The sequence below is a fragment of the Perca flavescens genome, chromosome 4, assembly GCF_004354835.1.
Source record: "Perca flavescens isolate YP-PL-M2 chromosome 4, PFLA_1.0, whole genome shotgun sequence".
In the NCBI taxonomy this organism is placed as follows: Eukaryota; Metazoa; Chordata; class Actinopteri; order Perciformes; family Percidae; genus Perca; species Perca flavescens.
The window spans coordinates 7,022,991-7,167,013 of NC_041334.1; the positions used below are offsets into that span (position 1 = coordinate 7,022,991).

Here is a 144,023-nt window from a genome sequence, read left to right on the forward strand (position 1 = left end):
TTCAATCAAATGAACATAAAATAAACATGTTTGAGGACATCTCTATCTCCACTGTCAACTATCCAATGGCAGCAAATTGGCAAAGAGAGCTGTTAGAATCTTATTTTTACGGATTTATTTGAACTTTTAAAATTTAATATTGTTAAAAGTCAGAACAAATGTGAGAAGAACCTGACCTTCATGTCAGTTTTGTTTAATTTGATGATTAAATAAACACCATAGCACAGGGATGTAACCAAATAACTTGTTAACAATAAAAATCAAAGCCAGAGGTTTGATTTTAATAATATGAAATCAAAAAATGGGATGGAACCGGCTTAATACACTATGCGGCGCGACAAGAATGGACCAGAATCAGATTGAAGTGAAAACCCACTAAGGTGGGTGCTTTATTTTTCTTTGTACAACAAAGTAAGGAGTACAGCAGTGTAGCTCCCTCATGGCGTGGCTGGTGTACAGGGTTGGTTTAGGTATTGTGGAATTCAGCTGGGTAGGCGAGGTGCAGTAGACGGCTCACCAGTGAAGTTGCGTAAGGAGGGGACAGGAGACCTCAAGTTCCAGTGAAGCTCGATGAGTCATTCAGTTCCAGTCTTCCTTGGCTTCAGTTTACGGGCTTTCTGGGTGCAGGAAACAGAGCAGTGGTAAGCTTGAGTGGCAAACACACATGGCGTTTCTCAATACCAAGAATGCAAACTACGGACTTGTGTTCTTGGGAAGAATGTTCTTGCTGGTTGTTCTTGGAAGAATTAACTCGCAAGTTCACAAGCACAGAAAACACTGTTAACAGTTTGAGACGATGCGTTCTTCCTGTTATTGCTCAACAGTCCCAGCACAGAGGCTACCTGCAGGGCTCCAAAATACCAGCTAGAAATAAAAACCACAACAATATAACCACTTTGTATTAAAACAATCTCTGGACAAGAAAACCTCATAATGCTAGAACTATTGCAATAATATTGAAAAATAAAACTAATTGAGCTTTAATTTTATTGTTTATGGTTTAGCTCAAACACCCCTTACTTACTCAAAAGAGTGGAACGCGATCCCTATTATTAGCATATAAGTTTAAGTCACTTTAAATTAAACAAATAAATAGGCATATGCACTGGTGTGACCTATGTGTTCCTATTAGTGTTATGTGGAATTATTATTTCTATATTATTGTAGTGCACTGTATATGCCCAGGGAGATGGAAATTAGAAATTCAAATTATAAAGATTGCTGTCTCCCCTTTAGTCTACATAACATGTCATAGCATGTTACCACTTTATGTACAAGTTCATTTATCATAAAGACTGAAACTCAACTTCTAATAAATCAGAAAACAAATACACCAAAAATATGAACCAACTACAAAATATAATGTAGGCTATAGCATAATTTGACCAAGTCTCCCGAAAAGAAACGGGTGTATCTCATAGACTAATAATATACAGTCTATCTATGGTATATCTCTCCTCTGCCTGCTGCTCTGTGTGTGTGTGTGTGTGTGTGTGTGTGTGTGTGTGTGTGTGTGTGTGTGTGTGTGTGTGTGTGTGTGTGTAGTTTAACTCCGAAAAGACAGTTAACCACATGTGTTGTGATATTTACACAAACGATCCGAAACGGCGAAATAAAAGCCTCTTATTTACGGGACCGGTCTAAAAGACCTCCGGGGTCCTACAGCGGGGTCTCCGAGCGGGACTGTCCGAGCGCCGAGCAAGCGGCCCCGGCAGGCGCAAGCTGGCGGCCGCGTCATTTTATGGAGCTCCGAAAACTTTGGAGCAAATTGTCAATTTGGCAAAGATTTTCGCAAGACTGCCTATATTCGAAATATAAACCGTTAATTTCTCGCCTAAAATATTCTCAGAAGTGAATTTAGTGATGTGTAAGATGGCGAAAATTGTTAAAATTGTCCCGTTTTTGGGCTGTCTATGTACTGGAAATCCAACCATCATTGAATGCCGAAATGAATGTTGGGATACAAGTGCTGCGAAGTTCATACAAGTTACCAACCGATGTATCCTCGGTAAATGGGCGTGTCAAGAATACATCCGGGAATTTTAACTGTTCTTTGCGAAATGCGAACTTGTGTATTGGGACAGTACTTTGGCAACACGAGATGACGAGTCACAGGGACACAAGAACACAAGTCAATAGAAGAACACATATTGGGAAACGGCCATACTCACTTGCCTTGGTCGGTGTGGCTCCTTTTGTCCTGGCCTGACGAGGGCAAACGAGAGGCAGCGATTAGTGGTTGCCAGCCGTGCCTTGTTGTAGGCTGGCTTCTTGGCCAGTTGCTTGTTTTTGATAAACACAATGGGAGACCTTTGAAGGCATGTACCCGGCATGGCAACAATTCAGGGGCCATTGCAACAGACAACTGTTGCATGCCTGAATGATTACATACCAATAGCATTAACACCAGTCATAATGAAATGTTTTGAGAGATTGGTACTGAACAGCATCAAGGCCTTCATTCCAGCTAATCTGTACCAACACCAATTCACCTACAGAGCCAACAGATGCACCGATGATGCCATCTCACTTGCACTTCGCACTGCCCTTACTCACCTGCAGAACCCCAACACCTATGTCAGGATGCTTTTTGTTGACTTTAGTTCAGCTTTTAACACCATCAACTCCAACAAGCTAGTCAACAAATTGCAGTTACTTGGCCTGGACTCTCACCTCTGTAAGTGGATTAAGAACTTTCTCACTGACAGACCCCAGCATGTCAGACTTGGAAATATTACCTCCTCCACCACCATCCTCAACACTAGCACTCCCCAGGGCTGTGTTCTCAGTCTGCTCCTCTACTCACTATTCATGACTGCTCTCCCATTCATGACTCAAACTCCATTTTCAAATTTGCAGATGACACAGCTGTGGTGGGGCTGGTAATCAACAATGAGGAGACCGCCTACAGGGAGGAGGTCCAATCACTGGTATCATGGTGCAGCAGAAACAACTTAATCAACACAAAGAAAACAAAAGAAATCATAATTGATTTTAGGAAAAACAACAGACATGACAGTCTTGAGATACATGGAGAGGAGGTGGAACAGGTCCCAAGCTTCAGATACCTAGGGTTGCATCTGGCGGAGGATCTGACCTGGGGAGTGAACACCAAAGAGATAGGGGGGGAAAAAAGCTCAGCAGAGACTCTTTTTCCTGCAAACCCTAAGAAGCACGGGGCTCCCGCAGACACTCCTCACAAATTTCTACAGGTGCACAATAGAGAGTGTGTTGGCATACAGCTGTACAGTGTGGTTCTCCAGCTGCACCACTGAGGAGAAAAAAGACCTGCAGCGGGTAATTAAAACAGCCCAGAGAATCATTGGTGCACCTCTCCCAAGCCTTGAGGACATCTACTCCAGTAGGCTGCAGAGAAGAGCAGCAAGCATCAGATCCTACACACCCTGGCCATATCCTGTTTGACACTCTTCCCTCAGGCAGGCTCAGGGTCATGAGGGCGTGGACAAACCGCATAGGGCCAAGGGCCATAAATGAGCTGCTGAAAGACTAAACTAATCTGGACTTGAACCATACTGTGTTTGTTAATGTACTGGTTTTCTTATTCTTGTTTCAATACTTTTATCTTATTTTTATACTATATATTTATCTATTAACTGTCACTTTTTATACTTCTATCGTTATGCTGCTAAGTGAGTGATTGATGTCATCTTAATTTTGTTGTGTAGAGTAATGGACTGTTTTTATATAGCGCTTTTCTAGTCTTAATGACTACTCAAAGCGCTTTAACATAGTACAGGAAACATTCACCATTCACACACATTCACACGCTGTGGCCGAGGCTGCCGTACAAGGCTCATCAGATAAACACTCACACACATTTACACTCCGATGCGCAGCATCGGGGGCAACTCGGGGTTCAGTGTCTTGTCCAAGGACACTTCGGCATGGGACTGCAGGGCCAGGGATCGAACCACCAACTCTCTATCTATCTATCTATCTATTTGGCCACAAGTACTAATTGATTTGTTTTAATTATCAAATATTAGTTTTCAGTTGATTGAAGGTTGATCGAGTGATTTATTAATCAATTTAAAAGTGATATTTTAACCTACAGTCATGTTAACTTGACAAGAGTAACAACACGACGCTTATCCAAAACGAAGGTGAAATATTAGGACTATGCTCCACAGGTCATGTTGGCTCAACGTTAATGAGTGATCTATATATTCTTCAGTTATAACCCGTTCACGTGTTGCGTGCATGCTGTAAGCAGAGTGCTGCACAAAGTAAATTATTGTCTACACATCTTAATGTTCAGACTTTGCAGCATCTTATCAAAACATCTTCTAATAATCATGACATTTATTACCTCCATTTATCAAAGGCTGTTCCACCACCTCCTTTCTCTGTGCAAAATTCACTGTATAAAAGGCCAAACTCTGCTGTCATTTTCTCGTCTCTCATCAAGTCCTAAGGTGAGTTCACAAGGGAACACAATGCCTCTAAATTACCATTTTTAAATGGGTTTATCTTGAGATTGGTAACTTATTTTTGTTGTTTCAATCATAGACCCTGGGTCACTTTTTGTCTTGTAGTAATCAAGTGAAGTTGTGAGAAGTGAATTCAAGATGACGAGGCTCACTATTCTAGCAGGTATTTATCTTCAGTTGGTGCTGTATTTACATATTAATCTTCACTAAACACACAACATCATATTGCATGTCTGTCCTTCGAAACGGATCCCTCTGTCTGGCGCTCTTCCTGATATTTCTTCCATTTTTTTTTCCCATTAAAGAGTTTTTTTGGCGCGTTTTTCCTTTTCTAGCTCGAGATTCAAAGGACAGAGGGTGTCCTATGCTTGACAGACTGTAAAAGCCCTTGAGGCAAATTTGTGATTTGTGAAATTGGGCTATATAAATAAAACTGAATCTACTGAATATATTTTTAACTTAATTCAATTCCTTTTTTTTAAATTGTATTTAGAGTGTCAAATCATCCCATAAGTTATCTTGGGACACTTTGCAGACAGAGTAGGTCTAGACCACACTTACACCAGATATAAGCATATAGAAAAATACTGAAATATAACTCATAATAATAATAGATTTCAAAATGTTCTTTTATTTGTCTAACTGTTTCTTTTCTATATTTCTTAGGCTTATGTCTGGTGATATGCCAGCTCGGTAAGTCGTAATACTTGTTGATCATTTGATTTTGATTTTAACTTGAATACAGTGACTGACATTAATGTAATATTCCTTTACTCCAACACAGGATCTGCCACACAGTTGGTCTGTTACTTCACCAACTGGTCCCAGTACAGACCTGGTGAGGGAAAGTACTTGCCACAAGATGTGGACCCCTTCTTGTGCACAACCCTGATCTACGCCTTTTCCATCATCAACCATAATAATGAGCTCGTTACCTATGAATGGAATGATGATGTCCTCTACAAGTCTTTTAATGCCCTGAAGAACAAGTAAGTGGCCAGAGTTGAGAGAACCTTGTATCACATACAGGAGAGGTCAGAGGTCAGCCTGGGCTGCAGTACCTCTGGAGCTCGCATACGTTCAGTGCTTTGCATAAGAAGCCTGAAATGGATGACTTTGCTGAAACAATGACTTAAGAACCAGAGATTTTCCCTACTGTAAAATGCAAATGCCCTACTTGAGCCTAAACTATACAATGTTCTAGTAAGCTGTTACAAGCACTTACAAGCTTGAACAAAGTGTGGTGAGAATGTTTTATAGTCTTAACGTATCGTCTGTGTTATTTACAGAAATCCTCATCTGAAGACCCTGCTGGCTGTTGGTGGATGGAACTTTGGTTCAAGACAGTGAGTAACATTTTAGACCATAATCACATGCTGGCAAGTGCACATAGACATCAAAGCTGCTTGGACAACTGCCCTTTTTCCTCCTCGTGAGAAAGTGCCCTTTTTTAGACTTTGTCGAGTTCTGATGCACCCCCCCCCCCACTTGTGTGTAATGATTGTTAAATGATGTATGTATACTCTTTACTAATTAAAGACACAGAGAACTTTGTGCATTCCATGTGAACGTTTATTTGAACTTGTGCGTCGCAGAAAACAGTCCGTGTCACACTATAGTCAAATTATAGTTCCCTTTACAGAACAATGACATCACCACAAGCACCAAATTGATATGCAAAATAGGCGTTAACTAATTAAATGCGCTAATTTGCATACATTGGACAAGGCAATGCAGGGATACACAAAATAAGTAAAACATATCACCACACAACTTCCCCAGTTAATGACATAAATCCTGTAAAAGAGACAAAATAACAGAAACTGCCTTTTTTTGTTTAGTGTAAAGATTTTAGTTGATTTTTAAAGTGTTTATGAGTTAGTGAGTTTATTACAATAAAACCAAAATAAGTAAAATGATTTTTTTGCCATGTGCAAACAATAAATTAAACCCCTGTCCTTGGTGCAGTCAGTTTTTTCTAAATATATACTTGAACCTTGAAAAATTGTGACAGTTTCCTCTGCTGTTGCCTGCTCTTGTGATAAACCTAGAGAACCTGTGTGAACTAATAATTTTGAAATCTGTTAAACATAATTAAATAATTCTGTGAGTGTGAGGGAATTAAAGTCAGTTGGTAAGGCAAATACAGATTGCTTGGAGTTATGTTACCAATGATCTGACCACTACATTCTTAAAACATCCTGAAAGTCCAATGGAGTCTTAACTGAAGGCAAAATATAGCCTATATAAATGTACATAGTTTTTTGTATAGCTAACTGACCAGTAGGCAGATTTAGCTGATCTGATCTTTGACTTACAGCACTACACTACTTAATACTAGTTTATACTTGCATTACTGAGTGTTTAGAAAAAAATCAACAATAGATAGCTAACCAGATAGTGTGGTTTGCAAGTTATAAACCCCATATGTAAAAACATAAAAGTAGTAATGATAAAACATATTTCCAATCAAAATTCAGTCAGTTGTTGCCATAAAGCTAAGGGTTGCTAAAGGCCGCCTTTGTTAGCCTACTTTCTGATCGTACCAAGTAGGATAACAGAGCTCAATCTTCCCTGCAGGTTCTCCATCATGGTGTCCTCTCCAGCTAACAGACAGACGTTCATCCAGTCTTCTATCAAATTCCTGAGGACTCATGGATTTGATGGTCTGGATCTGGACTGGGAGTACCCTGGTGCTCGTGGAAGTCCCCCACAGGACAAACAGCTGTTCACTCTGCTCTGCAAAGTAGGTACAGATTTCTCGGTTTCTAGCTGCAATTCGCAGCTACTGTTCTACGGTTAACATCATGTTGACTTCTTCTTTGGTCTGTATTTGTAGGAACTCTTTGAAGCCTACGCAGCTGAGGCCAAGGCCACTGGCAATCCTCAGCTCATGGTGACTGCTGCAGTGTCTGCTGGAAAGGGAACCATCGATGCTGGATATGAGATTGCTGAGATTGCCAAGTGAGTGTGCGGTCATGAATACCTCTTGAGAGAGAAAACTGGGAGTTTAACAAAGGTCTTTCAATGACTATTTCCCCTATCTCTAGGTACCTGGAATTCATAAATGTGATGACCTATGACTTCCATGGGACTTGGGAGCAGTTCACTGGACATAACAGCCCACTCTTCCGTGGCTCCGAGGACTTTGGTGACCTCATCTACTTTAACACTGTAAGTGGACATTGGGAAATGAAGAAAAATAAACTTGAGGGGTACATTTTTAGAAGGTTTGACTACACCTCTTCCATTTACTTTGTAGGACTATGCCATGAAATACTGGAGAGACCAAGGCACCCCAGTGGAGAAGCTGAGGATGGGATTTGCTACTTATGGTCGTACCTTCCGTCTGACATCATCAGACACTGGCGTTGGAGCCCCAGCTAATGGCCCTGCATCAGCCGGACCATTCACACGTGAAGCTGGATTCTGGTCCCACTATGAGGTACATTTCAGATAAGGAGTAAAGCCATTACAATATGATGTGTTGTCTCAATTACATTGGCATTTAATAGACTGTGTGAAACATACACATTACTAAGCTACACAAACCTGATGATGTCTATGGTAGATCTGCACCTTCCTGAAAGGCACTACCATTCAATGGATTGACGACCAGAAAGTTCCCTATGCCGTCAAGAACAATGAGTGGGTGGGATTTGACAACAAGGAGAGCTTTGAGACCAAGGTAGGTGGCACGTCAGCTCTCTCTCATATATTTTATATAACACATTCACAGCATATACAAAGTATTTGAACCAATTTGTATTTATTTTCACCCCAATAGGTGCGCTACCTGCAGGAGCAGAAGTTCGGAGGTGCCTTTGTCTGGGCCCTTGATTTGGATGACTTTGCGGGGCGATTCTGTGGACAGGGCAACCACCCTCTAATGGGTCATCTCCGCAAACTTCTTAATATTGGTAAGTCCAAAGCATTTTCATGCAGATGTTTTCCTTTAGACAAAGACAAGACAAATAGTAATGTCTGCTAGATAGCAGACATAATAATAATAATAATAATAATAATAATAATAATAATAATAACTAATTATTAGTAATAATTAGTCAGACCATAAAGATTTATGGTCTGACTAATTATTACCCCCACTATTGTCCTGTTAGGACTAATTATTTTTGGCTACCATGTTAAACATTCCTGTTTTGTTTAATGGTCTTATTGAAATGGGCACCAGGTATTTAAGTTACTAAGTTGGACATAAGTTATCTCTGTAATAAGGGCCTGTAAAGCATAATTGGTAGGGGTGTGACAAGACGCTTACTCCACGAGACGAGACACATCACGAGATTGGGTTCAAGAGAACGAGACGAGATTTCTCGTCGAGGTGAAAAGTTGTCTCGTGAGGCGATGTGATGTCAGCGTGATGGAGCATGGAATTACTATTGAAGATCCCCCTGCCACTTTTAAATCATTTGTGTGGCAACATTTTGGTTTTCCTGCGGAAATAATAAACGGCGAAAGAGTGACAGACAAGACGAACACAATATGTAAACATTGTAAGAAAAAAATGCTGTATACCGCGGCTAACACGAGCACTATGCAAAAACACTTACAGCACCACCACAGCTCTCTACTAACTACTGCACCCGCGACTCGCGGGTGCAGTAGTTAGTAGTACGGCATTTTTGTCTTACAATGTTTATATATTGCGTTCGTCTTGTCTGTCACTCTTTCGCCATATATTATTTCTGCAGGAAAACCAAAATGTTGCCACACAAATGATTTAAAAGTGGCAGGGGGATCTTCAATAGTAATTCCATGCTCCATCACGCTGACATCACATCGCCTCACGAGACAACTTTTCACCTCGACGAGAAATCTCGTCACGTTTTAATCTCGCGAGATCTCGTACAACGAGATCTAGTCACACCCCTAATAATTGGCATGTCATATTCTGAACTACTATAGTCATTTGCCTTTTAAAAAATGATCAACATGCATGTTCATGTACAATTATTGTTTACCGTCCGATTGTTTGTAGATCTTAACATTTTGTACCAACTGAAGGCAGCTTCATTTCACAAAGAAAGAGAGAAAGAAAAGAGACGTGCTCTGCAAGGTTAAAATGTATGGTTCACTATAAGGGGGTCTGAAATTGTTGGGAAAGCTATATTTATTGGTGAGAAGGATATATAAATGGTTTGAGCCCCCTGAACGAAATTTCTACCTCTTTTGGGGAGTGGGTTGTCTTTCATATTTTTTAAGAGGGGAAAAGTTTTAGTCAAGTTATAGATAAACAATAATTATTTATCTAATTCAAACCCCCTTCTTTTCCTTCAACCTTTCAGTGCTGCCCCCACTGCCCCCTACAACCACCCCCAAACCTGGTGCTAGCACCACCTCCCCTGCAACCACCACCACCACTACCACCACCCACGCCCCGGGATCCGGCTTCTGCAACGGCAAACCTGACGGCCTCTACCCTCACCCAGACGACAGGAGCAGCTTCTACATGTGCGCTGGTGGCATCACCCATGTCCGCCAATGCGGATCTGGATCTATCTTTAATGACAGCTGCAAGTGCTGTGTCTGGCCCTGAGCCATGAGTGGACACACTATGTATTACACCTGATGCAAAAGTCAACCATTAAACAGAGTGTTTAAGTTCTCTTGTATCCACTGTGTCATTTACCTGAATGTTGGTGGTGTATAAATACAATGCATTGTCTTTTTTAGATATATAACATAGATTGCAGATTGCATTGCAGTACTTTGGTACAAATTGTTGGCTGCTGGTTTTTCATTTCAATCTGTGTATACATATAAATCTTCTACTTTCTCCATTCTTTGTTCCACAAACCTACATGTTAATACACATTTTAACTGCAGAGCTGAGTGTCAGTTTTAGCACTGGTGACAGAATAAGGATCCTGTTTTTGTACCAAAACAACAACAAGTGTAAAACACATATTTCTATATATAAATATATCTAACAATCAAAGTAAGCTTGTTAAGTTTGAACTTAAAAATACTGACACAATAGACCATCTTGCGATTGGTACACTTCAGCCGGATACAGCTGGGGGAAGTTTAAAACTATACCAGCCGTTGCAATGTTGTCGCAACAGGTAATTAACCAAGAATAAGTAAATATGTGTACCCACAAAGTACAGAGGTTCCATAGCAAAATAAACAATACATGTAGCCTGCAGTACAGTGTGACAGGTTTTATCACTGACACCAGAGGCCTGTAGTATGAAGCAAGATTTGGCATTAACGAGGTAACTTCATGTTCAACCCAGGCTAGCAGTAGCAGCAGTGAACAGAAGCCAGCAGGCAAGTGTTATTTAAAATAAACTCCTGGTGTACTTACAAACTTTCCTATCCATCGTTTTATGAGTACATAACCTATTTGTACTAGTGTGGAAGTTTGGTATCATTTCGGGCATTATTAGTGGGGTCATTTATGAGATACACTCTTGGATCCATTAGCGTCTGCACTAAGCTATTCAGCTGATAACACTAACTCTCCCAATATTCGACCCAGGTGAAAAAAGCTTCTGGGGGGGGGGTGTTTGGCTCAAGGTCGTGGTGAAAAGGACCCTAGGGTGAAATTACTCCGAACCATCACTTTAAGTTGGAGATAAGAGATCAAACAGTGTAAAAAGCTCTGCCTACTGACCAAGCAATACTTGATTGATAACAGCATCACCGTTCTTAGAAAATCAGGCGGGGCTCGGTGCGTGGAGAGAGAGAGAGAGAGAGAGAGAGAGAGAGAGAGAGAGAGAGAGAGAGAAAAATCATACTGCACTCTAAAGAGTGCAGTATGATTTATGAATCTGAATTTCTGCTTTTCCTCTAATGCTACCCTTCAAACATATAATGCAAATTGTCAAACTGATGCATCACTAGAAGGAGCCCTGCGGTGTTTGAACAAAAAGGACATACCTTGTAGTATCATAACTTAACATTTCAATTCAATTAAATTTTCTCTCAGGAGAGACAGAGCAAGCATTTAGTGCGACAATGGCGAGGAAAAACTTCCTTTGAACAGGCAACACCCTGGCTATTGGTGGATGGCCTTCCGCCGCTGCCGGTTGGGACACATGATATATATATATATATATACAACCCCAAATCAGAAAAGGTTGGGACAGTATGGAAAACAAATAAAAAAAGAAAGTAGGGATTTCTAAATGTATTTTGACTTGTATTTCATTGCAGACAATACAACAGCACATAATTTAATGTGTTCCTCATGATTTTTATTGTTTGTTTTTTTTCCAAAAAAACAAAATTCCTATTTTGGTTCTTGCAACACATTTCAAAAAAAGTTGGAACAGTAAAGCATTTAAGTCCGTGTACTTGGCGGCCAACGGATTTTCGTTTTGAAAGGAAAAAACCAAAAACGAGAAACGGCCAGTTTCCCAATTACCATTAGTAAATAGAAAAACAAAAAAACGGAAAACAACCCATTATTCGTTTTTTGTTTTGATATTAAAAAACGGAAAACGAAAAACTCTCGTTATCCGATTTTCTTTGATGCGTTTGTAGATGGAACTCGGAAATTAAATTGTGTATAAATCTTATTCCTCATTCATTTTTTTCGTGACCCGGAAGCGATCGTAGGTAGTAAGTATTATTTTTTTTTATCTGCTAAAAAAGGTAGTAAGCGGCTGCATACCCGGAAATCATTTGGACATCAATGAGACCCATAAGACCATGGACAGTTAGAATGATACGGATGTAAAAATGTTTTTAGACGAATATGCTAGTTGCGTAGATAGCAGCTGCGTTGGGTTAACAGTTTGGAACGATACGGGGTTTTCTGAGAGGAGTGTGCGGAGGTGGTGTGCTCAGCAGGGACTTGTGGCGAAACACAAGTTGACTTTTATTATGAAGTGGTCACAGGAGATTAGCGCTGACTGCTCTCATTCATCAAAAATGAGTCTACACAACAAGACAACCATCATAGTCTAATAATAATAATAATAATAATAATAATGAAGCGAAAACATTTTCAAAATTTCTCATTTTCCACATAAAAGGTCTAACGTTGTTTTGCGCCATTGCTTTGGCAAATATCTGTCAGACAAACTAAAATCGAAACCATGATATGGCTTTCCCTTATCAAATCGCAAAAGACAAACAATATATATATACAATATATATCATATAATATGATTAGTATAAATAAGATAAAATCAATATAAATGTGATTTTTGGAGGTTAAAAAAGTAACTAAGTAACTACATTTTAAATTAGCTACTTTTACTATTTTACTTGTACTTGAGTAAACAACAAAGTAACAGTACTTTTACTTAAGTAGAAATTTTTTTTTTTACTCTTTTCACTTCTGCTGATTTATTTAAATCTAAAAATTGCATAGACCTAGCCCTAGTCTGCATATCGCTTTTAATATGCAAATATTAAAAGCATTTCACTGGCGAAACACAAGTTGACTTTTATTATGAAGTGCAGGAGATTCATCAAAAATGAGTCTATACAACAAGACAACCATCATAGTCTAATAATAATAATGTGCGGAGGTGGTGTGCTCAGCAGGGACTTGTCAGGGACTTCTGTCCTGACGGCCAACTTGAAGTTGAAATTGCTGAAGGTATTGCTGAGGCAAGTTTCTTTTTTTATCAATCGCCGTTTACCGTTTACTGGTCTTGTTGTGTAGACTCATTTTTGATGAATGAGAGGAGTCAGCGCTAATCTCCTGTGACCACTTCATAATAAAAGTCAACTTGTGTTTCGCCACAAGTCCCTGCTGAGCACACACTCCTCTCAGAAACCCCCGTATCGTTCCAAACTGTGAACCCAACGCAGCTGCTATATCCCCACAAGACATCCCATTCTTTCGGTTTTCTAACATAAAACTAGCATATTCGTCTAAAAACATTTTTACGTCCGTATCATTCTAACTGTCCATGGTCTCATGGGTCTCATTGATGTCCAAATGATTTCCGGGTAGGCAGCCGCTTACTACCTACGATCGCTTCCGGGTCACGAAAAAAATGAATGATTTATACACACGATTTAATTTCCGAGTTCCATCTACAAACACATCAAAGAAAATCGGATAACGAGATAGTTTTTCGTTTTTTAATATCAAAACAAAAAACGAATAATGGGTTGTTTTCCGTTTTTTGTTTTTCTATTTACTAATGGTAATTGGGAAACTGGCCGTTTCTCGTTTTTGTTTTTTTCCTTTCAAAACGAAAATCCGTTGGCCGCCAAGTACACGGACCCATTTACCACTTTGTAATGTTGCCATTCCTTTTCACAAAACTTAAGACGTTTAGGGACTGAAGACACCAAGTGATGAAGTGTTTCAGGTGTAATTTTGTCCCATTCTTGCTGCAAATAAGTCTTAAGGTGGGCAACAGTACGGGGTTTTAGTTGTCGCATTTTGCACTTCAAAATGCGCCACACATTCTCTATTGGAGACAGGTCAGGACTGCAGGCAGGCCAGTCAAGTACCCGTATCCTCTTCCTCCGCAGCCAGGACTTTGTAATGTGTGCAGATGTGGTTTTGCATTATCTTGCTGAAATATGCATGGACGTCCCTGGAAAAGATGTCTTCTTGAAGGCAGCATATTGTGCTCTAAAATCTCTATGTACTTTTCAGCATTAATGGTGCCATCACAGAAGTGCAAGTTACCTTTGCCAAGGGCACTGACACAACCCATACCATGACAGACCCTGGCCTTTGGACTTGTTGCTGGTAACAGTCTGGATGATCCTTTTCTTCTTTGGTCCGGAGCACACAGCGTCCATTTCTCCCAAAAAATACTTGAAATACTGATTCATCTGACCACAGTACACGTTTCCACCGTGTGATGGTCCATCCCAGATGCCTTCCGAGCCCAGAGAAGTCAACGGCGCTTCTGGAAACTGTTAACATAGGGCTTCCTTTTGGCACGCTACAGTTTTAACTGGCATTTGTGGATGTAACTACGTATTGTGGTACTTGACAAAGGTTTGCCAAAGTGGTCCTGAGCCCATGTGGAGATATCGCTTATAGATGAATGCTTGATGCAGTGCCGCCTGAGGGATCGGAGATCACGGTTGTTCAGCTTAGGCTTGCGCCCTTGTCCTTTACGCACTGAAATTCCTCCACATTCCTTGAATTTTTTAATTATGTTATGCACTGTTGAAGGTAAAATAAGCAAATGTCTTCCTATCTTTCTTTGTGGAACATTGGGCCTCATTCACCAACCGTTCTTACGAAGAAATGTGTTCTTAAACCCTTCTTACGCACTTTTTTAAGATTAAGATTCACTAGGCATTCACTAATGTTTTCTTAACTTGGATTTGTTCTTAGCTAAGAACAAAATCTACGAACACTGAAAAGCACTTTTACGCACATTTGAGTGATGACAATTTGCTCCAAATGATTGCTTACTGCATTTTATTTAATTCTACAGTCGTTTACAATGATAGTATTGTACTGTAATGTATTTCTGATCATTTGTTGATAAAAAAATCATATTATTCAAAAACGACACTAACACTGCAATTTACATCAGCAATTAAACTGATTAAATCCTGCGTTATTTGGTGATTGATCGCTATTTATAGGGCCGAAATGCAGTGGTAGAATGTAACAAAGTACAAATTCTTCGTAACTGTACTTAAGTACATTTTTCACGTATCTGTACTTTACTTAAGTAGACGCAATAGTGCATAGCCTACTTTTGACTTTTACTTTGTTACATTTTGCAGCAATTATCTTTACTTTCTACTCCACTACATTTCTACAATGTTCCGTTACATTTTCTGATCAGTTTCCCCCCTGCCAAAAGTCTTCCTGACCGTCACACGTTTGTCTCACCAGTGAAGTTTGGTTGCCGTAGATACTGCATATATGGGGCACCGCTGATCCAAGCCGACTCCGGTGCTCCAGAGCCCGGGCGCAGCGCCGCTGACCCTCGGTAATACAGCCCCGGTAAAAGTGAAAATGAAAACGTTTGTTTTTTTATTATTCCCGTTTTTAAATCAAAGTTGCCATCTATTTCTCTCCACAGCGTCGTTTACTCCTCCGCCAGGCTGTGTAAGACGCGGTCATATCTTATTTATTTGGCTGGACCTCTTCACATCTCCCAATTTGCGCTGCTTCACACACTTTATTTGCTTACTTGCATGGTTAAAGAAAATGAAATACATCCGTGAATAAAACCAACCGCATTCCGATTCTAACAACATATTTCCGTTTCATGGTTAGAATAGGAACTTTTCTTAAAAGCCAGGCCTTGTTTGTGGTTGTGGACACCTTCTACTTTTACTAAAGTAAATATGTCTCTGGTTATTTGTACTTTTATTTAAGTACTGAGATTCAGTACTTCCTCTACCGCGGCTCCGACAAGCTCCGACAACCTGTCTCCCAGGAGGTGCATAGAAAGTGTCATGTCCTTATATGGGATTTTTTGGGGCGTTTTCTTATGCTAATTAGGAACAACTGGCACGTGCTTTCAGTTACGAAGACGTGGGATTCATCAATCCTAAGAACACAGGTGCGAACAAATCTGCTGTTTAAGAACACGTCATGAATCCGGCGTAAACTTTTCTTAGAAACCTTCTTAAGAACATATTTAAGAGAAAACTTAGGAAGATATTGGTGAATGAGGCCCATTGTTTTTAAACATTTCAATAATTTTCTCACGTATTTGTTGGCAAACTGGCGATCCTCGGCCCATCTTTGCTCCTAAAGGACTAGACCTTTCTTGGATGCTGCTTTTGTATCAAATCATAATTACAATCACCTGTTGACGTCACCTGTTTCAAATCACATCATTATTTAACCAATTTACCTGATTACTAGCCCTAAATTGCTCCTGTCCTAACCTTTTTTGGAATGTGTTGCAGTTCTGAATGTCAGGAAAGGATGTATATTTACAAATAAAATTAAGTTGACCAGACAAAACATGAAATATTTTGTGTTCACATTGTCTGCAATGAAATACAAGTCAAAGTACATTTAGAAATCACTACTTTCTTTTTTTATTTGAGTTTTCCATAATGTCCCAACTTTTTCTGATTTGGGGTTGTATATATACAGTACAGGCCAAAAGTTGGGACACACCTTCTCATTCAACGTGTTTCTTTATTTTCATGACTATTTACATTGTAGAATCTCACTGAAGGCATCAAAACTATGAATGAACACATATGGAATTATGTACTTAACAAAAAAGTGTGAAATAACTGAAAACATGTCTTATATTTTAGATTACTCAAGTTAGATTACTAAGTAATTTTGTATTTAATTATAAACATTTTCTATATTCCTGCCTACCGCAACGTGTAAGCGTCACACATTTTGTCAGGTCGGCACAGTTAATCAGTTAGTTAATACAGTTAATCGTGCAGCATGGACATTTTCAAGTATTGTGTTAGCCCAATTACGTTAGCTTGTGTTAAATCCAGGTAACGTTAACTAAACTGTTGGTAAAGTTTAGCAAAGTTACGACCGTATCCCCGCCGTTTACTTAAAAAATAGGCACTCCAACTCAGGAGACACTGTTTTAACCGGAATTGTAGGACAATGTATGTGGCTTTATCTGTTCTATTGCTTCAGTGTAGGTAGCTAGGTCAAGTCATTCCTTCAGTGTAGGTCGGTTAACATTATCGTCCCTGCCCTACAAGAGAAACAATGCACGTTCAGTAAATTGATAGAACTAGCAAAACACACAGAAACCGACGTAATGATGAGTATAGCATTGGCGTTAATTTCATGCAGTAGCTAGCTAGCTATGTGCGTAAGTTACGAATAAAATGCAACAAACCATGAAGTTATATTCAGCACGTTCGACAAGTTTGGGCCACGCTTTAACCTCTGCAGCTTGCTTGCTAGCTAAGTTAGCTAGCAAGTTTTTCCTAGCAAAAGTATACTAATGTGTTACACTGAAAAGTTAGTCGTTAAAACTAAAGAAAGGCGTTATATAAAGACAGTACATTTGCATTTACAAGAGAGTCCTTTACAGCCTAACGTAACATAGCTTGAGAGGTAAAATGGCAAATGTTACGTTCAGTTACCTGCCTCATGAAGAAATCCAAGTGAAGACTGTTCGGCGCGGCAGCAAAGCTGTAGCTAACGTTAATGTTGTGAATCAACACCAGGAGTAGTTGAGTCACGTTCCTCAACACCCAATGAATGAATGCCAAAATATAACACCATCAAAGAGTATCCCTTTGCAAAAGCTGCAGTCTAATTTAGAGAATGAACTCTTTAACACTTTTTGTCTAACTCCATATTATTCTAGTGATGGGACGTTTGACACTGAGGCACCGAAGCTTGTATCACTCCTGCAAAGCACACTGGTTCGAAACAGTGTTGGAGCTTGTATCGAATTGAAATAAGCACGTGACTGATGACGTCCAAAGCTTCGAACGTCACTGAAACTCCGGATGGGTTTGCTGGATTCATGTCGCTGCGTGCTTACCAACGGCCCGTTAGAATTCACTGGAACATCGCGGGTTTATGAGTGTGGCTTGCAATTTATTTGATTAGCCTATTAATAGAAATTAGCCTACTTACATACACCTGTACGTAATTCTACATAGCGGTAGAAGGAGGCATTGTTGCTGCCGTTTATTGCATCCATATTTAGCCTAATTAAACATACTTACATTCAAATCCTGATCACAGTAGTTTATATATAGTTTATATATTATAATGTTATATCCAAACATTCAAACATAGGTTTTATTTTTTTAATTCCGTCATGTCATGTTCATGTCATTTAATTAAAGTTCAGTCATGTCATGCCATATGCATAGGTGCTTTTCCATTACATGGTACCTACTCGCCTCGCCTCGACTCTACTCGCCTCGACTCGCTGTGCGTCCGTTTTCCATTGCAGATTTTAGTATCGCCTCAGCGTGGCTGGTCGTCATAGTGACTGCCGTGGGCGTGGCTTAGTAGCTTGCTTTTTCCATTGACATATCCCCGACGCATTTCCTGGTTCTCCGTCTCCGTAAACAACATGATATCAAAGAGATAGTTAACGTTTACTGCTCCAGATTTCCCACCGTGGTCACATATATATGACTCTAGAGTCGCTACTCGCTTTGTTTCTCTCACATATATATGACTCTAGAGTCGCTACTACTTTCTGCGGAGATAATCGCCGTCACTCTCTCACTTCTCCCTCGCTCACTAGCTCCCCACACACACACATACGGCGACTCGACACACACACACATCACACATGCACACACCAGCGCACCAGTATAACCATCAGGCCACTTGTATGCTACGGAGAAAGCTCTGCGTGGAGCCTCCGGCAGCAAAAAAACACTGCTGGCTAAACTATTTAAAAATGCCGTCTCTCGCTAGCAATGCAGTGATCAGTGACGCTTCTTTCCGACCAATCAGCAGCCTGCAGGGTTTCACGTCACCTTCTCGGCTCGCCTCAGCTCGCTTGGAACCTCGACTGAGGAGGTACTAAAAAAAGTACTGTTAGCAGGTACCAGGTACTTTTTTTCGTAATGGAAAACCAAAAAAGGCGAGTAGAGTCGAGGCGAGGCGAGTAGGTACCATGTAATGGAAAAGCACCATATGTGTCCATTCTGTCTCTCCTATGTTCATGTTGAAAGCTTTGTTTGGCTGTGTCGAGTTATATCCGCTGTCATTTCTGCTGACTGACCAGCAGATGTCACTGTGTTCTCTTCGATGCTTTGATGCTTTGGATCATTTTGCGATACAATCAGGAAGAAGCTTCAGAGGCTTCACAAGGCTTCGTTCGCCCATCACTATATTATTCAACTCCAGAAATTTGCTGTGTGAAAGAAATGTAAGCAAATGACAACTGCAACAAAAGAAATAAACCACACCCAAACCAGGAGATGTGGAGTCCAGGAGAAGAAGAATGCAGAGAGAGAGCAATCAAACATGACTTGTATAAATAGTCTTGGTTGAGGCCTACCCAGGTTTCCACCAATCAACTAACGAGCCCTCCCAAACTGCCAGCTCAGCCAATAAAGCCAAAGAAGCCAACAGCAGGCCGAAAAGGGAGGGTTTGTAACAATCAGCAAGGCACACACACACACACACGCACGCACGCATGCATGCACGCACACACGCACGCACGTACACACACACGCACATGCACACAAACACACACACTATAGAGGTTTCATAAGAAGTAAAAGATATACTGTATATATAATAAATTAATTGTATTATTTTTCATAGTTTGTATATAAAGTAAAGATGTATTTACATTAGAATTCAATTTATTTAATTTTTTCGTTTCATATTGCTTCATAACTTTTGTTTTCAAATTTGTGTTTCATATTTGCCATACAAATTGATTTATATAATTAATATGAATCATCCTAATATTGTGTTTATGTTCATTTAACTGTTTAGTGTGTTTTGTCCAAATATTTGGACACATTGAAGCTTTGGCAACATTGTTATTGAAACATTCATGCCAATAAAGCGCCTTTGAATTGAATTGAGAATTGAATTGAACTAGTACAGTGCCCATTGAAAATGTGCCTGTTTGGAACGGGCTGATTGATTGGGCTGTGGTATAGCTTGTTGTAGAATTCTCCAAAACCAAATTTTACTCCAAAATTACTTACAGAAGGACCCCGAACCACTTAATATTCAAGTACACTTTATAGCCTACTGCTAACTTACAGTGTTATGGCATTTTGCTGTTTATCTTTGTTCTTCATATTCTGGAGGTTACTATTTAGAAACGGGAACGTTTCTTTTTGGAGGAGGGGAGGTATGTAAGGTATTTTATTGTGTAACCTCTCAGTTGAAGGTTAAGAGGAAGTTACAGTAAACATACACTCACCTAAAGGATTATTTGGAACCCCTGTTTAATTTCACGTTAATGAAATTATCTAATCAACCAATCACATCCCAGGTGAAAAAAAATTCTATTAAAAATATACTTTAATAAAGTGTACTAAGTATATTTTCTAAATTTTGTACTATTTTCGTCAAATCCAAGTATAGTTAAGTGTATTCAATTATGTATCAACTTCAACTTAACATCTATTTGACTACACTTCAAGTGTAAATAGTATACTAAAATGGAACAACTTTTTTTAAACTTCAAGTGCACTAAAATACACTAATGAAAATCAAGATTCATGAGCAATTAAGCACACTTACAGTACAATTGCATTGTATTGCCATTCTTATTGAAATACACTTAAAAAGGCAGTTTTTAACTGTAATAAACATGTGGATTGCATTGTTTTTTTTGAACACACTACACTTTGAAGTCAACTGGTGTACCCTGTCATATGGGTACATATTTCTCTAAGAATATTACAACATGGTTCCTACAAAGGTACTAGCCTTGCTGTCAACTCCAAACACGTAGGAAAGAGATTGACAGTAAAGACAAAGAAAGATACAAATATGAAGATAAGTAAGAAAATAAATAGAGGAAAGGTTAAAACTGAGACAAAAAGATGAATATAGTAGGAGAAAGATGAAAAATAAGTAGACGTTGGGCCTTGCCGTTCTTGCCAATAAATTGTGGTATGTAAAATATAACCTATAACATTACGTAACCTTTCCACAATTCTAAAATCTTAATGTTTTTCAAAAAAAGAAGTTTCTGATACTGTTAAAGTTTAAATTGGCGATATCTGTGAGAGTAGGTCCATTTTCATTTGTAAACAATTGAGAAACAAATAAATGTTTCCATCAATTTTTTTTAGGAAATATACAAAGAAAAAACAAATATGACAGCACTTACCACTATAGAGCATTTGATTGTGTATGCTGTTCAAATAGGATCCTATGAAAGAACACACACACACACACACACACACACACACACACACACACACACACACACACACACACACACACAGAATAACTTTAGCTACAACACTCGTTCGTTCTTACCCGACGTAACATTGAACTTGTAAGCCTGTGGTCTTAGCTAGCTAACCTTAGCTATTAGCAAACCAACATATAACGTTATGCCCAAACAACTCGACGGACATTTTTTTTTTGTTACATAAAACGTAACAAAAAAAACGTTACAACAGCATCAATGTAATCTAAATGTTGCGAACTAAACCCGACCACTTAACACTCATTCTTATGAGGCTGACTGGCTCCTCTTCACCGGCTGCCATTAACATTACGTTAGCTACATTGAAATACCATTGTTAGGAGCAGGACCGTCAGGGGGAGAAACACAATTATTAATGCTAAACTAAGTAGTTACTAGTTAGTGATGGTATTAGCTAACTTAGTTACAAGAAAACCGATATATTTATAGAATGCACAAACAAGTGAAAGGACTTTTGTAACCGTTACATGCAGTACAAAAACATTATGAACATGAACAAAATCATTTTGATTGATGTTAACTTACTTTTTCGTGAAGAAGACAACATATGGCTGCTGTAGAATTAATTCTGCACGCAGCCAACACATACTCAACATTGTTCTTCACATTCTTCTTGTTTTGGCGATGTCCTTGTTGAAACAGTTTGCCTGTGTTGGCAGCATAGACAGTATATAAACGGTTGGTGTCAGTGCCGGAAAGTGCCACCTACACTTCCTGGCGCCATTTGATTCAAATATACCATTTCCGGTAGTGACCAAACTTAATTCGATCATTTAAAATTTTCAATTCAATCAATTTCAATCAACGCAAAAGGAATCTATACAAAAACACCTGAAGTCTACAAGATTGAACCATGTTCTTGAAAGGAATATAAATGAATTGCGTAGCATATTCTAAATTCATTTTTGTAAATTCAAAGACCTGCTATTTCCCATTTTTTCAGTGTACTTTGATATGCTAATAAAAGTACACTTATATTTAGTGCACTTTGTTTACAGTGAACTAAAATTACACTACTGATGAAGTGAAATTAGTGTACACTTTCAAAAATTATACTAACTCTGTATTAAAAATAAGTGTACTTACTATAAGTGTACACTAAGTTACCACTATACATTTTTGTATTTTAACATATTTTATGAAAGTACTCTGATATGCCACTAAAAATACACTTATTTTAGAGTGTATTGTATAAAGTGTACAGAAGTCACACTTCTAATGAAGTGAGATCATAGTACACTTTAAAAAAGTATACTAACAATTTATTTCCATAATAATATACTTCCCATAAGTACACTGAATTGCCACTCTAAGCATGTCAAATTTAATACACTTAAAAAAAACAACTTCTATACAATTTAAAATACATTAACAAAAAAGTACACTTTCAAAAAGTACATTTAAAAAATACTTCTTTTTTTTAAATTACTGGTAAATTAGTATACTTACTTTTTGGACTCTGAAGTTGAACTTAATTACATCTATTTTGAAGTATACTTTTAAAAAGTACATATTAAATACTCTTTAAATAAAGCACAACAAGTAAAAGCATACTTGTTTTATACTTCATGTACTTCATTCATAATAATACACTAAAGTATACTACTTTTTTACCTGGGATGGCAGCTGCTTCAACGCATTTAGGGGTGTTGTCCAGATCTAGACAATCTCCTGAACTCCAAACTGAATGTCAGAATGGGAAAGGTGATCTAAGCAACTTTGAGCGTGGTATGGTTGTTGGTGCCAGACGGGCTGGTCTGAGTATTTCACAATCTGCTCAGTTACTGGGATTTTCACGCATAATCATTTCTAGGGTTTACAAAGAATGGTCTGAAAAAGGAAAAACATCCAGTATGCTGCAGTCCTGGGGGGCTAAAATGCCTTGTTGATGCTAGAGGTCAGAGGAGAATGGGCCAAGTGATTCAAGCTGATAGAAGATCAACTTTGACTCAAATAACCACTCTTTACAACCAAGGTATGCAGTAAAGCATTTGTGAAGCCACAACACGCACAAGCTTGAGGCAGAAGACCCCACCAGGTACCACTCATCTCCACTAAAAATAGGGAAATGAGTCTACAATTTGCACACGCACACCAAAATTGGACAGTTGAAGACTCAAAAAATGTTGCCTGGTCTGATGAGTCTCAATTTATCTTGAGACATTCAGATAGCAGAGTCAGAATTTGGCGTAAACCGAATGAGAACATGGATCCGTCATGCCTTGTTACCACTGGGCAGGCTGGTGGTGGTGGGGTGGTGGTGTAATGGTGTGGGGGATCCCTTTCGCCTTCAGAACTGCCTTAATTCTTTGTGTCATTGATTCAACAAGGTGCTGGAAGCATTCTTTAGAAATGTTGGCCCATATGGATAGGATCGGGTCAAACACAGTATTAGTATGGTGTTCCTAATAATCCTTTAGGTGAGTGTAGAACTTTTATTGTGATGGGAAAAACAGAAGTGGTAAAGTGTTGTATTTTCTAGTCGACTTAGGAGGAGTCATTTTTAATTAAATCTTTATTGGGCCAAAACGAGAAACATCACTAAAGTAGTTTTACAGTTCTTACATGACAATGGATTGTTGTGAAAATCTGAATTAAGAACATGTTCGTTAAAGAGGTGATAGAATGCAAAACCGACTTTACCCTGTCATAGTTGAATAACGACAGTTCGGTGGGTAAATAGGACATACATAGAAGCTCAAAGTCCCACTGACACCCCTTTAATATGAAAATCTCATATTTTGAAACTGCCGCTGAAAACAGGCAAATCTCAACAAAGCTAGTTGCTTACGCAAGCATCTCAAAATCCGGAACCTTAAGAAAACAGTCACGCCACAACATTTACATAGGCTACACAACTGACCTGAGTCTTCTGAATCTAGCTAGGTCACGCAGATCTCTGCTATTCCATTGCAAAATTCACTTCTGAAACTTTTTTATGCGAGAAATCAACTATGTAAAGCTCAAATATGGGCCGTTTTACAAAAATGGATGGCTAATTGCAAATTTTGTCCGACTGTGTGTCGGAGTTCAGCGCCGGTGCTGCCTGTGTTGTTGCCTCGCCGCCCAACATGCCTTCCTTTACACACCCCAACCTGCTCTGAGCTCGATTGAGCTCCATTACGGCTTGCAGCCCACAGCACTCCATACCCGCGCAAAGTCACCGGTTTTTGGCAAATGGACTACTATACGCTGGTGCTCTAACAGAGCTCCAGGGCCTGCAGCTCCCCTCTTCCTGCTAGCTAAATGCCCGGTGTGTGTGAGTAAGAGCACGGTCAGCGAGCTTGTTGCACCAGCAATCTGTTACCACAGATTCCAGTTAATCTTTTAATGTGTGTAATTATAATGTGTTGAGTTATTTAAACAAACGATTGGGGAAATAAGCGCCGCTTGTCCGCGAGTCTCATTGATAGAGCCTGCGGCTGGATGTAACTCTATCAATGAGAGCTAGCTCCTCCTAGAATTCCTCTGAAATTCACAAATATTCATTAACTTGAAATTGGACACCGTTGTTAGCTTTATAAGACATTTAGGGAGATGTTGTATAATTGGCATGATGAAATTCAAACTGTAAATATACAGAAATGATGCCAAAAATGAAGCTAACTATCCCTAATTTGTAGCTAGCTACACATAGATTGAAGGGACAGTCATAGCTAACAAAACCCCCACTGTTCACAAAAATTCATTAACTTGAAATCGGACACCGTTGTTAGCTTTATAAGACCTTTAGGGAGATGTTGTATAAGTGGCGTGATGAAATTCAAACTGTAAATATACAGAAATTACGCCAAAAATGAAGCTAACTATCCGTGATTTGTAGCTAGCTACACATAGCTAGGATTGAAGGGACAGTCATAGCTAACGAATCCCTCTCACACACGGGCCATTTAGCTAGCAGGAAGAGGGGAGCTGCAGGCCCTGGAGCTCTGTCAGCGCAGCAGCGTTTGGTCCATTAACCCAAAAACTGTGACTTTGCGCGGGTATGGAGTGCTCTGGGCTGCAAGCCGTAATGGAGCTCAATCTAGCTCAGAGCAGGCCGGGGTGTGTAAAGGAAGGCAGGCTGTGCAGCGAGGCAGCATAAGAATTCCGCTCCAGGTAAAGATGAAATTTGTTATAGTATGTTAAGACATTTAAGTGATAAGGGAATTCAGAAGGTTTTGCATGTATTTAATAAAGTCTGGGAGGATGGAAAGATTCCTGCAGGATGGAAGGGGGCAGTTATTGTTCCAATAAGAAAACCGGGAAAAGATGCTAGTAATCCAGCAAATTATAGGCCAATAGCTTTAACTTCTCATTTAGGTAAGTTAATGGAAAGGTTGGTGAATGGAAGGCTAATGCACTTTATGGAAGAAAGGGGGTTGATGGCTAGTTGTCAGAGTGGTTTTAGAAAGGGGAGAAGTACTATTGATTCGCTCATCTGTCTTGAGGATGACATAAGAAAGGCACAGATAAAGAAAGAGACTGTTGTGGCAGTATTCTTAGATGTAGAAAAAGCGTATGATATGCTATGGGTAGAGGGTCTTTTAATCAAGATGCATATGCTAGGAATTGGGGGAAATATGTTTAACTGGGTAATGGACTTTTTAAATAATAGAAGTATTCAGGTGAAAATTGGGACAGACATATCTAGAAGGTGTGTAGTAGAAAATGGGACGCCACAAGGTAGTGTTATAAGTCCGTTGTTGTTCAACATAATGGTTAATGATGTTTTTTCTGGTGTTCAACCAGGAATTGGAAAGTCGCTATTTGCAGATGATGCTAGCCTATGGAAAAGGGGGAAAAATGTGAAGTATACGCTGAAGAAGGTGCAGGAAGCTCTTACCCTAGTAGAGGATTGGGGAAGGAAATGGGGGTTTAGGTTATCTATTGAGAAGTCTAAAGCTGTGTTTTTTACCAGGAAGAAAATAGATGAAAGTTTAAAACTGGAATTGTATGGTAGGAATTTGGAATGGGTTAAAAGTTTTAAATTTCTTGGGGTGTTTTTTGACCCAAGACTTACATGGAGGGATCATGTTTCTAAAGTGGTAGATAAATGTAAAAGGGTACTGAATTTAATGAGATGTCTTGCTGGTACAGATTGGGGAGCAGATTTGCTTCTTTGAAGCAAATTTATGTATATTTAATTAGAGCTAGAATTGAATATGGGTGTTTGGTTTATGGATCTGCAGCCAAGTCAGTTTTAGCTGGATTAGATATAGTCCAAGCTAAGGCACTGAGAATATGTACAGGAGCTGTGCGATCTTCTCCAGTGTTTTCATTGCAGGTCGAAACAGGAGAAATGCCACTTTGTCTGCGAAGAAAGCAACTTCAGGCTAACTATTGGGTCAATTTGATGGGGCAGAGGTGTGATCACCCAGTTAAGATAACTATTCAGGCAAGCTGGGAGAGAGCGGGGACAAGTCTTCTAAGTTTTGGTTGGACAGGTGAGACAGTAGCACAGGAAATGTCTATACATGACAAGACCTTCTGTCCAGGAGTACTGTGGCCATCAGTTCCTTTATGGCAATTGGAGATACCAAAGATTGATTTAGAAATGCTTGGGATTAAGTCAGAAAATCCTGATTTGGATTTGGTGCGTGAATTCCAATGTCATGTAATGGATAGATATCAGGAACACATACTAATTTTTACTGATGGTTCAAAGGATCAAGAAACAGGTGCTACAGGAGCAGCTTTTGTTGTTCAGGGGTGGAATGCTCAAGCTTGTAAAAGAACTTCAAATTTCCTAAGTGTGTTCACAGTGGAGTTGTATGCAATTCTGATGGCAGTGCGATGGACTGAACAGATTCAGAACCAAAAAGTGTTGATATGTAGTGACTCTTTGTCAGCTATTAATAGTATTGGGAAAGGGTTATCAAAGAGTCGTCAAGATCTTGTATATGATATTCTTCTGGCAATTAGAGATGTGACAAGGAGAGGGGTAGAAATATCATTTGTCTGGGTCCCAGCTCATGTAGGTATTACCTCAAATGAAAAGGCTGATAAGTTGGCCAAGGCAGCTGCTCAAAAGGAGGCTATAGATGTCACCATTAATCTATCCAAGGCGGAGGGTAAAAGTATTGTGTGGCAGGGAACAATTTTCAAATGGCAACAGCTCTGGGAGCAAGAACATAAAGGCAGGCATTTATTCTCAATCTCTAGTAAGGTCACTGACTCAGTTAATGTTTGTACAAGAAGGGAGGGTAGACGTAGGGACGAGGTTATTATTTCTAGAATGAGGATTGGTCACACGTTTCTGAATAGCACTTTATTTATTTTAGGTAAGCACCAGAGTGGTTTGTGTTCATGTCAGAATCCGGAGACAGTGCAACATGTTTTGATTTCTTGTGGAAATTATGACCATCAAAGACAAGATCTACTCAGAAGTTTGCAAGGACTTGGCTTGGAAGAAGTGTCAATGAAAAGTATTTTAGAATTAGGATCAAGCGGGAGGGTAAGACGTTGTTTTTTCAAATTTTTAATAGACACTGGACTGTATCATCGGATATAGTGCATTAAGGTGCTAGTTCCGTAGATGGCAGCAATGCAACGTATTGGCTGCCGGCTGCCGTAACATTTCAAATAAGAAGAAGAAGAAGAAGAAGCGAGGCAGCAACACAGGCAGCACCGGCAGCTGAACTCCGACACACAGTCTTACCAAATTTGCAATAAGCCATCAATTTTCATAAAACGTCCCATATTTGAGCTTTATATAGTTGATTTCTTGCTTAAAAAAGTCTCAGAAGTGAATTTCATAACGTAACAGCCCGACAAACAATGTAAACTTTGCAATGAGACCTGCTGTCGAGTCTCCCATGTGTTTCTATGTAGTTTGTTCAAACCAATCAGCGCGTAGCTCATTCTGAATATTCATGAGCATACCATATTTGGAAGAAAAGCTCTTGTTCCAAATAGTGCCATATTCACAGGGTAGTTAAGGGCCTAATAAAATAGCATTCGGGCAATTTTCAGCCCAACCAATGTTACATACCCCATTAGGAGACCTTAAGGAACAGTGTAAAATCTTAGATTATATAAAGGGATTTCCTGAGGAGGGCAGTAATACGCCTAGTGGCGTAAAAACTGCCATCATCTACATGAAGCAGAAGAAGAAAGTTGTACTTCCTGTTAGATTACACGTAGCGTCCCTGCTGTTAGAGAGCTTGAAGGTAGGAAAATAGCAACAAACGACGACTTTTACTGAGTTATTATTTGATACATCTACGATTGTCGGCCACTTGCGTTTATAGACGTGTTAATTAATCTGGTGATAATGAAGCCACAGTGGTGCGTGGCGCTGTGTTTGGCCTCATAATGTAGGCTAAGCTATGATATCAAGCTAAGACTAAGACTAGTTAGCAAATAGCATTACTTTTGTTGTTTACATATTTGTTTCAAGATGTATACTTTATTATCTGGATTATATAAATACATGTTTCAAAAGGACGAGTTCTGTGTTTTGATCCTGGGACTGGACAACGCTGGGAAAACGGTAAGTTACCGTGACATTATCATTTAAATTAATTGGGTTAACGTTAACTCGTTCGTATTGTCGACTGTGTTATTTTCTGTCTTGTGCTGCATTCATCCCTATGTGGCTTTGTCGTCTGTCAGTCTGGGCCACAAATGACCACATTATTTTAAGTGAAATTTAATAACGAATTAATATTTGTCACTGATTTATATACCTTCATGCAAACTGTCACATAAGCTACCTACTATTTGCGTAGCTATATATGCCTGGTAGCCTAACGTTATATGTCATGAATCATTGAATATAAATGTATTTAGCTCTCTGTTGATTTAACTGTTGTCTCCCTTTGCAGACCTTTCTGGAACAAACCAAAACTAAATTCAGTAAGAACTACAAGGGAATGAATTTATCAAAGATCACAACCACGGTTGGCCTGAACAGTAAGTGGATGTTCCAGTATGTCTTTAGGCTGCTGCCCTGGGTGGATCCCCTTCTGTTAAACGATATGGGGAAAATATCTAATTGCGATTATTTTTGACTGATATTACGATTGTGATATGATTCACAATATTGGAGGGAATGATCATTTTTATATCATTATTCTCATGACCCCCATGCGATTTGGAAATTGCACTAGTCCATATTGCGATTTCGATAAAATTTGATTAATCATGCAGCCCTAAGCTGAGTGCACAATGACTACTTGTGGCCAAACTCAATGGAATTGTAATATTTAAACCGGTTTATTTTTAATGGCTAACTACAACAATTCTAATTTGCTACGAATCATTTCTAGGGAGCATCATATTAGTGTGTAACTGCTTTCTGAAAGACAAACTCAATCTCATTGACAGCGTGCTGTATACAGCGTAGACATACACGCGGATAGCTCAAAATGCGTACAGATAACACGCCACTTGGCTTTAGAAAGTGGTGTGTATGTTTACACGAAGTTATGATGTCACGTTGAGGGTTGACAATTGGTGCATTCACAAAATATTTACACAATGAGATTTGTGATAAATAATTATCAGTAATGTGGATATAATGACTAAGCGGGTTAATGCAAATAATAGAACTGCTATAACAGTAAGTAAGTAAGTTTAGAAAATGACATCACTTTACTGTAACGCAGCCTGTAAAACCAGGAAAAGCCACCCCTTGTCATCAGAGGTGTCAAGTAACGAAGTACAAATACTTTGTTACGTTACTTAAGTAGAAATTTTGGGTATCTATACTTTACTGGAGTAATTATTTTACAGCAGACTTTTTACTTCTTACATTTTCACGCAATTATCTATACTTTCTACTCCTTACATTTTAAAAATAGCCTCGTTACTCCTATTTCAGTTCGGCTTGTTTTTCATTCCGGCTTATCATCGTTAAAAAAAACACAAAAAAAAAAACCTATCCAGATAAATCGTGCCATCCGGAGAGAGTGGATTTGATTGTGGTTGGATGAGAAGTATAAACATATACCATTCCGACACCCTATTGGTTTGTACGCGATCCATCGCACCTGCACAGACCCGGTGCTAATACGGCACCGGTACCTTAATCACCGTTATCTACCGGACCGAATAGCAACTCGGATATCGGTGCCTTATTTAGGTGCCACTTAAATGCCTGCACTTTAAACGGACGTTAGAGGGAACTGAAACATCGCCACAAGGGACGTTAGTTAACACTACACTTAGCAGCAGGTAACGTTAGCCTACCGTTAGCTAGCAGCTGGAGTAAACACGGTTAAAATGCTGACAGCTAAACAGTGTAAAAGTGTTTTTTCTTTCTTTTTAACCTTTTATTTATTCAGGGAAGGTTCAATGAGAGGCAGCCTCTCTTTTGCAGTAACACCCTGATCACATTCACACAGTTACACACATTCATACCTGGAAGCTGCCCAGTACAACCACAGTTTGACCCGCTGGCTGCTGAGCAGCTCCCCTGGAGCGGTTGGGTTTAAGGGCCTTGCTCAAGGGCACCTCAGTGGTGGTAATGAGGGAGGGACAAGCGCTGCTCTTTCGCTTTCCCCACCCAGATTTTATCCTGTCGGTCTGAGGATTGAACCGAACCGACGACCTCCCGGTCACAAGCTCGCTTCTTTAACCTTTAGGCCACCACTGCCCTGTATTTCACTGTAGAGGATTGTAACACCAGTCTGTAGCTGCCGTTGTCTGAAAAACACAGACTCAGCCTGAAATAAGTTATTGTTATAAGTTATTATTAAATTTTTAATAAATCTTTTAATTTTGACCCTGTGGCCTTAGCAATACACAAGCCGTTCTTTAATGTCGCCTTGTGCTCCTTTTTTTTCTTTTTTTTTTTTTTTTTTTTCGATCAACTTTTTATTGTTTTATATTTTAAATACAATTGAACAAGGTGCTTCCTTTTTTGTGGAGGTGGAGTAGTGCACTATAGGCCCCTGTGGGGGCTAAGCTTTTCTCCTTAATGGCATTTTTTTCCCCTTGCATTACTTTTACTTTTATACTTTAAGTAGTTTTGAAACAAGTACTTTTACTTGAGTAAAAAGCTTGAGTTGATACTTACACTTCTACAGAAGTCTTTTTAAACCCTAGTATCTATACTTATACTTGAGTAATGAATGTGAATAATTTTGACACCTCTGCTTGTCATATTACGATATCCAAAATCTAAGATTATATCTAGTCTCCTATCACGATATTGATTTTATATTGAAATATTGCCCAGCCCTATTCCTCCCACTGCGCTGCAGTTTAACATTTCTCATTAATGTCTCCCTTTCCTTCACAGTTGGTACAATTGATGTGGGAAAGGCTCGTCTAATGTTCTGGGATCTGGGAGGTCAGGAGGAGCTCCAGTCTCTGTGGGACAAAGTGAGTAAATAATGTAACACCAATAATATCCTGAAGGGGAATCTTGATAACCCAGGAATAAATATTAAAACTAAAAAATAATAATCTCATAACGTTATGTATTAAATCTTGAAATCCACTTTTTTACCTGACTGTGGCTTTAATACTACTGAGTAACTTGTAGTTCCTCCTTCAGCAGTCATACCATGAAGGTATCATTGTTGTGCTGTTGTTATTTTGGCCCAAGAGTCTGCTCTGATATTCTCCATGTTTATATTTAGTACTATGCTGAGTCCCATGGAGTCATCTATGTGATAGATTCAACTGATGAAGAGCGTCTGTCAGAATCAAAGGAGGCCTTCGGTAAGTAACGCTTGTCTGTTGTCCTCAGAAAACAATGGTCTTGCAACTTTTCTCTACTTAAATAATGGCATTGTGGTTGACAGGCTACTTTGACAGTTCAACCTTAAGAGAAAACAGTAGCACCAATGTTTTAGTGCAGAATACTTTTAGTGCAGATTCAATAATATAACTCTTGTCTCCTCCAGAGAAAATGATCAGCAGTGAGGTGTTAGAAGGTGTCCCACTCCTCGTGCTGGCCAACAAGCAGGACATACCGGTACTGTATGATCCCTTTTGACCCAATGAGACCGTGTTCAAGTTAATGCAGATTTATTAAAAACAAAAACTGATTATTCTCTATGTTTTGACCTTCCAGCCACACTAAGCCAGTGTGTTATTTAGGGATGCCCTAAATAACTTGTTTTAGTTATGTGTCAGCAGAATGGTAGTCCATTTGCTGCTTCTTGCTTTTTTATTTATTTGTAAATTTAAAATCTTTAGGTTTAGAACTGTTGGTTGGACTGTACAAGCAATTAGAAGGCTTCGTGCCTAAGTCCTCTCAGTAAGATACAAAACTGTTATTAGAGATTATGATTAGCATGGTTGTTGTTGAGTGTTGTCTTTCCTTCAGTCATGTCTTGTTTCTGCTCCATCCTCAGGACTGTTTGTCAGTGGCAGACATTAAAACAGCCTTCAGTGACTCTGCCCCGAAGATCGGCAAGAGAGATTGTTTAGTCCAGCCTTGTACGGCCCTAACAGGGTAAGACTGCTACTGTGTTCAACACAAGTTCCTCAAGGATTTCTTTTTTTGAGATTGTTGCTTTTGGAATATCTATTTTTACACATAATGTCCATAGAAGGGCAAATGTACAACAAGATACATACAAAAATCAAAATCAATACAAAACTTATTTTTAAGCACGTTGCTAATCTCTCAATATAATATGGCACTAAGGGGACAGTGTAGTGGACACATTTGCTTGATGAAAATGATTTGTGTTTAAATATGAGTTTGTCTGGAGGCTGATGGAGACTCCCACCACCACCACTTAATGACGTACAGTATTTGTTTTGATTCAGGGATGGAGTGAACGAAGGCATTGAGTGGATGGTGAAGTGTGTGGTCCGAAACATTCACAGGCCACCCAGACAGAAGGACATCACGTAAGAAGTCACCAGCAGTCTTCACGCTTATGTTGGACTGTGAGATTCTCCTGGAGGACATTCCATGTAAGCCCTGGAGTTGATAACTCTCCTCTCTCCTCGTGTTTGCTGCGACATTGAACAGTTTGGATACCTGCTTGTAGGAGTGCATTACAGACAGAGTGTGACAGTATTTTTTTATCACCAAGCATAATTTCCGATGTGCTTTGAATGGACTCTTTCCTGTGTTCCACTTTTTGAAGCGGTGTTATGATTTCTTCTGCTTCATGTGTGAGCAGCATTCTCTGGTGCTGGCTGAGATCGCTGTGACTGTGTCTGGATGGAGCTTCACTGACTGACAACCCTGGAGCATCACTTCAAACATGACATAGAGTGTGTGTGCCACATACAGTGGCTTTCTATTTCTTCACAGTATCAGATTTACTAAACAATGTTTAGCACACAATTTTTAAGTTGAAACTAAAATCTGAATTCTCACTTTTTGTGTTAAGAAATATAAAGCAACAATGATACTGCAAGCTTTTTGGCATATTTTCAAGAGGATAGAATCTTTTTTGAACATATTTGTGGAAACAGAATACACTTCAGGCCTCTGGTTGGGCAGATTCCTTGACAGCAGATGAGTCCACATAGCGATAACTATGAAACATTAGCAATTGAATGCCTATCCTTTTTTGAAAACGTGCCACGTTTGGTACTGTTAAGTTCGTATTTCAGTCTTTAACTGGGAGCTAGTTAGCCTAGTTTGCTAACATTAGCACCGATTCCCACTATAACTTTCTTTCGATCATCTGCTGAGTCACTGTCAAACTCCTGCATCGTCACTGCTGTTTGTTCCACAAAGAATCCAGTGTAGCTAGTATTAGAGCATGTTGAGACCAAAAAACAAGCGACCCAGCGATTCGGCTGTGTTAGCAGCCTTAACTGTCCCTCTTCCTGATGTAGCGATGGCAATGTTTCAGATTCAGTGACATTTCTTATGACGTTTACTTACTTACTTACTTTACTTACTGACATGACTCCTGTGGCAGCTGTGTAGTGTTGAGAGTTCAAAACATTGGAATCCAACTTTTAGTGAAAAAGGAGAACAACTACTTTAGCAGTTATATACTTTCCAGATTTTTTTGATCGATTGTTTTGCATCATTTTGCTCCTAGGCCTCCGTGGAGCTCCATACAGACTGTTGCAGCAGGCCAAACAGCAACAGTGTGGTACACATAATCGAATGGCCACCAAACTGTTGTTTTTGAGGTTTCTTTTATGTTATCTGTATATTCTTTGACTTCTGTAAAACATTTATAGTTTGTTTAAAGCAAACTTTTTTTTTTATTGACTTTGGAAATGTTAGGGTTCTTAATTGGCAGAGACACTTGAGCTGGGTAACTGGACACGATATCTGTAAACAACTACATGCACATAGTGTGCTGAAAACACTGAGAAATCTTGCTGACCTCTGCTGAATCACTTTATACCAGTAGGTCAACTTGGGATGTATGAAGTGATTAACAAAATGAAGCTGACGTCCTCTTATTAGTCACATATATGGAAGATGATCAAAATAAATCTTTGATTTCAAAGAAACAAACTCTGTCAAGTTTCAATTTGACTTGTGTCCTGCTGTCACGACCCGATCAGGACTGTATATATCAGGCTGTGACAGCTGATTATATTCTTATTGTATTACCGGTTGAGTTTAAATGTAAGATGTAATTATATTGGACTCCCCAAAACACAACATAATTTAGTGTCGTAATGCACAGCTATTTGGTCGTTGACATTATTGTGTACTTTGTGTTTTAATGCATGAATTATTGAAGCTAATTGTTGATAATATAAAGGAACGTATAATTATCTTCAAATCAATTAAGTCAAGGGTACAAAAGACATGTATGGATGGCTGAAAAATTAAGACCAAAATACTCTGAAATATTTCTGTGGTAGAGATGATCATATTCTGACATAACTATATAGTTGCTAGGCATTGCCTGGAAACCGTATAAACTATAGGGCTGGGCGATATGGAGAAAATCAAATATCAATATTTTTTAGCAAATACTTTATCGATATTGTGGCGATATTATTTGGTTGACAATTGCTGCTTTCCCAAAATATTTACACAATGAGATTTGTGATAAATAATCATCAGTAATGTGGATATAATGATTAAATGGGTAAAAGCAAATAATGGAACAGCTGGAACAGTGGTAGGTTCAGAAAATGACATCACTTTACTGAAATGCAACCTTTAAAACCAGGAAAAGACAACACTTATGTCATATTATAATATCCAAAGTCTAAGAAGATAGATATCTAGTCCCATATCACGATATTGATATAATATCGATATATTGCCCAGCCCTACGCAAATAGTATTTATTGGAAGGCAAGATTTCTGGTAATATCTGTGTGCCTTAGTCACAGTTTACACACTTGCTGGCCTTGGGTCTACAAGTCTTAGCAGAACTTAGACTTAAAATGCGTTAATAAAGCACTTTATTCATTCACACATCCAAAAACTAGGGGTGACCCCGAATAGTCGAAAAATTCGAAGCCTCTTTTCGAAGGAGCCTGATTCGACTGCCAATCTCAGTCTAATCTTCGAAGAGGCGTTATGAAACGAGGATCATGGATTTTACATAGAACTACCTGTTTTCTCCCAATAAGTTAAAGGTGCTCTAAGCGATGTTGGGTGACGTTACTTCTTGTTGACTTTCAAAGTATTGTCAAACAAAACTGAGGCTAGCTCACCCCTCCCTCCTCCTCATCCCGTCCCCTCCCCCTCTCTTCCGTGTTTCCGCGCACTAACCCCCCAACCCCCACCCCAAAATACTTCTTGTCGGTTATAGGGACAGTCAGCTAGTGGATAGTGAGGAGACATTTGTTGTATGTGACAAAAAATGTTGTAGCCTAAAAAACGCGTGACATCGCTTAGAGCAGCAGTTCAAGCCGAATGAATAGCTTGAAATGGTACAAAGGTAAGTGGTGAACTGGCTGAGGTTAAAAAAAAAAGTAAGGTTACCCAAAACTGAAAAATTATGTACATTTCAGTATTTTACAAAAAGGCCTTTTTCAGGGAACAAGAAATGGGTTAACAACTTAAAGCTGTTCTGCAGCAATGGAGGTTGATCAAGCTTTGAAAGTTGGTGCTACCAATTCCCACAGGTGTTCCAACTTGTCTGGATTACTTCCACCCCCCTCTGTTTGTATAAAAGTATTGTTGGAACACACTGTGGTACCATATCCTAGTGAGCATTATTTGAACAGTATTGTACTGCAGAAAGTAGTGTGTTGCCATAAAAATGGCGGGAAAAAGGCAATTAACAATGGAAGAGAGACCGACCATCATAACACTTAATGTTGGTCTTTCCTACAGAGAAATTGCAAAGAAAGTCAAGGTGTCAGTGAATACAGTATTCTTCACCATCAAAAGGCACTTAGAAACTGGGGTCAACTCTTGACAGGAAGAGGTATGGCAGACCCAAAGCCACAACAGAATCAGAAGACAAGTTTCTGAGAGTCAACAGCTTGCGTGATAGGTGGCTTACAGGACAACAGCTTCAAGCACAGCTTAATAGTGGTCGTAATAAGCAAGACTCAGTTTCAACTGTAAAGAGAAGACTTCGAGCTGCAGGTTTGATAGGTCGAGTTGCAGCAAGAAAGCCATTGCTAAGATGTCAGAATAAGAAAAAGAGGCTTGCCTGGGCCAAGAAACATCGTCAATGGACTACTGAAGAGTGGAAGAAGGTGCTATGGACTGATGAATCAAAATTTGAAATTTTTGGTTCATCACACAGGATTTTTGTACGCCGTGGAGTAGGCGAAAGGATGGTTCCTCAGTGTGTGACATCAACTGTCAAACATGGAGGAGGAAGCATGATGGTCTGGGGCTGTTTTGCTGGATCCAGTGTCGCTGATTTGTACAGAGTGAAAGGCACCCTGAACCAAAACGGCTACCACAGCATTTTGCAGCGCCATGCAGTACCCTCTGGTATGCGCCTAGTTGGTCAGGGGTTCATCCTACAGCAAGATAATGACCCAAAACATAAGTCCAAGCTATGCCAGAACTACCTTAGCAAAAAATAACAAGATAGTAAGCTTAAAAACATGGAGTGACCGGCACAGTCACCAGATGTAAACCCCATTGAGCTGGTTTGGGATGAACTGAACAGAAAAGTGAAAGCAAAGCAACCTACAAGTGCCACACATTTCTGGGAACTTCTGCAACAGAGTTGGGAAGAACTTTCTGAAGAATATTTGATTTCCATTGTAGAAACAATGCCACAAGTGTGTTCAGCTGTTATATCAGTCAAAGGGGGCTGCTTTGATGAGTCAAAAATTTAGAATACATTTTGACTCTGAAAAGACAAACGTCTGACACCATCTAAAGACACAGAGTAAGAGATTTTGCATCTCTCTTTTACATCTATATTAAATTTCACTACAAAGACTTAAAACTTGCGATAATATCAAACACTTGCTGGATGTTAAAAAGCATGCTGGAAATGAGATAGAATGCCTTCATTTTTCAGGCACAGAAACGTTGCCTCCTACACACACACACACACACACACACACACACACACACACACACACACACACACACACACACACACACACACACACACACACACACACACACACACACACACACACACACGTATACACTCACACAAATCCCACTGGCTGCCCATTGTTCACATAGACTTGTGCACTGCACCATATAGGTTACAGACACAAGCCCATCTGCGTGCTCTCTCTTTCTCTCTCTCTCTCTCTCTCTCTCCCACCTCCTCCTCCTCCTTCTTGATCCTCCCTCTCTGAATCCTTCACATTCTCTCCTCTCCTCCTTCCTGCAGCATCCTCCGGCTCTCTCCTCTTTCTCCACTGTCATGTCAGCAACAATGGCCAGCACAGTATCAGGTAAGAGGACATGCTCCACACCAGTTCGTTGGTTAGTTGAAATTGTGTGGTTATTATGTGGGTGTGGCAGGTGGAGGGGATGAGGGGGGAGGGGGATGTTCTGTCTATTTATTTCTGTAGGTCTATTTGATAATGCAAAGAGCCGAGCGAGTCTGTGTATCTGTGTTATTGTCATGGCAACTGGGGTTTTCTTCTCTCATTGTACTGGGGCTCTGATGTAGATAATGGACCCTCCCATAGTCTCATACGGACATGTAGGCGCAGTCAGATTCTTCCAGAAACAGCAGGTTATCTATCATTCCCCCCCAATAGTATGCAAACACAGCTGACTGACCGCCAGCTTGCTGATAAAGATCGAAAATACAAAAAACTAAACACAGATTCAGACTGAGACAGGCGATGCACCGAGCATTTTTATCAGTACCATTCTAGTGACTTTATGCAGCACATTTCAGTGATATTATATCATTTGATAAAATACTTCAATTTATAAAAGCAATTTATGGGAGTAATGTTTAAAAGCTTAAATATCAACAACTACAAGTACCACTGTACAAGTATTCATACTTTATGGACAGCTGCCCCATCTGGAAATGCTTAACGGTGGTAGTAAACATGGTAGTAATAGCGCCATCATATGGTGAGTTATTACGTGTTTACCTTTTGGCTTAAGCCTTATGAATGGTGAGGCGTATCAAACTCTTTGAACAGTGTGTTCATTGGGTGATGCTGATTCCACTGATATAGGCCACGCCCTATACATTTCTTCCACCATTTTGGATTTTAAACACATCTTTTGCTTCTTTTGGCACATTCCATCTGATCTTCACCAATACATACCATAGTTTTGGGGTATTTCTTTCCGTTTGTCTAATTGATTACTATACTTTTTAAGGTGTGGCCTGATGCATTTAATTTAATTGCCATTTTGGTGCATACAACCACATTCCATCTCCTCAGTGCTGACAAATGCAATAACAGCAATAACCATAAGGACATGAGGGGGCAGTGGAAACAAGTTGTGAACACAACATTAAAATATCACCCTTTTAAAGGGATATTTCACCGCTGGAAAGATGAATATGTATTAAATTGGGTAATTTATGTAGTAGAAATGTGAAACTTTTTTAGAAGTTGGTGCCTTCTAAACCGAAAAAAGCCAGAAAATGTATTTTTGGCTCGTGGATGAAAGACAACAACTCCCAGAATGCACTTGCTTCGCTTCCCTACGAGGCCACTCCCAAGCCGCGCCTACCGGTTACAGACATAGACAGTGAAATCGGTTACAGAGAGGTAGTCAATTGTGTTTTATTGTCATTTCAACCATATACACGAAACGTTTCACCGTGGCTCAAGTGGTGTTACACATTTAAAATATATAAAAATGATATTCTATAAAAACAACATACGAAACAGGCTACATTTAGTGCACACACATTATAGGCTCCATAAAGTTCATTGGTAGCATTAGCGCTTGGTGGGATGTAAACACAGCCGTGAATTTGCGTGTAATGTAGAATGGTCGGCATTTAACAGTCGCAAACTCTACCAGCGGTGAGCAGTTAGTTGGATACACGCACCCCATTTCTGCACCAGTCTGTGTTAACACAGCCCACCTCCACGAGTCTTACCCGACAGAGCATCTATCTGCTCGGAAGGCTAGCAGGCCTGGTAGCTGGATAGCGGAGTCCGGTACAATGTTGTTCAGACATGTTTCCACAAAAACAAAAACACAGCAGTCTCTGAACTCGCGTTGGGAGTTTTGTTGAAGTTGGATGTAGTCCAGTTTGTTGTCTAATGAACGGACACTTGTAAGCAGGATGGATGGGACAGGTGGCCAGCTAGCGTCAGCTTTCCACCTAGCTCTTACTCCTGCCCTCGTTCCGCCTTTCCGCTTTCTCGCACACCGCTTCTGATGTCCCCTTTCCCGGCTAGCGGCATCGAGCGACACTGCAGGCTGAGGTGCTGGTCTCCGTAGCAGGCGAAGATCGTGTAGTGTGTTGAGTATTCTGTTTGTAATAAAGTTTCCTGCATATTCTCTGATCTTTACCAATGTATCCCGGTGGTACACATGAGCGGTAGTTTGAATGCACATAATAGCAAGTTTGCTGCTGAAAAGAGAGAGCCTGTTCTTAGCTTAGCTTCAAGATGGCTGACACTCGACTTGCATCGGGTAGTGACAATCCCACCCCCTATGGGCAGGTTGAAAACATGTGGAACTAGCTCGCTGTAGTCCATAGCCTCTGGGCAATAATGCCTCTGATGATGCTAAATGAAGATTTTCGTGTCATCAGAGGCTTTTTTCCAGACCCACAATACAGAGAAATCTAGTCTCAGGGCGACATGAGGGAGGGAAGCACAGTCATTCGAAAATACTACCGGGTTTCTAATGATACAAAGCTTAATGCTAATCGGTGAAGTATCCCTTTAAGGTGGAGTCTGCCATCCTGGAGAAAGATTACCGATAATTAAAGTCGTCCCCTCACTCTTCAGTTTTATTGTTCAGTTTGATTGTCTTACTAAAGTCTCTATGAAAGTTGACAATGAAAGAAAATCTGGTGATCAAAATGTTGATACTCTCATGTGAGTGGCCTTAAGTTGTTATGGTGAAGTTACAGCATACTTTCAAAGCAGCAGGGAGTGCGTTGGACCTTTTTAACTGGGGTTTCGCCTCTTATGCTAAATACAGGCTGCTCTACCGTATTGGTGGAGATTTTCTGTGTAACTACCTGATCCGTTCAAGTCCTATTCCCTGATCAATGGGCTATCCTGACCCTAACCATTCAAAGTCAATGCCTAACCTCATGCGTAGAATGGATCAGGTTATCGGTATGTATCGGATGTACTATAGGGTTAAAAGAAATTATGAATTACAGCCATGATATCCATTATTACAGCTACAAGAATTCGGGAGAACTGTGATATGAGCCTGCATTGCAGCCGGGCGCAGTCCGCTCGGGTCTGCTCGCTGTCCGTTCATAATACCCAGTTTAATAACTTTAGATTCAGCTATTAGTGCATCTTAAAGATTTTAAAACATAATGGTTTACATAAAAACTATTTAAGTGTTCAGACTGGTAGCCTAAGTCGATGTACTCTGCTGATATATATTTGGGAAGTCTTTTTGGGCCAGAGGGTTGCCAGACGTTGCAATTCCACCATTGGCAATTCCACCATTGGCCGCAGTAAGCCCATGGTTGCTTCAAAGCCTGGCGCTGTTCCTGGGGGCTTGCTTCATCCTGATTGTGATCAAAACGGTCAGCGCAGCAGGCAAAGCGGCTCCAAGAACGGACTTCTTCAGCCAATCATTGCAACGAGGAGTTCTCAGTGTTACAAAATCTTGGAGTTGCACGGCTCAGTGATCAGACCCACAGTCGCCCAGGCCAGGGCGCAGTTTCGTCATATCACCGTCCACACTGCCCCGACCGCGTTGAATGCAAGAATCATGAACACATTTAACTAAATGTAAAAGACATAGCAAACATTCTCCATCAGAAAGTATCATGGATCTGTAAGCAAAACTAAAAAATATTTTTTTGTTATACTACCATTATTATGAACAATAAACAAATTTGAGTTGTTTGAATGTTAGATTGATTTACACATGCATGCATTTGTATAGGACATTATATATCCATGTATTATATTATCTATATGTACTGTATATCATCTATTGATGCACTCAGTTAGGGAGTGTCCAATATTGTGTATCAACATACTGATCGTTTGGCTCACTATTATCTGGAGGCTTTAAAATGGTCACAGAAGTTTTTGCCAACTTCTCATTGGCGAGCAGGAAGATCTTAAGTCTGACAAGATGCTTATGATCTTTGTTGTTTTTAACTTTGAGGTGTGTTTAACCCATAGACTGTATAATATTAATGGACAGAGCACGTGTGACGTCACCCATTGGTTTGTGGAATTCTGCTATGAGTCGTTGAGTTTGCCTTGACGGGCGCAGCCATCCTGGTTGCGGATGTGACGGTTGTAGACAAGAGGGAGAAGCCCTTAAACTCTACGTTACGTTACACACTTTCACTAGCAATCACATCATAGCCAAGCCCTAAAACACCCCCTGTGTCAGGGTTGTACGTTCTGTATGTCCTGTTTCCTGTTTTATTTTGACAGTCTGGGTTTTGGTCTTGTCTTGTCTTGTTACTTCCTGTGTTTTCCCTCCCTTGTGATTGCCCTAATGTGTTTCACCTGTTTCCCTGCCTTGTTTTTTTTTTTTTTTTTTATTGAAATATTAAGATTTACAAACAAACATGGCTGCATAAAACTCTTTATAACAGAGTGGGATACAAGGAAAATATAGCCAGATGGAGCAGCACTTAATACAAACAGGAAATATACATGTAGTCTTAGTAACAAAAGTAAGGATGGTTATTAAGGGAGAAGAGACATTCAAACAAAGAAAAAAAAAAAAAAAGGGCATTCCAGTCATTGTTCAGCTATTAACCTCAGTTGGGAAGTGTTTTAGGGTATCATATATGTTTTGTGCTTTAGGACTTTTCAGAGTTTTTAAGGATTTCAAATACATTTTAAATTAATTTAAAAAAACAACAAATTTGGGAGAGGATTTCATAATTCTACATTTGTGAATAAAGAATTTAGCTAGACATACAATTGTATTCGTACAGAGCTCAACACCCTTGCTTCGCAATATCAATCCAAATGTTATATCGTCACAGGAGAAAGAGGTTGGGAATGAAGACATCTGTTGCTTAACCCATGTATGTATATCACACCAAAATGTCTGTATCACATTACATGAGAAAAACATATGGTCCGTAGTTTCAACATCATTTTCACAGAATGTACATTTATTATCTATACCAAAGCGAAGTCTCAGTAATTCTTTACAGGGGTAAATGTTCATTACTTTGACATGTGTTTCTTTCACTTTAGGAGAAATAGGGAGTGTTAGATACAGTGGGCCTCATTCACCAACCGTTCTTACGAAGAAATGTGTTCTTAAACCCTTCTTACGAACTTTTTACGAAGATTCTGGCATTTACTAATGTTTTCTTAACTTGGATTTGTTCTTAGCTAAGAACAAAATCTACGAACACTGAAAAGCACTCTTACGCACATTTGAGTGATGACAGTAGAAATAAGATATGAACGCGTCTTACACAGCCTGGCGGAGGAGTAAACGACGCTGTGGAGAGAAATAGATATAGCAACTTTGATTTAAAAACGGGAATAATAAAAACAAACGTTTACATTTTCACTTTTACCGGGGCTGTATTACCGAGGGTCAGCGGCGCTGCGCCCGGGCTCTGGAGCACCGGAGCTGGCTTGGATCAGCGGTGCCCCATATACAGTATCTACGGCAACCAAACTTCACTGGTGAGACAAACGTGTGACGGTCAGGAAGACGTTTTGGCAGGGGGGAAACTGATCAGAAAATGTAACGGAACATTGTAGAAATGTAGTGGAGTAGAAATGGCCCTATAAATAGCGATCAATCACCAAATAACGCAGGATTTAATCCGTTTAATTGCTAATGTAAATTGCAGTGTTAGTGTCTTTTTTGAATAATATGATTTTTTATCAACAAATGATCAGAAATACATTACAGTATAATACTATCATTGTAAACAACTGTAGAATTAAATAAAATGCAGTAAGCAATCATTTGGAGCAAATTGTCATCACTCAAATGTGCGTAAGAGTGCTTTTCAGTGTTTGTAGATTTTGTTCTTAGCTAAGAACAAATCCAAGTTAAGAAAACATTAGTGAATGCCAGAATATTCGTAAAAAAGTACGTAAGAAGGGTTTAAGAACACATTTCTTCGTAAGAACGGTTGGTGAATGAGGCCCATTGTTCTTAGTTTAGTGATTGAAATTTTATTATTTTTATTATGCATTTTAGGGTAAAGATAATCAATAAAACAATTTCTAATAAAGTGGTTAGTGCATTTTTTATCCAGAATAGAGAACCCTTGAATTGATAGTGGGGCCAATTGTGGTTGTATCGGATAGTATGCCAAAATATTTCTTGTTAGAAGGACAAATCCTTGGGGTAGTGCTTTATGTAATTTAGTAGTCTGATTTTAAGGGTTTGAAATTATGTTTGATGCAAAACTGTTCATAATTTAAAAATTGTCCGTTGGTATCCATTAAGTCGACCATGGACCATATGCTTCTCCCATACCAATCCTCAAAGAATAGAGATTTGTTGCGGTGCAAAATATATCTATTGTTCCAGAGTACAGATGTGTGGGGTGAGAAGTTATGTACGTATAACATTTTCCAATACTATATATTTTGTTTGTGAAACTCTGACAATGAAATAGCTAGTTTGTTAACATTAAAGTCCGCTCTGAGAAGAAATTCTAATCCTCCAATTTTCTTGAATAAGGTCTTTGGAATACAATACCAAAAGGAGTTGCTGTGTTTGATCCAAGATTTTAACCAATTTATTTTTAAGGTTCCATTAAGGCAGTCAAAGTCAATAACTTTTAGTCCTCCATCCTTTGTGTTAACCATATTGCTTTTCTTCATATAATGTGGTCTGTTTCTCCAGATGAAGTTCAGGTTGATTTGGTTGATAGATTTAATCAAATTGTTTGGAATGGCATTGGAGTAGGCTGGATAAGTACATCTTGATAAACACTCCATCTTAGGTAGGTAAATTCGACCTAGTATTGATAGGTCCCTCTGTAGCCATATATTTAGTCTTGATTTGCATTCCTTAATTTTATTTTCTACATTCAGAAGTTGGCTTTGTTTTTGGTCCTTGGAGAGATAAATCCCCAGGTATTTGATTTTTGATTTAATAGGGATATTACAGATGTTTTTCAGTGAAGTGTCGTGTACAGCCAGCAATTCACACTTTTTTTAAGTTTAATGTTAGACCTGAGGCTTTGGAGAATTTTTCAATTTTGGCAATAGTTGGTATTTATCTTTTAAGAATATTGTTGTGTCATCCGCTAGTTGGCTAATTATTATGTCTGTGCCAAGTATATTAAGTTTTTTAATATCATTACAGTTTTTGATATAGATTGCTAGCATTTCTGTAGCTAAGATGAACAGGTATGGTGAGATAGGGCAACCTTGAGGAATACCCACATTAATCTTGAAGCTTGGGGTGGTACCACTAGGTAATAGGACACAGCTACTAATATCTCGATATAATCCACCAACCCATTTCCTAAATTTGATTCCAAATCCAAAGTGTTCGAGTGCCGAAAGAATAAACGGATGCTCCACGGAGTCAAATGTTTTATAGAAGTCTAAAAAAAGAAGGAAACCATCATCCTCTATTTGGTTTCTATACTCAATGATGTCCATTACCAATCTTATATTGTTGTGGATTGACCTTTTTAAGAACCCTGACTGTGTATCTGCAATAATATTTGAAATCCCTGTTTGAAGACGAGAAGCAAAGATGTAAGTTAGGAGTTTGTAGTCTGAATTTCTGAGTGTAATGGGTCTTCTGTTATCTATAATTCTGGGGTCTTTCCCGGGTTTTGGAATTGAGATGATAACTCCATGTCTCATTGTTGGTGGAAGCACACATGTTTCAAATATTTCGGTAAAGACTTGTAACAGCAGGTCTCTTAAATCCATCCAAAAATGTCTGTAAAAGTCACCTGTGAGCAGGGCCAGCGATTGCTATAGGCGACCTAGGCGACTGCCTAGGGCGTCAAATGTGTTGGGGGCGCCGGGTCGCCCTTAGGTCTACTTCCCATTAATAATAGAATTAGAACGAAAAGCGAAATAAAACATGTTTATTAAACATGATCATCCTAAGGCGCCCCCTCAGCCACATGTTTACTGATCATCCATGGTCACACCCCCCCCCCCCCTTGCTAATGCGCCAAATGGTTTAGTCCATCTGCACGCATTTTGTTTGTTAGTTGAGCATCTGGTGGAGCGCAAACTTCTGCTGTAGAAATGTCTTTCTCAAAGAAAGCCAAATCAGGCTACCAAAAAGAAAGGACAGACAGGAGGAGGAGAGAAAACAGAATGAGGGGACACAATTGGTAACTGACTTCTTTTCAAAGAAAGGTGAGCATTAACTAGAAAACCAAATCCATGGTGCTAAACTGCTTGAATATCTCCGTGACTGTTAGTGCTAAAAACGGACTGAGACAACCCTTATAAAGAGCAGAACATGCACTTAATCATTTGGTTATACATGTAATCTGAGGTAAAGGCTAAATACATAAACACTAACAATGCTGTTTGCGTACAACACACCATTGTAGTAGCCTCATTTAAAACATGTTTAATTTTAAATGAATAGGCTATAATGTCTATAATTAGCAGTAATAGGCTAATCAGTGTCATAGGTAGCTTGGTAGCTCATCGGTAGATACATATCATGTCAACATAATAGTTATGTCAGATTCAGTAGAAGCAGATGTTAACATTGTGAAACACATGGCCCTCAGTTTCAGAAACTGTCCCACCAGGGAGTGGAGTAGCAACAGACCCCTCATCCTCCTCTTTGGATTTGAGACAAGGTGAGCTTATATCAAAATTAAAGCAAACCATGTTTAGTCATTTTGACTGAAAGGTGTTTAGTAACACTAACATGTTAGTGTGTTTTATTATATTAGGTTACAATTAGGATAAGAGGTTAATATCAGATGTATCCTTCATAGAGAAAGATGATGGAGAAGATGTGATTGAGGATGATGGGAGTGAAGACAGCAGGGAGCTCTGAGCACAGTGTGGAAATGAGAGATGAGGAACTGGAAAGTAGGCAGAGCAGTGCAGACCAGTTTTTGCCAGAGGATCCAGGACTATGGACGCGCTCTGCTGTGGACATGCTGCAGCAGATGTGTCCCTATTTCTGCGTAGTTTTGTATTTCCACCTCCGATGTAGAGCAGCGTAGCCTACAGCCACTTCCCTAAACTGTTTCATTCAGAGACCAGCGTCCCAAACAGGGCTCTGAGTCTGTCAGGAGGTCTGACATTTACCGTCTCAGCAGAGATATCACGTACTGCACAGCAGACTATGGTGCAGGTGGATTATTTTAGGAAATATAGTGACTTTATTCTTGTAATAGCTTATTGTTTCAGAAAAAGGTAAACAAAAATAAGTGCATAAAAATTCACCAGAATGCAGTAAATTAAGTATTTAATGTTCAAAATAGTCAGTGGGTGGACCCCCAGACCCCCCCATCATAAGTCACCATGCACACAAATCTGGAAACAAAACACTGGCCTTTGGGTTGCCAGACCAGTTATGATTAGACCAAATGTTGGTGCCGTCTAACTTACATGGAAGCTAGAAACTCAAATGAACATACATTGCTACTGTATCGCTGACACAGGTGGGGGCGCAAAACTCAATCTCGCCTAGGGCAACCAAAGGGCTAGAACCGGCCCTGCCTGTGAGACCGTCGGATCCAGGGCTTTGTTAAGAGAAAGACGACCAATTACTGCATCGAGTTCTGTAATTGTTATTTGACTGTCACATGTTTGTTTGAGGCCATCCTCTATTTTTGGAATATGTTTTGCTATGTCCTGAAAAAATTTTACAGTTTAGAGCTGTAGATAGGGCTGGGTACCGAACGTCGATACTTTTATGGTATCGAAAAAAATACTACAATCCTATGAGTATCGAAAAATTCTTTATCTTTCGGTGCCAAATTTCGGTTCCAAAAGCATCTGAGCGCATAAGCGCAAGCTTATCTGTCCTCTCTGCATATTGACACAGAGCGGAGCTCCGACCGACACACACACGCACGCACACACACGTAGAGGTGCGGACGGAGTAAACTGTCTGCAGTGTTGTTGAAGTCACAGAGAGTCACCGTTGGTCTCAAGTGTGGTTACAGTTTTTTAAAACTTCACGCAGGCAGCGTTTGCAATATGTAATTTGATATGATATTAATGCCGAGGTGATATTAATGGTGAGCCGAAAGCGGTCGCGGTCGCGGTGCTGTTGACGTTACACTTCCTCTTAGACAAGCAGCCACAATGGTGGTTTCTCTGCCCTGATGACTAACTGACATGCTGAGCTTGTAAGGCAAGGCACTTTTATTAATGTTACTCTGAGTGAGCAGTTTTACCAGATTCTTTTAATTTTGATAACCGTTTTAATTCACAATTAAGGTGGAAAATAAAAGCTTTGTGTTTAATGTATTTTTGTTGATGTTGAAATTAATTTTAAAACATATGGTATCAAAAAAAGTATCGTTAGGAATCGGTATCGAAATTGGCACCGGATCGAAAGATTCTGAACGATACCAAGCCCTAGCTGTAGACCTGGCTATAGAATTTCCAGATTTCTGAAGAGATCAAATTTTCATCTGTGACTTCATTATTATCAACCATCAGAGAACTGATGCTATTTTTTTCCTGTCTTCTTTTTTCAAGACCACAGAAATACGCTGAATTTTTTTCACCCTCCTCTCTCCACTTAGCTCTGGATCTAATGAACGCCCCTTGGGCCTTATGACTGTAGATTTCATCTAGTTTAGGTTGTAGGTTTAAAATCATTTGTCTATCGTCTTCAGATGGGTTTGGTTTATTGCAGTACATATTTAAGCGATTAATAATGTCTACTTCTTGTTTTTCACTATCTTTTTTGTTTTACTGAATGAGATGGTAAATTGGCGTATTTTATATTTTATGAATTCCCACTTTTTGGTAGCACTTGTTAGCTCCTCAGAATTGGCATATTCTTTAATTAATAATTTGATTTTTTGGCAGTAGTTATTATTTTTGAGCATGCTGGAGTTAAACATCCAATATGTGTGTGAGTGAATGTTGTTGCCATTGGGTTTGATCTGTAGTAGAATAACACTATGATCTGTTAGTGGAGCAGCAGAAATATCAGAGCTAATATCATAAGCTAGCAAATGATTTGCAATCAACCAGTGATCGATTCTGGATTTATAAATGTGGTTTGAGCTAAACCAGGAGTATTTAGATATTTCTGGATTTAAGTGTCTCAAAGTATCAATCAAATTTTGTTTTTCGCAAAAGCTCGTGAATATTGTATTTGGGTGACTTGCAGCGTATCTGCAAGGGTACTTATCAAAAAAATCATCATGAACTAGGTTTAGGTCGCCGCCAATGATAATGTTATCAGTTGAGTGTGTTAATTTGAGATTGTCTAAATGTAAACTAATTTGCTCAAGTACGTTTTAAATTTTCTCTACTAATATTATATCCATAAATGTTGACTAAGATGAATTTCAGACCATCTATGTTTATGATAAGAATCAGCCAGTGACCAAATTCATCTGCCATGTGGGAAACAATATGACCTTTGAAGTTATTTAGGAGGATGGCAACACCTGCTGACCTTGAAGTACCGTGGCTAAAGTAATCTTCATCTCCCCATTGTTTAGACCAAAATATAACATCATCAATCTTAGAATGTGTTTCCTGCAAAAAAATTATATTTGACTTCTTCCCTTTACAAAATAAAAAAATACTTTTTCTTTTGGTCATGTCTCTTAAACCCCTTGCATTAACAGAAATTAACAGAAAAGGGAACTCCCCGCCGAGTACGACACCTCACACGAGACTCTACGTCATACGGTTCATTAGCTGTGAAAAGTGGCGTGGCTAAATATTAGGGGGCGGGCCAAACCATCACCGATGAAGAAGGAAGTCTCTGCTGAGTTCAATGATACCTCACTCAAGTGTTTACATCAATCGGGCCATTAGTAATAAAAGGGGGCGTGGCTTGAACATAGGGGGCGGGTCAAACCATCACCAATTAAAAAGGAAGTCTGTGCTGAGTACAATGATACCTCACACAAGGGTCTGCATCAAACGGGTCATTAGTTATAAAAGGGGGCGTGGCTAAAGCTAAGGGGGTGGGCCAAACTATCACCAATGAAGACTGAAGTCTCTGCTGAGTTCAATGACACCTCACACAGGACTTTACCTTAAACGGTTCAAATGTTATGAAAGGGGGCGTGGCCTGAGTAAGTGGGCGTGGTCATATTATAGGGGGCGGCTCAGTATAACATGTAGACCACACATTCTAAGTTTCATGTAAATCGGATGATGTCATATAAGGCAGATTTCCTGATGCCAGCGGGGGGCGCTATGACCAAAAGTCAATTTTGGCCTGGAGATGTCCTCAGGCCTGGACCCTTGTCCATCGTGAGAAATTTCGGGCAGATACGACAACATACACTCAAGTTACAACAACTTCTTTGTTCATCGCTAAACGCTCAAAATGGCCGCCACGCCACGCCCACACCGTCAGACAAAAAGTTTTTCTTTTAATAACTTTTCATTATTAAGGTGTTGGGATGGTACAGACCAAGTTTGAAGTCCATCGGATGAAATCTGTAGGAGGAGTTTGTTAAAGTATAGCACCTTGACTTTTAGGCCTACTTCCTGTTGCCACTAGGGGGCGCTATGACTTTAAGTAAATATCGGCCTTTATTTGACCTCAGGGTTGGACGTACACTCGAGTTACACCCACTTCCTGTTTCGGCGGCGAAACGCACAAAATGGCCGCCCTGCCACGGCCACGCCCTATGATGAAAAGTTTTTCTTTTAACAACTTTTCATCTTTAACATCTTAAGATGGCACAGACCGAGTTTGAAGTTGATCGGATGAAATCTCTAGGAGGAGTTTGTTAAAGTACGACATGTGGAAATGGCCAAAATCGCACTAATTTCGAACTTTGAAATCAAAATGGCGGACTTCCTGTTGGGTTTAGGGTATGGCTCTAATGACGTTTTTTGTACATCTTGACATGTTACATATGTGTACCAAGTTTCGTGAGTCTACGTTAAACGCACTGCAGGTGCTCAATATTCTTAACATTCTAGGGGGCGCTAGCGAGCCATTTTTGTGCGCCTATTCCCGAAACCCTTAAAATACGTAAATTTTCACCAGACTGCGACTGCCAAATTTGGTGAGTTTTTGAATATGTTAAGCCCCTCAAAAAGCCAATTCATTTGACGGGAAAATAATAGAAAGAAACAATAATTCCTTCAGTTGACATCAACAACAACGGATTGCTGAACTTACTTAAGACAGCAGTAAAGGTTTCCTATTAAGAGTAGATAATAGTAGCAAAACCCTGAGAATACGTTTTCATTCAAACTCACTTGTTTTCGGGATTCAAAAGCCCTGGATAGTTATGTCTATGGTGAGACATTTTGTCCATTAATGAAAGCATGAGGGCCCCGGAACACTGCCTTTAGTCCTGCCTTCCTTGCTTGTTCAATTTTCGGCCATACAGCCCTCCGCGCCTCCCTGTCTTCCTTGGTGAGGTCTTCTGCGAAACGGATGTTGAGATCCTTGCAGACGGGGTGAAGTTTGTGATCCGCCAGAGTTTGTCCCTGAAGTGGCGTCCTGTGAACTGCATGATGATCTGACGAGGGCGGTTAGTCTTACTCGTCCCCAGTCGGTGTACCGAATCCAGGATGAAATCCATCTTCTCCTTCCATTGTGGCACAATCTTTCCGATGATATCAGAGATGATTTGTCGTTTGTTTTCGTCTTTTCCTTCCTGTAAGCCATTTACTCGCAGGTTCCACCTTCTTTTATAACGCTCCAACTCTACAGCTCTTTTTTCCACTTCTGCAGCTCTTTTCTCCAGAACTGTGTTCTCCTCCTTCAGTTGTTTCACCTCGACATGCAACTTTTGGCACTGTTCTTTACAATCTTTGATCTCAGGGTGTTGTTGAGTTAAAAGTTCATTCTATTGATATTCAAGGCTTTGCTACTCTGAGCCATTCACAGTGCGTCTGCTCTCTCCGCCATCTTGAGCCGCCCCCTGTTTCCCTCCCTTGTGCCTGCCTGTGTATTTAGTTTCTGTGTTTCCTTGGTGTTTTGTCGGATTATTATGTTACGTTTCTGTTGCTGGTTGGTGTGTCTTTGTTCCTGTCCTTCCTCCCTGTGTCAGTTCGTGTCTAGCTCTGTGCTTCCTGGATTTCCCTGGTTTTTGTTCTACCTTGTTTGGTTTGGATTCCTTTTGTCGTTTCTACACAGGATTAGATTTTGCCTGCTCCTTTCAGGACTCCCTTTGTTAAGTATTTTGTTTTGTTGGTCTAATAAATCCACTACTCGAACTTACTCCTGCCTGCTCTCTGCATTTGGGTCCAACCTCCAGTGCCGTTCCCTGACACCCTGCTTTATCGCCGATTTTAAAATCAACGAGACCATAATTAAAAAAATTAACATCATTCTGTATTGCAGAAGACTAGCGATTGAGACCATAAACTCTTTATGAAAATGTTTACTGAGGTAATAAATCAAGTGAGAAGTGGGTCACTTTCTTATAGAAAACTCATAAAAACCGACCTTCTTTTTGCAACTGCACGTGTCACCCCCTGCTGGAATTCGGATAGAATGCAGGTTTAAGGCACTTCCGCATTTGCAGCACTTCGCCGAACCGGAGGCTTTGTCCATTAATATTTTACAGTCTGTGGTTGAACCAGAGTTTATTGTCACAGGCCAATTTCTTTATTTCCTTATTTTGTAAACTTCAATCAGGATCAATCATGAAGCAACTTCTACCCCTAGTAATATTACCAATGTCAGTCTTTAAAATTATTGTCCCATATTCACAAGTGAGGTTATTCAGTTGTAGTTTGTGTCCTGGTTCATTGCCTAACAGTGATCAGTAAAGTGTCTGGGGGTCATGCCCAGACAGAGGGGCCAGTTGAATACTAATTTCCATCACTTCCTCCATGCACCATCCGTCATCATCATATCTTCAGACTCAATCATCTTCTTGATTGCACAACCAATCTAATTCTTTTTAGCCTTTTCATGATCTTCATGAGTCCGATGATCCTCATCAGTGCAGAACTTCGTCCAACTCAAAGAAGTTTTCATAATTCCTTTTCCTTCCTCATATTGGCCATATTGTGTGCTATAGTGAAGTAGTTTCAAAGATGTCGGTGCACCAGGCACAATATTGTTTTCGTTAAATTTGGAGTCTAATTTTTTGCACCAAATTCATGAATAATGTATCAACCACTGCATGCTCTCTGGCTCTGTGAGCGAGTCACCGCCCTGTTCCTTGTCTCACCGATGTCTCCCTTTGTGTAAACACCTCTCTGATGCACACACACACACACACACACACACAGTGGCTGTTCAGCCTCTGCAGAAAAGCACAGCAGGAAGCTAGTTGTTATGAAGAACAAAAAAGGAAGAGACAGGCATGTCGTGTTATGCCTGCAGCTCACAGCGAGGAGTCTGAACATGACATGAATGAACACATCTGATACTACCATGCTATAATACTACCTTGTGGTGCACAAGTCAGCCATTTTGAGGATTCGGTGGAGTAACAGAGCTGAGCATGGTGTTAAATATCCAGTGGAGCTTAGCTAACAGTCACTTTGCCCTACTTTAGACTTATGAAATGATCTATAGTGCTTCATAGATCCAAATACTCCTCTGAACAGCGTGACTCACTGTGCACCATACACTGGGGGAGTGTGAACACTTACCATATTCAAATATGACATAGCTGTCTTTAATATATTTCCTTAAGAAGAATAGGAAGAAGGAGATGAATAAATGGGTGCATCATGTTTGTTTGTCTGGTGCTTTCAGGGCTGCATGGACCTAAAACAGAGATCTGTACACATAGAGGCTGATGTGGCTCACGTTGCTGCCCCTTTGCCCTCTGGCTGAAGTGCCTGTTTGGGCCAAATTAATTATTAATAACAATTCTTAGTGTAATCCATTAGTGTTGTTTTGCCACTGTTGTCATTGGGTCGGGCTATATCTAGTATCACTTTGCAAGACCACAGCGCTGCGGAGGAAGGTCTGGCTAGTCCACACAGCATTCCGGGATGAGATAAAAACATACTCTGCTTTACTGGCATTTCTTTAAACCAATCACAATCGTCTTGGGCAGCGCTAAGCACTGGGCAGAGCCACGGTGCTGCTGCAAAATAGCGTCAGGAAGGAACTTGTTTTGGTGGAACGTGTACGTTCAAAAGTTGTTTTAGTTGTGTGTGAGAAAACTCAGATTGGACAGATAGTCTAGCTAGTTGTCTGGATTTACCCTGCAGAGATCTGAGGAGCAGTTAACCATAGTCCTCATAAACCCACCGGAGTTTGCAAATACAACAAAAAAATCAGAAAGTACTGGATATCTGGCCAAAAAGAGTGAAATTCGGCGGACTTTCCGGTGGCAACGGAACAATCCCGGAAGTGGAATGTCGTGAATATAGACTAGGCTATACCAGACAATTCAACCACATCCGAAGGCAAACGTCATTAGCTGTTCGAAGGCGGGTGCAAAGCTTGTATAAAATAATAATATAACCGTATTTAGTGCTGTGGCTGCTTCACTCAGACAATTACTCTGTGGGCGGAAAGGAATAGGCTGCTGACTGCAGTAGATTTTGAGACATTATTTCATATGGAAGTGTTTCTATGAAGAAGAAAGTCTTCTTCTGTGTCATGATGCTGTGTGGCTGGGACAGAGGGATTGCATAATGAACCACATGGTTGGGACACTGAGAGGGACTAACACGTCTATCATGATGAGCATCTAAATAATACATAACCTTGTGGTGAATGCTCTTCCTCGTCTGTCATGTCAGCATGGGACATTAAACTATCGACCTGTTTTTAGAAGGAGACCGAAGAAACTGTCGCATCATGACTAGTCTCGCATTGCCAGAACTATCTCTACAGCACTGCAGGGTAAAGTCTGGCTACACCACACACACATTCTGGGATAGGAGAAAAAAACGCTCTTGGTTGTTTGCATTTCTTTAAACCAATCACAATCGTCTTTACAATCATTCCCCGAAAGAACCAAGCAGGCCTGCCTTGTTGGACCATCAAAATCTTTAAAACTTGCCATTTTCACCATGTAGCATGCTAGCTCAGAGTTTGTTGTTTCCCGAAGCAAACAGAGCTTGGGAAGGGCAACACACAGAGAGTGCAAGGCGAGAAACATCACAGGCTGGATGTCAGGCAGTTATCCTGGAAATGTACTTCCGTTGATCCAGACTACATCATTCATGACTAAATTCGGCCTGCATGTGGAAAACTTAATGTTCTCTCAGTTGGAAAACATCTTAGCAACTCACTTCATTATTTTTTAATTACATTTTATTTCTAGCGTCAAATAACAACTTAATTCAATTAAATTTTATTTCTAGCATCAAATCACAACATGAGTTATCTCAAGACACTTTACAGATAGAGTAGGTCTAGACCAAGCATGGGCAAACTATGGCCCACTGGCCATGTACGGCCCGTTAGGTGTTTTAATCTTCCTGGGATTTGCGGAACTTGTTTCTCCAATGTTTCCAAACGCACATGAATTGCTGCTGTTTCAATCCTGTCAGCTCTCTGCAGTGGGCGGGGCTGCTCCATTCCCCCCGCGACTGACGCGCGCGCGCGCGCACACACACACACACACACACACGCACACGCACACGCACAATCACACACGATGGCTGCAGGAAAAACCACAGATGAGACGTACAGGATGACCTAAATTGAGGACAGCTACGCTCCTTATTGTAAGTGCAATGATAAGTTAAGGTCCAATAAGTACTTTATCAAACAGTATGAATGTGTGTCCCAGGATAGGATAGGACATTAACTAACAATGTAAAGATCAACAAGCCACTGACAGTGACAGATATGTTCATATTTGATACATTCAATAAATTATTATTTTTTGTCTTAAATCCACCAGCCATTTTCATATTATACCAACATTTGCAGCATCCTGAGCCTTTTTGGTAAGGTTCCTAGGAAATCTCTGCCCAGAGTAATTAATTAATAGTAATAATTATTATTTTCCCCAAAACAAGTTTCCTTTTTATCTTTAAAGAACGATACAAAAAAATCGCAACTTTTTTTGCAACTTTCACTGCCTCTCGCAACTTCATTGCAACAAACCAAAGACATTGCAACTTTTATCAAAATTTTTGACAAAAGCTCCCGTGAAATGAGGCATTTTTGGCCGCAACAATCTCAATAAAGCCCGCGAAATCCTGGAGGGACTGCCCTTGTGTGTTTTTTCATGTTTCATGGTGCACATTCACCAGTGTTTTTTGTTGTTGTTGTGGTGCGCGTAGGCAATCCTAATTTTGTCAGTGATCTCATCTCTTATTTGCTGTGTCTCTATGATCCTATCCTGTCCTATTCATGGTAGCCTACTCGTGGACATTGCGCCATAATCACGTGCTGTAGTACGGGGACCTGCCTTGATAATCCTGCTTAAGGGCCCGGTGTTGGCTAGTTACGTCACTGGACGGCACAGAAGATGCTGGCGTTGTTTGGCTTGACCTACTTGTGTGAGCAGACGTTCAGCGTAATGAACATCAACAAAACCCGTCAAAAATGGGAGACCAACACTTTTCCCACTGAAATTCAACGTGAGTTTCTCTACTGTTATGAAATAAATGCATTTGTAAAATAATTTGTACAATAAGCCTTGCATATTCATGCTTTGCTGCCTGTTAAAGGCCAAAACATTTTATATAATAGTTTTTACATGTCATTTACATTAGTAAACATAAACACTCCATGCATCTGCTCCTCACCTGGCCCCCCTGTCAAATTCTAGAACTCAGTGCGGCCTGGGAGTCAAAAGGTTTGCCCACCCCTGGTCTAGACCACACTCTATAATTTACAGAGACCCAACAATATCCCCAAGAGCAAGCATTTAGCATGCTGTTAAGCCTGGTGTAACTGAGGAATACTCAGCACTTGGAATCAAACCAGCTACACTGGATGCTTCTATTACACCACAGGTGTCAAACTCACGGCGCGCGGGCCAAATCTGGCCCCTCGCAGATTATGATCCGGCCCGCATATCAATTTAGGTTTACAATACATTTTTGGCCCACCTAGTTTTTGTCACTTTTGCTGAAGTTTTTGTCACTTTTTCTGAAGGTTTTGCCACATTTTCCGAAGTTTTTGTAACTTTTTCGAAGTTTTTGCCACTTTTTCTGAAGTTTTTGTCACTTTTTGTTTGTGATTGCTGAAGAACTTTTTCCTGACTTCTTTAGGACTTTATGTCGACCAAACTGTAAGTGAGAAGACATGCAATAATACAGTCAAAGATATTTGACTTTTTCGATTAAATAAAAGTATATCAATAAACTAAATATGTCTGGCCCTTGATATGATTCTTAGTTTCCAGTGTGGCCCTCTGGGAAGTTGAGTTTGATACCCCTGTATTACACAAACTGTGTGTTTCCGATAAAGTTCTGTATTTACGCCCCTAAACTGTAGAACTCACTGCCTCTGGATATTTGAATGGCAAGCTCTCTCAGTGTTTTTAAGTTTTAATCATTGTTTTTTATATATATAGTTTTTTATATTTTTTTTTTTAACCTTGGTGTTTATTTAATTTTACTCTGTTGGCTTTTATTTATTAATTGTTAACATTTGTATTGTCTTATTCTTGTAGTGCTGCTTAATTTTATTTATTGTTCAAAGTATTTTTGTCTGAGTTCTTTTTATTTGTCTCTGTGAAGCACTCTGGGCTGCATGTTTGCATTAAAAGGTGCTATAAAAATTAAGTTGAGTTGAACAATATACAGTAAGTCAGTGAACTGTTCCAACCAATCGGTATCTGCCTTTCTGAACAGCAGAGGGCGTGTTTCCACATCAAATGTGGTGCAAATAAAATTTGAGCCTGGATGTTCATGTGTAATGTGTAATGTCAGTTACTGTCTTGCATTATACAGAGAGGTGTTTCTGTTATCTAGCCTATACGCTTATTGGTGTAGATGAGGTGGACAACATGACAGAAACACCTGTCAGTACAATGTAATATAGTTCACCAGCACCAACTGCAGCCTCCAAAATGAACCCACAGTTGAATCATCACCTCTGTAAAACAGTTGCAACACAACTGAACATTATAACCTTTATGAAGGTAGAATAAATTGTAGGACTATTATGTGCACTTAAAAAACTGGCAACTGATTGTATGTGTAATGTATAATGGATGTTACTGTAGCTAAGTTTCCATCCACTTGTCAATCGAATTATCTGAAGTTCGGTAAAAAAACTCATGCAGATAAAGCTGGTGAAAGTGTGTTTCCATCCAACGGCTTTAAAGCGAATAAAAACCTGTGCGTAATGACGTCACAAGCTGTTTTGCGATTAAATTGGTATATCAAATTGATTTGAGACATTTTAAGGTGTTTCCATTCATTTTCGCACTGAATCGCACAACATTCAAGCTAACTTTTCCGAACAAAGTTTTGCTAGACAAAAGTAGTAGTAGTTGTTAAAATTAGAAGCCAAGGTGGCTACGATGGGCCGAGGATCTGATCCAGCTCATCAAAAAGGTGAAACTTGCGTTTTATTTTCCCTCCGGCACCGCTGCGAGACAACTCTCTTTTTTGAGACATGTATCGCTGTTTGAGCGCGTTCCATTTACTCCGGAGGACGTCCCACGGCTTGTCGTAACCTTTGTTGGTCGTTTCCTTGGCGAGTTGCTGATAAATGATGGCATTTCTTAGATTTTTGCTATCTAAAAAAGCCGTTATATTTTGCTCGTAAATTAAATTCAAAAAGTATCTTGTCTCCTCGTTCGGCCACTTACATCTGTCTTTGTTGACACCTGTCATGTGTGCAAACAGAGTGGAAATACTGGGCGGAAATGAACTAAAACTTCTTCTTCTTTGTTTTGTGGCGGGTTGCAACCATAAAATGACCTAAAACTTGATCGCAATTCATTAATTTATTCGGCAAATAACGTTTCCATCAGCGTTTATCGCATAAGCCGTATATTGTTTAAGAGAAAATCTGATGAGACCGAACGTATTTCCTTTTCCATAAGGCATTTTTCATTCGATATCACTTAATTCGGATAGAAACGTGTGGATGGAAACATAGCTTGTGTCTCTAATTTAAAAATGTAATGTCATAGACCTTCAGACTGACACCCATTGAACCACACAGGAAGCTTTAGTTCTGAGAGTGTATGAGTAAACAGTTTCAACTGTGATAGTGTGTGTGATGAAGATAATAACATGTCATGGAGCTCATTTCCATTTGATTAAATCAGAATTAAATTAAACACATTATTTTTTGGGGTCCCTCTGGAATCCTCTTTGTGACTTGCAGGGTTGGACCTGTCATGTAATGATATGTTACAGGACCCGGACCACATATTGAAAAAATCACTGACCTAATGTATTTTATTAGAGGTGTTTTGCTCGGGTTTGAGAGGTAGACCAATCACTTACACTTCAATGATGTCACCCTGGCAACACCCATTGGGAGCATGACTGGCTTTTATTTCAGGTTTATCAGCTCAGCCCCTAATGAAAAGTTGATAGCAGTTAAGCTAGGGGGGTTTGGGGGCATGCTCCCGTAAGATTTTTTTTTTTTAAACCCTTAAATCATGACTTCTTGTGAGTTTTGGGCAAAGAAATAGAAAGATTGAGATATGCAATTATGACAAACTATCAACAGATTTAAGGCATCTGCTGTGAAAAAAGATGGAAACTACAAAGCATGATTATTGCAGCACACATACCCAGGGGTGTTGGACTGGGGGGGGAGGGGACTGAGTGCCCAGGGCCCTCATGTGAGGAGGGCCCAAAAATATGCTAGAATTCATAGCTTTGGCTGCAGGGAGGGGCCCATAGAAAATGCCTTTCACAGGGCCCAGAATTTGGAGCTACACCCCTGCACATACCTTGAATGGTAAAATAAGTCTTAACATATTTTTAGACAAGATTATTCATGTTTTTTTCTGCTGTTGATTTTCAACTTTTTCATCTAATCTAATAATGCCTCTGAACCAGATGGGGACAACTCAACATCTCTTTTTCTTAAGAGCCTAGTCCTCCATGAAATGCATATGTAAATATAATGTGAATGGAATGTTTTAAGTGTTTTTGCCCATATAATATATGTCCACTTTCTCACCTGGTTCTTCCAGGTCCCTCTCTGTCCACTCTCTCTCCATCCTTCTCTCTCTCTCCCCATCCTCCTCTCTCCCTCTATCTCCTTCCCTCCGTCCTATCACTGACAATCGCATACAAAACATTTTGTAATCAACTAGAAAATAATCTTCAAATAAAAGAGAAAATAAAACACAGTAGTCCTACTATATACATGTCTTATAGGCTACCTAGCCATTTTCTCACCTTGTTCATCTTGCTCTCTCTGCCCTTCTCCCTCTCTATTCTCCTCGCTCCTTTGTGCTGTCAACCAGAAGGCAAATGTAATCAACTAATCAACAGAGAATGCATTGTGTAGGCTACCAAAGTAGAGCTGATGAAGGTCCTGCTACTCCCGAAAACATGTCTTTTCGCTTTTTTCTTTTATTTGAGCCGCTTGGGTAACTTTTTTTCATTTTGGCGTTTAGACCATTGACATAACACAAAGGTTTAGACCGTTTAGACTCGTCTTTCTCCGTCTCTGTGTACTTCCCATTTCTCCTGTCACCGTTTGTTTATCTTTGGCGGCGCACTGTGGGACGGACTAGTCCATTTCATTGTGAAAGTAGGGGGTGCTGACCTCTCTCAGCAAGCAGGGCGCCTGCAGCTGCTGGGGCCGCTGATCTGCCAATTCCCCACACAGTGAAATGATAGAAAACAGAAAAACGCTTCGCAGCACAGAGGATTATTTATATATTTTTTTAAGTTAAGTGGCTGCCCGGTTCGCCCGTGCCAAAAACCGCCACTACTTTGAGCACTAAACGATCTCACATTATCACAATAAGGACTTTATTTTCAGGGGTGCTGAGATGATATTTAGGGGTGCTTCAGCACCCCTAAAAATAGCCTAGCGACGCCTATGGTTCAGAGACGGACATTTTTTTTTACAGTTAGGCTACAGTTTAATATGAAGTGTTTATCATTCATAAACGTTGCATGTTTAGTGGACAGGTTGCTTAAATATACCTAAAATAAGTGCTTATGTAAACCCTTTCATTATTCATGCACGAGAAGGCTGATGAACTGATTTGCTCAGGCAAATTCTTCTTACTAAGAGCCTTTGGTCATTGTTAATCAAAATCATCAAACACACCTACACAGTCGTGATGGAGCAGATTAGCTTAGTTTTTGATTTGTTATAAATAAAAAACAATAAGATAACAAATAGAGAGCCCAAGTCCCGCCCCTTCCGGTGGACCTCATGGGACCTAAACTCGGAAAAAATATGAACGGTAGTGAACAGCGAGAAACAAATCATTTTTTGATCCCGTTTGAATTGAGCCATGGATTACAAATATGATGTTCGTCAATTTAAAAGATAATTTTTCAACCGAAAAAAGTCTGTTACCTGTAGGTTTGTCGTAGTACCACTTAGTTTTGTGTGAAACCGCTCAGTGGACTACATCTCCCGTTTCACACAATCTACCTCACCTAGCTTGATGCTTGGTTTGCTCGCTAGTTAGCTAGCTTAGCTCTGTTCCACAACACATGTAACTTTATCTTAACTGATGTGTTTTATCCAGTCAAGTGTTTTCAGCAGAGAAGCAAAAGAACAAGCGAGATTCTCTGCTCATTAGAGTAACGTTACATCCCCGGTACGATACACAGAGATATCGTAGCTTCAGAGAGACGTCATCCATGAAGTTTGTAGTCTTTCTAATTACGTATTTTCACAGTATTGTACTTCAACAGTTTAACAATAAACTGAGACTTTCTTCGGTTGAAAAATAATGTTTTAAATTGACGAACATCATATTTGTAATCCATGGCTCAATTCAAACGGGATCAAAAAGTAATTATTATCTCCCATTGACCCTCATTCATATTTTTTCGAAAGATACGTTGCATGGACCGAAGTAGATATTAGTTGGAACTTTTCTGCTTGGTTGAATTTGTGATGTTTATTTTTTTAATGAATGTTAAAACACAGTATTTACATATTTGTAGTAGATATGTGTGAGAAGTTGTGAGAAACCTACTAATGGTAATAATTATTACTGTACTATTGACATTGTTAAAGATATAATATGCAACATTTCTGTCTGTCGATGGCGTCCATATCCCCTTTGTGCATGTGTTAGGGCTGGAAACAATTCCAATCGAATATAATTCAAATCAATACTATTCGAATGTTGAAATTACTTTTCGAATGTGATTTTTTTTTTTTTAAATAGGTTGGCTAACGTTAGCTAATCTCCCTCTTCTCATGTCACGTCTGATGAACAATAAGTTACGGGAGTGAGAAACGCAGGGCATTGTGAGCTAACATTACGTACCGAGTAATGTTAGTAGGCCTACAGGGGGGGGTGACAGGCTGCGGCTGGAAATTGGAAGAAGGATGGGAAATAGTTTTAACATGACTTTCAAATCGACATCCACCGAGCCAAAATGCTTATGTTATCAATAGTTTGCTCGTTCTGGTTTCCAAACTGTGTCGGAGCTTAGCTGGGAGCTTCATGGAGACAGCTAAAGATTATGTTAGTGCCCTATATTTAGACAGTGTGGTCAACTAGGGAATCAAATGTTCTGAATATACAATTCTGTGATTGGTTCCGAGGTGGTCACATGTTTCATGGACTCCATGTTTGATACCAACATTCATCTGATTCCCATTGATATAGTGCAGGGAATAGTGGAAAAATGTGAGAAGATATTTTAAAAATGACATAAATCACAGAAAAAATGCCCAACTGTTTTGCGTTTGGCTGCAATGAAAGACTGTAGGGCTTTGACTTTTGCCCAAAAATCATATTCGAAGTTCGTTTGTTTATTAATATTAATATTCAAATATTTATTAATACCATTTTGACCATTAAATGCCTTCAGTTTTTTTTATTTTTTTTATTAAAAGTCAGACCCAGGATTAAACACAAACAGTATGCTTTCAACAGGAAGCTCGGAGCTTTCACCGTAGCCTACGTAAGGGGTCTGATGTTTATACTTGTGTGCTGGTGTGTGCGTCAAGCCGGTGTGTGTGGGCAGTGTTGACAACTTAGCGACTTTTCAGACCCCATTAGCGACATTTTAACAAAAGCGACTAGCGACAAATCTGGCGACTTTCTGTAGAAAAAAAAAAAAAAAAAGTAGCCAGTAGATATTGTCCAGCGAGCACGCGAGGTATTTCTCTCTTGTGGCCGTGCGCCGAAACAGTCACCTCTCTCTTCTGTTCTGTGACTGAGGAGCAGCCCCCCACCCCCCTCTGTGCTCTCTCCTCATGTGCAGCAGCACTGAGCAGGCAGGTAGAAAGGGGAGAAGGGTGCGGGGTAGACAAATTTATGAATCAAAATAACGTGACTATTACACAACCTGGCGTGAGACCGGGTTGCAGTGAGAGACAGCGGCACGCTACGGGAGAAAGATGCCGCTGAGCTGGCCAGCTTTCTTTGAGAATTGGGGGGGGGAATGCAACGCTACCGATCCACGGCCGAGAGTCGTGCGTTGCCGCAACGTGTAGTTACATTTTGAAATGTGTGAAAAAGCCTCGGAATCTGAACTGAAAACAACGTTTATAAGCAAACACATTTACAAAAAATAACGTCCATAACAGGTTCGAATATTAAGGGCTGCCTAATATTCGTTCGAATATCATTATTTTTTTAAATATTTGAATGATATTCGAATAACGAAGTTCGGAGTCAAAGCCCTAAAAGACAGGGAAGCAGAAAAAGATTTCACAAGTCCCCCCGTAGAGCAAAAAGGCAAAAGGTATGGGAGCTGTTCATTATTGTGTGATGTAAATGTCAATATCTCTCTTTGATATGATAAATGACAAATTACATAGGACAAATATAGTAATACCATTGTTAATGTGTACATTGCTGAAAAAAGTTCTAACACTGCTTTAGAAATGAATGAAGTTTGAAGTTAGCCTTATGCTAGCGTTAGCTTTTTTGCTAGCACTCCATGTACCTAAATGCTTGTGATCTTGCCACAGTCATAGCTATGGCTTTTGGTCTCAACTGAGTCCAGGTGTCTTTATTATCTTCATAATAATATTAGAGGGAAAGTGAAACACAGCTTGGAAGGGGATGTTGTTCGGCTTTTTACAAGTTTAGGCAGCTATGCCGATGTTTGCTAACGTTAGCGCAGCAGCGTTAGCCTAGCCTGCTAGGTATTTAAATATTACGACTGCCTTTGGAGTTTCCTATATCTGCATCCACGTTGTCAACATAAGACCTGTGGCGTTAGTGCTCCTTTTTTACCATAATTTCATTGAATGAAAAGCTTCGCTCCTACGAGATGGGTGGGTTTTTGTTACGTTACACACAAAGCTAGCTATAGTTAGTCTGTATGCTAGCGGACATTAGAAAGGTAAACACTACTCAGAGACTTATTAGGCGAGGCCCATTTACGTACGATATAGAAGGTAAATATACACTGGAATATTTCCGTAAGGGCTTTTTACATATTGACAAACGTTGATAATAACATGTATATGCCTGTTTAAGGTGAAAATAAGCAATTTATTTCAAGATAGCATATCCGCCCCATAGGGTTACACTGTAGAGTCATCTGACGTTGGTATCCAATATGGCGCCCATGATTTGAGTTGGCCACACTCTAAATATAGGGCACTAGATTATGTTAACTGCCCTACAGCTGTCAGAGTTAGCTTTGACTTCATATATTACCTTCTAACAGCTGTATTCTCAGGAATGTGACAATCTGCAAGAAACAGGTTGCTTTTAAATCAATAAAATAGTAGTGACAGCATTGTTTGGCTTAGTTATCAATGCCGTTAGCATCGTCGCTAACACTTTTGTTAGTTTTACTTAGTTTATGACAAATTGTTTCGGCTGTGCTTTCTAACATGATGTCATTGTGCTAACCGGGCAACGTTAGCCTTTACAACAGAGCCGCTTCAATACACTTGTTAGATAATGTTTCATTACAGAGTTTTGTGTTTGTCGCTGTGTGCATGGTGGAAAATAATGTAAATAGAGGGCTGCGTGCCAGAAATGCAATGCACCATAACAAACCCATTCTCACTCCGAAGTCGTAAAATATGGACGTTTGGACAGTGGCTGTCAGCATCAGAAGCAACGAAAAAGGCGTCCTTCAGCGTGTTTGTATAACGTACCGGGGAGAGCAGGCAGCTACACGGGGTTTAGCTAGTAGTATATAAGGCCGAAATTCCACGGGTCAAACACAGGACTTTCACCCAAATGTGTCCCGCTTGTCACATTTCCTAAAGTCGCTTTCTTCTTTAACCGTCCCGTTATTCCTGCGTTTCACGGAAACGTAAGCACACCCACGACCTTTACCTAAACCCAACCGTCCTGTTCTTCCCGCATATCACGGAAACGTAAGCCCACCCATGACCTTTTCCTAAACGCAACCGTCCCATTCTTCCCGCGTGTCACAGAAACGTAAGCCCACCCACAACCATTTCCTTAACATAACTGTGTCAAAAGGACGCCAATAGTCCCGACCAAGCGTGTTTAGTTAAAGCATGTTATATGACGCTAAAGAAGACTTTTAGCGTCAATAAGGACAACAAAGGCACCTGACCAAGCGTTTGTATTTTACGAGATGGGAGTGAGAACCTGTTGGCCATGACGTAGATCCCCTTCAAGGCCAGGCTGTTGGAAGGACAGAATGTGTAACAACAACCACATGCTTATTTTGGCATTGACAATGCATAAGCCTGAGTAGTATATTACATATTTATAACAGGCTGCATATGAAAAAATGGTATTCGAATGGTATTACAGCGTAAGACTGACAGCTCTAGCATTGTGTGTTGTGTTGTGCTTGTCTGCCAGAAGCTGTCATAGATTTACTTTTTATCCAGTTTTAAGCCACATTTAACACTACATTGGGCGTCTGGATCTTAAGTTATTGGGGAAACAAGCTGGGCAAATGTTAGAAGCTGCCCTGCTTGCAGCCCCACCGCTGATGAGCCGAACAGCCTTAGATTTTGAACGTGAACAGTGCTTCAATGCTTGTCTGTTGGTTCAAATACATTTAACAGTGGCTTGCTGAAGTTAGATGCCTGAGAAGTTAACTGTCTCTGGTTCAGTTGTTTTTCAGTCTTCTGCTCTGATACCAAAACAGGATCATTTCCTGTTGGTGCTGTATGCAAAAAGCTTTTGAAGCCTTTCTTCCCAAACAGGTCGGACTTGATGCCATAACCGTGGCTGTTGTCTCTGATGATATCTTCATCCTGTTGAGTGAGATTTGTTGCCTGTTCTACAGCCCTGGACTCCACGGGAACATGTTGTACTTTTAATAAGTTAATGCAGTTCCTTGAAGAGCAAGAATAAATACTGAGCATACTTTAAGGTGTTGTGTCAGTTTACACATGATGAACTTTATCTTAGATGCTACACTGATTGCACTTTCTTTTCTAACATTGTTCAGGCTCTTCTCATTCATTTTTTTTTTTTACTTGTACCTATATAAATTAATGCACTATTTGTCCAATCTGAGTTTTCTGTTGCACGACTAAAACAACTTTTGAACATACACGTTCCACCAAAACAAGTTCCTTCCAGGGGATATTTTGCAGCGGCTTCGTGCGGAGCTTAGCGCCGCCCATGATGATTGTGATTGGTTTAAAGAAATGCCAATAAACCAGAGCACGTTTTCCTCCCATCCCAGAATGCTGTAAAAGCAAAAGTCAACATTTATTTATTTAAACTGTTGGAGCGTGTGCCTGTTCGGAATGGGCCGATTGCTTGGATCAAACATGTGACACAAAGTCCGGAATTTTTGATAAATCTCGAATTCAACAGTTTTTTCCATCTTGAGTGAAATTTTTAAATCCAAAAGGGATTACTCGTGGCACAGACACACACTTGGGGTGGTCTGGTCTGACTAATAAGGCTTTATCAGGGGTCTTTGATGTTACGTGTTGCCAAAGCAACAAGTTTTACTGACAATCATCCAATCATGACAATCACATACCGGGGAGCTATTTGAGTCGTCCAATCATGATTCATAGTTTGCGCTGCTACATTGAAACTTATGATTACACGCAAGTCAACGAGTCATCATGCCTTAAGTCAAGTCAAGTCTCGAGTTATTAACTTATAAGTCCAAGTCAAGTCTCAAGTCTTTTTTTATTTTTTCTTTGCAAGTCATTCAAACGGTGACTCGAGTCGACTCGAGTCCAAGTCACTGCATCTAAAGTCCACATCTATGAATTTATCTAACTATATGCATGTGTTACACCTTTCCGGGTTGGGCGGCAAAGGGAAACGTTCCCTGATTTAAAGGCTTATTCTGTACAGAATGTTGTGGGGCTGATAGTTACATTTAAAAATCAGAGTGACTAAATCTGGTCAGATTACAGATGATCTACAGTTTGTTGTTTATTACCTTTAGCAACAGATCGCATGTAGAGCATTTTGACAGCTACTCTGACATAATAATAACTGGAGACAGTGCACAAGCTGATATATGGGTCTGATAACATTTTATTAAATCGAATTGGACCTGACAGGATGTGAGTGTTTCCGCTCAGTGGACTACATCTCCCGTTTCACACAATCTACCTCACCTAGCTTGATGCTTGGTTTGCTCGCTAGTTAGCTAGCTTAGCTCTGTTCCACAACACATGTAACTTTATCTTAACTGATGTGTTTTATCCAGTCAAGTGTTTTCAGCAGAGAAGCAAAAGAACAAGCGAGATTCTCTGCTCATTAGAGTAACGTTACATCCCCGGTACGATACACAGAGATATCGTAGCTTCAGAGAGACGTCATCCATGAAGTTTGTAGTCTTTCTAATTACGTATTTTCACAGTATTGTACTTCAACAGTTTAACAATAAACTGAGACTTTCTTCGGTTGAAAAATAATGTTTTAAATTGACGAACATCATATTTGTAATCCATGGCTCAATTCAAACGGGATCAAAAAAGTAATTATTATCTCTCCATTGACCCTCATTCATATTTTTTCGAAAGATACGTTGCATGGACCGGAAGTAGATATTAGTTGGAACTTTTCTGCTTGGTTGAATTTGTGATGTTTATTTTTTTAAATGAATGTTAAAACACAGTATTTACATATTTGTAGTAGATATGTGTGAGAAGTTGTGAGAAACCTACTAATGGTAATAATTATTACTGTACTATTGACATTGTTAAAGATATAATATGCAACATTTCTGTCTGTCGATGGCGCCATATCCCCTTTGTGCATGTGTTAGGGCTGGAAACGAATTCCAATCGAATATAATTCAAATCAATACTATTCGAATGCTGAAATTACTTTTCGAATGTGATTTTTTTTTTTTTTAAATAGGTTGGCTAACGTTAGCTAATCTCCCTCTTCTCATGTCACGTCTGATGAACAATAAGTTACGGGAGTGAGAAACGCAGGGCATTGTGAGCTAACATTACGTACCGAGTAATGTTAGTAGGCCTACAGGGGGTGACAGGCTGCGGCTGGAAATTGGAAGAAGGATGGGAAATAGTTTTAACATGACTTTCAAATCGACATCCACCGAGCCAAAATGCTTATGTTATCAATAGTTTGCTCGTTCTGGTTTCCAAACTGTGTCGGAGCTTAGCTGGGAGCTTCATGGAGACAGCTAAAGATTATGTTAGTGCCCTATATTTAGACAGTGTGGTCAACTAGGGAATCAAATGTTCTGAATATACAATTCTGTGATTGGTTCCGAGGTGGTCACATGTTTCATGGACTCCATGTTTGATACCAACATTCATCTGATTCCCATTGATATAGTGCAGGGAATAGTGGAAAAATGTGAGAAGATATTTTAAAAATGACATAAATCACAGAAAAAATGCCCAACTGTTTTGCGTTTGGCTGCAATGAAAGACTGTAGGGCTTTGACTTTTGCCCAAAAATCATATTCAAGTTCGTTTGTTTATTAATATTAATATTCAAATATTTATTAATACCATTTTGACCATTAAATGCCTTCAGTTTTTTTTATTTTTTTTATTAAAAGTCAGACCCAGGATTAAACACAAACAGTATGCTTTCAACAGGAAGCTCGGAGCTTTCACCGTAGCCTACGTAAGGGGTCTGATGTTTATACTTGTGTGCTGGTGTGTGCGTCAAGCCGGTGTGTGTGGGCAGTGTTGACAACTTAGCGACTTTTCAGACCCCATTAGCGACATTTTAACAAAAGCGACTAGCGACAAATCTGGCGACTTTCTGTAGAAAAAAAAAAAAGTAGCCAGTAGATATTGTCCAGCGAGCACGCGAGGTATTTCTCTCTTGTGGTCAGTGCGCAAACAGTCACCTCTCTTCTGTTCTGTGACTGAGGAGCAGCCCCCACCCCCTCTGTGCTCTCTCCTCATGTGCAGCAGCACTGAGCAGGCAGGTAGAAAGGGGAGAAGGGTGCGGGTAGACAAATTTATGAATCAAAATAACGTGACTATTACACAACCTGGCGTGAGACCGGGTTGCAGTGAGAGACAGCGGCACGCCACGGGAGAAAGATGCCGCTGAGCTGGCCAGCTTTCTTTGAGAATTGGGGAATGCAACGCTACCGATCCACGGCCGAGAGTCGTGCGTTGTCGCAACGTAGTTACATTTTGAAATGTGTGAAAAAGCCTCGAATCTGAACTGAAAACAACGTTTATAAGCAAACACATTTACAAAAATAACGTCCATAACAGGTTCGAATATTAAGGGCTGCCTAATATTCGTTCGAATATCATTATTTTTTAAATATTTGAATGATATTCGAATAACGGTTCGAGTCAAAGCCCTAAAAGACAGGGAAGCAGAAAAAGATTTCACAAGTCCCCCCGTAGAGCAAAAAGGCAAAAGGTATGGGAGCTGTTCATTATTGTGTGATGTAAATGTCAATATCTCTATTTGATATGATAAATGACAAATTACATAGGACAAATATAGTAATACCATTGTTAATGTGTACATTGCTGAAAAAAGTTCTAACACTGCTTTAGAAATGAATGAAGTTTGAAGTTAGCCTTATGCTAGCGTTAGCTTTTTTGCTAGCACTCCATGTACCTAAATGCTTGTGATCTTGCCACAGTCATAGCTATGGCTTTTGGTCTCAACTGAGTCCAGGTGTCTTTATTATCTTCATAATAATATTAGAGGGAAAGTGAAACACAGCTTGGAAGGGGATGTTGTTCGGCTTTTTACAAGTTTAGGCAGCTATGCCGATGTTTGCTAACGTTAGCGCAGCAGCGTTAGCCTAGCCTGCTAGGTATTTAAATATTACGACTGCCTTTGGAGTTTCCTATATCTGCATCCACGTTGTCAACATAAGACCTGTGGCGTTAGTGCTCCTTTTTTACCATAATTTCATTGAATGAAAAGCTTCGCTCCTACGAGATGGGTGGGTTTTTGTTACGTTACACACAAAGCTAGCTATAGTTAGTCTGTATGCTAGCGGACATTAGAAAGGTAAACACTACTCAGAGACTTATTAGGCGAGGCCCATTTACGATATAGAAGGTAAATATACACTGGAATATTTCCGTAAGGGCTTTTTACATATTGACAAACGTTGATAATAACATGTATATGCCTGTTTAAGGTGAAAATAAGCAATTTATTTCAAGATAGCATATCCGCCCCCATAGGGTTACACTGTAGAGTCATCTGACGTTGGTATCCAATATGGCGCCCATGATTTGAGTTGGCCACACTCTAAATATAGGGCACTAGATTATGTTAACTGCCCTACAGCTGTCAGAGTTAGCTTTGACTTCATATATTACCTTCTAACAGCTGTATTCTCAGGAATGTGACAATCTGCAAGAAACAGGTTGCTTTTAAATCAATAAAATAGTAGTGACAGCATTGTTTGGCTTAGTTATCAATGCCGTTAGCATCGTCGCTAACACTTTTGTTAGTTTTACTTAGTTTATGACAAATTGTTTCGGCTGTGCTTTCTAACATGATGTCATTGTGCTAACCGCAACGTTAGCCTTTACAACAGAGCCGCTTCAATACACTTGTTAGATAATGTTTCATTACAGAGTTTTGTGTTTGTCGCTGTGTGCGTGGTGGAAAATAATGTAAATAGAGGGCTGCGTGCCAGAAATGCAATGCACCATAACAAACCCATTCTCACCGAAGTCGTAAAATATGGACGTTTGGACAGTGGCTGTCAGCATCAGAAGCAACGAAAAAAGGCGCCCTTCAGCGTGTTTGTATAACGTGCCGGGAGAGCAGGCAGCTACACGGGTTTAGCTAGTAGTATATAAGGCCGAAATTCCACGGGTCAAACACAGGACTTTCACCCAAATGTGTCCCGCTTGTCACATTTCCTAAAGTCGCTTTCTTCTTTAACCGTCCCGTTATTCCTGCGTTTCACGGAAACGTAAGCACACCCACGACCTTTACCTAAACCCAACCGTCCTGTTCTTCCCGCATATCACGGAAACGTAAGCCCACCCATGACCTTTTCCTAAAACGCAACCGTCCCATTCTTCCCGTGTCACAGAAACGTAAGCCCACCCACAACCATTTCCTTAACATAACTGTGTCAAAGGGACGCCAATAGTCCCGACCAAGCGTGTTTAGTTAAAGCATGTTATATGACGCTAAAGAAGACTTTTAGCGTCAATAAGGACAACAAAGGCACCTGACCAAGCGTTTGTATTTTACGAGATGGGAGTGAGAACCTGTTGGCCATGACGTAGATCCCCTTCAAGGCCAGGCTGTTGGAAGGACAGAATGTGTAACAACAACCACATGCTTATTTTGGCATTGACAATGCATAAGCCTGAGTAGTATATTACATATTTATAACAGGCTGCATATGAAAAAAATGGTATTCGAATGGTATTACAGCGTAAGACTGACAGCTCTAGCATTGTGTGTTGTGTTGTGCTTGTCTGCCAGAAGCTGTCATAGATTTACTTTTTATCCAGTTTTAAGCCACATTTAACACTACATTGGGCGCCTGGATCTTAAGTTATTGGGGAAACAAGCTGGGCAAATGTTAGAAGCTGCCCTGCTTGCAGCCCCACCGCTGATGAGCCGAACAGCCTTAGATTTTGAACGTGAACAGTGCTTCAATGCTTGTCTGTTGGTTCAAATACATTTAACAGTGGCTTGCTGAAGTTAGATGCCTGAGAAGTTAACTGTCTCTGGTTCAGTTGTTTTTTCAGTCTTCTGCTCTGATACCAAAACAGGATCATTTCCTGTTGGTGCTGTATGCAAAAAGCTTTTGAAGCCTTTCTTCCCAAACAGGTCGGACTTGATGCCATAACCGTGGCTGTTGTCTCTGATGATATCTTCATCCTGTTGAGTGAGATTTGTTGCCTGTTCTACAGCCCTGGACTCCACGGGAACATGTTGTACTTTTAATAAGTTAATGCAGTTCCTTGAAGAGCAAGAATAAATACTGAGCATACTTTAAGGTGTTGTGTCAGTTTACACATGATGAACTTTATCTTAGATGCTACACTGATTGCACTTTCTTTTCTAACATTGTTCAGGCTCTTCTCATTCATTTTTTTTTATACTTGTACCTATATAAATTAATGCACTATTTGTCCAATCTGAGTTTTCTGTTGCACGACTAAAACAACTTTTGAACATACACGTTCCACCAAAACAAGTTCCTTCCAGGGGATATTTTGCAGCGGCTTCGTGCGGAGCTTAGCGCCGCCCATGATGATTGTGATTGGTTTAAAGAAATGCCAATAAACCAGAGCACGTTTTCCTCCCATCCCAGAATGCTGTAAAAGCAAAAGTCAACATTTATTTATTTAAACTGTTGGAGCGTGTGCCTGTTCGGAATGGGCCGATTGCTTGAATCAAACATGTGACACAAAGTCCGGAATTTTTGATAAATCTCGAATTCAACAGTTTTTTCCATCTTGAGTGAAATTTTTAAATCCAAAAGGGATTACTCGTGGCACAGACACACACTTGGGGTGGTCTGGTCTGACTAATAAGGCTTTATCAGGGGTCTTTGATGTTACGTGTTGCCAAAGCAACAAGTTTTACTGACAATCATCCAATCATGACAATCACATACCGGGGAGCTATTTGAGTCGTCCAATCATGATTCATAGTTTGCGCTGCTACATTGAAACTTATGATTACACGCAAGTCAACGAGTCATCATGCCTTAAGTCAAGTCAAGTCTCGAGTTATTAACTTATAAGTCCAAGTCAAGTCTCAAGTCTTTTTTTATTTTTTCTTTGCAAGTCATTCAAACGGTGACTCGAGTCGACTCGAGTCCAAGTCACTGCATCTAAAGTCCACATCTATGAATTTATCTAACTATATGCATGTGTTACACCTTTCCGGGTTGGGCGGCAAAGGGGAAACGTTCCCTGATTTAAAGGCTTATTCTGTACAGAATGTTGTGGGGCTGATAGTTACATTTAAAAATCAGAGTGACTAAATCTGGTCAGATTACAGATGATCTACAGTTTGTTGTTTATTACCTTTAGCAACAGATCGCATGTAGAGCATTTTGACAGCTACTCTGACATAATAATAACTGGAGACAGTGCACAAGCTGATATATGGGTCTGATAACATTTTATTAAATCGGAATTGGACCTGACAGGATGTGAGTGTTTCCGCTCAGTGGACTACATCTCCCGTTTCACACAATCTACCTCACCTAGCTTGATGCTTGGTTTGCTCGCTAGTTAGCTAGCTTAGCTCTGTTCCACAACACATGTAACTTTATCTTAACTGATGTGTTTTATCCAGTCAAGTGTTTTCAGCAGAGAAGCAAAAGAACAAGCGAGATTCTCTGCTCATTAGAGTAACGTTACATCCCCGGTACGATACACAGAGATATCGTAGCTTCAGAGAGACGTCATCCATGAAGTTTGTAGTCTTTCTAATTACGTATTTTCACAGTATTGTACTTCAACAGTTTAACAATAAACTGAGACTTTCTTCGGTTGAAAAATAATGTTTTAAATTGACGAACATCATATTTGTAATCCATGGCTCAATTCAAACGGGATCAAAAAGTAATTATTATCTCTCCATTGACCCTCATTCATATTTTTTCGAAAGATACGTTGCATGGACCGGAAGTAGATATTAGTTGGAACTTTTCTGCTTGGTTGAATTTGTGATGTTTATTTTTTTAAATGAATGTTAAAACACAGTATTTACATATTTGTAGTAGATATGTGTGAGAAGTTGTGAGAAACCTACTAATGGTAATAATTATTACTGTACTATTGACATTGTTAAAGATATAATATGCAACATTTCTGTCTGTCGATGGCGTCATATCCCCTTTGTGCATGTGTTAGGGCTGGAAACGAATTCCAATCGAATATAATTCAAATCAATACTATTCGAATGCTGAAATTACTTTTCGAATGTGATTTTTTTTTTTATAAATAGGTTGGCTAACGTTAGCTAATCTCCCTCTTCTCATGTCACGTCTGATGAACAATAAGTTACGGGAGTGAGAAACGCAGGGGCATTGTGAGCTAACATTACGTGCGAGTAATGTTAGTAGGCCTACAGGGGGGGGTGACAGGCTGCGGCTGGAAATTGGAAGAAGGATGGGAAATAGTTTTAACATGACTTTCAAATCGACATCCACCGAGCCAAAATGCTTATGTTATCAATAGTTTGCTCGTTCTGGTTTCCAAACTGTGTCGGAGCTTAGCTGGGAGCTTCATGGAGACAGCTAAAGATTATGTTAGTGCCCTATATTTAGACAGTGTGGTCAACTAGGGAATCAAATGTTCTGAATATACAATTCTGTGATTGGTTCCGAGGTGGTCACATGTTTCATGGACTCCATGTTTGATACCAACATTCATCTGATTCCCATTGATATAGTGCAGGGAATAGTGGAAAAATGTGAGAAGATATTTTAAAAATGACATAAATCACAGAAAAAATGCCCAACTGTTTTGCGTTTGGCTGCAATGAAAGACTGTAGGGCTTTGACTTTTGCCCAAAAATCATATTCAAGTTCGTTTGTTTATTAATATTAATATTCAAATATTTATTAATACCATTTTGACCATTAAATGCCTTCAGTTTTTTTTTTTTTTTTTTTATTAAAAGTCAGACCCAGGATTAAACACAAACAGTATGCTTTCAACAGGAAGCTCGGAGCTTTCACCGTAGCCTCACGTAAGGGGTCTGATGTTTATACTTGTGTGCTGGTGTGTGCGTCAAGCCGGTGTGTGTGGGCAGTGTTGACAACTTAGCGACTTTTCAGACCCCATTAGCGACATTTTAACAAAAGCGACTAGCGACAAATCTGGCGACTTTCTGTAGAAAAAAAAAAAAAGTAGCCAGTAGATATTGTCCAGCGAGCACGCGAGGTATTTCTCTCTTGTGGTCAGTGCGCGAAACAGTCACCTCTCTCTTCTGTTCTGTGACTGAGGAGCAGCCCCCACCCCCTCTGTGCTCTCTCCTCATGTGCAGCAGCACTGAGCAGGCAGGTAGAAAGGGGAGAAGGGTGCGGGTAGACAAATTTATGAATCAAAATAACGTGACTATTACACAACCTGGCGTGAGACCGGGTTGCAGTGAGAGACAGCGGCACGCTACGGGAGAAAGATGCCGCTGAGCTGGCCAGCTTTCTTTGAGAATTGGGGGAATGCAACGCTACCGATCCACGGCCGAGAGTCGTGTTGTCGCAACGTGTAGTTACATTTTGAAATGTGTGAAAAAGCCTCGAATCTGAACTGAAAACAACGTTTATAAGCAAACACATTTACAAAAATAACGTCCATAACAGGTTCGAATATTAAGGGCTGCCTAATATTCGCTCGAATATCATTATTTTTTAAATATTTGAATGATATTCGAATAACGGTTCGGAGTCAAAGCCCTAAAAGACAGGGAAGCAGAAAAAAGATTTCACAAGTCCCCGTGAGAGCAAAAAGGCAAAAGGTATGGGAGCTGTTCATTATTGTGTGATGTAAATGTCAATATCTCTCTTTGATATGATAAATGACAAATTACATAGGACAAATATAGTAATACCATTGTTAATGTGTACATTGCTGAAAAAAGTTCTAACACTGCTTTAGAAATGAATGAAGTTTGAAGTTAGCCTTATGCTAGCGTTAGCTTTTTCGCTAGCACTCCATGTACCTAAATGCTTGTGATCTTGCCACAGTCATAGCTATGGCTTTTGGTCTCAACTGAGTCCAGGTGTCTTTATTATCTTCATAATAATATTAGAGGGAAAGTGAAACACAGCTTGGAAGGGGATGTTGTTCGGCTTTTTACAAGTTTAGGCAGCTATGCCGATGTTTGCTAACGTTAGCGCAGCAGCGTTAGCCTAGCCTGCTAGGTATTTAAATATTACGACTGCCTTTGGAGTTTCCTATATCTGCATCCACGTTGTCAACATAAGACCTGTGCTCCTTTTTTACCATAATTTCATTGAATGAAAAGCTTCGCTCCTACGAGATGGGTGGGTTTTTGTTACGTTACACACAAAGCTAGCTATAGTTAGTCTGTATGCTAGCGGACATTAGAAAGGTAAACACTACTCAGAGACTTATTAGGCGAGGCCCATTTACGATATAGAAGGTAAATATACACTGGAATATTTCCGTAAGGGCTTTTTACATATTGACAAACGTTGATAATAACATGTATATGCCTGTTTAAGGTGAAAATAAGCAATTTATTTCAAGATAGCATATCCGCCCCATAGGGTTACACTGTAGAGTCATCTGACGTTGGTATCCAATATGGCGCCCATGATTTGAGTTGGCCACACTCTAAATATAGGGCACTAGATTATGTTAACTGCCCTACAGCTGTCAGAGTTAGCTTTGACTTCATATATTACCTTCTAACAGCTGTATTCTCAGGAATGTGACAATCTGCAAGAAACAGGTTGCTTTTAAATCAATAAAATAGTAGTGACAGCATTGTTTGGCTTAGTTATCAATGCCGTTAGCATCGCCGCTAACACTTTTGTTAGTTTTACTTAGTTTATGACAAATTGTTTCTGTGTGCTTTCTAACATGATGTCATTGTGCTAACCGGGCAACGTTAGCCTTTACAACAGAGCCGCTTCAATACACTTGTTAGATAATGTTTCATTACAGAGTTTTGTGTTTGTCGCTGTGTGCGTGGTGGAAAATAATGTAAATAGAGGGCTGCGTGCCAGAAATGCAATGCACCATAACAAACCCATTCTCACTCCGAGTCGTAAAATATGGACGTTTGGACAGTGGCTGTCAGCATCAGAAGCAACGAAAAAAGGCGTCCTTCAGCGTGTTTGTATAACGTGCCGGGAGAGCAGGCAGCTACACGGGGTTTAGCTAGTAGTATATAAGGCCGAAATTCCACGGGTCAAACACAGGACTTTCACCCAAATGTGTCCCGCTTGTCACATTTCCTAAAGTCGCTTTCTTCTTTAACCGTCCCGTTATTCCTGCGTTTCACGGAAACGTAAGCACACCCACGACCTTTACCTAAACCCAACCGTCCCTGTTCTTCCCGCATATCACGGAAACGTAAGCCCACCCATGACCTTTTCCTAAACGCAACCGTCCCATTCTTCCCGCGTGTCACAGAAACGTAAGCCCACCCACAACCATTTCCTTAACATAACTGTGTCAAAAGGACGCCAATAGTCCCGACCAAGCGTGTTTAGTTAAAGATGTTATATGACGCTAAAGAAGACTTTTAGCGTCAATAAGGACAACAAAGGCACCTGACCAAGCGTTTGTATTTTACGAGATGGGAGTGAGAACCTGTTGGCCATGACGTAGATCCCCTTCAAGGCCAGGCTGTTGGAAGGACAGAATGTGTAACAACAACCACATGCTTATTTTGGCATTGACAATGCATAAGCCTGAGTAGTATATTACATATTTATAACAGGCTGCATATGAAAAAAATGGTATTCGAATGGTATTACAGCGTAAGACTGACAGCTCTAGCATTGTGTGTTGTGTTGTGCTTGTCTGCCAGAAGCTGTCATAGATTTACTTTTTATCCAGTTTTAAGCCACATTTAACACTACATTGGGCGTCTGGATCTTAAGTTATTGGGGAAACAAGCTGGGCAAATGTTAGAAGCTGCCCTGCTTGCAGCCCCACCGCTGATGAGCCGAACAGCCTTAGATTTTGAACGTGAACAGTGCTTCAATGCTTGTCTGTTGGTTCAAATACATTTAACAGTGGCTTGCTGAAGTTAGATGCCTGAGAAGTTAACTGTCTCTGGTTCAGTTGTTTTTTCAGTCTTCTGCTCTGATACCAAAACAGGATCATTTCCTGTTGGTGCTGTATGCAAAAAGCTTTTGAAGCCTTTCTTCCCAAACAGGTCGGACTTGATGCCATAACCGTGGCTGTTGTCTCTGATGATATCTTCATCCTGTTGAGTGAGATTTGTTGCCTGTTCTACAGCCCTGGACTCCACGGGAACATGTTGTACTTTTAATAAGTTAATGCAGTTCCTTGAAGAGCAAGAATAAATACTGAGCATACTTTAAGGTGTTGTGTCAGTTTACACATGATGAACTTTATCTTAGATGCTACACTGATTGCACTTTCTTTTCTAACATTGTTCAGGCTCTTCTCATTCATTTTTTTTTATACTTGTACCTATATAAATTAATGCACTATTTGTCCAATCTGAGTTTTCTGTTGCACGACTAAAACAACTTTTGAACATACACGTTCCACCAAAACAAGTTCCTTCCAGGGGATATTTTGCAGCGGCTTCGTGCGGAGCTTAGCGCCGCCCATGATGATTGTGATTGGTTTAAAGAAATGCCAATAAACCAGAGCACGTTTTCCTCCCATCCCAGAATGCTGTAAAAGCAAAAGTCAACATTTATTTATTTAAACTGTTGGAGCGTGTGCCTGTTCGGAATGGGCCGATTGCTTGAATCAAACATGTGACACAAAGTCCGGAATTTTTGATAAATCTCGAATTCAACAGTTTTTTCCATCTTGAGTGAAATTTTTAAATCCAAAAGGGATTACTCGTGGCACAGACACACACTTGGGGTGGTCTGGTCTGACTAATAAGGCTTTATCAGGGGTCTTTGATGTTACGTGTTGCCAAAGCAACAAGTTTTACTGACAATCATCCAATCATGACAATCACATACCGGGGAGCTATTTGAGTCGTCCAATCATGATTCATAGTTTGCGCTGCTACATTGAAACTTATGATTACACGCAAGTCAACGAGTCATCATGCCTTAAGTCAAGTCAAGTCTCGAGTTATTAACTTATAAGTCCAAGTCAAGTCTCAAGTCTTTTTTATTTTTTCTTTGCAAGTCATTCAAACGGTGACTCGAGTCGACTCGAGTCCAAGTCACTGCATCTAAAGTCCACATCTATGAATTTATCTAACTATATGCATGTGTTACACCTTTCCGGGTTGGGCGGCAAAGGGGAAACGTTCCCTGATTTAAAGGCTTATTCTGTACAGAATGTTGTGGGGCTGATAGTTACATTTAAAAATCAGAGTGACTAAATCTGGTCAGATTACAGATGATCTACAGTTTGTTGTTTATTACCTTTAGCAACAGATCGCATGTAGAGCATTTTGACAGCTACTCTGACATAATAATAACTGGAGACAGTGCACAAGCTGATATATGGGTCTGATAACATTTTATTAAATCGGAATTGGACCTGACAGGATGTGAGTGTTTCCGCTCAGTGGACTACATCTCCCGTTTCACACAATCTACCTCACCTAGCTTGATGCTTGGTTTGCTCGCTAGTTAGCTAGCTTAGCTCTGTTCCACAACACATGTAACTTTATCTTAACTGATGTGTTTTATCCAGTCAAGTGTTTTCAGCAGAGAAGCAAAAGAACAAGCGAGATTCTCTGCTCATTAGAGTAACGTTACATCCCCGGTACGATACACAGAGATATCGTAGCTTCAGAGAGACGTCATCCATGAAGTTTGTAGTCTTTCTAATTACGTATTTTCACAGTATTGTACTTCAACAGTTTAACAATAAACTGAGACTTTCTTCGGTTGAAAAATAATGTTTTAAATTGACGAACATCATATTTGTAATCCATGGCTCAATTCAAACGGGATCAAAAAGTAATTATTATCTCTCCATTGACCCTCATTCATATTTTTTTCGAAAGATACGTTGCATGGACCGGAAGTAGATATTAGTTGGAACTTTTCTGCTTGGTTGAATTTGTGATGTTTATTTTTTTAAATGAATGTTAAAACACAGTATTTACATATTTGTAGTAGATATGTGTGAGAAGTTGTGAGAAACCTACTAATGGTAATAATTATTACTGTACTATTGACATTGTTAAAGATATAATATGCAACATTTCTGTCTGTCGATGGCGTCATATCCCCTTTGTGCATGTGTTAGGGCTGGAAACGAATTCCAATCGAATATAATTCAAATCAATACTATTCGAATGCTGAAATTACTTTTCGAATGTGATTTTTTTTTTTATAAATAGGTTGGCTAACGTTAGCTAATCTCCCTCTTCTCATGTCACGTCTGATGAACAATAAGTTACGGGAGTGAGAAACGCAGGGCATTGTGAGCTAACATTACGTACCGAGTAATGTTAGTAGGCCTACAGGGGGGGGTGACAGGCTGCGGCTGGAAATTGGAAGAAGGATGGGAAATAGTTTTAACATGACTTTCAAATCGACATCCACCGAGCCAAAATGCTTATGTTATCAATAGTTTGCTCGTTCTGGTTTCCAAACTGTGTCGGAGCTTAGCTGGGAGCTTCATGGAGACAGCTAAAGATTATGTTAGTGCCCTATATTTAGACAGTGTGGTCAACTAGGGAATCAAATGTTCTGAATATACAATTCTGTGATTGGTTCCGAGGTGGTCACATGTTTCATGGACTCCATGTTTGATACCAACATTCATCTGATTCCCATTGATATAGTGCAGGGAATAGTGGAAAAATGTGAGAAGATATTTTAAAAATGACATAAATCACAGAAAAAATGCCCAACTGTTTTGCGTTTGGCTGCAATGAAAGACTGTAGGGCTTTGACTTTTGCCCAAAAAATCATATTCAAGTTCGTTTGTTTATTAATATTAATATTCAAATATTTATTAATACCATTTTGACCATTAAATGCCTTCAGTTTTTTTTTTTTTTTTTTAAAAGTCAGACCCAGGATTAAACACAAACAGTATGCTTTCAACAGGAAGCTCGGAGCTTTCACCGTAGCCTACGTAGGGGTCTGATGTTTATACTTGTGTGCTGGTGTGTGCGTCAAGCCGGTGTGTGTGGGCAGTGTTGACAACTTAGCGACTTTTCAGACCCCATTAGCGACATTTTAACAAAAGCGACTAGCGACAAATCTGGCGACTTTCTGTAGAAAAAAAAAAAAAAAGTAGCCAGTAGATATTGTCCAGCGAGCACGCGAGGTATTTCTCTCTTGTGGCCGTCTTGCGAAACAGTCACCTCTCTTTCTGTTCTGTGACTGAGGAGCAGCCCCCCACCCCCCCTCTGTGCTCTCTCCTCATGTGCAGCAGCACTGAGCAGGCAGGTAGAAAGGGGAGAAGGGTGCGGGTAGACAAATTTATGAATCAAAATAACGTGACTATTACACAACCTGGCGTGAGACCGGGTTGCAGTGAGAGACAGCGGCACGCCACGGGAAAAGATGCCGCTGAGCTGGCCAGCTTTCTTTGAGAATTGGGGAAATGCAACGCTACCGATCCACGGCCGAGAGTCGTGCGTTGCCGCAACGATGTAGTTACATTTTGAAATGTGTGAAAAAGCCTCGGAATCTGAACTGAAAACAACGTTTATAAGCAAACACATTTACAAAAAATAACGTCCATAACAGGTTCGAATATTAAGGGCTGCCTAATATTCGTTCGAATATCATTATTTTTTTAAATATTTGAATGATATTCGAATAACGAAGTTCGGAGTCAAAGCCCTAAAAGACAGGGAAGCAGAAAAAGATTTCACAAGTCCCCCCGTAGAGCAAAAAGGCAAAAGGTATGGGAGCTGTTCATTATTGTGTGATGTAAATGTCAATATCTCTCTTTGATATGATAAATGACAAATTACATAGGACAAATATAGTAATACCATTGTTAATGTGTACATTGCTGAAAAAAAGTTCTAACACTGCTTTAGAAATGAATGAAGTTTGAAGTTAGCCTTATGCTAGCGTTAGCTTTTTCGCTAGCACTCCATGTACCTAAATGCTTGTGATCTTGCCACAGTCATAGCTATGGCTTTTGGTCTCAACTGAGTCCAGGTGTCTTTATTATCTTCATAATAATATTAGAGGGAAAGTGAAACACAGCTTGGAAGGGGATGTTGTTCGGCTTTTTACAAGTTTAGGCAGCTATGCCGATGTTTGCTAACGTTAGCGCAGCAGCGTTAGCCTAGCCTGCTAGGTATTTAAATATTACGACTGCCTTTGGAGTTTCCTATATCTGCATCCACGTTGTCAACATAAGACCTGTGGCGTTAGTGCTCCTTTTTTACCATAATTTCATTGAATGAAAAGCTTCGCTCCTACGAGATGGGTGGGTTTTGTTACGTTACACACAAAGCTAGCTATAGTTAGTCTGTATGCTAGCGGACATTAGAAAGGTAAACACTACTCAGAGACTTATTAGGCGAGGCCCATTTACGATATAGAAGGTAAATATACACTGGAATATTTCCGTAAGGGCTTTTTACATATTGACAAACGTTGATAATAACATGTATATGCCTGTTTAAGGTGAAAATAAGCAATTTATTTCAAGATAGCATATCCGCCCCATAGGGTTACACTGTAGAGTCATCTGACGTTGGTATCCAATATGGCCCCATGATTTGAGTTGGCCACACTCTAAATATAGGGCACTAGATTATGTTAACTGCCCTACAGCTGTCAGAGTTAGCTTTGACTTCATATATTACCTTCTAACAGCTGTATTCTCAGGAATGTGACAATCTGCAAGAAACAGGTTGCTTTTAAATCAATAAAATAGTAGTGACAGCATTGTTTGGCTTAGTTATCAATGCCGTTAGCATCGTCGCTAACACTTTTGTTAGTTTTACTTAGTTTATGACAAATTGTTTCGGCTGTGCTTTCTAACATGATGTCATTGTGCTAACCGGCAACGTTAGCCTTTACAACAGAGCCGCTTCAATACACTTGTTAGATAATGTTTCATTACAGAGTTTTGTGTTTGTCGCTGTGTGCGTGGTGGAAAATAATGTAAATAGAGGGCTGCGTGCCAGAAATGCAATGCACCATAACAAACCCATTCTCACTCCGAAGTCGTAAAATATGGACGTTTGGACAGTGGCTGTCAGCATCAGAAGCAACGAAAAAGGCGTCCTTCAGCGTGTTTGTATAACGTACCGGGGAGAGCAGGCAGCTACACGGGGTTTAGCTAGTAGTATATAAGGCCGAAATTCCACGGGTCAAACACAGGACTTTCACCCAAATGTGTCCCGCTTGTCACATTTCCTAAAGTCGCTTTCTTCTTTAACCGTCCCGTTATTCCTGCGTTTCACGGAAACGTAAGCACACCCACGACCTTTACCTAAACCCAACCGTCCTGTTCTTCCCGCATATCACGGAAACGTAAGCCCACCCATGACCTTTTCCTAAACGCAACCGTCCCATTCTTCCCGCGTGTCACAGAAACGTAAGCCCACCCACAACCATTTCCTTAACATAACTGTGTCAAAAGGGACGCCAATAGTCCCGACCAAGCGTGTTTAGTTAAAGCATGTTATATGACGCTAAAGAAGACTTTTAGCGTCAATAAGGACAACAAAGGCACCTGACCAAGCGTTTGTATTTTACGAGATGGGAGTGAGAACCTGTTGGCCATGACGTAGATCCCCTTCAAGGCCAGGCTGTTGGAAGGACAGAATGTGTAACAACAACCACATGCTTATTTTGGCATTGACAATGCATAAGCCTGAGTAGTATATTACATATTTATAACAGGCTGCATATGAAAAAAATGGTATTCGAATGGTATTACAGCGTAAGACTGACAGCTCTAGCATTGTGTGTTGTGTTGTGCTTGTCTGCCAGAAGCTGTCATAGATTTACTTTTTATCCAGTTTTAAGCCACATTTAACACTACATTGGGCGTCTGGATCTTAAGTTATTGGGGAAACAAGCTGGGCAAATGTTAGAAGCTGCCCTGCTTGCAGCCCCACCGCTGATGAGCCGAACAGCCTTAGATTTTGAACGTGAACAGTGCTTCAATGCTTGTCTGTTGGTTCAAATACATTTAACAGTGGCTTGCTGAAGTTAGATGCCTGAGAAGTTAACTGTCTCTGGTTCAGTTGTTTTTTCAGTCTTCTGCTCTGATACCAAAACAGGATCATTTCCTGTTGGTGCTGTATGCAAAAAGCTTTTGAAGCCTTTCTTCCCAAACAGGTCGGACTTGATGCCATAACCGTGGCTGTTGTCTCTGATGATATCTTCATCCTGTTGAGTGAGATTTGTTGCCTGTTCTACAGCCCTGGACTCCACGGGAACATGTTGTACTTTTAATAAGTTAATGCAGTTCCTTGAAGAGCAAGAATAAATACTGAGCATACTTTAAGGTGTTGTGTCAGTTTACACATGATGAACTTTATCTTAGATGCTACACTGATTGCACTTTCTTTTCTAACATTGTTCAGGCTCTTCTCATTCATTTTTTTTTTTATACTTGTACCTATATAAATTAATGCACTATTTGTCCAATCTGAGTTTTCTGTTGCACGACTAAAACAACTTTTGAACATACACGTTCCACCAAAACAAGTTCCTTCCAGGGGATATTTTGCAGCGGCTTCGTGCGGAGCTTAAGCGCCGCCCATGATGATTGTGATTGGTTTAAAGAAATGCCAATAAACCAGAGCACGTTTTCCTCCCATCCCAGAATGCTGTAAAAGCAAAAGTCAACATTTATTTATTTAAACTGTTGGAGCGTGAGCCTGTTCGAATGGGCGATTGCTTGGATCAAACATGTGACACAAAGTCCGAATTTTTGATAAATCTCGAATTCAACAGTTTTTTCCATCTTGAGTGAAATTTTTAAATCCAAAAGGGATTACTCGTGGCACAGACACACACTTGGGGTGGTCTGGTCTGACTAATAAGGCTTTATCAGGGGTCTTTGATGTTACGTGTTGCCAAAGCAACAAGTTTTACTGACAATCATCCAATCATGACAATCACATACCGGGGAGCTATTTGAGTCGTCCAATCATGATTCATAGTTTGCGCTGCTACATTGAAACTTATGATTACACGCAAGTCAACGAGTCATCATGCCTTAAGTCAAGTCAAGTCTCGAGTTATTAACTTATAAGTCCAAGTCAAGTCTCAAGTCTTTTTTATTTTTTTTTTGCAGTCATTCAAACGGTGACTCGAGTCGACTCGAGTCCAAGTCACTGCATCTAAAGTCCACATCTATGAATTTATCTAACTATATGCATGTGTTACACCTTTCCGGGTTGGGCGGCAAAGGGGAAACGTTCCCTGATTTAAAGGCTTATTCTGTACAGAATGTTGTGGGGCTGATAGTTACATTTAAAAATCAGAGTGACTAAATCTGGTCAGATTACAGATGATCTACAGTTTGTTGTTTATTACCTTTAGCAACAGATCGCATGTAGAGCATTTTGACAGCTACTCTGACATAATAATAACTGGAGACAGTGCACAAGCTGATATATGGGTCTGATAACATTTTATTAAATCGGAATTGGACCTGACAGGATGTGAGTGTTTCTGTGACTTCCTGTTCAGGCTGAAGGCTGCTGGAAATGGGTGTAAACTGTTTAGCAACTTTATCGCGGCTTTTTGTCACCGCCCCCGGCTGCTGCCATCTGCACTCGTCCACTTTACAGGCGAGGCGCAGCTCATCTTGAACGAGCCTGATGTCCTGGAAAGCCCAAGAGTCTGTCTCTTAAATAGAGTGTGTCATGATATTTTCAGTCCTATATCTACATTAACAGTTGAGATGTAATAAGATTCAGGTCTGTACTTTGAATGTACCACGGATTCATAACCCCATAAAACGAAGAAAAGTTCTACCTTCTGGAAGAAGAAAAAAATAGATATTGCAGTGGTGAAAGAAACCTATCTTGATAGCATAGAACTTTTGAAGTTACAACAAGGGTATATTTAGAAAGTATTTTTTTCTTCATTTACAATTAGAAGTAGGAGTGTTGCTATACTTATTAGACAGACGCTGCCTTTTAAGGTGGTTAGCTGTGTTAAAGTTATGCACAACAATTTGTATGATATCCTACAAAATGATGGTGACCGCCAGCTGGTCACATGACAATCTCATGACAGTTCGGTTTAGCTGTCACTGGTAGCCAGGTATGGAGCACCATGAGGTTTAAGTTGTTTTAGTGGCCACTGCAGTTGAGTTTAGCCGACAAAAGTTTACTTTCCTGCCACTTTTTGTAGCTATACTGTATGTACCAATGGTTCATGAGAACAGCCTGTGTTATGTTATAATTAAGGCAGCTTTCAAGGGCAAGATATTCTAATAATTCATGTTTTTAATCAATTGGATTACCCATCAGATTATCTTATGTGAAAAGGGGATATGACAAAATGTAAATACAGTATTTGGATGTGAACATAAAATGAGCTCTATGCAAACAGCATCTGAATATGTGCAGTAATAAGATTATTTCATCAGATGGGTTGTTTGGAGCAGAATGAAATTTGAATGATTCTTTACAGGTATTATTCTTTCCTCATGATTCCATATTGAATACTGGTGCCAGCAGCAAGCAACACAGAATAATCCCAGAAGGTTGTACAGCCAGAAAGTGATTTTGAAGTACATGTGAATAATTCAGAACCATCCTAAAAATAACAACTTTCCCTGAAATGCCCTGTAATGTGCTGTAGTTTCAGTCACGCTATAAAAGCTTCCAGACATAAAAAAAGGATTGTTCCACTGCTTTGTACTTGGCTGCTGTTACTTTGTAAGTGGCCTCAAATATCATAATTTGACTATTTAAATCCCCAAAAGCATGTGTGATGATGTCAGATGTATGACTACCAGTCTGACTTCCCACTTTGAATGGAACAAACACTGACTACGTTTACATTAACCTAATATTCCGGTTTTAGCCCTTATTCCAAAAAAGACAATATTTCGACTAAGCTGTTTACATAGCTAATGAAATTGAATATTCAACTAATATTCCCGTTTACATGTAGCCATGAAAAATAGGATTTTTTTTTTAAGTTTACCAGCGGTGGAGGACTTGTTGGACCGTGTAAACACTGCCTCCCTCTTTCATTCCTTCAACCAGCTTCTGGTCAGCGTAGCGATGTGTGCGCATATCCAAAAACCTATTGATATTGATAAGTCTTTGATAATGTTTAAAAGTAGCTGTGTTTCTCCTTCTTATCATGTCTACAGCCTTGCAAACTGTGGTTGGTTGGTTTGTGTACAGTAACCATAGCAACGCATAGAGCTGACCATAACTGTGCGCACACACCGCCGCCGAAGTTACCGGAAGTCATTCATTTTCAATGGAAGCTGGCTTCTCTCAGCTGCAAGGAGCGGCAAATCTGTCGGCGTCGCGTTTTGGGCGTTCTGAGCAACCAGAGCGTCAATCAGAAAGTTGAAAGTAGGTCAACTTTATGGTAATGAGCTATGATGCGGTTCAGCGGCAAGCTGTGGCAAACGCCAGCAACCAATCGGAATATAGACGTCCTTTGTGCTGGCTGTAGGATGTGCATAGGATGTAAACTTTCGTTCCTACCAAAACTTTCGTTCCGAGAAAATGGAGGAAAAGCTCATAATCGCCGTAGCTGGGTTCCCTATCATTTATGTTTTGACGTTGTTTGTGTATAGGGACCAGTTAAAGGTACCTGCCGGTCACATTGTCTCTAAACAGTCCTGCACAGATCAACAGCTGGCGGCTGCTCGCTCTGCCTGCATTCTGCTGCGGTTCAGCGGCTAACGAGCGAGCTAACTGCTAACAGACACCGCTGCGACCAAAAAACAATACAAATTCTGTCATTATATATGTAATTAATAAAAGGTTTCTATTGTCAATGTATTGGCTGCTTGTGTTGTTTCTTCAATTGTGTGTTGAACATGATCGAATAATGCTGCCACATCAGAGCGGCCAAAGCGTCAAAAAGCTTCCTCGTACTTTTTGACAAGTGTCCATGACAGGACGGCCAGAGCTTCTTTGCAGCTCAAGTCAGCGGTGGTGTGTACGTACAGTAAGCCGGAAACAGGCAAGAGGCCATAAACTGGGCATAAACTGCGGTAAAAACCCTGATTGAGACGCATATCCCGAATGTGCTGTATACATGTCCAATATTGAAAGCCAAACTGTTCAAATACACATGATTTCTTACACATAAACAACGCGTTAACAACATGTAAACAACACGTAAACAACACATTGATTTGTCACACGTAGACAACACGTAAACAACACGTTGATTTTTCACACGTAGACAACATGTAGACAACATGTTAACAACACGTTTAACAACATGTTAACAACATGTTGACAACGTAAACAACACATTTGTAGTTTGGTATCATTTCGGGCATTATTAGTGGGGTAATGTACAATATACACTCTTGGATCCTTTAGCGCCTGCACTAAGGTATTCAGCTGATAACACTAACTCGCCCAATGTTCGACCCAGGTGGAAAAAACTTCTGGCTTTTTGGCTCGAGGTCGTGATGCAAAGGACCCTAGGGTGAAATTACTCCGAACCATCACTTTAAATAAATCAACAAATTATGAACTAAGTCTGCAGTCTGTTTTTGTTCCATCATGGCATTTTCCCCAACACTTTAAATTCATCCCACTTTTCATGATAGTGGTGTTGTCACCACCCTCTCTCCTTTCAGACAATCACATTCCCTCTGCCTCTCTTAAGTTAGCAAGCTCAACAACTGCTACCGAATTTAGCCTGTTACCTCCTGTTAGCTAGAGTAACAACAATGCTAAAATTATTTGGAATCAGCTAACTACAGGCTGCTGCTGTAGATAAACACAATATACAAATATTATGTGAATACACCGCGGCCAAAACAATAGTTTTCCACCACATTTGGATGACAGCTGCATATCGGGTGGAGTATCTGTGACATGCTGCACTGCTCTATTTTCTGTTTAGCTCATATACTGTAAAAATAATAGACATAGCATTGGTGATGTCACCCATTGGTTTGTGGCGTTTTTGAAGCCAGGAGTTTGCATTTGGAGCCAAAAGTGACCATATTTGGACAAAAGGGTGGAGTTGGCGAGGATGACGTGTCTAAGCCAGTGGTTTCAAAGGTGCTTCGCTAAGCTAAACGCCAAAGAGGGAAAGTTGCCAAACTTTCCATTTTCAAACCTTGATGCGAGTCATCCAGCGGAGTTTTTACTGTTGGGTAAATGGTGACCTCTGGGTTGGTGTTTTAACATTAAACCATGTTGACATGTTCTAGAAAATATGAACCTGAAAATGTGCACACAATTCCAATCATTTCTTGCTGTTTTCTGTAATGTATTAGGCTAAATTACTAACTAAATTACCTGAAGAGGTAATCAAGTTTGATTCTGTCGTAATGAGTTGACATGGTTTTCAGTAGTTTCAGATGTAACATTTTGTCTTTTATCTCTCTGTAACAGCCTACACAGACAAGATCAAGGAGATGTCAATGCTGTCTCTGCTCTGCTCCTGCTTCTACACACAGCCACATCCCAACAGCCTCTATCAGTATGGAGGTCAGTCTGCCTGTCTGCCTGTCTGTCTGTCTGTCTGTCTGTCTGTCTGTCTGTCTGTCTGTCTGTTTGCTTGTCTGTCTGACAAACTGTAGATTGACCAAAGCCGTCTTGATTTGTCTTTCCACTGTTCCAACAATCTCCACTCTGGTTTGGTTGAAATGAACCCTTAAGTTACCCATTTACATTTATTTACTAAATTACTGTTTATTTACATGGAGTCTGGTGAGTTTGGTGATTTATGAGCTGTTTCATGTTAAACAAAAAGGTCTATGTAGAGATCCTTTCTGTTATTTTGTCAGACACTTAAGAACTTAATTTAAGAATAATAATAAGTTAAGAATAATAATCTGAGCCTGTCAGTGGCAAAAACAGCACTTTTAGTCGATGAAATTGGCGATACTGCCAGTTACAGCGTTGTTGCTCAATACTGGACCAATTTCAAAAAAGAAATGTTGACATTAGTCACTTAGACACCAATTAATGGGAAAATAGGGTGCAGGTTACAGTATAAGTACAAATAAAGTCCCTGTGACAAATAACAACCACAGGCTTTTGAATGAGCCTGCGGTTGTTGGAACTAGCTAATGCTAAAATACAGTAAAAAAAAGACATAAGCTGTAAATTATGCCATACCTAAAAGTGCAGTAAAAGAGCAAAAGACAAGAATGCAAGATATATGCTTACTCACTTGGGTACACACTTCTCTTGTGTAGATATTTCTTAATCTGCATAATCAGATAAATATAATGAGAAATGTGAACTATTGTTGAGTTGTGTCAGCATTTACAGATTTAAGGCAGAAAAAAAAGTCATATATGCTGTATGGGACAAATACTCAACCAGGTTTCTGTGTGAGAGCACTGAATTAAGTGAACATGTCTTTGCTCTGCTGCACTTTGTACTGGGAGTGTGGCCTTTTGTAATAAACAAATAAACAGCTTGCTCACTGCAGTGTAGAAACTAATTATTTGATTATTTTATGATCTGCTCACTTTCAGCACCTGCCCTTTTTGGTTTGGATGTGTGAGCATACTTGTGTGGTCTTTTGGTTAATTTAAAGCCACCCTTTTCCAATAGATACTGAATCTTGAAAATTGTCAATCTTAAGGTTAGAAGCAGAGGGGCATACATTTTACACTGATAGGCAGCCATCTGCCGGTGCCAGTTGGGATGCAGAGACACTGATACAGATCTACAGATATGGAGAAATAATGATTGTAGCAGTTGATATGCTGAACAGTGGCAATTATAGTAACAATAAAGATAATGGAACTATGACTGGAAATAATAGTTGTAGCAGTTCAGGGCATAGCAGGGCGTAGCAGGACATAGCAGGGCATAGAAGGGCATAGCAGGGCGCTGCAGGGCATCCCCAAATACAGTATTTTTGACAACAATGCTGCGATACAGTCAAGAGCTGTATCACCCACCACTCTTTTATATATAAAAAAAAACAAGAGAGCAAAAGGAAAGAAAGAAAAAACTTGCACCTAATAAACAACTCACTAACTTGTGTTTTATTGTGGCTGTGTCAGACCTGGAGGTGAAGGGCTTGAACAAGCGAGCATCGGGACAGTCTTTTGAGGTCTTCCTTAAGGATCCGGATCAGTTTGGGGACAAAAGCCAGGCTCAGCCCCTGCCCTCCCCTCCGAGGAGGGAGGTATCCCTGGAGGAACTCCAGAAGAGGCTGGAGGCTGCTGAGGAAAGGAGGAAGGTATGCACATATCACAGTATGGTCTTATGGAGTACCACCGCACATCTTTTTATTTTATTTGACCTAGTTAAAGGTGATTCATCTGCATTGAGCCACATTAAGCTCATCAAGCTCCTTTCATTTTCAGTTGAGAATTTTCATGTCATTCTCCCACCGTACTGATTCTATAATAGCTCAGATTGTTTTTATTAAACATTATGCTCTTAATGTAATATTAACCCATTTTTAAAACCCATAATAGAGTTAACTAAAGTCTTGTCATTCTTAAGATCTTATAAAGTTTATTTTATTTATATATATATATATATATATATATATATATATATATATATATATATATATAATTAAATAAATAAAAAGTTATCTTATCTTCTAATTTTTCAAGCAGTTGAAATCAAAATTTGGCTCAGTCATTGTATTATTCATGTGATGGATGTAAAATTGCAGTTTGTAAGATGATATTACATTCGGATATGATTTATGGGAATCCCTTATGTTGCACTGATTCTAGTCTGGCATTGCATTGCTTTGGAGTAAGGTCTGGCTACACCACAGATGCATTCTGGGATAGGAGAAAAAAACGCTCTGGATTGTTTGCATTTCTTGCACAGTGCTAAGGTCTGGACGCAACGACAGTGGCTCTACAAAATAGTCTTGGGAAGGAGCTTGTTTTGGTGAAACATTTGCAGACGCAAATGACAATGGCACAAACAATATTAAATGAAGTTAACTGTTCACACAATACAGTAACGTGAGCTATTTAAAGGTGCAGTATGTCATTCTGCGTAAAGATTGTTGATATTTGAACTTGTCTGCCAAAGAAATATAACCCCTCCCCCTTCCCCCCTTCAGAAGCTACGCCCTACAGATTCACAGACAGATAATAGAGCTCAACAGTCCCACCACTCCTCCGAGAGACCTTGGGTTCCGGAAGTAAATTTCCCATTCATTTCTCCCATTGACGTCTGGAAAAATTTGTATAGAAAGAGTTTTAGACCATGCCTTAGCCTAACCAAGACGTAACGTGACTCATAAGCATACAACATATCATTTTGAGTGAAAAAATTAACAGGGAATCCCCAAAAAGTCAAAGGTACAAGACTGTGTATATATTTTTTATATATTATATACCTCCCGCCCCTACCATCAACTGTCGCTGCCTGTTGCTGATTGGCTGTAACAATGTTGTGTGGCTCTTGCACTCCTTTCTGTTTGTTTTACATTTACACAGCCAGGTCTGTGTATTAACACCGGATTTTTTTTTTTTAAAGCACACAGAAAACAGAGAGCTAGGTGATCATGAGGAGATATTCACTGATTTTGACAAAAAGTGTATTGGATCACATACTATACCTTTAAATTAGCTGGATACATGGCTAAACCTCATTTGCTCTTACCAGTGTATCGCCGTGTGTACTTCGTCCACAGCAATCCCACCAATCAGAGAGCAGAAGGTGAGGGCGTTGGATGTCAGGCCATTTTCCTGGAAATGTACTTTAGTTGATCCAGACTACATTTATTCCAATTAAACATTTTAACCCAAGTCCATACAAATTTGCATGCATATGTTCTATTTGGTAAAGTAGTAGTATTATCATTCTGGGGTTCAGTTTAGTGTTTACAGTTTCTGGGATGGTTAAATAAAACTCGCTGGGAAGCTACCAACACAATTACATCTCACTCACAGCTTTGTTTGTCACTGCACGTAAAAGGATTGTAAAAATGAACATTTGGGATAGGGGGACGTACATGCTGGAACTATTTCTTTATCCATCAGCGCTTCTGTTAGCATCTTTAGCTATAGCGCTGGTTACGACACAAATAAGTGGCATTTATATAAATTTAAATCAATCGAATCAACAGGTTATGATGAAATTGGTTATTGTGTTGTGCTTTTATAATAAGAGCAGTATAACATAGCTATGCTATGTAAACTTAAAAGTATATTTAGTTTCCTTTTATAGATATGTGACACTTTCTGATAATTGCTGTATTTGCACCTTTACTACAAAGATCACTGGGCTGGAATTATATTTTAACAAAACAAAAATATTTTGTATAATCAGGTTTCAAAATGTTACTTGTTTAAAATAACTATTGTTGTTGTGCTCTAGTGCTGTATAAAACGTGCAGTAGATCTATTTGTTTTTATTTAAAACATCTTCAACAGAGTTCAGATTTCTAGGAATGTAAGCTTTCACATTGTGTGTTTTGCTGGCAGCAGCCTTCAGAACCTGGTGTGCAGTTGTGCAACCTTGACACTGTCTGTCACAGACAAAACATTTTCATTGTTAATACCAAGTTGCTTCACAATGTGTTCTCCAAGTATTTGATATATTAAATGTCTGTGTTTGTTGTAATATTTTGACTGCACACTGAGATTACCAAGGATGAAACCAAAGGTTACTCTATAATGAAGGACACACATTCCAGACACTGTAAAGACTTTTTAATATCTGCCAGCTCAGCCGCCACCGCCTAACTGGCACAAGAAAGTGTTATGTCATAATTATTACACATACATTTGCACAATTAATAGGGTGTGCAAGACGACAATTATGTAACATAGAAACACAATAGACCTACGGCACAGCAACAGAAACAAACATCACTGAGCAGATAGTGCTGTAATCAAGCAGTACAAGTAAAACCTGTTACAATAGGGATGTGGGGATTAACTAAGGGACTGTGTTGAAAGTTCAGTGGTTGGCAAGTTTTATTTCCAAACAGCATGAACTATTAAATCACTTTGAAACTTTAAAGCCAACCTCTGCAGATGTATTATGTTTTGTGGTGCACTAATGTCTTATTGACTGTACCTTTAAAGCTGTCAGGAAATGTAGCTACTCGACAAACAGGCCCTCATCCTTTTGTTTTTGTTTGATGAACTTGGTTTTTGTTTTTTTCATGAATCCCTGCCAATCCCAACTGCCATTGCCATAATTACCGCCATCACCACAGTGACTGCACCCTCACTGTCTGTGACCCCCCCCTCCCCCGCTGTAGTCCCAGGAGGCCCTGGTGCTGAAGCAGTTGGCGGAGAAGAGGGAGCACGAGCAGGAGGTTCTCCACAAGGTGCGCGAGGTGAACCACATCTTCAGCAAGAAGACGGAGGAGAAGCTCATCCAAAAGATGGAGATCAGCAAGGAGAACCGGGAGGCCCACCTTCATGCTCTCAAACAAAGGCTGCGTGAAAAAGCAAGTCTTCCCATTCTGTGATCATTTGTTATGTGGGTATAAAACATATGTGACCCGAATGTTTCTCTCCAACAATTTGGATTATGTCAAACCAGCATAAAGTGGACACAATCGCCATTTTCCCCATATTAATTAGTAATACATTTTCTCATCCAGCTATCTGCAAGAAATCAAATAAGTGTATTTCCAAAAATTAACTATTCCTTAAGATTTCAAATTTGGCAACACCCCTGGTTACTGGTGGTAACGATAGGTGTGTTTTATTAATAGATACTGTTTGAAATTACAAATTTTGACCATCCTCCAGCTGCCGGTTTTCATTTCTTGGGCAACAATACAGAGTAGCGCCGCCTGCTGCTATTGAGACGTATTACGTTTCTCAAGTCGGTGTCGCCTCAGTGTGTTCCGAGGCAGTTTTTTGGACCTTTTTGGACTGATCATTTCCACTGGCTTTTCTCCCGAGGGTCGGCTGTCTGGTTGGTGTGTAACCACTTTTAGGTGCAACATGAACACAATGTGTACATGCGTCATGATACATGATTGGTAGTGTACCCTCCTAAACTTACAGAACATGGTGAGGTTACATTTGTCTGATTTGACTGTTTTACAAGACTGAACCTAGTAAAACAATATTTGACAAAGTATTTACAATAGGGTTTTTTTTCCCATAACAACCTACCCAAGTAGTTGTAGTCAAATCATAACGTTAACCACGTGTTTAAAACTGCTCCCGTTTTACAACATACACCTGTTGCTGGTACGAGGATGTGTAATCTGAGAGAAAATACATTTCCTTTAAAATGTAATTGATGATACAGTTTAGTTGTATGGGAACATATTTTTTTAAGGAGACAGGGTTGACAGAAGAGCAACTGTCAATAATATCTACTGTCAATAATTTCCCCATGGCTGTGGCGTTTTTTTCTGCATTATGAAATGCGCACCTGCGGAAGCTATGCTCTTCCATGCATGTGTGAATCTCTTGTGTGGTACTCAGTTTTAATCCAACGCAGGATGAATTAATATTACTGAATGAATTGAATGGCTATTGCTGAAGAAATAGCAAACATAAAGAGTAACTACAATTAGGTTTGATATAATGAAACTCATAAGGATTAAATGTAACTTTAATGTTACACAAGTGATTTTTATTTGAGGTTACTGTAAGTTCTAGTTATTTAAATAAATCTTCCATCCAACCCTCTCACACATGTACTTTTACTATGCATCACACTATAGGATGTCAAACTCAAATCACTTCCAGCCACTGACTCTGTCCCTGATGGCAGATTCTAGTTCACTTCTCATGAAATGCAGCAGATCTTGTATTTAAAGACAAAGTGTTTGTTCATAAAATTTTAGTAAGCCAGGGAAAAACATTATCAATTATATGCCATGAATACCCTACAAAATAAATACATAGATTCATAGAAAGTAATTATTAAATGAGCACTGTTAATGTAACTTAGTGATTCTAAATGTTTCCACTTTGGACATATGCAGCTTCATCCACAGAGTTTTACATACAGCATGTGATGTAAGTATCCCAGGTGGTTGTAAAATAGAGTGAATTACTACTGTAAAAAGAAACAAAGGTGGTGGAGTTTTAGCAGTTCAGTGGTCAGCAGTGTTTCCAGTCTTCAGAGATAAAAAAAAAAAAGAAAAAAAGTTGTACCTTTTAAGTTTCAAGTTCCACAGAAGCCCCACCTTCTGTTAGTCATTAAGTTTCATTTTGCATCATAAGAATGACAGTTTACAGTTTATTGCTTTATTTTACAGGAAGTCCACGCTGCTGAGGTACGCAGGAACAAGGAGCTTCAGGCTGGCCTCTCGGGCTGAAGAGGTTTTCTACCCTCTGTCAGTGGATGTTACTTTTGAAAATCTTCTGTGTGTCAAAGTTTTCCTGTTGTTCAGTATTCACCTATATCACCCTACAGTGCACCTTTCAGGACCCAAACTAGTTGTTAATCAGCACCAAATACTGTTACTCATCTGTTTCATTTTTGGTAAACCACATATTTGAAGAAGTGCAGATACATGTTCTGATAGCAGAGTCAAGTTCAGCTGAAATAAAGTACAATCCTGAGCCAAACAAGATCTGTGTTCTAAATATAAAACTGCTTTAGTAAAGTAACTGAAAAATATGGCTAACTAAAGGTCATGAAGATGATACATTTACTGTGAGTTTGTCATGACTACTGCAAGGACTACCCAAGGGCCTGTGGGCCAATGTGATGTGTGCGCATTGAAAGAACCTTCATCCCAAAGACCTGAAGCCATGGAGCAGCTTAAAGCTCTAGATACTTTAGCAGAATGCATTTTACTACCACATTACATTTTATACTGGGTTACTCTACCATAGTTTTGCACATGAAGTTCAATTCAGTCGACAGTTTGTTAAAGCAGTTGTAAAATGTCTTCTGTGGCTTTGACGGAGTGTCCCAAAGTCTGAGGAAATAACACAGATGAACGTATCTGTGACACTGTAGGTAACAACATGCTAATGTTAATGTGCTACCATGCCTAAACAGTTTGAAGTTATCAGGCTAATGTTGCCGCATGTTACTATATTGGCCTTCTAACATCTCAGTTAGCATACCTGACATGACCTGTATTTGTCCTCTTAGCAGTAAATATTGTGCAGTAATTATCAGTCACTAGGATTCATTATCTGGCACCATGGATATCTGTACACAATGGTGGCTCTCAGCGTGTCTAGGGTAACGTTCAGTTCATTCCATAACATAAAGTGTACATTGTAAAGAGAAGGCTGGCAGGCAGTGGAGGTGTGTGGGGGGGGCAGAATGGAGCAGTTTTGTGGCAAAATCTGATTGGTTCAAATGAAAGAGCCAACACCCTCAATCAGCTGGTTGAGTTGGAAGCAGGAAAAGGAAGTGAGAGAGAGAGAGAGAGAGAGAGAGCGAGAGAGAGAGAGGTGAGCTGGTTGAACTTTTCTAAGCTTCTTCTTTTTGTAGAAAACTTTTCTTCATCTCTAATTTAAATTGCAAATTTAAAGTATGACAGTTTATTGAGTTTTTTGAAATGTTTTTATAAATTCTGTAAGGCGTCCTTGAGTGCCATGAAAGGCGCCTTTAAATAAAATGTATTATTATTATTATTATTATTATAGAAGGAAGGTGGACGAGGGAGGACAGGTGGCTCATGGGTACACAGTAAGAACATAATTGATGCTACTTTAACCTCCTGAGCCATGTATCTGTTAAGTCCCCCCTGATATAAAGAAGAAAACTAATTTCCCACACTGTATGAATCAGGGTCTGTTTGGAGCAACACTTTAGCTATATATATATATATATATATATATATATATATATATATATACAGAGGTTACCATTCCAACCCTAGATAATTCTTTTTCCAGCTGGGCAGAGCCTTTCTGAGGCAGATTACTGGCTAATATCAAGACAGTCAGACAAGAGGGTGTGTACTGAAAACAGGTACAATATAACCATATGTCAAACTGTTTTAGTTTCTCTAAATATTGTTCATTTAGTAAGGACTCTTTAACAAAAGGAGTCAATGGAACATAAATAACATAATGGAATGCCTCGGGGATCACGTGCGTCTTCACAAGGTAGCTGCTCAAATGAGGAAGAGAATGTTTATCAGTTATGGAAAGTCAGTCAGCCTGATGTGACGTTAAGGGAGAAACGAAACCTAAATCGGACAGGCTGCTGGAGGAGAGCGGGGAGGCTTCAGGGAGGGGTTCACTCGGGGTCCACACTACACGGAGGAGCTACGTTATTCAACGCGATATTACAACCTGTATCTGACGGTAGGCCTCATTGTCATATTTATTATTGTTGTTGTTATCACGGTCATTAGGCGATTAATATCAGTATTAGTAACTAGTAGGCTAGTTCGAGTTGAAGCAATAATGTCAAAACAGTAAACTTGATAGGGAGATTTTGAACAGACTGCAATAACTGGTTGCACTTTAAACGTCTTCATTGTTGATTAATAGACATGTGTCTTACTATTAAAAAAAAGTCTACAGTTTAAAACCTAGTTTTAATATCACTGCCATGGGTAGGATGTAGTCTCCCATCCACAGCTCTGTCAGCACTGCAGTAGGCTATGGTCTGGCTACACGCCTATCCCTCTGGGATTGTTGTTGTTTGTGTTAAACCAAACCGTCCTGGGCATTCGGCGCGCCGGATGTCATGTCTTATCCCAGCAATATACATCCGGTGAGCCAGGCTACTCCCTGGGTGATTTGAAAATTGTGAGCCACTGACTTTCATTCTGACTCGGTGTTGTTGCCTGAATGCCTGCTTGCTCCTGGTATTAAGAGAAAGGGCAGCTGCGCCATCTATTGGATTTAAGATGCAACTCCACACAGTAGGCAGTTACTGACATGCATTCGAAATTTTTATTTTTATACTTTTATTGATCCATCTTATCAACAGAGTGTTTGCTGTTCTTTGGGGCTTTTCTGTGTAAAACTGACATGCACATACAGTCTTCCTTTAATTTTACATTAAGCATTTTCTCATTTAAAAGAGGTGTAAAACTGGTTCAAAAGTTTAGAAAAATGTTACAGATTATTTGAAAACGTTGATTAAAAGTTCACATTAGGCCTGCAACTAACAATTATTTTCATTGTCATTAATCTGTCGATTAATGGATTAGTTTGGTCTCTAAAATGTCAGAAAATGGTGAAAAATGTTGATCAGTGTTTCCCAAAGCCCAAGATGACATCCTCAAATGTCTTGTTTTGTCCACAACTCAAAGATATTTTGTTTACTGTTACAGAGGAGTGAAGAAACTCAAAAATATTCACATTTAAGACATGTTTTACTTTTCTTTCATAAAAAATTACTCAAACCGATGAGGCGATTGTCAACATAGTTAGCAAATAATTTAATAGTTGACAACTAATCGATTAATTGATTATTCTTTGATTAATGTAGTTCACATTTAGACAATTTTTTACCTGGATTTGGAATATTGGCTTTCAACTGAGAAATGTGGTTTTCTGAGTTAGGCTTTAAAATAATTATAGGGTATTATTTGCACATTACTTCAAATCTGTTGAAATATGTTGTCATATCTATCAAAGCAATTTTGAAAGCAGAAACATGGACCCCATTACACCTGGCTTTAACATGAGATCTGTAGATATCATTGGAACCCAGAACGCATTGGAACTGCTAATGGCTGCTAATTAACATGAGTTTTTTCAATGTGCACTCAGAAAACCAAACAAACATGTCCGTCACTTCCAATAAGTATCAGCAGATTAGGAAAACAGATACAGCCACGACGTAACCCAACACATTCAAAACTGTTTACCTCTTATCAATTTTGGTTACTGACGGACTAAACTTAAATAACCTGTGGCCAGCCTTGGTCTGAACAAAACACCATGTAGTGCTCGGCAGTATCGATACAGCATAGTATCGCAATATTTTCTGTGACAATACTGTATCGATACACAGACACCAGGTATCAGTCTTTAATTATATGAATTGCACATGATAATTGAACTTTTTGGTACTAGAATAATACAATTAATTGTATTTTCAGTCAAATAGATGATGCAGTTGAGTTTTTTGAACAAAGAGAAATGTTTCATCACATATCTAAACTGGGCTTTAAGCAGCAGGTGACCATAGCAACAAGCACACTTTGTGTCCTCCCTGAATGTCTGGAGCTTAAATTTTAATACCAGAGTCTTTAACAATTATAGATAAACAAACAAAAAGTGGTACGAGTATATATGCCAAAGATATGAATTATTTTCTGAATTGAACATATTGAGCACACTTCTTATTACAGTGTATTCTCTATTGTTTTCTTTTTCAGACACATTCAAACAAAGTTGGACATTTCTCAGACTTTGGCCTTCAGTGAGATAATGACAAGTTGATGGTCTATTGTGACTGGCTGTAACCAGAAAACACAACTGAAAACATATAAACTACTTAAGCTCTGAGCACATTCCTACAATCCATTATACATTTAAATTCAGATGCTTTAGTATTATGAATGTATCACAATGTCAGCTAATGAATCCAAACTTGCTCCTATTTTATCAACACATGACCTCAAACTTGTATGCACTAAATGCTCTGTCAAGGAGAAAGAAATTACATATAAGTTAAAATCAGGCCGGCACCATTGTGCACACGATCTCCTGCTCTGCAAAGTTAAAGGTGGCAGCAAATGGAGGCCTGTTTCTAGGCGGCCCACGTTTCCAAATCCCAGTCAGTATGTAGTATGTTGCTTCTTTGTGGAGGGCTCTGGTTGCACATACCACAAGAACCGGTGCACCTTTGCCAGAAGTGATGAGGAAGCTGCCGTTTGGAACTTTGGAAAGCGTCACAGATTAGACCATGTGTTTATCTGTAAACTTATAGTTCAGTCTGAGGGAGGATCTGATCCGCCTGATAACTCTGAACCCATGGGCAACCTCTTGCCAACTCTAGATTTGAAGGCTGTATGCGAGCTGTGTTCCATCAAAGAGAAGGAAATAACTTACACAGTTCAGTCAGTTACTCACCAGTGCAGTAGAAATCTACTTTTAGCCAAAGAAAAATCCTCTAACCAATGGAGGCCTGTCTCTGAGCGGCCTACACGTCTATGGTTTGGTCAAAATGTTCTTTACCAAGTGTGTAAGTTCTTTGTTGAGGGCTCTGGATGTACACAACACGGACAAGAATGCACGTTTGCCAGAAGCTATGAAGAGGCCACTGTATGGAACTATGTTAAAGACAAAAACATTAATAAAGAGGAGTTAATCCGACTTGTAATTGAGTCTGAGCCTACTTCGTTAACACCAGAAAGCGCAGCTGAAAGCATACTCCAACAGTTTTCAGGTGAATTCATTGAGTTGTGCAAAGACTGCTTTCATAATCGTCCACAAAAAATAACAGCCAAAAGGTGGAATTCCACTTGTTCATCAGATGCAGCACACACCTGGGACCCAGTCTTAGTTTATCACCTATCAGAGAATAGTAGGAAGCACATCTACAGCCAGGTGCGCCCTCTTCCTCAGGACTGTCAGTTTAAGTACTGCAGTCATATCAGGCAAGGCAAGCCATGCTGGCATGAGGCCGGCCACTGCCGGTCTGCCCAGAGCGAGGTGGAGATGGCCGTGTGGAAAGCCGAGCACAGTGGGCTCTCTATTCGGCCTCATCTTCTTCAGTTGAGCCGGCGAGAGCAGACGGAGCCCAGGCTGGTCACCATGTACTGCAAAGTTTGCCTCCTGGTCCTTTCCTCCCCAGAGAGCTTCTACAAGCACTGCTCCTCTTTGGAGCATGCCCAGTTACTCTCTGAGGACACCGTCACCAAGTGGAGAGGACGACAGCCTCCACACAACAACCGATCTGACTTTTGGCTGTGTGAGAGGTAAACAACTACACTCCTCTTTACATGTTTTACAGTCATGCAGCTTCTGGGTCATGGCTATGTCCCACTATGAGTGGCAATTTTAAAACACCCCTAACTTAACCCTTTGGTTTGATAAAAAAAAAAAAAGCCTTGTATTACTGTGTATACTATTATAGATTTGCTTTATGGAGCTCCTCCAATTTTTTTGTTTTAACCCGTTTAAAGGATAAGTTATGTCAAACTTTATTTGTATAGTGCATTTAAAACAAAGTGCTGAACAGGCACAACATATCAAAACAAATGAATAAAAAAGCAAATTAAAGCTGCAAGCAGCATTGGACGAACCCTCCCACCTCCTTGCACGTCAGGGTTACTGGCGGACGCCGCTCCTTGTGACCATGCATTTGCAACACTGCAAACCATGACCAATGAAAACAGAACTCTCTGCTCAGTTCAATGATACATCACACAAGACTGTATCTTAAAAGGTTACCAGTTATGAAAGGGGGCGTGGTTTAAACAGGGGGCAGGCCAAATCATGACCACTGACAAAGGAACTCTCTGCTGAGTTCAGTGATACAAAGTTATGAAAGGGGGCGTGGCCTGTGTAAGTGGGCGTGGTTCAAGTATAGGGGGCAGCGCAGTATCACATGTAGACCACACATTATAAGTTTCGTGTAAATCGGATGATGTTTGTCATGTAATGCTGATTTCTTTTTGCCAGCTATGACCAAAAGTCAATATTGGCCTGTAGATGTCTGGCCTGGACCCTTGTTGATCATGGGAAATTTCAAGCAGAATGGACAATGTGCACTCTAGTTACAGCCACTTTCTCGTTCATCGCTAAACATTCAAAATGGCCGCAACGCCACGCCCACACCGTTCAACAAAAAGTTTAACTTTTCATCGTTGAGGTCTTGGGATGTCAATAAGATGAAATGTCTAGGAAGACTTCGTTAAAGTATAGCACTTTGACTTTTAGGTCTACTTCCTGTTGCCACTAGGGGGCGCTATGACTTTTAGTAAATATCTGTCTATAGATGTCCTCAGGATTGGATTTATGAATTCTTATGAATCCTGAAAAGTTTCGAGCCAATTGGACAATGTACATTCAAGTTACGCCCACTTCCTGTTTCGATGGCGAAACACACAAAATGGCCTTAAGATGGCACATACCAAATTTGAAGTTGATCAGATGAAATCTCTAGGAGGAGTTCGTTAAAGTACGACGTGGAAATGGCCAAAATTTCACTAATTTCAAACATTCAATTAAAAATGGCGGTCTTCCTGTTGCGTTAAGGGTATGGCTCCAATGAGCTTTTTTGTACGTACCACGTTTCGTTAGTCTACGTTAAACATACTGCAGGGGCTCAATTTTTTTAATTTTGTAGGGGGCGTTAGCGAGCCATTTTTGTACGCCTATTCCCGAAACCCTTAAAATACGTAAATTTTCACTAGGCTTGATGCAACTGCCAATTATGGTGGGTTTTTTAAGTATGTTAAGCCCCTCAAAAAGGCGATTCATTTGCCGGAAGGAAGAAAGAAAGAAGGAAGAATTACTTCAGTTTCACCGGGCATTCGTACAACCCTAACAAGGCTAGTGATATTCTATATTTTTGTTTTTGTTAACAAACCCATTAAAAGACCAACACCAACAATGCGTTAGAGACCAGCAACGTCTGTCTCTCAATACTCTCGACTCCTGTATTCTGTCTGTGATCCAGTCCCATTCATACCTGCATGCGTGCGTGTCATGAAGATATACTTTAATTTCTAAGAAATTCTTAGTAATTTCCTACAACAGTTCTAGTGAGTATTTGTGGCAGCAGGACGGGGTGTGTGTGTGTGTGTGTGTGGGATTGAGTCAAAAAAAGGTACAGTGTGTGTGTTCCTGGTAATGAAGGGAGATGTCAGCCAGTGCAACAATGTGTTTGACTGATGGAGCTCTATGGCACACAGGATGGAGATACATCGGGCTGTGACACTGTACTTTCATTCATTTAGTGTTGGATTTGGTCTTTTTGTGGGTTTTGTTCGCAATGAGATAAACATAGAACCAGACTTATTATTTAAAGTGCAATGTTCATATTGTAAAATAATTAAATTAAATGTACTTACTTACATACACTAAAAGATACCAGCATACATACTAAATTCTTTAGATTTTTCAGTGTGGTCCTTTTGTCCAATGCAATACACAACAGAAATAGAGGTGCGACACACTTCATACACACACAAAATAAATTCAAACTAATAGTGGTGAGGTATGGAAGATTTAAAATGCATAAATAAAAACAAATCAAACATGAAATACACGGAAATACAATGCACATCGTGAAGTGTTAAGTAAATGGAAAACATATGCGAAAAGGATGATTATTTTTAATAACCAATTGAATTGTTCCTTATTTTAGCATGGGCAATGCGTCTCCATCTCAAAACGAATACCTTTCCCTCTAACCCCCTCATCAAAGCTAATAACAGTGTTTGCATTTAGTTTTGGAAGGTCTATGCTTCTTTCTGCTGACAACACTGAAATTCAACACACCTTGTCACTTTATTTTCTGTGTTGTGATTAGATTTTAATATGGCATGGACCACTTATGCCACAATGAAAAACCATTCATTCAGTTAAAGCCAAAAAGCTGAATAATCGTCATTTTCATCATCTGGTTTTCATTTAATTATGACACGGTAAATTCATGCACAAAAAGGAAATTCACCAATATGAATTTCACTTTCTTTGATTTGTTTTAATTTATGCATTCTAAATTTGCCACAGTTGGGGAGCTCCAGAAACACCCAAAAACAAACCTAGTACAATAGTAGTAAAATAAGTAAAAAATAATACCTAATATATTATTTTAATAGTAATAATAATAATACCTAGCATAAATTTGAATGAGTAAAAATATTATGAGAAACATTTAGACATTGTTTTTATTGTGACATATTCTTTATATTGTACTGTTCAAATTTTCATTTCATCCTAGACCACACACATGCGAGTATGGCAACAAGTGCCCAAAAGCTCATTCTGAGGAGGAACTGCAGGAGTGGTTGATGCGCGCTGCAGAGGAGAAGGAGATCAGACATAACATTGGAGCCCAGGGTCTTATGTGCTACAATGAAAGGCTCTTGGAGGAATACAAAAACAGCAGTAATGAAGTACACATTGTGAGTACGAGTCTCTAATCTTTTGTCTCATTATCTTATTCTGGTTGTTCATGTTGTGCCATTGGTTAAGTCAACTGAGAAGCACACCATGTTCTCATTTGAGAAAATTGTCTTTGAATCCAGTCTTTATCGCATACACACACTTCCTCTTTCTCAAGGACATTGAAAGCTTGAATAATCCCCTAGAGAAAAAAAACTGTAGTGCTGCAAGGCCTGAAAACACACACACACATACACATATACACACACACACACACACACACACACACACAAAGAAGACACTTCATAAATACTGTCGTAAATTTGCACATCAGTCAAGGAATAATATGAGAATATAAAAAGAATAGGTGTTTCCATCAAGTGCTAAGTGAGTACACTGCATTGAAGTACGCAGGTCAAACGCAGTCTGACGCCGATGATGTTGCTTCATTTGATGAACTACAGTAGAGATAAAGATGCCTGACTGAATTTGGACATCTCTGGGTATTATTTAAGTATAGTGATTCCTGCTTCCCAAAGACTCACAACACTGTAGAATGGTCCCTTTAAATTTCCCTTCATCACATTCAGAAAAAGTAAACTATATAATTTAGGTATAACAAATAATTATATGAATTTGTAATTTGATGTTTCAATGTTTTTTGTATTATATTAGCAATGTATTCTTTAGTTCTTCACCATGCTATTTTAATTAATTGTCTCAAATGTTGAACAGATTTCAGAACAAGTTGACGACGTCAGCGTCTCCTGTGATGAAGATTTAACTGTGGAGTGTGAACAGACCAATGCAACACTGCAATGGAACTTCCAAGTGGAAACAGAGGTGAGATTTTTACAATAAGGCATGAAGTTGGTTGCTTTTCCTGGCTCAAATGCAAAAAAGTCCAGCTGCTGAATATCTTACTTCAAACTACTTCATACAGACACAGCAGGCTGTAAAAAAAATTGTAACAAGTGTACTTTCTGAGCTTCATTGCACTGGTTTTCATCATTCTAGCTGGACTGAACAGAGCCTAAACGTGTTCATCATATGTAATGGTCAGCTTATAATAGGCTACTTTTCAGTTGGCTCAGTGGCTTTCTTAAGGAAAGATTGAGCTCATATGTTTCAATTGCTGGTTATAATGATGATAATAACAACAACAACCATAATAATAATAGGCCTATATCATGTTATCGCTTATCAGGTTTTGTCAGGTTTTATAGTTTACCTTTCACAAGTATAATACGACACATATAATGTCCATTCCATAACGTCAACTAGTTTAAATTGTTCTCTATATATTATCTTAAAACAAAGTATGTTTACCCCTCTTTTGCAGGCTACTCACTTTCAGAAGCCAGTTCAACTGCTACACTTCCCCAGATATTGTCTCTATGTACGATGTCTATAAATTGTATTTTGTTTTTTAAAGAATACATTAGTTTGCAAACCAAATGGATCAATCAGTCAATATCCCTTTGATGTGTAATGGTATTATCAGCAGAATTATCAAAATGACGTTCGAGAAAATCTATCATCCTTTATCAATCGTATGATGACATTCGTATCAGCAGACTAACGTTAGACCAAGCCCGCTGTTCAGCTCATTCTCTGTAACCAATGCAGCATGACAGCACGGCGGAACCAGTCTGAACAACTTTTTCGTTGGCTAACGTAATAAGCTGTGTAATAAGCCGTCTAGTAAGTGGGATAATGTAGAGCGAATTGTGTGAATTCAACCATTTCAATTCAAGTCTGCATCAGCCTGTCGGGGTTCTAATTGAATTAAAAGTTAAATGCTATTAGACCATTAGCCTAGCTACTCGTGCTCTGTTTTTCGTCTTGGTCAGTGTTGTGTTCACACAATCTTCATCTTGAATTTTTCTTTAATGTTCCATGTGTGTGGATAGTATGCATAATTGCCACTTTTCTGTATGTACAGAGACAGCTTGTGCATGTGGCGCTGCTGAAGCAGGAACCAGGAGCTTCGTTCACCCTTGGTGACATCAGTTCTGTGCCCTGCATCTACTCCCCAGGTGAACACTTTCTCAGTGAAGACATGACCTATGACATCACTGTGTCTTTCACATCCATGAACCCAGGCCTGTACGACCAGTGGTTAGTGCTAGATTTTGACATGAGACCAGTGCTACTGAAGAAACTCAGAGTAAGACTAGGCCAGCTGCCATTGGATGACATTGAACAACCAACTGTGAACCGTGGAGCCACCTTACAAAGTGCTGAGCGTTGGCATCGAGGGAACAGGGTTTTCATCCCTTGTTCGTCCAGGACAGAAGAACAGGAGGAGCTGTTAAAGGAGTACAAGCCTCCTCAGATTAACGTTCTGTATAAGTCCTTCTACAACAGCCAAACACCTCTGAATAATGAGAACTACAAAGAAAGAATGCACCACTTCCTGTACAACGAGGAACGGGCAGAGGACCAGATTGTTTCAAGGTAATATCCTTATCTGTAGCGGTTTCCTTTAATGTTGTTTAGAATTAGCACATATTTACAAAAACTAAGTTGTTTTTTTATTTTCTTTGTTTAGACTGAATGTTTGTGGAGAAATTACAACAATGGATATGTTGAACAGTACAAGGTTTGGCATGATGATGGCTCCTCTGGGAGAACTGTTCTGTGCGGTCTCGATTCCTTGTAATCTCACACCAGACACCCCTGAGGGACTGGTTCTTAAACGAAGCATCCAGTCTGGCCTGATAGCACCTTTATCTTCAAGAGGTCGAAACTCCAAGGTCTATGAAGCCATCATTCTGAAGGACACCACAAGTGAGAACAAAATGTATTTGCAACTGTCTAAAAAATGTTGCTCTGATCTTACACTCAAAAGTAATGAATCGTACCAAATGGAAGTGCAGTTTCAGCTTAATCGCCACAGCTTCTGCAACATGCACAAGGCTGTAGACCTCCTTCCTGATACAACAAGAGTGCTACCAGACCTTAAAAACTGTGGAGTTCCTGTGAATAGCATCCACTATGAGAAGCTGAATGCAAAGCAGCAGGCAGCAATTGACTTCATCACCGGTAATTCCAATGTCCAAAAACATGTGGCACCACTCCTTATCTATGGACCATTTGGAACTGGCAAAACATTCACCCTTGCTACAGCAGCCAAAGAGCTGTGTAAGCAGCCTCACAACAAAGTGCTCATTTGCACCCACACCAACAGGTAATACATATTATTGATAATGTGTTTAAAGGTGCACTAAGCATAATTTTCCTAAAAAAACATAATGTATAGACTAATACAAAAATAATCCCTCTCACTCATCATACGTGATCATATACTGTAAAAATAATGGACGAGGCTTCTGTGCCTGAAAAGTGAAGCCTTAATCCTGCATTTTATCTAATTTCGAGCAAGGCTCAACTGGTTGCAAAAAGACCTCAGTTTCTATAGAAGAGAAAACTACCCAACTTCTCATTTGATTAATTACCTCAGTAAACATTTTAATGAGCTTATGGTCATTTTGTGAATTATGGTCCCATTTATTTTAAAATACAGAATAAAGCAGGGGATGCTTGAGGGGTGTGGCTACACAGGGACCTGTCAATCATGACAGAGGCTTAGCAATTCTAACCATGGCACTGTGTACATTAAATAGATGTGAAGTTGTCAGTGTTTTCAGCTTAAATGTTGACCCACAAACTGTGTTTTTACTTCATCAAAGTTAATTGGAACATTTGGTTGCCTAAAATTTCTTGTTCAGCTTTCTGCTAACCAAGTTGTGTTGCTACTGCTAATGTTGATGATTTTCTGTGTCCACGTAAATCCACTGGATGACTCCCTTCCGAAGGTTGAAAGTCTGCAACTTTCCCCTTTAAGTGTTTAGCTTAATTGCCACGATAAACAACACTGGCTTGGCCGCATTATCATTCCCAGCTCCACCATCTCGTCAAAAATCATCCAATTTAAAAAAAAAACTGGAGGCTTCAAAACAGCAGTCCACAAACCAATGGGTGAAGTCATGGGATGTAATGTCCACTATTTTTACAGTCTATGCTTATGACCCACTAGAAGTGTGTATTGATGTTGACCTGCTCTCTGCCTGTATTTGGAAGAGCCATATTTGAATGGTGTGTTTACAAACACCCACCAACAATGCTGCTAAGTATGCCTTTAATGAAATATTGATTAATTGATTGATTGAATTACTGGAATTGTTGGGTCTTGTAAATTATAGAGTGTGGTCTAGACCTACTCTGTAAGTGTTTTGAGATAACTCTTGTTATGATTTGATACTATAAATAAAATTGAATTGAATTGAATTGAATTGACATATGTGTGATGGACATGTGCAAAGTAAAAGTGTAAAGACTAAGCTCTTTGCTCTAAGATGTACTGTTGTAAAGTTTTAATATACATTTGACAATATTGTCATTTTTGTTTGCTTTAAGTTCTGCAGATCTGTACGTCAGAGATCACTTCCATCCATTCATCGACAAGAAAAATGATGGAATGAGGCCAATTCGAATAAAAGCAAACAAACAAGGGGGTGCTTTATTTGCCACAGATGAGATAACTTTAAAATACTGTTTGCTTTCGGAAGATGGACAGACTTTTTTACCACCCACAAAAGCTGCCCTTGATCGCTACAAAATAATCATAACCACCACAACAATGGCAAGACATTTCCATGACCTAAAGCTCCCAGAGGGATTCTTCACCCACATACTTATTGATGAAGCCTCTCAGATGCTGGAATGTGATGCCTTGATGGCCCTTGGTCTTGCTGGGCCAAACACCAGAGTTGTTTTGGCTGGAGATCACATGCAAATGGGACCCAAGCTTTTCTCAGTTGATGATCATCACCGTTCAAATCACACACTCCTTAATCGCTTGTTCCATTACTATCAAGGCCAAAAGTGTGATGCTGCCCAGAACAGTAGAATCATTTTCAGTGAAAACTACCGATCAACCAAAGAAATTGTGGAGTTTGTGTCCACCCATTTCTATGTTGGTAAGAATGATGTTATCAAAGCCACTGGAAATATTCCTGCTCCTGCAAATGACCATGCCCTAAAGTTTCACCATGTTAGGGGAGAGTGTCTTTTGGACACTGTATCTATGTCTTGGTTTAACAAAGAAGAGGTTACCAAAGTGGTTGAAGCAGTGAATGAGGTTCTCGAACACTGGCCATTGACCTGGGGGACCAAGGACCAAAGCTCAATCTGCGTTCTATCAGAAGGATGTCAGGTAAGTTACAACCTTTAACTTGTTACTGAAACAATGATGATTTCTGCATTGATGTATTTTAATTGCCATTGTTATATATGATCAGACTATGGTCAATAGTTTAATTATCTTTTTTTTATTTGTAGGTTAGGCAAATTAGGACAGCACTTAAAAGAAGAAGCCTTGCTGAAGTCCATGTTGAGAATATTGCAAATGTCCAAGGTATTTGGACATTGGACAAGTATTTGGTTTTAATCTATTAAGAACTCCTGCAGGAATTATATCATTATGTTAGACATGAAGGATGGCTAAACATTACACCTGTCTGACTATTCAAATATATTTATATTACCTTTCATATATTTCATATATATATATATATATATACAATTGTCATTTTACATAATAAACATTGTCTTCATGTGTTAACAGGCAAACAGTTCAGGGCAGTCATAATGACCGCTGTGCAAACACGTGACAGCCTACAAACATCTCACCTGCCTGGTCTGGAGCTGTTCAATGATGCCCGTGTGTTAAACACTGCAATGACTAGGGCTCAGTCCCTTGTGGTTGTGGTTGGAGATGCCGCTGCCCTCTGTTGCTTTGGAAAATGCTCAAAAGTCTGGAAGAGCTACATAGATCATTGCATCAGCAACAACAGTGTTGCACCACGGCATTTCACCAAAGATTTCTTCGAAAAAGATGTTATGGAAACTGCAAGGTTTCAAAAGTCTGAACATGTGGATGAAAGCAACACTCTCAGCGATGCAATTCTGCAAGAGTTGAAAGATGAATATGAACAGTTGGAAACACAATATAGTTCAGATGAAATCAGATTAAAGTCAAGATCATCATACAATACCACTGATGTTGAAACAGACCTTTTGGAGTTGGGTAAAAAACAACCAGAGATATACATGCGAGGAAAGTTGGTCAGGGAGTCATATAACAGAGGTTATGTCATACCATCTCAAAACCCCTCTAGACCTATCAGCATCACAGGAAGGGCAAACCTGGGTAAGGGCTTCACTGGAGATGAAGTGTTGTTGCAGTCAGCAAAGGTGGGCAGCATTACCAAGGAAGCTGCATCAGCCCGTAAACTTGTGTGCCTGCTTGAAGATGAGGATCACAGTAAACCAAGAAAGAATTCTGAAGACAAATTTGTCAGAAGGACAATGATGCCCATTAAAAAATCTGCACCCAAAGTATGCATACTGATCATCAAGAAAAGACGTAACTTCCTTCCAATATGGGAGCAAACTAATGGAGAGTGGACGATTGCACGAAATGAGCGTCTTGATGAAAAGCTCAAACAAAACAATGTATTTGTAGTGCAAGTGATTGGCTGGAAAGAAAATTATCATATTCCATTGGGGAAAGTCATAGATATTCTTCCAATTGGAAGTTCTTTGGCTGATGGACTAACAATCCTGAATGAAGAATTCAAAGTTGCACCCAATACATGTAAATCAGATGAGGCTCTCTCCAAAGATGAAGATTGGACACACAGAAAGAACATAAAAGACATAATCACTTTCACTGTTGATCCAGAAGAAGCAAAAGACTTGGATGACGCCATCAGTGTCAGGGAAATTGGAGATCAGTATGAGTTGGGAGTCCATATTGCAGATGTGGCAAGCTTAGTGAGTCCAGGTGGTGAATTAGATGAGGTTGCAAAACAACGTGGTGCTACATATTACTGCAGTAAAGAAAACCCTATGCATATGTTCCCACAAGACTTGAGCACTGGACACTTCAGTCTTCTGTCAGGCAAAGTTCGCAGGGTGGTTTCATTAATGATCAAAGTAAACAAGAAAACACATGAGATCATTGAAAATCCCGAATTCCAGTTGTCATTGATCAGGTCTGATAAGCAGTTGTCTTATGAGGAGGCAGAGGTCATGATCACCAAAAGATATAGAGAGAGACCTACATTTGACACTGTAGAAGACTGTGTCACAGTGGCTTATTGTTTTGCAATGGCACAAAGGAAGATTCGACTTGGAGAAGATTGGGCTTATGCTCAACCTGATGATCAGAGATTGCCCGGAAAGCGCAAAGCCAATCTGATGATTGAAGAGCTGAGTGTGTTATTCAACACACTTGCATCTAAGAAGTTGATTGATTCAGAGAAAACTAAGTATTGCACACCCCTTCGCTGTCAGGAAAGACCCAATCTAGAAAAGATAAAAGAAGTCAAGGAGAAATGCGGGGAATTAATACAACTGTCTTTTCATGTACGGAACAAAATTGACCATGAGGAACAAGCCCCAAACAGTGAAAACTTCCGCATACTCACAGAAGTGTGGGAAGATATCCAGTCAGCTGCCAGAACAGATGATATTGACAAAATGGTGGACCTGATTGCTGCAGATGACATCCACCCTCTGCTCCAGCCAGTTGTTGATCAGTTCAGAAGGTGCTCTAGTAAATCTAAAGTCATCTGTTCAAACTCCTCTCGCCAAGCTCAGGTTGGCCATTATTCTCTGAATGTAAGCTCTTACACACAAGCATCCTCACCAATACGGCGGTACATGGACATCATCTTGCAAAGACTTTTGCACTCCGTCATATGCAACCAGGATGTCCAATACACTGTAGACATGATAAAGACTTTGTGCAGTCAATTTGAGGAAAACCTCAAGGATGCTAAGGAGTATGAACAAAAGGCTGAGCAGATCTCCTATGCAGTGAGCATGAGAAAAGAAAGTGCTGCAAAGCTAGCCTTTGTTGTTAATCCCAACAGAGACAGTTTTGCAGTGGCATTTCCTTTTAACAAGAACATATTTGCAGGGAGTTTATCAGTTATGTACAAAGATTTACAATTGTTTGACCAACCAACTCATGATGAAGCAAATGACTGCATCACTCTTAAATGGAAAAGGCGAATCTACGCAGTTGACAACATGCAAATCCACCAAGAGTTGAACATTCCAGACTGTGGTTCCTGCATTGAGCTTCCACTGAAGATGTGGAAAGCCACTGTTAAAGCAATTGATGAAAAAAACTGGGATCATGCAAAGTTTCTTACAATGAACGTGAATACAATGCGACTGGAAAATCAAAATATTCTACCACAGTCATCTAATGTGCCTCAATCGAAGACTAACTCATGTACCTTAAAGGAGCATGAGACACAAATGGAGCATGAAGTTGACATTGAGCTCCAGTTGCAGAGAGGTGACATCCTTCAGATCCAAATGACAACAGAGTTAAAAAGAGGTTATCACATGCCTGCTGTACAGTTGGTGCGCATTAAACCAAAGTTTGAGATTTGTGTGCACCATGTCCACAGCCCTATTACATGCTTCTCCAGATTGGCAGACAATCCCTCAAGGGATTTTTATAGCGACACTAAGGAGTATATACGCATATGGAAACCACTGTGTGAGATGGAATCTGCTTCCACTGCCGTGGATGAAAGTGACAGCATAGTCATCGAGAACCTGGTGGTAAGCTTCAGTCAAGAGCAACAAGGCATACTAACAGGAAGCTTCTTCTTACCTCTGGCATGGATTAATGAATGGGCCATTGAATGTAACCTTTCAAAGTGCTTACTGTGCATACGTAAAAGAGGTCTGAAGGTGACTCCAACCCTGGAGCTTTCTGCACCAATGGACCCAAAAGAGTTCACATGGGTGGCCCATGGTGTCACAAGAAAAGAGGAAAAGAAAAAAACACCAAATGAAGGAAGTAAAGTGGAGTTCTATGTCAATCACCTGCCGATGGAGACCTTTCCTGAATGTGTCTTTCAGAAAAACACTTGTTTCACAGTTGAAATAATTCCAAAGCTCCTTCCTGACATGTAAGTTCTAGTGTAGTTTACTCTGAGCCTACCAATGTAGCTTTTCTTACAGTTTGACTTTTAATTAGGGCTGTCAAAGTGAACGTGTTCGCGCAAATGCATTTTAATGGTTGAGGATGTGTCCTCACTGCGCTGCATTGAGAAAAGGCATATATTAAAAGATCGATTTGGGGATTTTATTAATGGATATCAGATCACTCAAACAATTGGAGAATCATAAAGAAAGCATATTAGTCCACTCCCATGTTGAGTATTATCTATGTTAATTTAACTGTGGACAATTAATCGTGATTCAATATTTTAATTGATTGACAGCCCTACTTTTTATACTGATTATATCTTATTTTCCTTGCATTGACATATGTTGATGGACTATTTCATTTTCAGCTAGATTAAGCTGTTGACACAAAGTTTTATCTTATCTGTTTGTAGCCGCAAAGAAAATGCTGTGGTCAGTATTACGTCTGCATGTGATCTTGTCAAGACTATAGCACTTGGAAAACACATTCCAAAAGAGGGTATGTTCATTCATTGATTTTTAAGTATTTGTATCAATGGGAGTCAGGCATAACATGGAATACACAAAACACACATTGAATATTCCTGTAGTATATTTTAAATTTGACTCAACAGGTTTTTCTTTTTCTTGCAAAAACAATTTGTCATTTTGTCTTTGCAGTGTGTAATGAGCACATACCAATGAGGCACATCCTGAGGAAAGAGCTACCAAATGTATTGCCAACGTTTAACGACAGTCAGTATCGTGCTGTGGAGAAAGCTCTAAATAATACCTTTACCCTTATACAGGGACCTCCTGGTAAGAGCTGCAATGTAAATTCACCCTGATGTTTCATATGTTCTGCAAAGGCAAGTAATTTTTCCCATTTTGTTTTAGGAACTGGAAAGACAGTAGTAGGTGTGTACATAGTGTACCGTTTCTTCAAGCTGAACTCTAAGAACCCAAGGATAGTTGATGACCCAAAGGATAAGAACAAGAAACAAGTCATTCTCTACTGCGGCCCATCCAACAAGTCTGTTGATGTTGTTGCAGGCACGTTATTTTCTTTCTCTGTGAAGATTTCAGCTGCATTTGTTTCTGTTACTATAACCCATGTTTTACTGTTGTAACACAGAATACTTGTTGAGGTTTAGGGAAATAAATCTCCTCAGGGTCTACAGCCAACAAGTGGAGATGCTTGATTACCCTTATCCAGACTGCGCTCTTCAGTTTTCCCAGCGGTCACTTCGCCAAGAACGTGCCAAATCAGAGCTAAGGTATTATTATCAGACCAGTTGATGACACTCAACTTTTTTTTAATTATTCACTAACACTGACATGTTTTAGGAGCATCACTATGCATCACCGCATGCGACAGGACCAAAACCCTTCCTCAGGTAAAATCAAAGATTTTGATCGACGCATTAAACTTGCCCTTGAGGAAAAAGGAGAAATTCTGACTGCTGAAGAGGTGAAAGAGTAAGTTCAGATGCACTATTGGTTTAACAAAATTTAAAGCTGCATGGAAATGTCACCTTTTAGTCAGTAAAGTAGGGGATTTCTAAATACTCATTGTTTTTACTAAATATCACCTAATCTGTCTAAGATTATTTTCGAGCGTGAAATAAACCACATGTTTCAGTTTTACAAGAGAAAAGACTTCAAGGATGAAGACAAATTAGTTGGTTTGGCAAATAAATGTCTGGTTAACTTCACCAGATCCATTGAAGAGCAGTGTACAGCTACTTCCCTAAGCTTTTCTATGGGACTGTTTCCTACTGCAGTGATGAGACAGTCCTCAATGGGACTAGGCTGGACATTACTTTGTCTGGGGGTAGTTAGTGAATGTACAGTAACAAGCTCATGATTAGGATCGTATCATAACATGTTCCTTATTCTGTCATAAGATAATGATCAAAAGTCACTTTGACTCAGTGTGATAATTAGACAGTCCCAAACAGGGCTATGTCCAACTTTGATATCTTGTGTTTGTTAGTCCAAAGAGTAGAAAAGAGTAAGTAAATAACTTTAAGACTTTATATCCAGCCCTAACTGTATGAAAAATGTTCCCATCTAGATACAAAAAACTTCTCAGAGATGCACGGACATATGAGCTTGAACGCCATGACATCATACTGTGCACATGTACACAGTCTTCCACCCCGAGTTTGACTAAGACAGTCAGCGCACGTCAGATCCTCATTGATGAATGTGGAATGGCCACTGAACCCCAGGCCCTGATTCCATTAGTCTGCAACAAACCAGAAAAGGTGTGCTTTTTATTTAACAATCATTGTCCAGCTTGTGCCTCCCATTAACACTGTCCTGAATGCTTCTGTATGCTGATGCTGGTTTGTGTCTTGATTCATGAAAATACTGTCCTGAAATGTTTAAAGCACAATGAGTTTTGATGCCAGAATGTCTCTGTTATAATTTTTTTATTAGACTAATCTTTATCAAAAATGTAATGATATTATTTTGTGGCATTTATTTTTCATGGCAGTTGTGACAATGGCCTCCTGATAACTAGCAAGGTTGTCCTGTGTGACAGTGAAAAACATGACTGTCAAAGGCTGGTTCCTAATGATAATTGTACTGCCCCCTGATCATGTATTTGGTCCCACTTTCAGGTCAAACTCTAACCTTGACCAACAGTTTAGTCCATGGCAATGAATCTCAAAAACTACTGGCCAAATATCCATGAAGGTTTGTCCACAGGAAATGAATCTTTATGTTAATGATGACCTTCTATTCTGTTATCTAGTGCCCCTACCAGTTTTTGCACTTATCAAACTGTAATGGGCAGATTTAGGCACATTCATGCCCCCAATAGCATCAAGCCTTTCCCTTTTTTTGAAACAGGAGGTTCTCCTAGTGCTGGTTAAAGCCACCTGTCTGACTGGCTATTTTACCTGTCGTCAAATAACAGGAGTTTGGGGCACTGGTTGCATCATTACAATAATTATTCACTCCAATGTCTTACAATATGATTTTCAGGTTGTTTTGATCGGTGACCACAAACAGTTACGACCCATTGTGAAGAATGAGCGTGTGAGGAAGCTGGGGATGGCCAAGTCTCTGTTTGAACGCTACTATACAATGCACAAGAGCAGGGCAGTGATGCTGGACACCCAGTACAGAATGGTGATAACATTAAATATGCACTATATATACATATTTATTGTGTACTATATATATTACTAGTATACATATATATATATATATATATATATATATATATATAGATATATATAGATATATATATATAGATATATATATATGTATGACATGTACTTAGGTTAACAATATTGAATTACCACATGAGTTTAGTATTTTAAATTGTTATCAACAACTATCAATGATATTCCTTTATAGCATGAGGACATATGCAAGTTCCCGTCAGAAGAATACTATGAGGGAATGCTGAAAACTGGGGTGAATCAGCCAAGCAGCGTCCTGCGTGTTGATGGCAAGACAATGCCAATCGTTTTTGGGGACATCAAAGGAGAGACCATCAGTCTGGTTGTCAGCACAGCCAAGGGCAACGAGAACTCCAAAGCAAACCAGAAAGAGAGAGACAAAGTGGTACTGTATTGGGCTAGGCCTGCACAATAAATCATTATAAAATCACGATCTTGAATCACCCCTGTTCGTAATTTAATTTTTAAATGACTTTTATTATTTATTTATTTTTTATTTTTTTCTCCTTCAATTAATTTATTGAAAGCATTTGACATTGACATTAACATGTTTTAATTAAGTAAAGACATGTTCAAGGAGTTAGCCTCTATGTTTACAGGCTTGTGGTGATGCGCAATAGGTGCCAAAAAGAATCTATGTTTGGTACTGCCAATTTGTTTTGTTTTGTCATGGTTCATGTGTGCAATAAACATTACACTTCGTGAGAAAGAAATTGTGGCAGAGAATCATGATAAATTCTAAGCTAAAAAATTGTGATTCATATTTTTCCCCGAATCGTGCAGAACTATATTGGGCACCCTTGGTTTTGGTTAAAACTTACTATAGAGTAGTAAAGTAATAGTACTGTTTTACATTATTATTGCTTTCAACCTCAATGTTGGTTTGGTTCTTTTGCAGATTGATATTGCTGAAAAGCTGGTGAAGAATGCCAAAATCAAAGAGCAAGACATTGTGATTCTGTCACCCTATAATGCACAAGTGTCTGAAATCAGAGATGAGCTAAAGAAGAAGGGCATGATTCAAATCAGCGTTACCACAATCACCAGAAGCCAAGGTGACCTCTCTGCTACCTAACAACAACTCTTTTACTGAAAGTAAAGAAGCTACACCACTATAAAAAAAAATATTCCAGAGTAAAACTACTCATTGTGAAGAATTGCTAGGCTTAAAGTATTACCTGTATAAACATGTAGTCAGTACAGAATGTTGAAGCTTGTTCCAGTGGCGCTTGGTAGGCTACTTCGGATCCTAATGGTTAGTTTAAAGCAGTGTGTCATATTTTATGACTATATATTCCACATTTGAATTTAAAATCATAATCTGTAAAATAGTAACTATAGACAAATGTGGTTAAATAAAGAAATAAATGTCAGTTGAGTGGGTCCTACAAAATGGAAATACTTGAGTTGCATTTAAAGTGTACTTGTACTTGTTTTCATGATATAGACAAGTTTTGTGGACATGTAAATGACAATCCCATGACTCAACAATCTAGTATTTCAGTGCTGGCCCGAAAAAAGCAAAGCACAGCATCCCGTGACATACACTATTTTGTCTTCTAGGAAGTGAATGGCGTTACGTAATCATATCTACGGTGTGCTCTCTGCCAAGTGAAGAGATTAATAGAGAACCAGAAGGATCTTGGCTGTCCAAACATGTGGGCTTTGTGGGTGATCCCAACCAGATAAATGTGGGCATCACCAGGGCCAAAGAGGGACTTTGCATTATCGGTAAGATACTGCAGCAATGTCTTATTCCGACGCTCATAGCTCAAACCTTCTAGCTTCTTAACTCAAATGTTTCTGTCCTCTGAAAGGAAACCAAGAGTTGCTGAGCTGCAGTAGCCCTTGGAAAAAGCTCCTGGCCCACTACAAGCGTAACAATGCAGTGACAGATGCAGACAAGATTTCAGTGTTCGAATTCTAAACTTCCAAGTTCAAAGAATGAATAGTCTGTTGTTGTTGTTATTTTTTTTATATATATATATATATATATTATGTTTACAATTTAAGAAAAGGTGTAGGCTACAATAAATACTTTATCAGACAATGATAATGACAGAAAAAAAGAGAGTTCAGCTCTTGTTGTTTCAATCTTTTAATTCATCTTTAGGTTTAGTTTAAATGTATTTCACTGTATTTACCAGTGTATGAAATCACCTCCAGTAAGACAATGTTCCTGTTTACTGATGAATGAGTCAGAATTATTTTTCATCTGGCCTTAAAACTTAAACTGCCTCACCATTCAGTGAGTCCAGTTTGTAGTTTTCTTTTAATTAATTTTTGACCTCTCATAGAATTAGATGTTGTTTGTTCAGGGGGTTAGGGTTATGTATGTTATATGTTAATAAAACATTTTTATCAAATATGACACGTATGATGTTGAGACAAAAGAAAAAAAATTTAGCAGCATTGCCCAAAATGGCTACTTTTACCGTCTGAATTTTTGCCTTTATGTCTTCTAAAACATTAAATCCTTAACTTTTCAAATGGTAATTTTAAGGAAAGGTTAAGTACACATTTAAACTGCTGTAAAGTTGTTCTTTAAGCTTTTTTACATTCTGTGATTTTAGTAACTGTGTGTACAAAAAACATTCAACTTGATGTATTGATGGTGTTGAAGCCAAAATTATGACTTTGATGTAAACTTGTATTTTGATGAATTGTGCATAAGTTAATTGCTGTTGGTATGTGGCATATAGTCACAGCCTTTTGGCAATCAGCTGATTAAGGCCGTTTATAAGAGCTGAGCTGTCATACAGTCTTTGTTATTTTGTTTGTAGCCTCATTCTTTTGAGCATTCAGTGCCATTAAGTGACTGAATTTCAATTGTTTTTTATATCTTTTATTTTTCTGCTCTGCTGTCAACCCTTGTACGCCATCTGGTAAGGGCTGTTCATTATTTGTTTGTGGAAAAGAAAAAAAACATTACACCATGAAGTCTTAAATGATAAATAAGATAAATAAATGTAACGAAAGAAACAAAATCAATGGATTCTAAGTCATGTTTTAGCGCGTCAACCAAGGTGCAATCCAAAGGACAAGATATGTAACAAATGCACTGTTTGAAAGTGGCTCCTTTATATGGTCAGTGTTTGTTTGTTTTGGCCTTGTTAAATGGAATATATTGGATTTTCAGCATTTTGTTTCCAAAAAAAAGATTTAGTGTAGGTATGATATTAAGCTACATTTTGTTTTCAACAGTCAACCAATTTGATCACACTTAATATGTCTCTTACAATTCCCCCAACTCCATGGACGTGAAATACTAAATCACTGAAGCTGTTTCATGTGATTTTGAGTATAGCATTCTTTTGTGTTATGTTTCCTTTTTAAGTAGTTTAAATATGTAAAATGAATATTAATGTATCTCCAGTCAACCCGCACAATATCTTCTTTTTATGCTAAATATTCAGTGTGCTATGATTACTGCTTCCAAAGTAACGCATTTATAAAATATCAGTTTTAACAGTATCATGGTCATGTATATATGATGTGAATAATATAGTTTCCATCTGGATGGTCTTCCATGTGCATCTACCTACACACTCCATACATACAGCTTGCAGTTTGGAGGGTCTCTTTAACCCTAGTCTTTGCCGGAACCTCCTCCAAAGCGCGCTGAAGGAGGATCTGGCTACTCCACATATCATTTGGGGATGGGAGGAAAATGTGCTCTTGTTTAATGGCATTTCTTTAAACCAATCAGAATCGTCATGGGCGGTGTTAAACTCCGCACAGAGCCGCTGCAAAATAATTCTGCTTAAATAAAACTCCGATTGGACAGATAATCAAATTTAAAATTCCAACACAAAGACAGCGGAAGGAAACGGAAAATACTACATGCATCCGGCGGAATTTCCGGAGTTTCTTTGTGTGAATTTTAAACTCCAGTGAATTTATGAGGACTAGGATAATTGCCTCACAACCAGCGGATCCGGATGTCCCTCACCTTCTGCTCTCTGTGTGTTGCCGTTCTCAAATTCTGTTAGCTTCAGGAAACAACAACCTACAAACAAGTTACACGCTGAAAATGTTTTGAACGTGCAACATGGCAGCCCTGCTTCGTTCTTTTTGTGAATGATTGTAAAGATTTACAAAGACTATGTTTAGGACATTTAAAGGTACTTTATTTGTCACATACACGTCGTACATGTAGCAAAATTCATTCTCTGCATTTAACCCATCCCTCAAGGGAGCAGTGGGCAGCCAATGACAGCACCTGGGGATCAACTCCAGATCTGAGCCAGTGCCTTGATCAAGGGCACTGCCTGGAGAACCTAGTACATGTTTTTGATGGTGGAGGAAACCCACGCAAACATGGGGAGAACATGCAAACTCCACACAGAAAGGCGCCGGAACGACCTGGATTTGAAGACAGAACCTTCTTGCTGTGAGGCCACAGTGCTAACCATTGGGCCACCATGCTGCCCCCAGCAGTTACTTTGTAACTGGGACATTTTGGGACTAATTGGTGGGATTGCTGTGGACGAAGTACACACGGCAATACACAATTTAAATAATAGCTAATTTTACTGTATTGTGTCAACAGTTAACTTAATTTAATATTGTATGTGGTGTCTTTTGCGGAGTCCAAATGTTCCACCAAAACAAGTTCCTTCCTGAGACTATTTAGCAGAGCCATCGTCGCTGTGTCTGGAACTTAGCGCCCCCCAAGACGATTGTGATTGGTTTAAAGAAATACAAACAACCCAGAGCGTTTTTTTTCTCCTGTCCCAGAATGTATGTGTTGTATAGCCAGACCTTACTCCACAGCGCTGGCAATGCAAATCTAGCACAGGACAAAGAGAAGACTTCATCAAAAATACATTAAAAACAACTAGTAGGCAACTGAAGTCCAGCTGACTACTATACCTGCTAGCTCTGAGAGAGAGAGGGCTTAGACTTGCCTTGGTTTTATGCAATTGACAAACTTAATATAATATAGGATAAATAGATTTTTCTAGCGTCATAGCACAAAAATACTGATGACTTATCACCATGCTGGCACTACTGGCTTCACCCAATTGTAAGCTGTGACAAAGAACTGTCCCTGTTGATGCACTGGGACAGTCCAGTTTTGAGCACTACAATTAATAAAACGACAGCTTTAAAGCTATAACGTAGTTTCTGTCGCCTCCATGAGGAATTCTAAGTAATGACAGCAAAACTATCGGCATGTCCACGTGATACAAGCATAGACAGTATATAATGGACCAACAGATCCCGTTGCTCTGGACAGAGACCAGTGAAGGATATGAGAAGCACTTTTCCGGTGAGCGCTGAGCATTACTGCGCAGCCTCCAACTGAGAGAGACAACGTAAATGTGACGTAAGCAACCTGTCTGAAAGTTGTAAGTCTTCTGGTAGCTGTGCCAAGAGAAATCTCAATCATTCCCGATCTTGCAGAGACAAAGAGCGTAGGTATATGTAAGGAGATTACATGGGTACAGGCTAATTATTGCTAACTAACATGCTAGTTAACATTAGTAATTAAACTTAAACAGCTAATGTAAGTCGAAACTACCTGTGAACTTCTCCTGTACTGTACAGTATTCCTCTACTATGCGACAGTAAGTCGCGTGGTTATGACACAATCGTTAGCCTATTTTTACAAAAACGTCGGCTACGGAGCCATAACGTGATATACAAGGTAATGGAGCCTTTTATACATTGTCGTGTTTCTTTAGAAATAAACAATGGACAAAAAAAGTCTAAGTGAGAGACGCGACAGAATCTCATATTCCAGACACTGCAATGTTTCGTTACCAAATTCACTTCTGAGACTTTTTAATGCGAGAAATCAACTATATAAAGCTCAATATGGGCCGTTTTACGAAAATTGATGGCTAATTGCAAATTTGGTAAGATGTGTCGGACTTTAGGAGCTCCACACAGTCTGACGAGAAAGCCTTCAACAAGTCCTTGACTGAGATGCAAATTTGCAATTAGCCATCAATTTTTGTAAAATGGCCCATATTTGAGCTTTACATAGTTGATTTCTCGCATAAAAAAGTTTCAGAAGTGAATTTTGTAATGGAATAGCAGAGATCTGCGCGACCTGATCTCAGGTCAGTTGTGTAGCCTATGTAAATGTTGGGGCGTGACCATTCTCTTAATACATCCATGGGCATCCAACGGTACAGGTCCTGGGATGCTGACGTCAACTTCTAGCTTTGTTGAGATTTGACTGTTTTCAGCGGCAGTTTCAAAATATGAGATTTTCATAGTAAAAGGGTGTCAATGGGATTTTGAGCTTCTATGTATGTCCTATTTACCCACCAAACGGTTTTGCATTCTATCACCCCTTTAAGACAAGCTTATGCAAGTTTTAGGTATAGTTCCTTTTAGATCAAATAAAACATTATCTGTCCCAATAAATTATACTCCATTCCACTAAATTTGTCAACCCATTTTATCAGTTACTTATCAGACATAATTTTACTTCCTAAAGGTTACGCATGTGACGCTGAATGTGACTTTTGGTTTCATGCAGGACCCAAACCCAGCGCTCCCAGGTGAATGTCCTGTGTTTGTTAGTCCCATCCACCACCCCAACCTTCCCTTTTATTGCAGAAATTTTGCGCTCTTATATTTCGTCACCTTACTTCCTGCTTTGCTGTTGTTATAATTACTACGGCAACTAGAAACCTAAATATAGGTTGTATTTAGCTGGGTTTTTTTTAAGATACATTTTTTATTATATTTTTCATTTTAAACATTAACAACAGAACATACAAACACACTTGAACAAGAACAACCCCCCTCTCCCACCCCCCACCCTCCGTGGTCTCGAGGAAAAGAAAGAAAAAACAAACAAACAAATAAACAAAGACAGAAATCACACCTTAGCTAGTTGCCCTCCTCTACTTCTTGTGATGCTGAGGTCATTAGGACTGATATTTGTGCTGCTGCACCTTTCCATAGGTCTATAGTAGATGATTTGGGTTTGTTATTCCTTCCTGTATAGAGCTCAAGCATAACTATGTCCAGAAAATATGCCAACCACTGTTTTATACAAAGTGAGTGGGGGGGGAGCCAGCACTAAGCTATAATTATCTTGGTCGCGGTTGAGCCAGCTAACCAAACTTTCTTTTGTCTCCTAAGCAGATGTAATTTAGAGTCGTCATTAAGTAACAAAACAATCGGGTCAGTAGGAATTGATGTTGTTTTATTCCAAAACCTGTTCACACTCCCAGACCATGTGTAGGAAAGTTCCAGTTTGTTCAGGTTGACAGAACGTGCAATAGAGAGTAGGAATGCCTTTGGAGACGTTTCTCTTCTGAGGTGTCCAATATGTCCTATGACATATGTTGAAGTGCATCTGCTGGTGATTTGGGTTCTTGGAACAGTGGGAAATGTTGTCCCAAACTATCTCCCAATTAATTACGTTCCCCTCCGGGCTCAGTTCTCGCTCCCATTTCTTTACTATAGGGAGTTCTCCTACGGATACTTTCATCAGTTTAGCATAAATCCTGGACACTAATCCTCTTTCAGGAAAATCAGCAAGCCATTTAATGATTGGGTGGGTCTCGAGACTGTTTCCCCGTGGTACTCCATAACATTTTAGGGCTGATCTTAGGCGAAGATAAAGGAAAAAGGATGTCCTAGGGATCTCAAAGCTAGTTCTCAGGTCCTCAAAGCTCAACATACCTTCCCCACTGAATAACTGGTCTGGAGTATAAATACCTCTGTCGCTCCACTGGATACAAACAAAAGGTTTGTTACCAGACATTAAGTGCATGTTGTGCCAAATCGGGGTGCTCAAATGCCACTTATTGGTGTAGCGAAGTTGCTCCTCCACCTGTTTAAAGTTGGTCAATGTGTTGGTGATAATAGGGCCATAGGTTAGCATACACTTTTTTGGACACACACCTGCAAAAGCAAGGTCTTGCAGTCTTAGAATTCCAGTGAGGTTTTGCTCTATTTCTCTCCATGGAACTGTAGATGAGGGGTCTAGCCACTCTCTGAGGGCTCATAACTGAAAGGCTCTATGGTACACTTTAAGTTTGGGGAGAGCCAGGCCTCCCGTGTTCGTGGTACGTTGCAAGGTAGAGTATTTTAGCCTACGTTGTTTACTATTCCAAATATACTGCTGGATTACGGCATGACGAAAATGACGTCTGGGAGCGTTTTTCGGGGGAGGACAGTCTCCAACAAACACAATTGACACGGTTTCAGGGTACAATGTTCAAACCATATTAATTATATTATGTATTAACCTCAATGTATTTGCCATGTTCATTTCAAATTTGATGAAATGAGAAATGAGAAATAAATTTAAAAATCAATCCATAGAATTTGTCCTAACAATAAGAAATCTATTTAAAATATCAAACACTTCAAGCAGGTAATATATATTGCCTTAGTGCAAGTATGAAAATAAAGAAAGAATAAACATGAATATTTTATCTTCAAATAAATCATATTTATTATCATGTTATTTTGTTATAAACGTGGAGCGTTTGTGATAAAGTGATGATTAATGTGCCCAACAACATCATCTCTGCAGGAAATGTGCTTAAACCTACAGCAAAGAGATTATAAAAGACTGGAGACGCAGTTTTGCTTATTGCATTTGAATATTGTCCACTAACAGTAGGTTAAGTCTTTAAAAAATAAATATCAACGGTATTTTCATTTTCATTTTCAAATCGTTTGAAAATTGCATTTTCATTTTTACTCAAATAAGATACTACATCTGTGGAAAATTGTAATGCTATCGTGGAATTATATTTCCGTTTTGAGGTTTACATTATTATTTTAATAAGTCCGCTATGGGCTTCCATAAACATGTAGCTTGAAGATCGTAAATTTTAAGTCAATCCCATAAAGTGTCCTATGTCGGGTCAGCGAGGAGGTTGGGCCAGTCTTTTAACCACGGCAGACGGATGTACAGGTATGGTGGAAACAGGCCTGCATGTCTGTTTAGTATGTTTATTTCTTCTAATTTATGACAGAATAAAATGTATGTGTAAAACTGTTTTAGGACTGTATATCTAATAGCAGATGTTATTGTTCCCATTGGTAAGTAACCTAAAATGACTTTCAGTGAGGGTTGGAAGTGAGTTATCGGAGGAACTTAAGGTGGAGAACAGAACCACTCCATGTGTGACTGTGATTAGCCTTGTCCTTTATTAACATTTTAGTCAATTGAATATTTAGCAGAGTGGGAAAAGAATATGGACTTTAATTTTTGCAGACAATGGGGCTATCTGGAAGCAAGAATATTGCCCTACAATTTGGATTGTCAGAGGTATTGTTTAACTGACTTGTTCAATCATTAACAAGTCAGTTAAAGAAATGCGGCAGAAAACATGGGAGAAAGAAAAGAAGCAAATGAGTTCATTTCAGATACAGGAAACAGTGGATAAAGCAAAAAGCTATTTTGCCTGCAAAAGAAAGAATTCTGTTATCATAACCTGGTTGAGGCTTGGGCATTGTGGGTTTAGGAGTAGGCTGGCTCTGACTGGGAAACACCCAGATGGAAGCTGTGAATGTGGCGGTTCAGAAAAACTCAGAGACAGTAAAACACACCCTCATTCGGTGTAAGAACTGTGTTCTACGAAGTAAAAGCTTTTCAGAGACCTGGGAGCAGCAGTTGGACAGTGGTGGAATGTAACTAAGTACATTTACTCAAGTGTACAAATTTGAGGTACTTGTACTTTAATTGAGTCTTTTGTTTTCATGCCACTTTCTGCTTCGCTCTGTTTTAGAGATAAATATTACTTTTTACTCCATTAATGTGACAGCTTAAATTACTTGTTACTTTACTAATTACGGTAAGATTTTTGCACACGAAACACATGTATTTTATAAAATATGATGTTTTATTTTAAATTAAACTACTCAAGAATATATAAGCCTACAAGTAGCCTAAATCTCAAATGATTAGCAGATTAAAAACTTAGTTGATTGACAGAACTGATCATTTCCAGTTTCTAAAATGTGAGGATTTTTTTGCATTGAGTACTTTTACTTTTAATACTTTAAGTAGTCCTACATTTTCCTGATGATACTTACTTACTTTACAGTGTGGTTTTAGTAGACTACTTTTACTTAAGTGAAGGATTTGAAATGTATACTTTCTCCACCACTGGTATAATAAATGTAAAAGACTGGTTGTAACCATATACAGTATATAGAAAGTTGTAACAAACAGCAGAGGGCAGTGATACGCCATTGCATCGTCTAATCTGCCTAATCTAAAGAAGAAGAAGAATGTTGTGTGTTTTATTACGTAGGTCTATACCGGAAATGCTGTTATGTATTGAAGCGAGTTTCACTCATCTTCCAGTTGACCCTGCTCCCTTCTTTGGCCTGACTTTGTTGTTTTCTCTGTTCAAAGAAAGGAGAGCGAGGGGTCGGAAGGACACGGCTGTTGTTGACAACATGTGGACGTTTTTCTATGTATTGTTTGAATCGTGAATGATTCGTGAGTACGTATGGATACAGTCGGTGGGGACAACTGGCGGAGACGCACGAGGAGCGCGCGAGCCTACAAACAAGCTGTAGCACGAGCTGACGAGTCCTGTGTGCTGCGGTGTCTGAGCGTTGGAAACACGGAAGACGGCCATGACATGGAGGAGGACATCGGCCTCTTCAAGCAGGACAGTCTGGAGCGCAGGGTCATGGCGCCCCGCTACAGCCTGCTGCGGGAGGTGGGAAGGGGCACATACGGCGTGGTGTACGAAGCGGTGGCCCGGAGGACCGGTGCGAAAGTTGCCGTGAAGAAACTGCGATGCGACGCGCCGGAAAACGTAGAGCTCGCCTTGCAGGAGTTCTGGGCGCTGGCGAGTCTGGAAAAACGGCATCAAAATGTGGTACAACTGGAAGAGTGTGTGCTACAGAGGAACGGTATGGCTCAGAAAATGAGTCATGGGAACAAAAGGTCCAAACAGTACCTGCGTCTGGTGGAGACTTCACTAAAAGGTGGTGAGGCTCTTTAGCTCTTCAACGTTAGCTGTGTAACGTTATGTTAAGAGCTGCATTTTGGTTTAGATTTTTGCCTAATAAAAAGCAACACATCAGAAACTAGCTGTAGTGTTGTAGCTATGGGTTTTGGTGGTCATCCGATATATCCAACGAAATGTTAAATTGCAATATATGTAATAATGTAGTTCTGACTTCTTATTCCAAGCAGGAGGTAGCATTGTTTTTGTCGCCATGACACAGACTCGCTGGGGGGGGATGGGTAGATTTTGTAAGGGAGCTCCCTAGGCACACAAACTAAAATGAAGTCTGCTGTGTTGGCAGTATTCACAGAGGTGTTTTACACATTCCTTTTGATAGTCAATTAACGTAAACCAAACCCACCACGTCAACAAAGTGTTTGCCTTTTTAAGCCTGTCTTAATGTGCTGTGCTGGTTCCCTTTGCGGTTTCTATGATAAATCACAGTAAGGTAATATTGTGAAACGCAGACTGGCCATCACTCTAAACCAACTGTGTGCAGTTATACCTGCTTTTATAGTTCTGGTACTTGATCTGTTTACAGGTATTTGAAATATGCATCTCAGTCAAGGACTTGTTGAAGGCGTTTTAGCATCATAAATAGTAGACAGTCTATTCATAATGGATACACCTCAGTTCTTTTGGCTTACAGTGGGTCATTTAATGATGATTTTTCTCCTCTAACCGCATCTAAAATTCATGCCAAAGCATGTTGGAGATGCTGTGTAATGGTTCCACAGTGTCTCAGCGTGTTGAGATTCAGATAAATACCACCCACACATAACCTTTTCAAGCAACACCCTGATAAAGAAAGGCAGGGCACATCCAAAGAGATTGGAGTGGAATTGCTTACTGTCAGTTAGTTAGTTAGTGAGTGCACATTCACTGGCTGTTGGGAAAGTATAATGATTTCAGCCTGGTATCAAATCGTTAGAATTATTCACACACATTGTGTTGCATTACATAACCACAAAAAATATAATATAATATACATTTTTTTTAAAAGCAAAATAGATTATTTTTCTTTGCACATGTAGCTGTTTGAAGTAGTGTGTATGTTTGCATCACTGTGCGAATGACCGGTGTGCATCCGTTGCAGGTGAGAGAATGCTTGGTCCTCCAGAGGAGTCTTGTTACCTCTGGTTTATCATGGAGTTCTGTGAAGGCGGCGACCTCAACCAGTTCATCCTGTCTCGGCGGCCCAACTCACAAACCAACAACAGCTTTATGCTGCAGCTGACCAGCGCCGTTGCTTTCCTGCATGAAAACAACATTGTCCACAGAGACCTCAAACCTGACAACATCCTCATCTCAGAGAAGTCAGGGACTCCAATTCTCAAGGTGGCTGACTTTGGCCTGAGTAAAGTTTGCGCTGGTTTAGGAAACCGCAACGAGCGTAAAGAAGGCGAAGACAAGAACAAAAGCGTTAATGTCAACAAGTTTTGGTTGTCATCGGCGTGTGGCTCAGACTTCTATATGGCTCCTGAGGTGTGGGAGGGTCACTACACAGCCAAAGCGGACATATTTGCCCTAGGCATCATTATCTGGGCCATGTTGGAGAGAATTACTTTCATTGATGCTGAGTCTAAGCGGGAGCTGCTGGGTTCTTATGTGAGACAAGGAGTGGACATTGTGCCGGTGGGCGAGGCACTGCTGGAGAATCCAAAGATGGTACTAAACATCCCACAGAAACGCAGGTCATGTATGTCCGATGGAGTGAGGAAGCTGCTGCAGGACATGCTCGCCGTCAACCCTCAGGACCGGCCCGATGCTTTTGAGCTGCAGGCCAGAATGGACCAGGTTACGTGTGCTGCATGACCCTCAACCACATTGTTTCACAGGTACTATGCCTTCATCTTCATATAATCAAAAAAACTGCAAAACTATCATGTCACAATTTTTTTCAGGCAGGATCCAGATACACAATCTTATCCCGTTTTTTATTTTTACAATGTTGCTACACAATATGGAAAGGTATGGAATTTGATTTTAGTCATCAGTTCTGAATAAGTATGGGGAGAAAAAAAAAAAAAAGTATGGAAAATATTAATGTTTCCAGACTATTTTCCCAGACTATTTCCCCACTTCTGTTTTATAGAATCTAAAATTTAGCATTTCAGTGTTTTTTCTTTCTTTTTCTCGTTTATGAATTACTGCACCTCTTATTTAAAGGACAATTCCAGCGAAAAATTAACCTAGGATTTAATAATGTGTACCGAGTTGAATATTCTCTGGGATCTGTTTTCATGCTAATCAAATGTGTCTCTAGCTTTAAACAAGTTACTGCAAATTGGTGGTTAGGTGCTAACGCTACCTTTCGGGGCTGATGGTAAATCTCTATTTTATACCACTAACGAGGCTCAAAATAGCACCACGCTTCAACGGTAGCATAATGAGGGTCCTTACATGTAAACCGAAGCATTGAGAACTTTTTAAGTGTACAGACAGTTTATTAAAAAGATAGATTAATGAAGACCGTAGCGTTCATGTTTACATGCGGGCGCCATCTTGGAAAACAGTCATGAGCAGTCGAATCACGAACGCTGTGTTTGAGCTATGTTACTGGTTGCACGGCATTCGTCTTTGGACTGCTCATGACTGTTTTCCAAGATGGCGCCCTCAGAAAGCCGAAGCAGTGCTACTTGGGCGGAGTGATATGCCTGCAGCACCTAAGAAGCCCCGAGCAGACAGTACCAATGCTTCGCCTTTCTGAGAATATAGTTCCCAGTTTGTATACGGTTAGAAGATGGCTTTGTCTCATGTGACCTTGTCATTTGTACACGCTGTGACTATACAAATTACAACATGTAAATGGAACATGTTGGCGTTATTTTGTCACTTATTCGGAGCAGTAGGCTAGTTGGAACCGATTTACCTTCAGGATCCGTGCTAGGCTAAGCTACCAGTGGGGCCGTCGGACAGAGTTACAACACGCACGGAGATGAGAAGGGTATGTATGGACTGCTCAGTGTCTTGCGCAACCACCCTCTGCCCTCTCAGCCAAGAAATGGTAGTGCCTGTTATTGTATTTACTTAAAATGTCAAGAAATAAACGTAAGTAGATTTGATTAGGGATACCAAAGAATCAAACCGATAAAATACTGAATTCAGATAAAATGCTCTCTGACCTAAACCCTAGGTTTGTATCTGGATATCTTACCTTGATAAAGACAAACTCGTTGATGCAGATGTAATTGCACACAGAGAGCATTGTAATCGGAACGCTATCCAATTAGTCAGACCATATCTGGAGGTGGTTTGGCTCACATTGTGACCAAATCTCAGTCGGGGGTAAATGCAATCTGTAGTCAGGCTACATTCTTGAGAAAAGAATCCTGTGAGCATGTTATAAGGTCACCTAACACTGCCGCCTAACCCTGCTCTCTCAAGTTGCCCAACAAAAAGCCACAGGCAAGGAAATCAGTAGAGCACATACTAAGGCTGCTCGATTATGGAAAAAATAATCACCATTATTTTGGTCAATATTGAAATCACGATTATTTAACATGATTGCTCATTAACTTTTGGTTATAATGGATAGTGTCCAGGGTATAATCTGTTAGTGTCCTTTATCTCACAGAAAGAGTCTTTGGATCAGAATAAAATCTGTTTTACTACTGTGAGTCGGTTCAGCTTTACAGATATCACACATAAAGTTCCACAGCTAATGAACAGTTCCACAGACCTAACACAATGTGCATCTCACATCACATGTTCACTCACTATGAACACTACTACTGTCATTACTAAACATTGTGCCAAAATATCAACAATAATGTCGCAGTCAGTGGGCTTATTTGCTAGCTAACCTTAGGAAAAATCCAGCACATAGACGGCACCTTAGAGTAACGTTATGTGAAACAGGTGATTTAACGTCCCTGCTCATTTACATACAGTTTAACAACAAAACTAAATGCTGAGGGGAACATTACTATGTTTTTTCATGTTGGTTTTGAGCAGTATGCCTATGCAGCCCTACTAAGCTGGAAAAAATGTTAAACAGTAAGTGAAAACAGCGTGTCGGGGAAATACGTCTACTACAGCGGGACCGAAGGTTAGCTAACGTTGGCTGTTCCCAGACAACTGACTTGGTTTTGCCTTTTTTTGCTCACCAAACGCTGCTGCCATCTTTACTCGCGCTGAGTTTTTCAATTCCAGCGGATGATATGCACACGACTTACCTCCCTGACTGGCTTCGGGAGGGGTGGATGTGCGCGTGTCATTCAGAACACAAGACAAAATGAGTGTTCTTGCAAAACAGAACATGGCAAAATAATCGTTTTTTTCTCGATTATACTAATTTGGTGATCGTTGGGAGCCGAAATTGAATTAATTGCACAGCCCTAGCAAATGCAGCAGCATTATTTCTCTTAGATCCAATCTAATCTTCAGAATGAGGAACAAGAACACTTATTCATCCCAAGTTCAATGGCCGTAATCATGTCATTTTCCAGATAATATATCCAGATATAGACCACATGTTAATACCAGGTGTGTGGGGTCTTTGAGCATGGACTGTGCCTTTTTAAAAGACCATCCTGCTCTAAAAATACTCTATTGTAGAGCCATTTTTTCACTTCTAAAATTATATTTGGGTTTTAATAAAATACTACAAATATATAACTTTTTATGAAATTGATAGCAATGTCATTCCAAGGAATATTGGGAGATACTACTTAATCTCATGGTTTTGTGTTTGAGACACTGTACAATCAGAGTGGACTGAGTATTTCTTTAGTTCCAACAATTCCAACTGAGTGATTTGTGTTCTCTCTAGGGGTTGTGTCACATCAGTGTCAGAAGGTGCCTTCTCCCAGTTAATCTTTCATTCAAATATCAATCATTGTAAGTGTACAAACTGCATAGTTTGAACCAGGACTGTCCGAATTTGGATTAAGTAGCTTGTGAAAGTAAGGTGTGTCAAATTTAGGAGGCTACACATGGTATTTCGATGTGTCAAATGCACATTCATTCAACGTTTGGGTAAATATAACCATTGAATCAGACTTTGTATCGGCAGATGGGTAATATAAAAGGATCAGGAACCGGTCCGGAAAAAAAAGTTCATCGAGACATCCCTGTCTTATCCAAGCCATGACATGTTGGGCCTTTTGCTTTCTTTTTGGTTTAACTGGAGTTGAACGTTAAAGTCTTGAAGATCTCCATTTCGTTTTCTTTGGCGGCAACTATGGTGATAAGCCATAGTTTCAGGTGTGTTTTGGCTCTCACTTACCATGGATCCAGGGTTTTTCCTGGGTCAGAATAGGCCTTTGGGGACGACTATGCACGGCAGCATGATCGGTCCGTGTACGCTAAAGGCAATGAGTCTGTGTTCCCTTATTTTTATTCTCAATTATTTTAATTTTGGTGCCAGTGATTTTCCTTTTTGGGGCTAGCTAAAATCATTTTGGGGGGCACCAAAAATTCCTCTATGGAGGAAAAACCCTTCGCAGAGATCCAAACAGGACGGCGCTTCACACACAAGGGAGTTGAAGGTCAAGTCTGTTGCGCTAACTCCGCCTACCCTCTCTGGCGGACCAATACTGCTGGGTTATAGAAAACGATCACTAACTGTGCGCCGAGTTTGATGTTTCCAATCAATGTTGCTTTCATCAGTGGGCCATAGACTCAATCATTATTATGTTACCTCATTCTGTGATAGATAGGGACTGAACAGACTTTTATTTAAATAAAAATCTTTCAGATTACTACTTTAAAGTTCCAGATGATTTAGTCAAAAGGTTAAAAAAGAATACTGAACACTGGGACATTGTTGCTGGAGAAACACATTTTGTTATTAAATTCCACTCACCTGCATTGTATTGAGTTGGTGACAAAAGTCAAATCATATCCAATCCTCAACACATACATTATGTGCTTGTGTAGGTACAGCTTGGGATAAGTAAGAATGATTTTGTGATTTGGGGTGAACTAACCCTTCAAATATTAGGAGTTGTGTTTTTGATCATTTTTCACTAGTATATGCAAAGACTGTGTCAAAGACTTTGAATAGAGGCAGTCCAGGGCATATTGTCATGTTACGTACCCAATAGCAAAAGACTGTTCTGTTACATTCCATCTGTTGGCCAAATTCCCATGCTACATAAAATTGACAAGTCAGTGTTGTCTCGTGTGCTGCAGGATAAAGCTTCTCAACCTCTTTTAAGTCTGTTATGTAACAGAGTGCGTGTGGAAACTCTATGACTGCATAGCTGGGAACAAACTGTGGCTACACATCAAAAATAGCGCAAAATGACATTCTGCGACATTTAAAGAACTGCTTGTTTATTGCTACGGTCATATGGTCAAAATGAAATGATTTATTAATGTAACAATAACTTATTATTTAAACAGCAAAAGGTGTGTGTTGTGTGTTGTGTGTGTGTGTGTGTGTGGCACCGGGTTTCAGTACACAACTGTAGTACCTAACTTTATTATACCCCTTTTTCACACCAATGGCTCAACCAGGGTTATACCCAGGTCGTATATGTGTTTGAATGGGTTAACCCTCCGCCATCTACGCAGCAGCTTCAACAGCAGAGCGGAGCGGTTCAATTAATTTCCCAACAATCTGCTGGCAGTGGGTGCCCGCATGTTCGCTATTCTGTCTTTTGCAGAGCTGTAGCAGAGTTTTACAGGCAGTTTTGCCTGTAAAAACCCAGCGTTTGAAAGTAAACTCATGAAAATAAGTTTTGTTTAACTACCTCGGCACTGGCGCTCTTAATCCCTCGCAAGAGACACCCATCTGCAGACTGCAGTTCAGTGCAGCTGCTGGGGAGCGCAAATCTCTTAATTTTCTGTCTTTTTTAAGAAATAGTGAAGCCAACAGCAAAGCCCAACTTTTAATGATATATAGAAATGTTCTCCCCTTGTCTTAAAATAGTCCAAAATCGATACTAGAGTAACCTAGTTCCTTGCAATAAATATGCAGAGGAGAAGTCAAGTGTTTGTTGGTTATTTATTTGTGCTTTAGAATGTAATCATTGTGAAACAAACACAAAATAAGCATTTCTCTCTCCCTACTGTATAATGAAAATTCAAGATACAAATATTAGTTCTGCTGGTATACAGCTGGACTGGAGTATGCAATGTTAGCTATTCACTGAATATGACATTTAAAGCCCCTCCCTTTACTAGCACTTAAGGGATATACCCATGTTGACTGGCTTTATTTGAATTTCCAAAAGAAGGGTTGAACCCAGATCAGACAACCTTGGCCCAACCCTGGTAGGTGGTGTGAAAGAGGTATTAATGATGAGAGACAGACAAGATGCCACTTCCTTTTTTTTTTTTTTTTTTTTTTCTTCTTCTTCTTCAGCCATTCCAGAGACTTAAATTAGCAGTATTCCAGCCTGAGACGTGTTTCTCTTTACTCAAGGTGACCATGTCCCACATAGACAAACTGTAAATTCTCAGTTTGTGCCTGTTACTGTTGAACCACATGTTTGTTTGTTTGTTTGTTTTTTTTAAACATTTTAAATGACAATATTGATGTTTTCTCTGCAGACTTGTGTTTCTACCGGTAGCTGCTACATCAGCGAGGGTCTGGCTGCTTTGAGCTGAAGACTGTGAAGATAAAGGAGAAGCAAAGGAAACTCGTGACTCGTCAAGTTTAGATGCTGAAATGGGATTTTTGTTTTCTTTGAATCTGCCAATTCAATAGAGAATATTTCTCTTGACCTGTATATTATGATAAAGCAAGAAAACATTCCTGCTGCTTAGTGGGAAGCTTGATTAAACGGATGTAACCATCCCTTCATCAAAGAATAGAGGTTTGGAGAAATTCCCATCAGAAAACATGATGGTGACACTGCTTAACAAAGGACGGTGCATCGATTGACTCTAAATGTAAGCTAAGATGCGTGCACGTGTGTAGGGGCGATCGTCTCCGTGTGTCGGGCATTTTGATAATATTGGATGAAAACAACTGCTACTGGAAAACCTCTCACTTCAAGTGGTGGAGTTTCTGTTGTCTAAAACTTGAGTGGAGTCTGGTTTAATGTCAGATGTTTGACTTTGCTGCCAGTTTGGATTGTATTCCCCATGCTGTAGTGTTGGTCGCCACACTAGGGAACGTCATTGCCCTGCGTTTCCCCAGGGAGATTTGACAGCTTTATGTACTGACAAAAAAAAACGTGTCAACATCCTTTTTCTGTTGTTGGGTTTGAATTTCTCCAGACATCTGTTGGTTTACATGGAAGAACACTACACAGGAGTCATTGTTAGTTATTAGAAGTGAGTGACTGTAAAATCTTCTTTCATATATTCATATATACAGTCAGTTTTCTGTAAATTCAATTGAGACTGTTGGCTAATCTTAAAAACTTGCAAAAAGCTTGTGATTTCAGTACTGTGATCAAGTCATCATGTTCATTAACATCATGTGCATTGCCTGCTATCTCCTGAATCATCCAAAGCTTTTAAAGTGATCGTTAACTTAATAATAATGCAGAATTTGTTATGGTTGACAAATGTCTTTAATCCCACAGTAAGAAACGTATAAGCCACTGGATAATGCTAGGTATTTTTAGACTGGGTTTTGATCACTTCATAATTCTGCCACCTTCCTAAGGTTCACATCAGTGTTGCGTTCATTTAAAGCTCAAATAGTGAAACCTAGTTAGCAGACTGGGTCTGTCTGAGAGTTTCTCATGGAAATGGATAAAGAATTTTTGCTGGCATAGATGCAAAAGCTATGTAAGGAAATCCCGGGTCAAATTTAAGCATAATTGCAGTTAAAATTGTTTAAAAAGTAAATTTTCATACTCTTTACAAGTATGTTATGAGTACATAGGGAAAGTTAAAAGAAAAATTCTGAAACGCGGCGTAAACTAGACACGTGATGGGTGTGAATGTTTAGAGTATATCTGGAGACATGCAGGACATACACAGGCCCGACATTACGTTACCCCTCTTCTTTGACTAGAAACCCAGTGCTGAGTGCAGCTTATTTGATTTCATGGACACTTTGATTTTCACTGTAATCTCATTGGTTATACCTAGTGGTGCCTTGAATTTGCAAGTCAGGTAACATTTAGATCAGCGGTCTATTGTTCTTTGATTTGGCACTCCAAATACATTATTCATGGTATATGGTCTCGATAATTTAGTTTCTTCAGTATTTTGGGTGTAATTATGGATGAGGAATGATAAATGTATTATTACTATACATATATTTACTATTTGGAATTGTACTGTTTTTCTGTAGAACATTTGTTGAGTAAAATCTAATTTTTAAAGGGAACTGAAGATTGAATGTTTGAACAGGTGCCATTCATGTTAAAGGAGCAAAGCCGCAGAGCTGTTTCTTAGCGTTTTGGGTGGATTACGAGTTCTAAACTGTGATGAATCGGATGTTTCTTGTTGAGAAATAATCACACTTTATCTAAGTGTTGCTAAAATCAGCCACAGGCCGTTTGTGAGGTCTAATTGTGCCTGTGATGTGAAAAAAACGAGCTTAGAAGCATGTTGGAACATTTGTACTGTGAACCACAGCTGAATATTGTATCTCGGTTGATATTTTTGGCCTGAAACCAAAGGTCTGAAGTCTGTTATGTTGAACTAAACTGGGACCCTGAATGTTTTCAACGAATCCGATTTCTTTTTTTAATTGTACTACCTCATGTTTCTGCACATTTTCACATTTCCTTTTCTGAGCCATAGTTAAATTTTTCCAACAAAAACATTCCTCAGTTAGAGACAGCCTGGCAGATTTTAAGACTTTTATTTAATGTCATCAACGTATTTGTTAGATGTGTGCAGTTTTCCTTGGATTGTGAATGCATCACATTGGTTTGGAATAAGTGACGTTTGACTTCTCTCTGTTGCTTTGACTGTTTCTTTCTGTTTTTCCTGATGCATTGAGAGAAATGGGTTTACATTGGTCCAGATGTTTACACACCTTTTAGCTCAACACAGGCCGTGATGTACGGAGTTAATTTCTTCAACTTCTGTGAAAATGGTTCCTCAGTTTCCATAATGTATGTGCAGTGTTTTATTGTGTAGGGTAGGTATGATCATCTTGAATTGAAGGTGAGCTAATGGTAGCGCTTAGCCTGACTTATCCACTCACACACCGTTCTTTATTCTGATTTCTGAGGAACTGCTTTCATATACTTTAATTTAGAGGAATGTACTTAAAATATCAAGAGATTCAAGCAAACCCTCAACATATTCCCCTTAAGTCTGTGTAGCTGCCCCTGGAGGTTTTCCTTTGGTGTTTGAATAATGTACCTGTATAGTGTGCAGTAGCACCACGTTTGACTAAACTCTGATGACTAATGGGTCACTTTTGTTACATACAACACTTTTCTATGCAACTCTTCCTTTGTGGATACACTATGGAACAATCCAGGTGTGGCTCATTCTCTTTTAGTCCTCTGCTTCTCATCCTGACAGGAACTGGACTATACCACTGGACATTGTGTTCAGATGACTTGACCCTTTATTTCAAAATTACAGTCCTTGGTTGTACATGATGCTAAAGCTGTTTGCTTTAATTAAAGGTGCAGTAGTTAAGCCTTATAAAACTAACTTCCTGTCATATTTGCTGAAACTGACCCTATGTTCGAGTAGAACTACATGAAGCAGGTAATAAAAAAAATAAAAAAAATCCCGCTCTTCAGGCACCACCTGCAACTTGTAGTGTGATTTTGCAAAAATGCCCTTGTTGGGGGAGGGGCGTAGGAGACCGTTTTGGGCTTTAACGGAAAGGGGGGAGGGACTGAGAAGTTGTCAATGTTCAAATGTTTTGGCTGAGTCCTGGATTTTTGCAATCCTACCTGCGGCATCTTTAAAAGAAAAATGTTTTTATTGCTGACTTTGTACATATCTTGGTTCTGTTTCAATAAAGGTTGGAAATACCTCGTATCTGTTTGAATTCTTAACATTTTTATGACAATGATTGGAATGTGTAGGAGACGTGAGAATACGTTCAGTATAGCTTGAGAATGCTCAGGAAAATCATGAGCATGTTTCCATAAAAGTTAGCTGGGTGCTAACTTGGAAACAACTGACGCGAATTGTTTTTTACATTTTTACTGTGTTAATTAGAATTTGATTTACTGCTGCCTTAGATTGGAAATGTAAGTCCTGATGCCCTCACATATAGTTTAAAATACATCTGCAATAGAAAGATTTTAAGGAGAAGGCTTTCATTGTTTTATATTTTTGTAATTGTCAACAAATCCCATGAAAAGACCATCAAAGTCCATCTCTCAATACTTATTGATTTCCCTACCCTGTCTGTGGCACTCATGCCGCCGCTCATGTCATATCGGAATTATGAGATTCTGACTTGTAAAAAGCTTTCATGTCAACAACTAAATTATAAAGGACGTTTGTTGGGGACTATTTTTAGCGGTGGATTAATCCACATTTGGTCCATTGGTGAGTTTTTAATAGTTATTAGAACACAATGGATTATTTAATTGTTGGTTTTGGTCCTTTAATGGAATGTGTTGATGATGACACCTTATCTTTTAAAAGCCAGTTTTTTTTCAATTTGGGTTACATTTGGTTAAAGATTTTATACGACTATGAATTTGTCTTATTTAGTTGTTTTCTTTAGTTGGTCTTGGTGTTCAAAATCAAATGCCAAACTGCTCCTTTGCCTGTGTTGCCTTACATGCTGTTTGTCTTGAAATGAACTAGTGCTACTATTGAACCATTTAGTATGACGCTTTATGTACTAAAACAAATAGTGTATGCAAAACGTTTAATGCTGCTGAACATCTGGGAAGCATCAAAAGAAATAATAATTTATACTTTTTCAATCACACAAGGGAAATTACAATGTTTTCACTCTGTTGTTATTACTAACACGCCTGAAATACACACACATGCTCAGGTCCTATGCATGCACAAATGGAGAGACATCAGAGTGAAGGGGCTCCAGCTGTTGATGTACCGCAACCCCAAGCAGTTGGGGGTTTTGGTGCCTTGCTCAAGAGTGAACTGGCACCTCTCCAGCTACCAGTCCACCACCATACTTTGGTCCATAAGAGGATTTGAACCAGCAACCCTCCAGTTCCCAATCCAACTCCCCACAGACTGAGCTACTGCCATTCCCAAATGATACATAATTTGAAACTAAATGCAAGTCTGAAGTGTAAAGATGTATTACCTGTCTCTTTGAAGGGTATTCATTTCACCTTTTTTTGGAGTTCTAACGTGCTCAGTGTAAAATGTATGTAATGTTTTTCCACCTCCCTGAAGCCCATCACATTCACAGGTCGGAGGGCAAACTGAACTCCTGATATGATGTAAACCTACACTGACAGAAGATCATCTTTCTCTGTGCAAAACCGGTCAGGTGAGTTGACTACACATCATCACATCAAACCTTTATCATGTCATTCATTTATTATTTATAAATAAATGTAATGAAATGTAATCATCCAAATGTAATGTAATCTGTTTATTATTCTATTTACTTTGAGTTTTCAATGCATAAATTAAATGCAAACGCAATTCATCAATGTGTAATTGCTTTGTTCATGGATCACAGTTAAACGCTGAAAAAGTCTTTAATTATTCTATTGGGACACTCCAGACTCCATACAGGTCTACATGCGTCATACACCCAATTTTTAATTAAATTAAATTTTATTTATAGTGTCAAATCACAACAGCAACAGCAATACACAGATACTAAAACAAACACAGTAATACAGTTCCTATAATGGTCCTCATACAGTATAATATTTAGTACATAATATATATACCACATTTTTGTAATTATGGAGTAAATTATTTGGGTGTGAGAGTTTGTTTTCTGCAGTAATTCAAGCATCATGTTCATGCTCTGACTCCTCTCTGTCTCTGAACAGAATCCGGAGTTGACAAGCCATGATCTGTGTAATTAATCACCAACAATAGAGCACTCATTCCCACTCAGACTACCACAGCCCTGAAAGGATGCACAGTTGGATGAATGAATGTGACAGGCCAAACATTGTCTGGCGATCAGCATGCAGAAGCAGGATCCCTCTGTTCTGCAGTGTCATATAGCACTACATACAGTGTGTTCCTCAGGGCTGGAACACCAGGAAGCAACTGTTTAACTGTTTAACCACTGAACACACTGGAGTGTGTATTGCTGTGAGTGAGAAAAGAAGCATGGTGTTCATCCTACTATATCCTCCACTAACTCTTCAGTGTCCATAGCACAGTGTAACTAACTCATATCCATCATGTCACGACTTAATCATCTAGTAGTGTAGCATTAGCTTGAGAGTGGATTATCTTAGTTTACCAAACAGTATTCAGCTGGCTAAAACGAGATCCCACTGAACACAATTGAAGAGGTCAATCAGCCACTGATCCCCAATCATTGGTGATAAGAAAGGCTGTGTCACTGTCTCAGTGTTTGAATGTGACTCACCATCTGTGAGGCATCAGTTCTCACTACAAAAACATGAGGAGAATGCATGGCAAGATGAATATTGATGAAATTCAATGTTTAATAAATATTATTGGATATTACTGGTGATATGATAAAATAAATTTCAGGACAAGGCTGGTAATATTCTACATCTTTGTTATTGTCAACAAATCCCATGACAAGACCAAAAGCAACAAAGCGTTAGCTTATCTCTCAGTACTTTCTGACTTCTCTGTGGCTATAGTTTGTTTAATCAAATGCTACTCAAACAGGAGGAGAGTGCATTCGTTGGTGTCAAATCAGCATGTGTGTGCACCCAGTGCAGAGAAAGATGATGTTTCAGGCTCTGGATACACACACAGTACTTGTTAGATACATTCTGTGTTGGTGTAGGCCTTGTGCTTTGGACATTTGATCCACTGATTGAAAGGTCATGTTGACCATTTGGTATTCACCTTCAGTGTCCTTTAGTTTAATTGAACATTGTGTCAGGAATAAAGATCACGTGTCACTTGTTATGAATCACTGATCCATCTATCTATCTATATATCTATCGCTAGGCTTGACCCACCCCTGTCTCTCCTCTTCTTGTTATACCGTAGTTACATGACCCACTACACACTTTTAAAATTATATTTACTAATAGTAAAGCTACCCTTTGTTTCTGTAACTGCTTCCTGAGGGTTTGAGTGCAGATGACAGACTGCTGTTGGTGCTGACAACCAGACCAAGAGATCAACAGTGCCTCCAATGGGTGAAATATGTGTACTACAATACGTTCATTCACTGTGGTCTCAAAGCAAGCAAATTAGATAAGATTAATGTAATTTAACTTTAAATGAACATAAGAATAAGACATTGTCAAGTAAATATTTCCAAAGCAACTGAAATCGTTTCCGGGGATTTGAGGCGTTTAATGACCCGAGGAGGAGTTTGTATTCTACAAAATAACCCTGGGCGGGCTTTTAAGGATGATTTTACATTTCTTTTAGAATTAATATCCTTAGATTTGACTATTTTCAGACGGAAGCTTTTACAGCTTAATTATAACAAAGGCTTTGAAAGAGTATTTAAACAAGGGATTACATTTACAGAAAACATGAATGAACAGTCAAATAACTTCACGTGCAAATGTCACATCCAAAAATCACCTTTTGGTAAAGTATCTGCACACCCACACAGGAAGTATCACTTTTTCTGGTCGACATCATAGTTGGGGAAAGATTTACAGTAAATGTAGGCCTACTCTCTTTGCTGGCATTTTATCAGAAGTGAGCATAAGAAATGGTTATGCTCGCGGTTCCGACCCAGAACACAGACAACCACACGAGACTCAAAATGTAAAAGGTGTTTTAATGAACAGTATGAACTTAGAGGGAACAATGAAGGCAGAGTCCGTGCAGGATAGCTCCAGGCTGGACCGAAGCTCGAGGCGGGCAGGCAACGGAGAATCCAGGACAGGACCGAGACTCGAGGCAGGCAGGCAGAGGAGAGTCCACTCTGACTCACGGAGGAATCCAAGCATGGAGGACAGAGCGGCATGGAGCTGGCAGCACAGCAGGGAACAGCAGAGAAGGAAGGAGATCTAGAGCGGAATTTAAACAGAGGAACACTAGGAACAACAATTAAACTAGGAACGAGCAAAGATCCCTGGGCCAAGTTACCACACAGGTAGTGGCGCCGATGAGGTGATCAGCCCGGGTATGTAGCCTACTGCTGAGGTGAATCACGGAATGCGCTGCAGCTATGCAGGTAGCTGTGCAGGAATGAACGGGCACACCCCTTGACCTACTTCCTCGAAGCCACGCCTCTTGCCACTTAGGTAGAGGCAAAACAAACACACAGGAACTCGGTTAGAAAGGCTGCCCCATGACAGAAATCTACTTAGAAATATAGGAAGTATTGGATAGAATAGAGTACAATGTAATTCTGCTAAATAAAACATCACATGACCCATACATTCACAGATGCTTTTTTTTTTAACTTTATTTCAAAAGACAATTAACAGAAATTCAATCATCGCAGTATGTGAACAGTATTCCCACTGAAAATAAAGAACAGGATAACAATAGTTGGAATGCTGTTGAACAGCATTCCCACTAATAAATAAAGAAAATGGCCGACATGAATAACAATAGTTGGAATGCTCTAGAACAGCATAAACAACCTCGTATCCCATAGCAACAATAGAATCAAAGATAGCACGGAATAGAATCGATAACCATTTGGATTGAAAACATAAGAATACATGTTGTTGTTGTCATAACGACCCTTGTAATGTTGAGAATCTATGGATACTGGAACCCATTTCTGACACAAATTCACTCAGACAAGCAGCAGTTTGTATCAGAGAGAGATTTGACTGTGACAATCCAAAAGTGCTCATTGCTACAGGAGAAAAGACAACTGGTCCAGCAGAATACAACGTTGGACAACATGGAATTCAACCCCAGAGAGATTGAACCGCAGATGAATTTCTATCTGAGTTCACTTGAAGAACAAGTGCGGTATGAGCTGAAGGACAGCGAGGCGAGGCTCACCCAGAGTCAATCTGAGGGAAGAGTTCACCTGATCGTCAGAGAGGACTTGCTGGCCGATGTCCTCGATCAGCTCCAACAGCAGAGAGAGGGCAGCAGTTGGAGGCGTG

The 144,023-nt window shown here is 39.6% G+C and overlaps 6 protein-coding genes and 2 long non-coding RNA genes across 18 annotated transcripts in view; 6 read left to right on the plus strand and 2 right to left on the minus strand.

Moving 5' to 3' along the window:
* Window positions 1-359: 359 nt before the first annotated feature.
* Window positions 360-2,924, minus strand: LOC114553654 (uncharacterized). The gene is made up of 3 exons (XR_003692363.1): window positions 2,674-2,924; window positions 2,172-2,205; window positions 360-617 (listed from the first exon to the last, which is right to left on the minus strand). It is a non-coding gene; the product is annotated as an uncharacterized LOC114553654 (long non-coding RNA).
* Window positions 2,925-4,549: 1,625 nt separating this feature from the next.
* On the plus strand, window positions 4,550-10,048 carry LOC114553652 (acidic mammalian chitinase-like). The gene is made up of 11 exons (XM_028574964.1): window positions 4,550-4,614; window positions 5,118-5,144; window positions 5,236-5,440; window positions 5,741-5,797; window positions 7,032-7,197; window positions 7,291-7,415; window positions 7,502-7,625; window positions 7,714-7,896; window positions 8,023-8,139; window positions 8,239-8,371; window positions 9,758-10,048. The coding sequence occupies exons 1-11, from the start codon at window positions 4,590-4,592 to the stop codon at window positions 10,006-10,008; spliced, it is 1,413 nt and encodes a 470-aa protein (XP_028430765.1). The 5' UTR covers window positions 4,550-4,589; the 3' UTR covers window positions 10,009-10,048.
* On the minus strand, window positions 5,993-8,415 carry LOC114553655 (uncharacterized). Of its 2 annotated transcripts, XR_003692365.1 has the most exons (4): window positions 8,248-8,415; window positions 8,004-8,078; window positions 7,794-7,889; window positions 5,993-7,623 (listed from the first exon to the last, which is right to left on the minus strand). It is a non-coding gene; the product is annotated as an uncharacterized LOC114553655 (long non-coding RNA). The 2 variants fall into 2 exon arrangements; XR_003692364.1 differs by having other exon boundaries at window positions 7,794-8,078.
* Window positions 10,049-28,219: 18,171 nt separating the features above from the next.
* On the plus strand, window positions 28,220-34,630 carry arfrp1 (ADP-ribosylation factor related protein 1). 2 transcript variants are annotated; one of them, XR_003692397.1, is made up of 9 exons: window positions 28,220-28,404; window positions 28,680-28,727; window positions 29,062-29,149; window positions 31,482-31,564; window positions 31,825-31,906; window positions 32,092-32,162; window positions 32,545-32,645; window positions 32,966-33,115; window positions 33,328-34,630. XR_003692397.1 is itself a non-coding variant. In XM_028575855.1 (8 exons), the coding sequence occupies exons 1-8, from the start codon at window positions 28,333-28,335 to the stop codon at window positions 33,051-33,053; spliced, it is 633 nt and encodes a 210-aa protein (XP_028431656.1). In that variant the 5' UTR covers window positions 28,221-28,332; the 3' UTR covers window positions 33,054-34,630. The 2 variants fall into 2 exon arrangements, 1 of the variants encoding a protein (XP_028431656.1); XM_028575855.1 differs by having other exon boundaries at window positions 28,221-28,404; window positions 32,966-34,630.
* Window positions 34,631-37,911: 3,281 nt separating this feature from the next.
* On the plus strand, window positions 37,912-96,416 carry stmn3 (stathmin-like 3). Of its 7 annotated transcripts, none has more exons than XM_028575856.1 (5): window positions 37,912-37,969; window positions 89,317-89,412; window positions 90,948-91,126; window positions 94,133-94,324; window positions 96,104-96,416. In XM_028575856.1, the coding sequence occupies exons 1-5, from the start codon at window positions 37,939-37,941 to the stop codon at window positions 96,161-96,163; spliced, it is 558 nt and encodes a 185-aa protein (XP_028431657.1). In that variant the 5' UTR covers window positions 37,912-37,938; the 3' UTR covers window positions 96,164-96,416. The 7 variants fall into 7 exon arrangements, with proteins under 7 accessions (XP_028431657.1, XP_028431659.1, XP_028431662.1 ...); XM_028575858.1 differs by lacking the exon at window positions 37,912-37,969 and adding an exon at window positions 62,900-63,054; XM_028575861.1 differs by lacking the exon at window positions 37,912-37,969 and adding an exon at window positions 81,132-81,213.
* A 1,435-nt stretch (window positions 96,417-97,851) lies between these two features.
* On the plus strand, window positions 97,852-119,756 carry LOC114553827 (helicase with zinc finger domain 2). Of its 3 annotated transcripts, XM_028575225.1 has the most exons (21): window positions 97,866-98,120; window positions 100,154-100,360; window positions 100,724-101,698; window positions 104,674-104,857; window positions 105,573-105,680; window positions 106,783-107,297; window positions 107,392-108,030; window positions 109,260-110,058; window positions 110,184-110,259; window positions 110,470-113,842; window positions 114,275-114,360; window positions 114,522-114,659; window positions 114,738-114,893; window positions 114,976-115,117; window positions 115,188-115,319; window positions 115,918-116,110; window positions 116,838-116,984; window positions 117,216-117,425; window positions 117,939-118,095; window positions 118,604-118,771; window positions 118,858-119,756. In XM_028575225.1, the coding sequence occupies exons 2-21, from the start codon at window positions 100,347-100,349 to the stop codon at window positions 118,965-118,967; spliced, it is 8,322 nt and encodes a 2,773-aa protein (XP_028431026.1). In that variant the 5' UTR covers window positions 97,866-98,120; window positions 100,154-100,346; the 3' UTR covers window positions 118,968-119,756. The 3 variants fall into 3 exon arrangements, with proteins under 3 accessions (XP_028431027.1, XP_028431026.1, XP_028431025.1); XM_028575224.1 differs by having other exon boundaries at window positions 100,154-101,698; XM_028575226.1 differs by lacking the exons at window positions 115,918-116,110; window positions 116,838-116,984; window positions 117,216-117,425; ... (1 more) ...; window positions 118,604-118,771; window positions 118,858-119,756 and having other exon boundaries at window positions 97,852-98,120; window positions 100,154-101,698; window positions 115,013-115,117; window positions 115,188-115,279.
* A 7,508-nt stretch (window positions 119,757-127,264) lies between these two features.
* LOC114554416 (serine/threonine-protein kinase 35-like) lies at window positions 127,265-138,861 on the plus strand. The gene is made up of 3 exons (XM_028576253.1): window positions 127,265-127,972; window positions 129,092-129,833; window positions 135,499-138,861. Exons 1-2 carry the CDS (start codon window positions 127,486-127,488, stop codon window positions 129,808-129,810), a joined length of 1,206 nt encoding a protein of 401 aa, XP_028432054.1. The 5' UTR covers window positions 127,265-127,485; the 3' UTR covers window positions 129,811-129,833; window positions 135,499-138,861.
* Window positions 138,862-142,582: 3,721 nt separating this feature from the next.
* LOC114553524 (putative uncharacterized protein MYH16) overlaps window positions 142,583-144,023 on the plus strand; it is a 2,613-nt gene continuing 1,172 nt past the window's right edge. Inside the window, exon 1 of the mRNA XM_028574731.1 lies at window positions 142,583-144,023. This exon is cut by the window's right edge and continues 1,172 nt beyond it. Coding sequence (XP_028430532.1) covers window positions 143,654-144,023 — 370 coding nt within the window. The 5' untranslated portion in view covers window positions 142,583-143,653.

What these genes read in the sequence shown, in the direction of transcription:
- LOC114553652 (XM_028574964.1), top strand. Translation starts at nt 4,590, where the DNA reads ATGACGAGGCTCACTATTCTAGCAG. An exon ending in AGGAGAGCTTTGAGACCAAG is followed by an intron (nt 8,140 to 8,238) that starts GTAGGTGGCACG and finishes TCACCCCAATAG; the next exon opens with GTGCGCTACCTGCAGGAGCA. An exon ending in CCGCAAACTTCTTAATATTG is followed by an intron (nt 8,372 to 9,757) that starts GTAAGTCCAAAG and finishes TCAACCTTTCAG; the next exon opens with TGCTGCCCCCACTGCCCCCT.
- arfrp1 (XM_028575855.1), top strand. Translation starts at nt 28,333, where the DNA reads ATGAAGCAGAAGAAGAAAGTTGTACTTCCTGTTAGATTACACGTAGCG. An exon ending in TGCTGTTAGAGAGCTTGAAG is followed by an intron (nt 28,405 to 28,679) that starts GTAGGAAAATAG and finishes ATGTTTCAAAAG; the next exon opens with GACGAGTTCTGTGTTTTGAT. An exon ending in TGGACAACGCTGGGAAAACG is followed by an intron (nt 28,728 to 29,061) that starts GTAAGTTACCGT and finishes CTCCCTTTGCAG; the next exon opens with ACCTTTCTGGAACAAACCAA.
- stmn3 (XM_028575856.1), top strand. Translation starts at nt 37,939, where the DNA reads ATGTCAGCAACAATGGCCAGCACAGTATCAG. An exon ending in CAGCCTCTATCAGTATGGAG is followed by an intron (nt 89,413 to 90,947) that starts GTCAGTCTGCCT and finishes TGGCTGTGTCAG; the next exon opens with ACCTGGAGGTGAAGGGCTTG. An exon ending in CTGCTGAGGAAAGGAGGAAG is followed by an intron (nt 91,127 to 94,132) that starts GTATGCACATAT and finishes CCCCCGCTGTAG; the next exon opens with TCCCAGGAGGCCCTGGTGCT.
- LOC114553827 (XM_028575224.1), top strand. Translation starts at nt 100,347, where the DNA reads ATGTCAGCTAATGAATCCAAACTTGCTCCTATTTTATCAACACATGAC. An exon ending in CACAATCACCAGAAGCCAAG is followed by an intron (nt 118,096 to 118,603) that starts GTGACCTCTCTG and finishes TTTGTCTTCTAG; the next exon opens with GAAGTGAATGGCGTTACGTA. An exon ending in AGAGGGACTTTGCATTATCG is followed by an intron (nt 118,772 to 118,857) that starts GTAAGATACTGC and finishes GTCCTCTGAAAG; the next exon opens with GAAACCAAGAGTTGCTGAGC.
- LOC114554416 (XM_028576253.1), top strand. Translation starts at nt 127,486, where the DNA reads ATGGATACAGTCGGTGGGGACAACTGGCGGAGACGCACGAGGAGCGCG. An exon ending in GGTGGAGACTTCACTAAAAG is followed by an intron (nt 127,973 to 129,091) that starts GTGGTGAGGCTC and finishes CATCCGTTGCAG; the next exon opens with GTGAGAGAATGCTTGGTCCT.